General features: G+C 44.6%; 1 long non-coding RNA gene and 53 other non-coding genes across 54 annotated transcripts; 25 read left to right on the top strand and 29 right to left on the bottom strand.

Annotated features, from left to right (window-relative positions):
- Nucleotides 1-26,597: 26,597 nt before the first annotated feature.
- trnaf-gaa (transfer RNA phenylalanine (anticodon GAA)) lies at nt 26,598-26,670 on the bottom strand. Its single transcript has one exon. It is a non-coding gene; the product is annotated as a tRNA-Phe (tRNA).
- An 898-nt stretch (nt 26,671-27,568) lies between these two features.
- Nucleotides 27,569-27,641, top strand: trnav-uac (transfer RNA valine (anticodon UAC)). Its single transcript has one exon. It is a non-coding gene; the product is annotated as a tRNA-Val (tRNA).
- Nucleotides 27,642-28,677: 1,036 nt separating this feature from the next.
- Nucleotides 28,678-28,750, bottom strand: trnaf-gaa (transfer RNA phenylalanine (anticodon GAA)). The gene has a single exon. It is a non-coding gene; the product is annotated as a tRNA-Phe (tRNA).
- An 899-nt stretch (nt 28,751-29,649) lies between these two features.
- Nucleotides 29,650-29,722, top strand: trnav-cac (transfer RNA valine (anticodon CAC)). Its single transcript has one exon. It is a non-coding gene; the product is annotated as a tRNA-Val (tRNA).
- A 1,036-nt stretch (nt 29,723-30,758) lies between these two features.
- Nucleotides 30,759-30,831, bottom strand: trnaf-gaa (transfer RNA phenylalanine (anticodon GAA)). Its single transcript has one exon. It is a non-coding gene; the product is annotated as a tRNA-Phe (tRNA).
- Nucleotides 30,832-31,730: 899 nt separating this feature from the next.
- trnav-cac (transfer RNA valine (anticodon CAC)) lies at nt 31,731-31,803 on the top strand. The gene has a single exon. It is a non-coding gene; the product is annotated as a tRNA-Val (tRNA).
- A 1,036-nt stretch (nt 31,804-32,839) lies between these two features.
- Nucleotides 32,840-32,912, bottom strand: trnaf-gaa (transfer RNA phenylalanine (anticodon GAA)). The gene has a single exon. It is a non-coding gene; the product is annotated as a tRNA-Phe (tRNA).
- Nucleotides 32,913-33,810: 898 nt separating this feature from the next.
- Nucleotides 33,811-33,883, top strand: trnav-cac (transfer RNA valine (anticodon CAC)). The gene has a single exon. It is a non-coding gene; the product is annotated as a tRNA-Val (tRNA).
- Nucleotides 33,884-34,919: 1,036 nt separating this feature from the next.
- trnaf-gaa (transfer RNA phenylalanine (anticodon GAA)) lies at nt 34,920-34,992 on the bottom strand. Its single transcript has one exon. It is a non-coding gene; the product is annotated as a tRNA-Phe (tRNA).
- Nucleotides 34,993-35,890: 898 nt separating this feature from the next.
- trnav-cac (transfer RNA valine (anticodon CAC)) lies at nt 35,891-35,963 on the top strand. The gene has a single exon. It is a non-coding gene; the product is annotated as a tRNA-Val (tRNA).
- A 1,036-nt stretch (nt 35,964-36,999) lies between these two features.
- On the bottom strand, nt 37,000-37,072 carry trnaf-gaa (transfer RNA phenylalanine (anticodon GAA)). The gene has a single exon. It is a non-coding gene; the product is annotated as a tRNA-Phe (tRNA).
- Nucleotides 37,073-37,971: 899 nt separating this feature from the next.
- On the top strand, nt 37,972-38,044 carry trnav-cac (transfer RNA valine (anticodon CAC)). Its single transcript has one exon. It is a non-coding gene; the product is annotated as a tRNA-Val (tRNA).
- Nucleotides 38,045-39,081: 1,037 nt separating this feature from the next.
- Nucleotides 39,082-39,154, bottom strand: trnaf-gaa (transfer RNA phenylalanine (anticodon GAA)). Its single transcript has one exon. It is a non-coding gene; the product is annotated as a tRNA-Phe (tRNA).
- An 898-nt stretch (nt 39,155-40,052) lies between these two features.
- On the top strand, nt 40,053-40,125 carry trnav-cac (transfer RNA valine (anticodon CAC)). The gene has a single exon. It is a non-coding gene; the product is annotated as a tRNA-Val (tRNA).
- Nucleotides 40,126-41,163: 1,038 nt separating this feature from the next.
- On the bottom strand, nt 41,164-41,236 carry trnaf-gaa (transfer RNA phenylalanine (anticodon GAA)). Its single transcript has one exon. It is a non-coding gene; the product is annotated as a tRNA-Phe (tRNA).
- Nucleotides 41,237-42,135: 899 nt separating this feature from the next.
- trnav-cac (transfer RNA valine (anticodon CAC)) lies at nt 42,136-42,208 on the top strand. Its single transcript has one exon. It is a non-coding gene; the product is annotated as a tRNA-Val (tRNA).
- A 1,039-nt stretch (nt 42,209-43,247) lies between these two features.
- On the bottom strand, nt 43,248-43,320 carry trnaf-gaa (transfer RNA phenylalanine (anticodon GAA)). The gene has a single exon. It is a non-coding gene; the product is annotated as a tRNA-Phe (tRNA).
- An 898-nt stretch (nt 43,321-44,218) lies between these two features.
- trnav-cac (transfer RNA valine (anticodon CAC)) lies at nt 44,219-44,291 on the top strand. Its single transcript has one exon. It is a non-coding gene; the product is annotated as a tRNA-Val (tRNA).
- A 1,038-nt stretch (nt 44,292-45,329) lies between these two features.
- trnaf-gaa (transfer RNA phenylalanine (anticodon GAA)) lies at nt 45,330-45,402 on the bottom strand. The gene has a single exon. It is a non-coding gene; the product is annotated as a tRNA-Phe (tRNA).
- Nucleotides 45,403-46,301: 899 nt separating this feature from the next.
- Nucleotides 46,302-46,374, top strand: trnav-cac (transfer RNA valine (anticodon CAC)). Its single transcript has one exon. It is a non-coding gene; the product is annotated as a tRNA-Val (tRNA).
- Nucleotides 46,375-47,393: 1,019 nt separating this feature from the next.
- trnaf-gaa (transfer RNA phenylalanine (anticodon GAA)) lies at nt 47,394-47,466 on the bottom strand. The gene has a single exon. It is a non-coding gene; the product is annotated as a tRNA-Phe (tRNA).
- A 351-nt stretch (nt 47,467-47,817) lies between these two features.
- trnaf-gaa (transfer RNA phenylalanine (anticodon GAA)) lies at nt 47,818-47,890 on the bottom strand. Its single transcript has one exon. It is a non-coding gene; the product is annotated as a tRNA-Phe (tRNA).
- An 898-nt stretch (nt 47,891-48,788) lies between these two features.
- Nucleotides 48,789-48,861, top strand: trnav-cac (transfer RNA valine (anticodon CAC)). The gene has a single exon. It is a non-coding gene; the product is annotated as a tRNA-Val (tRNA).
- A 1,037-nt stretch (nt 48,862-49,898) lies between these two features.
- On the bottom strand, nt 49,899-49,971 carry trnaf-gaa (transfer RNA phenylalanine (anticodon GAA)). The gene has a single exon. It is a non-coding gene; the product is annotated as a tRNA-Phe (tRNA).
- Nucleotides 49,972-50,869: 898 nt separating this feature from the next.
- Nucleotides 50,870-50,942, top strand: trnav-cac (transfer RNA valine (anticodon CAC)). Its single transcript has one exon. It is a non-coding gene; the product is annotated as a tRNA-Val (tRNA).
- Nucleotides 50,943-51,979: 1,037 nt separating this feature from the next.
- On the bottom strand, nt 51,980-52,052 carry trnaf-gaa (transfer RNA phenylalanine (anticodon GAA)). Its single transcript has one exon. It is a non-coding gene; the product is annotated as a tRNA-Phe (tRNA).
- An 899-nt stretch (nt 52,053-52,951) lies between these two features.
- trnav-cac (transfer RNA valine (anticodon CAC)) lies at nt 52,952-53,024 on the top strand. Its single transcript has one exon. It is a non-coding gene; the product is annotated as a tRNA-Val (tRNA).
- A 1,021-nt stretch (nt 53,025-54,045) lies between these two features.
- On the bottom strand, nt 54,046-54,118 carry trnaf-gaa (transfer RNA phenylalanine (anticodon GAA)). The gene has a single exon. It is a non-coding gene; the product is annotated as a tRNA-Phe (tRNA).
- An 898-nt stretch (nt 54,119-55,016) lies between these two features.
- trnav-cac (transfer RNA valine (anticodon CAC)) lies at nt 55,017-55,089 on the top strand. The gene has a single exon. It is a non-coding gene; the product is annotated as a tRNA-Val (tRNA).
- A 1,034-nt stretch (nt 55,090-56,123) lies between these two features.
- trnaf-gaa (transfer RNA phenylalanine (anticodon GAA)) lies at nt 56,124-56,196 on the bottom strand. Its single transcript has one exon. It is a non-coding gene; the product is annotated as a tRNA-Phe (tRNA).
- Nucleotides 56,197-57,092: 896 nt separating this feature from the next.
- On the top strand, nt 57,093-57,165 carry trnav-cac (transfer RNA valine (anticodon CAC)). The gene has a single exon. It is a non-coding gene; the product is annotated as a tRNA-Val (tRNA).
- A 1,036-nt stretch (nt 57,166-58,201) lies between these two features.
- trnaf-gaa (transfer RNA phenylalanine (anticodon GAA)) lies at nt 58,202-58,275 on the bottom strand. The gene has a single exon. It is a non-coding gene; the product is annotated as a tRNA-Phe (tRNA).
- An 898-nt stretch (nt 58,276-59,173) lies between these two features.
- Nucleotides 59,174-59,246, top strand: trnav-cac (transfer RNA valine (anticodon CAC)). The gene has a single exon. It is a non-coding gene; the product is annotated as a tRNA-Val (tRNA).
- A 1,036-nt stretch (nt 59,247-60,282) lies between these two features.
- Nucleotides 60,283-60,355, bottom strand: trnaf-gaa (transfer RNA phenylalanine (anticodon GAA)). Its single transcript has one exon. It is a non-coding gene; the product is annotated as a tRNA-Phe (tRNA).
- Nucleotides 60,356-61,251: 896 nt separating this feature from the next.
- Nucleotides 61,252-61,324, top strand: trnav-cac (transfer RNA valine (anticodon CAC)). Its single transcript has one exon. It is a non-coding gene; the product is annotated as a tRNA-Val (tRNA).
- A 1,039-nt stretch (nt 61,325-62,363) lies between these two features.
- Nucleotides 62,364-62,436, bottom strand: trnaf-gaa (transfer RNA phenylalanine (anticodon GAA)). The gene has a single exon. It is a non-coding gene; the product is annotated as a tRNA-Phe (tRNA).
- Nucleotides 62,437-63,331: 895 nt separating this feature from the next.
- Nucleotides 63,332-63,404, top strand: trnav-cac (transfer RNA valine (anticodon CAC)). The gene has a single exon. It is a non-coding gene; the product is annotated as a tRNA-Val (tRNA).
- A 1,037-nt stretch (nt 63,405-64,441) lies between these two features.
- Nucleotides 64,442-64,514, bottom strand: trnaf-gaa (transfer RNA phenylalanine (anticodon GAA)). The gene has a single exon. It is a non-coding gene; the product is annotated as a tRNA-Phe (tRNA).
- Nucleotides 64,515-67,369: 2,855 nt separating this feature from the next.
- Nucleotides 67,370-67,443, bottom strand: trnaf-gaa (transfer RNA phenylalanine (anticodon GAA)). The gene has a single exon. It is a non-coding gene; the product is annotated as a tRNA-Phe (tRNA).
- Nucleotides 67,444-68,343: 900 nt separating this feature from the next.
- Nucleotides 68,344-68,417, top strand: trnav-cac (transfer RNA valine (anticodon CAC)). Its single transcript has one exon. It is a non-coding gene; the product is annotated as a tRNA-Val (tRNA).
- A 1,045-nt stretch (nt 68,418-69,462) lies between these two features.
- On the bottom strand, nt 69,463-69,535 carry trnaf-gaa (transfer RNA phenylalanine (anticodon GAA)). The gene has a single exon. It is a non-coding gene; the product is annotated as a tRNA-Phe (tRNA).
- A 901-nt stretch (nt 69,536-70,436) lies between these two features.
- On the top strand, nt 70,437-70,509 carry trnav-cac (transfer RNA valine (anticodon CAC)). The gene has a single exon. It is a non-coding gene; the product is annotated as a tRNA-Val (tRNA).
- A 1,043-nt stretch (nt 70,510-71,552) lies between these two features.
- Nucleotides 71,553-71,626, bottom strand: trnaf-gaa (transfer RNA phenylalanine (anticodon GAA)). Its single transcript has one exon. It is a non-coding gene; the product is annotated as a tRNA-Phe (tRNA).
- Nucleotides 71,627-73,608: 1,982 nt separating this feature from the next.
- Nucleotides 73,609-73,681, bottom strand: trnaf-gaa (transfer RNA phenylalanine (anticodon GAA)). The gene has a single exon. It is a non-coding gene; the product is annotated as a tRNA-Phe (tRNA).
- Nucleotides 73,682-74,589: 908 nt separating this feature from the next.
- Nucleotides 74,590-74,662, top strand: trnav-cac (transfer RNA valine (anticodon CAC)). Its single transcript has one exon. It is a non-coding gene; the product is annotated as a tRNA-Val (tRNA).
- Nucleotides 74,663-75,735: 1,073 nt separating this feature from the next.
- trnaf-gaa (transfer RNA phenylalanine (anticodon GAA)) lies at nt 75,736-75,809 on the bottom strand. Its single transcript has one exon. It is a non-coding gene; the product is annotated as a tRNA-Phe (tRNA).
- Nucleotides 75,810-83,350: 7,541 nt separating this feature from the next.
- Nucleotides 83,351-83,423, top strand: trnav-cac (transfer RNA valine (anticodon CAC)). The gene has a single exon. It is a non-coding gene; the product is annotated as a tRNA-Val (tRNA).
- Nucleotides 83,424-84,454: 1,031 nt separating this feature from the next.
- On the bottom strand, nt 84,455-84,527 carry trnaf-gaa (transfer RNA phenylalanine (anticodon GAA)). The gene has a single exon. It is a non-coding gene; the product is annotated as a tRNA-Phe (tRNA).
- An 898-nt stretch (nt 84,528-85,425) lies between these two features.
- trnav-cac (transfer RNA valine (anticodon CAC)) lies at nt 85,426-85,498 on the top strand. Its single transcript has one exon. It is a non-coding gene; the product is annotated as a tRNA-Val (tRNA).
- A 1,036-nt stretch (nt 85,499-86,534) lies between these two features.
- trnaf-gaa (transfer RNA phenylalanine (anticodon GAA)) lies at nt 86,535-86,606 on the bottom strand. The gene has a single exon. It is a non-coding gene; the product is annotated as a tRNA-Phe (tRNA).
- Nucleotides 86,607-94,151: 7,545 nt separating this feature from the next.
- On the top strand, nt 94,152-94,219 carry trnav-cac (transfer RNA valine (anticodon CAC)). Its single transcript has one exon. It is a non-coding gene; the product is annotated as a tRNA-Val (tRNA).
- A 1,036-nt stretch (nt 94,220-95,255) lies between these two features.
- trnaf-gaa (transfer RNA phenylalanine (anticodon GAA)) lies at nt 95,256-95,328 on the bottom strand. The gene has a single exon. It is a non-coding gene; the product is annotated as a tRNA-Phe (tRNA).
- Nucleotides 95,329-96,225: 897 nt separating this feature from the next.
- trnav-cac (transfer RNA valine (anticodon CAC)) lies at nt 96,226-96,298 on the top strand. Its single transcript has one exon. It is a non-coding gene; the product is annotated as a tRNA-Val (tRNA).
- A 9,434-nt stretch (nt 96,299-105,732) lies between these two features.
- LOC129604619 (uncharacterized) lies at nt 105,733-107,218 on the bottom strand. The gene is made up of 2 exons (XR_008695658.1): nt 106,271-107,218; nt 105,733-106,034 (listed from the first exon to the last, which is right to left on the bottom strand). It is a non-coding gene; the product is annotated as an uncharacterized LOC129604619 (long non-coding RNA).
- Between the last annotated feature and the right edge of the window lie 2,713 nt (nt 107,219-109,931).

Here is a 109,931-nt window from a genome sequence, read left to right as displayed (position 1 = left end):
CCACATCGGGCCCGCAAAACGAAGCAATTGGTGGGGGCTGGCAGAAAAGAGACAACCCAGGCAATGGATTCTTGTACTCCAGGCGGAAAACGGGACCCCCAACAAACCAACCGCACAACATGCATACATACTCACACAGACACACACCACCACAAACTCTCTTGCAAAAAAACTAGCCAATCATACATGAACCCATGCAGACGCGGATACATTCTCACACCCACAGCATTTGCTTGTTCTCATTCATGAGGAAGGTAGGTCTCTGGCCTGCTGCTCATGTGGCCATGTTGTGGCCGACACTAAAGTCTTAATTTTGTATTCCAATCTGACTAAGCTTTTATAAATCCAATAGGTGTAAATTATCCTTTTTTGAGGTGATACAATTCTAAGTATATAAATTCCAGAGATTAAATAATAAATCCCAAAAAGAAGAAAAATGAACTAAATCCACAGTAGTACGGTTCCAGAAAATTAGTAACTTCCCAAAGAGGTGAAAAGATAACTTAATCCGTAGTAATAAGGTAAGGTTCCATAAAATTAGTAAACCCCCAAAGTGTGGAAAATAAACTAAACTAAGTCCCAGCAGCAGGGCCTCAAAAAATGACTAAGCCCAGAGCAGTAAGATCCAGGGTCGACAAAGTGTTTATTCCACAGAAAGTGACAGACAGGACAGACTGAGAATTTTTGGTCATAACATCACCTTATATACCTGTTTCTCATTTCAGGTATTCAGCTCCCTGGGCATTAGATCATCATCTTGACCTTTTAGGTTGTTTTTTTTTTTACCCAGGGCAGGGCAGCTTCTCTCTAAACCTTAACTTTCCCAAGGTCAGGTTACTCTAGGTCAGGTACTTGCCTTATCTAGGTCAGTAAAACACACATCTTAGTTGTTTTTGTGGTACTGCACTTCTGTTGTAAAATAGGGTCTCCTACTTACACATGTGACCCAATGAGTGCTGTTGTAGTACAGCAGGTGCCGTATTATTCTCTAACATTGTCTTCTTAAATCTCAACAGTAATTACTTAATAAACTTTATGAATTATTACACAACAGCCTCAGACAGGGACTGCAGCACGTCCGGAGCCACAGCTGGCCTCACCCCCCGGCCCTGAATGTATGTGTATGTGGCTAGGCATAAGGAACTTTGGGAGACCGCCAGTTCCTGAGGGGTCCAGCAGACCGAGCCATCCAAGTCCTGGATGAGTGTGTATTACTAATGCAATTAAAACTGCAGAGCATCCCACTTAGAAGGGACGGAACCACTTTCTAGTACCTCTGGTCCCTCCATCAGTAGGACGCCCCTCACAGACCTAAGTGGATGAGTGTGGAGAGATGTAGTTGGAAAGCAAGGCACGGGGGTCCACAGAGCCAAGTTCCAGACTAGCTCTGCTACCCACCCCATCGCCCCCACAACCCGCAGCCAGGATAGAGGAGACCCAGGGACCGTAGTAGTACTACTGCCAAGGCATCACACGCAGCGCAGCCAGAACCATCCTCACCCCTATGTCACAGTTACCCATTCTCTCGCTCAAGCATGGTCATGCTCGCCCCTTGTAGTGCTCCACTCAAACCTACACATACTCTGCGGCTGTGCATTGAGGGCCAACCTACACCCAGGGACCAATGAAGACCGCAGCCCGAGTAGCCCACCAGATCCCCCCACAACCGGCTCGAGCAATTACCAGAGGACATCAGACTGCTAGGGCAGGCAGTGCCCCACCCAAGCAGGGGCAGTGTCCCAGACGAGAGACACCCCTCTGGGCACAGGCAGGCACCCTCAGAGGGCCCCCGGGACACCCAGGTTTCCATCCCCAGGTTCGCCCACACACACTGGCAGGGAGGCCCGCCTCCGCTCCCCAAAGACAGGCACAGGCCAACCCTCAAAATGGCCCAACTCCGGTACGAAGCTGCCAATCCCAGTCGCCACCACACCCCAACCACAGGGAAACCATGTGGCCACCACAGATTCCACCAGCCTCGTTGTCCCAGGCAGGCACTCCCAACCACCAGGCAGCCCCCCACCACCGCGCCAGACACCTCCCCTACCTGGAAATGGAATCAATCAGAGTATAGGTTTGGTTATTGATTTGAACAAGCAGACAATGTTTCTAAGGTGGTGTATTCTAAAAACCCCTTCAAGTACTGAGTAATGCTTAATTTCTTTTTAGTTTTCCAGTTCATGAGGATGATATTGCGACATAGAGGGCAGAAAGAAGTATGTGTAATGAATTTGTCTCTAGGTCAAGCCCACTTAGATCACCTAAAAGACAAAGTGCAGGGGCTGCTGGGATTGGACAGCTTAACCAGGTTGACAGGTGTTCGGATACTCCTTGGCAAAATTGCTACATAGAAATCAGAGACCACGTGACTCCAACAACTGATTTGAGACGAAAGGTTGATACCAAGGGGAACCAGTGCCCTGGGATGTAATTAAAATTATATATCAAAGACTATCAGGCATTGACGGTCAGTTTGACGCAGAAGGTGAAGGATGTCGACTTCGTGAACTACTGAATCACGAATACGCCTGGTCAATCTATGGTTCTACTACTGCACGGTCGAACAGCACCACCCATAGCTCCACACCATCCTATCTAGCAGCAAAACGTGCTGTTGCAGCTGCAGAGCTACTAACAAAGGAAGCAGAGTACAACGGTCTTCTAGAAAAAAAGAAAACAAAGAGAAAGGATAAAAACTCTGCAAAAACAACATGAAGAAGAACTAGAAACTCAGTTGTCAGAGCTGGAACGTCTGCAAGCTGGAAGGACTGTGAAGGCAGCTAGAGCAACAGTAGAAGCCTACAGTAGAGAATTAGCCCAAATGTCTGCTGGTCAGCTAATCAAGGATGAACAGGTGATCCAAAAGCCTATTCTTCAAACTCCTGCATCACCACCACCTGGCAGTGCTATACTATCTGCACCTCTTAATGCCATTCAGCTAGCCCAGGTCATTCAGAATTCAATCTCAATGAAAAGTTTTCCCATGCCAGAGCCAACAGTGTTCACAGGTGAGCCAGTCCACTTTGTTGAATGGAAAGCCTTGTTTATGCCACAGAAACAGGTTTATTCAGAAGAGACAAAAGTACTGAGCAAGGGAAAGCAGTTGCCAAGCAACAACAAGTTGTGTCAGGTCAATGCCTTTCTTGACAGTGATGGTGTACTCAAGGTGGGAGGGAGATTAAGTCGTTCAATGCTTCCAAACTCATTCAAGCACCCAACAGTCATTCCTAAGGGACATCACATAGTAAAACTGATAATCATGCACTATCATGAGAAAGTTGTTCATCAAGGAAGACCTCTATGGATGCAAAAGATGAATTTTCCACATGCACAAGGATTAGCTATGGAGTACCACAGGGTTCTGTGCTTGGTCCAATTCTGCTCAGTCTATACATGTCTCCTCTAGGTGAGATTATTAGGAAGCATTTTATTAATTTTCATTAGTATGCAGATGATACTCAGCTATATGTCTTTGGAACCAAATGAAACAGATCAACTAGTAAAAATTGAGGATTGTTTAAAAGACATCAAATCCTGGATGTCCCAAAACGTCCTTTAACTAAATTCAGATAAAACTGAATTTTTTATTGTTGGGCCTGAAAATCTGACAGAGACTGTATTAGATGAGATAGCCACCCTGGATGGCATAACATTAGCTTCAGATTCTACTGAGGAACCTTGGTGTCATCTTTGACCAGGATCTCTCTTTTACATCATACATTAAACAAATCTCCAGAACTGCCCACTTTTATCTTAGAAATATAGCTAAAATCAGAAGCATCCTCTCTCAGAGTGATGCAGAGAGACTGATTCATGCATTTGTTACCTCTAGGCTGGACTACTGTAACTGCTTACTCATAGGGTGTCCTAACAGCTCCTTAAAAAGCCTACAGTTTATTCAAAATGCTGCAGCCAGAGTCCTGACAGGACTTAGAAAGAGAGATCACATTTCTCCTACATTAGCTTCTCTGCACTGGCTGCCTGTAAAATGTAGGATAGAATTTAAAATTCTCCTACTCACCTACAAAGTCCTCAATGATAAAGCTCCTCTTAAAGACCTCATAGTTTCACATGCTCCCAGCAGAACGCTTTGTTCACTTCGCGCTGGGCTACTTGTGGTTCCTAGAGTCTTTAAATGTAGAACGGGAGGCAGAGCTTTTAGCTACCAAGCTCCTCTCCTCTGGAACCAGCTCCCTCTTCAGGTTCGAGAAGCAGACACACGCTCCACCTTTAAGATTAGGCTTAAAACCTTCCTTTTTGATAAAGCTTATAGTTAGAGATGGTTCAGGTCACTGGCAATGATTGTTAGTCACAGGAACCATCTCTTAGTTAAGCTGCAATAGACATAGACTGCTGGGGGACTTAATTTATACACTGAGCTTCTCTGTTTCCTTCTACCACTTCTGTCCAATAACTTCCCATCATTGTTCCATGTTTAACTAACCTTGTCTCTTTCTCTCCAGTAGTTGTGCTTCTCCCCCACTCTCTCTCTCTCCCCCATTCTGTCCTCACCTACAGGTATCATCGGACTCAGAGCTATGTGTCTGTGATGGGCAGCCCCTGGTCCAACCATCCTGCCTGTGTCCAGTCCCTGGTCCAACCATCCTGCCTGTGCTCTGTTGCTTATTGGTGTTGCTGTTCTTTTCTCTCTCTCTATCCCCTCACCCCAACCGGTCAAGGCACATGGCCGCCCACATCCAGCCCGGTTCTGCTGGAGGTTTCTTCCTCGTTAGAGAGAGAGTTTTTCCTCTCCACTGTTGCTATAAAATTAAAGGCTTGCTGTATGTGGGATTTGTTGGGTTTAGTTGTGTAAGGTCTGTCGGAGACAGTGTGTTTATTCAGCATGTGCTAAACTCTGGGAAGTAGAGCTTTGGGCGCATGCACGTGGATGGCTATTGTGAACCAGGAGGGGGAAGACGGCGTATGAATTTTTGGGCTGCTTTTACCACAGCTGTTCAGAGTGTTTTTCAGGCAGCAACGTTCATGTCTTAACAGAGAAACCTTTTAGAGAAAATGCACTCTGACACGCAGGAGAGATTGGCAAAACTGCGCTCCGACTATAGTCTCCATGGGATCGTGATGAGGGAGCAGTGCTGGGAAGGGAAGCTAAAAAGATCTCCCTGGGGGGTGAGAGCATTCCTGAATTCTTACCTAACTAATCCCCCCGAGCCTCTGGACCTGCAAGACGCTCTGTACGGGGGGCACACATGCCCTGTGACACTGAGATACTCTGCAGGCGAGGATGAGGTTGTAAGGTATGTTGACTTTACATCCCTTTATCCTTACGTCAACTACACGTGCCTTTATTTTTTGGGACATCCCAAGATTATATTCAGAGATTTCCAGCCGTTGAAATCTCATTTCGGGCTCTTTGCACCAACGGTGTGTCCTCCCTGAGGATTATTTTTCCCTGTGCTTCCTTACAGATCTAGCAAAGGGCACTTAGTCTTTACTTTATGCAGAAGCTGTGCTGAGCTGATTCACCACAGCAATGTGGAGCGCTCTCTGACTGGAGTCTGGTCATCTCCTGAGAGTCTGAAGGCTGTGGAGAAGGGTTACAGAGTAGCAGAGGTGTGGCATTTCAAAGGATACAGATGCTGTCAGCAGGCAAAAATACATTGACGACTACGCTGAAAATCAGGGCATTGTCTTAGAGCCTACAAATATCACATTAAACCGTGCAAAGCCGTGCTTGAATTCCTTATGGGGGAAATTGAGCCAGAGATGTAATTCAGACTGAAATAGTGAGAAACCCTGAATATCTTTTCAAGCTGTTATTTTCAAGAACTAGAGAGGTAAAATATTTTACTTTTCTGAACGACAATGTGGCGCTGATTCAGCACTGCATGTGACATTCAGCCACTGCGCCGCTAGAGGCGCTCCTGGGTTTTTGGTGTGGGTCATCACCTGAGTTTGATTTCTTGGCTGTGTAAGTTGACCCACCTGTTGTATTTAAGTTGTGTTATTCATGTCACCCATTGTTAGTATGTATTTGGCCGTAGCTTTGAAGCTACACAAGTTACGTGAGTTAAAAAGAGTTTTGTTTAAGTGAAGTTCTGGTTTTCTTTGATGTCCTGTCCTTTTGTTCCCTGTGAGGTTTGTAAGTCTCTGGTGTCTTCATGTTCCAGGTTTAGCTTAGTTTTGCCCGTTTGCAACTGAGCCTATTTAGTGAGCCGGCGTTAGACCGTGCTGTAGTTTAGTCCTGAGTTGTTTCGAGTGCGAACATTTAAACAGATACATCTCAAATTTATTACAAGTGGTGACATAATATTATCAGCAAGGAAGAAAGGACAGAGCAGCGGTGAGAGGTCGCCTGGTCTCCTGCAGGAGTGAGAACCCCATCGTCCCAGACAGCAAGTCATCCATCGGTCTGTGGGGCTCTGCCCCTCTAAGGCTGAGGCACGAGCTTATAGACCCTGATCCTACGTCAGCTAGACATCTGGTTTCGTTCTAACTTCTGGCCTGATACCACTGGCCAACAATAAGTGTTTACTCAAAAGTAAATGTCTGTTTCCTGGAGTCTATCCCAGACATTCTTTAGACAACGACTCTGCCAAAATACAAGGGTTATAGTACAGTCACTGCACCTTAACATGACCAGAACAGATTGTTGACTGCCTGTATAATAATATATACTATATAATATGATACATAAATATACTACAAATCCCTTCCTCATGGGCATTTTAATGCCCATCCACCTTAAAAGTGAGAGGCCAAAAAGCTCCTCTTTAACTTATCATACTGCATTACATTTAATAGACATGAACTTAACTTCAACATTAAGATGACAAAGCATCTTAGTAAAAATCTGTAGTAAATAGAACACCTAAGCTCTTCTTTCAGCTCCTACAGGTGATCCTCACACGCTGCCTGTAAAGTACATTCATTAATACATATTACAGCTTTTCTTCCACATAAGTGTCCTCTTTATCACAACAGATTCTTCACAGACTCCAGAGTGACCACAGTCAATCATGAAGGTCTGTGCTCCCATATCGTCACTGCATCTGCAATTCAGCTCATGTACGTGCAAATTCAAACATCAGTGTATATCAACGATGCAGCTAAGGGCGGCGCTCCGCCCACATACAGTAGCCGTGTTGGTCAGCGCAGCCCCACAATATTAGGTGGGTGAGGATTGTAGGTGTAGCTGGAATTGGAATATTGGACTCTTCATCAGCTCCTTCGGCTCCATCGACTCCTCCTCCATCCGTCACGGTTGTTCTGGAAGCTGTGGCACTGCACCCTCTGCGTTGTCCTCGGAACCTCATCTGATGCCCTGCCTTTCCGCTAGCGACCCAGTTGGCCCAGCTCGCCTTCTCGTAGAACACAGAGTGCCTCATTTCTGGACCGTTCAGGGCTCCTGCACACTTCTGCTGCACCATCCTCTGTCCCCCTCAGACTGGTGCTCCAGCTGTGACCTGAGAGCTGAAGATCTGCACTATAGTGCAGCATAACCATCCTACAGAGCTAGGGTTAGGGTTAGGCTGAATAAACATACAGTTTGCTTTTTGTTCCAGGTCGTCGCTGTAGAAATCAAAAGATCAGAGAATAGAAAAACCCACAGTCGTAGCAGGTCATAAGACACACCCTCCTCTGATACTGAAGTAACCTGTGGAGGGAGGTTAAAAGTAGGAGAGAAGTTGGTTAGGAAAGAAAATTAGTTTAAGCGAGATGTTTATGCTGACACAGTTTCTCCACTGCTGCTCTGTGTAGAGAGAAGGGTTGAAGTTGTTATTGTGAGCTTCCTGTGTACAACAACACACTGAGATGCAGAATAAAAATGGTTAAACCCTCATTATATAAAATCAACAACAATAAAACATCATCGACACGCGTCATGGTCAGTCCATAGAGCATATATCAGTCAGTTATGTCACTGTCATGACCTCAGGGTTTTTATCATACACGTGAGCTAAGAGAGAAACCTCTTGCTCTATGAGAACTATAATTTAGAAAGGCTAGCCTGTGACTTTGTTCTGCTAAATGAGTTAGCAGTGTCACTCAGGGCCCATCAGTGATCCGGAGTTTGATCTTCTTCGTCCTCTTCTTTCCTGCAATGAAACAACTTAGCCCTCCTGCGTATATAAATAATCTGTTTCACATAGAAACTTGGTTAATGCATTACCCACTATTCTGTCGAGCAAAACACTATTCTGTCGAGCGAAGCTTCATGCAATGTTAGTTTATGTGTTTATGCATTTTTTATTTTCAAGCTACACACTAAAATGCAAGGTTCACAGTACGTTTTTCATCGCTCTCTTGTCATTATCACATTTACACTTTATTTTTCATTCATTCCTTGATTTCCCTTAACTCCTTTCCTCCCTCACACACCCTGCTACCATCTCTTTTCATCTCACTCCACTATGAGTCCCGTTGTGAGATCATACTTTTCTCTGTAGTGCAAGCGATTTACACACCAAGTCAAATTTTGTATCAGCTCAAACATACACTTGCCTCCATCGACTAAGTTCATCTAAGTGATCATACAAATTATATTATGCCTAAGAGAAAAACGGAGCAATAGGCCCTAAGCCAACCACACGTCATGTTGACAGAAAACATACAGTATAAGACGTAGAAACATTTCCTAATCAGGGAGAACCAAAGCTATAGCCTTCTAAGCCCTTTAACACTAGGCAACCATGGAGCCACCATGAATCTACTATGCCTTTTATAAACAGATAAATGTCCATTGAAGTTGTAGCCAATTAAGATGGCTAACTACAATAACACTAGCAAAACCCTTAGTAATAATTTCCTACACTTATGTATTTATCCTTACCGGGGACTATATAATCAATCCCTGAATAAAACTGAGTGAAATTAAGGACGATGTCAATAGAAGGAACAAGAATGTTTAGACCTTAATAACTACAACATCAACACGAACTAATCTCATTATGAACACAGAATCACTGCATTGTAGGAAACTTTATTGAATTCAAGAAGCACTGCAGATGCATGCATTAAGTGACTTTATGACAAAATTAACGTAAAGATTAAATAAGCTGAATCCTCACAAACTATCAGAACACATTGGACGGTAACACAACCTGTTGAATCTGTTGCACAGAGCAATAAAACTAGAAACACAATTAATCACTGCTGCATCTAATTACAATTTCCCCCCATTACTATCTAGTGACAACATAACAGCTGTGGATGATAACTGAAATATCGTAACTTATTAAAGAAAGTCCATATAAACCTGCATACAGTCAAACCTCTTGGAGGATAAAGCACCGTCACTGTTGCTACTCAGTCTCTTCCCCAGACCTCCTCCTTCCATGCTGTAAAGAACACCACAGCCCTGTCACATTTGTTTAAGGCCTGCAGACTGATGACATCTATGTTACCTGTTAACAAAAGGATGAAAAAAAATACACTGAGACCTGGTTCACACATTGCTAAATGTGTCTTCTGCTCTGTCGGAATATATTAGTGATAGTGATGATAAGAAATAAGTGGAACCTCATCCCATAAACATGTCAAGGTGATCATTAAAACTGCAGCCCCACTTAAACAGTAGACGTAGTGTGCAAATACTAAGTGTAGTGTAGTGAACTGTAGCTGCTTGCAGCTCCACAATCTGTAGCATTACAATACAGTACTATAGAAGGCTAAGCATTGTTACAACAGTTACATCTTGTGGGTTCTGAATGGTTTGGTTTTTCTATCTATTGGAGAACTGGCACAGTAGCAGTGAAAGGCACACCTGGTTTTAGTCACCTTAAAGTTTGATGTTTTCTGTAACACATGAGAGCATGATGTGTTATACTAGCTTACATATTGTAGGGATCAAACTGCTGTTTACTGTATGAGGGAAACATTTACAATCTCCTCAAATTCCCTTTTTAGCTGATTGACCTCCTCAGATACTTCACTCACTTTATGGTATGGGGGAGGCACTTCCTACAGTGTTGAGGCTTGTCTAGTGAAACTTTCGTACCTCAATAATGTGAATGAGTCATTACCAATATCATGAGACAACTGTCTACAGTTAGTGTTAGTTAGATAGATGAAATGAGGCATGTCTCAAAGTCTGGTGCACATAGTCTCTTCATCCACATACTTCACATTCACATTGTTTTTAACACCGTCAACCACTGAGCATCAGGTGGAGCATTTGTCAGCAGAGTGATTGAATTGGGAACTTTATCTTGAAATATTCTCTATACCTTTGTCTTTCCCTTGCCTAGTGTGGTGGAAATTTCCCATAAAGAAGCAGATGAGAGAGTTGTCCTTTTGTGCGATTTATTGAAATAATAAAGAAAATAAAAATAATGGGGAAAGCAAATAAAAAGCATGGATGTTGATCGTGCACATCAACAAACCAAAAACCAGCTGGGGAGATCAGTGCACACACCACGAAGGTCTGATGCAAAGAGCCCACGATCCTCAAGTTGCTTCTTCCTTTTAGCTTCTCTGTCCGACTAGGGTGGAATGTCTTTCTAACCCAATCAAATTACATGCACCATCTCCTCCCTGTCGCAGTGTGTGAAGATATTTACATTCTCACACCTGCATTGCTGACGTCCAACTATCTGTGAGAAAGGAGCACCAAGTCTCAACAGAGAGAGACACAACTCTCTGACCTTGGGTTTGGGAGCTAGAGTTGAGAGTCAGGCAGAGACAACCATTGAACAATCTAGGTCAAATGTCAAATGCATACAGTAAGACAAAACATAAGATATTAATTGCAGAACATAATTCATAAATCATATAATAACTGCATAGAAATAAGGAAGAGACATAGAAATAAGGAAGAGACAATTTTTCCCATAACACTCCCCCCTTTTGATTACACATTAATCAACCACTAAGAAGAAAAAATGTCAACATCACATTCTGTAATAATAAAAGACCCTTGCAAATGAAACAATAAGGGTATTAACTCATCAAGATTCAAAATACACCTTCACATAAAATGCAAGTAACTTAGGGACAAAAGGTTCGGAGCTGTTTTTGGTGGGTAGTTATACAAGAATAACCTCTGTATGAGCATGTGAAGAAAATAAGTCAATAGTCATATTTGTATCAGATTATATTTTGTGATCAGATAGCCTAAGACCATCGTCAAAGTCATTAAGTGAATTAGAGTTGGGGTTTTTGAACATAGTGCATTGTGTCATTTGATACAAGAGTGTTGCTGAGGTCGCACGCATGATGAGACCTCTAACCAGTGGGATAACTTTCAGATCTTTAATTGGTCTAGAATAAATACGAGAATCTGGGATTTAACCAGAATGATGATGCATATTTCCGCTTGTGTTGTCTTTCATCTGTAGATGATGGATAAAAACTAATTGTAGCAGTGAATAAAGTTATTGAGAGCAATTCAAACACCAAGTCAACTTCAGGATATTTAACCTCAGTGTTGTTGTGAAATGTTCTCATTCAAAAATAGTGTGTAAAGTTACATAAAAACATCATATGATAAAGGCAATAATCAGAGTAACATAAAATGTCTAACACAACAAGGTCACAATTGATGTCTTGTAACAATCTGCTTCGTCCTGTTGAACAGTAGCGTTAGATTGTTTCCAACCTGTGTGTTGAAGTATTGCCAGTTCGTTGGAGTTCTTCAGGTTGTGATCAGCTGATCACAGAGACACTTGGGATTCGTTACCACCGCCAGGTTTCCTCCCAATGTCGTCTGAGTCACTGTCACTCCCGTGATGTGAAGAGTCTACACGTCGTCCAGCGTCGGCAACTCAAGGCTGCTCGAGTGTGTGTTTTCTCAGGAACGTGTGTGTAGATGTTGGTCAGACAGTGTGATTCACCGGCGCAGCTTCAGGCGGCGCTTGGCTCACACCTTTAGCTGAACGGTCAACGCAGCCTCGCCTCAGTGCGTGTGTGAGCACAGCGAGGGTCGTTCTTCTCAATTCTTTTCTTTAGTGGTGAATTCTCCATGAGATGTAGATGGAGGGTCGTCTGTCGGAACCGGGACCTTCCTGGATGGAGTTGGATCCAAGTCACTCTTTCTGCGATCTTTACAGCTGTGTGGGTCGTCAGAAGGACCTGGAAGGGGCCTCACCACCGTTTGGAGTCCCAATGCTTCCTCCTGAACTCCTTAACGATCACCAGTGCCCTGGTTGGATGGTGTATAATGGTCCTGTCGACTGTTTTCACCTGTTGGTAAATCTGAATTTTGGGGAAAAGGTGTTTGGGCGTCACGGCTGCCCTCAGGCCAAAACCAGACTCCATGGCTACAGGTGGAACCATTGGTCAGCCAGAGTCTGCGTTCCTGTGAGGTAGAAAATGTTTAAAGCACAGGGAGATGAGGAAGGAGAGGGTAGAGAGAGTTGGAGAGGGAAATGAGGATCAGGAGAGGGAGGGGTTGTTGGGCAGTGACCTTCGCAGCAGCGTCTGCAGCTGCATGTCAGCAGAAACAAAGTTGTCAATGATGGTGTGAGTCGGATAGTTACAAACAGCATTAGCTGTAGGCAGCAGGACAGCGTCCAGCAAAGCAGAACCTAATCATGATGTGAGATAGGTTTGCAATCAGACTTCAAAAGCTTTGTATGCTTCCACAGAGCATCTGTGGAGTCTGTGTAGATGGTAACAGACTCTCCTTCTGCTGGTTTACCAGCTTCAGTCAATACAATCAACTCTGCAGCCTAAGCAGAGTAGTGTCTTAGCAAAGCACTAGACTTCAAGACAGCCTCTTGATAGTAACATTCATCGCGTAGGGTCAGATCAGGAAGACCCAAAGTAGGAGCCGACTGAAGAGCAAGCATGAGGTCAGTGAACGTTTTTCAGCCTCAGATGTCCACGTGAGAAAAGAAGTGGACGATGAAAACGTCTGCATCAGAACCCTGAGTGGGGCCTCAAAGACAGTAAAGTTAAGAATAAAGTTCCTACAATAAGAACAAAAACCTAGAAAAGACATCAGCTGTTTATACGTGCACGGTTTAGGCAGGTTTCAAATTGCTTCAACTCTGTTGGGTGAGATGGATTTGCCATCAGCTGTAATTACAATGACCCAGAAAATAACCTTTGTCTGAACGAACTGTAACTTAGGCAGGCTTTGTGGCCTGTAGCATCCAATGTTTCAGTAGCTTATTGGTGTCTGCAGTAACGCCATCTATGGCTTCCTTTCAGAGGGTGTTGTTGTTTACATGGTCTGTGGTCAGATTTAGGTGTGATGACCACTGGTTCACATCCTCTGATCAAACCTACATCATGTCTGTGTGTGAGCCACAGGGAACCAGGGCTTCCTGTAAGACTGAGTGTTGGGTCAGAGCGTCCTCTGAAAAATAAACATAAAAGCAAAAGCATGTAATGTGGGTAAATACGTCACATGGGGTCGGAAGTCGTTCACCAGTCTCCACCCCGTTGACATCTGTTCACGAAAGGACCCACGTCCTGTCATCTGTCTCCATCATGTTTTCACAGAGGGACATGTGGAGCTGTGGAATAAAAATCTAAAATCTTTTTGTTCGTTAGTAAAAGAAATTGCAAGCGCAGACCTGTGTTTATCCCAAAAGAGGGAAGTTGAGGTCAGTTTGTGTGTGTGTGTGAAATCATAACTCTTCAAACCTCTCATCAGGACCAGAAGACACATGTGCTGTACAGGACAGGTCAGATGCGTCTCTGGAGGTCGTATTACATGGAAACAAGCTGTGATGCAGCCTGTGTGAGGGCCTCAGTTACAGCCCCCCCTCAGCAGCCAATGATAAGAGTACAGCTGAGCTGAAGTTAACACCAACAAAAGAGGGATTATTTAGAATGTTTGTAGATGTAACCTGCACTCCGTCTGTATGGGGTGCCAAATGTAAAAGTAGCACCTATAACTAGTTTTTTCACATTTAACTAAATGACACAACATGTTTTCTCACATTTAGTTAAATGTGCAAAAGTCTAAATGTAAATGTTAAATGTAAATGTTAAATGTTAAATGTAAATGTTAAATGTAAATGTTAAATGTTGGCCGAGTGTAAAACTCAATATTCATGAATGGGCAAGTAGATTCTATCCCTACCCTCAAACAGCGCTGGTCTCAGATCAGAGAAGCAAACTCAATCACCTCAAACAGTGCGCGCAAACCCCGCCCACATCTGATCTGGAAACTTTTGTTTTTAGCCTGGACGTAACTTCGGCTAGCTAGTATAGTTAGCCAACTAATTCTCCACCGGCGCCACAGAAATATTTTTTTTAAACCTACTTGACTCCTCATTAATGGTGTTTACGACAGAACGGCAGTTTGAAGCGGAGCCTCAGCCCGCACACCTGCCGTTACAGCCTCTCCCCCAACGGGAGGGAGTCGGAGCTGGCGGCCATGATGGCTTCGATTTCAGGCTTCTCTCCAGTATTTTCGTGCACTGATCCAGAGTCAGATGTGGGCGGAGCTATGAGTACTGTTTGACGTGTTTGAGTTCGCGTCTCTGATCTGAGACCAGCGCTGTTTGAGGGTAGGGATGGAGTCTACTTGCCCATTCATGAATATTCAGTTTTACACTCGCCAACATTTAACATTTAGATTTAACATTTAACATTTAGATTTAACATTTAGATTTAACATTTAACATTTACATTTATATTTAACATTTACATTTAGACTTTTGCACATTTAACTAAATGTGAGAAAACATGTTGTGTCATTTAGTTAAATGTGAGAAAACTAGCTATAGGTGCTCCTTTTACATTTGGCACCCCATACGTCTGGAGTGGAAATCAATCAAATACCTGATTTACTGGGCACAAGTTTGAAAGCAACAATAAATGTTAAGGTGTCTTGATGTCAGATGTTGCACAAGACAGTGAAAGACTAAGTTGTTCTTTAATAGTCTGGTACGTACAGTAATTATTATTACTTCTCTCTAATAGTCGTCTTCCCTTTAATAATCATTAATAGTCTGTTTCAGTCGGTTTCAGTCTTCCTATAGTCTGGTCTGTTTTTCTACAGTCTGGTTTTATTTTGTTTTCTTCTAGTCTGGCCAGACAAACCTATAGTGTGCACAAATCTTTTTAGAAACATGGAGGATTTTATTACTGAATTTGTTGCAAGTTAAAATAGTTTAAACCCATCAGACTGTAAAGTTATGCAGCAGTTGTCATTTAGCTGTTTGTCATCATTTTAAAATCACTCTGTGGGATTTTTTTGAGCAAAAAGCGATTCTTCATTGCAAGCAGATAAGCATGAACATGAATTTGAGCGCGTATCAGCTGTAAGCGTGTTTCTTCATTGCGTGTATGAATGTGTGTGTGTGTTTGCTGTACCGTCTTCTACGTCACGTGAAAAGGAAACCTCATTTACCCGGTCTGTCACCCACACACACTGATTCCTCATCTGACTCAGCCCACAGTAAGCTAACTGCTCTGTCATGCAGATCACTTTCACTGCAGGAATTTCCAATTGAGATTTTCTGTTTTTTAAACAAACGTCGGGCAGTTCTAATAACTCATCCCTTTCCACTGCCCTGTCTGTCCCTTCTAGATCAGCTACAGGGTGAACTGGCTTCTTTGTCCGTAATGGTTTTATTTCTTCTGCATTCATCTAGGACGCATCTGAAAGAGAAATAAACATTGGTTAAAAAACATAGGGGCAGTTCTGACTACAAATGTTTTGTGAAATAAAAAGGACTGCTGCTTTACTTGTCAGGCTTTTGCAGATATCAGACCCACATGCACAGCGCAGACAGGTTGGTGGTTTAAGAGGTGACAGTCTTTATTACGTAACTTAAGGCAAGGCAAGCAGAGTTATACACAGGTGCTCTCAGACGTGAGCACCAAAGGAGCAGGCTCTAATCTTGGTCAAACGGTCAGGTACGTTACCAGTTTTTCCACGGAAAAAGTACAGGCAAGAAGCAGGCAGGCTTGATTTCGAGATAACTGTCAGGTGTGCGTGATTAACTGGGAATGACATGGAAACAGCTGAGACGTGGGTGAGACAAGAAGTGCTTCAAAATAAAACCGGAAACGGGACTAAGACATGACATACTGTCTTAGGAACATGCACATAAGATCCATCCATCCATCTATTTTCATCCGCTTATCCGGGGCCGGGTCGCGGGGGCAGCAGTCTAAGCAGAGAGTTCCAGACTTCCCTCTCCCCGGACACTTCCTCCAGCTCTTCCGGTGGGACCCCAAGACGTTCCCAGGCCAGCCGAGAGACGTAGTCTCTCCAGCAAGTCCTAGGTCTTCCTCGGGGCCTCCTACCGGTGGGACATGCCCGGAACACCTCCCCAGGGAGGCGTTCAGGAGGCATCCGAACTAGATGCCCGAGCCACCTCAGCTGGCTCCTCTCGATGAGGAGGAGCAGCGACTCTACTCCGAGCTCCTCCCGGGTGACAGAGCTCCTCACCTTATCTCTAAGGGAGCGCCCAGCCACCCTGCGGAGGAAGCTCATTTCAGCCGCTTGTATCCGTGACCTTGCCCTTTCGGTCATGACCCAAAGCTCATGACCATAGGTGAGGGTAGGAACGTAGATTGACCGGTAAATTGAGAGCTTTGCCTTTCGGCTCAGCTCCCTCTTCACCACGACGGACCGATACACCGACCGCATTACTGCAGCCGCCGCACCGATCCGTCTGTCAAACTCACGCTCCCTCCTTCCCTCACTCGTGAACAAGACCCCAAGATACTTAAACTCCTCCACTTGAGGCAGGAACTCTTCTCCAACCTGGAGAGAGCAAACCACCTTTCCGGTCGAGAACCATGGCCTCAGATTTGGAGGAACTGATTCTCATCCCAGCCGCTTCACACTCAGCTGCAAACCGCACCAGCGCACGCTGGAGGTCCTGGCCTGATGAAGCCAACAGGACAACATCATCTGCAAAAAGCAGAGATGCAATCCTGTGGTCCCCAAACCAGACCTCCTCCGGCCCCTGGCTGCGCCTAGAAATTCTGTCCATAAAAATAATGAACAGAACCGGTGACAAAGGGCAGCCCTGCCGAAGTCCAACATGCACCGGGAACAGGTCTGACTTATTGCTGGCAATGCGAACCAAGCTCCTGCTCCGGTTGTACAGAGACCGAACAGCCCTTAGCAAAGGGCCCTGGACTCCATATTGCCCGAGCACCCCCCACAGGATGTCACGAGGGACGCGGTCGAATGCCTTCTCCAGATCCACAAAGCACATGTAGACTGGTTGGGCAAACTCCCACAAACCCTCAAGCACCCTGCTGAGGGTATAAAGCTGGTCCAGCGTTCCACGACCAGGCCGAAAACCACATTGTTCCTCCTGTATCCGAGGTTCGACTATCGGCCGAATTCTCCTCTCCAGTACCCTGGCATAGACTTTCCCAGGGAGGCTGAGAAGCGTGATCCCCCTATAGTTGGAACACTCTCCTGTCCCCCTTTTTGTAAAGAGGGACAACCACCCCGGTTGTCCAGTCCAGAGGAACTGTCCCCCTCCTCCACGCGATGTTGCAGAGGCGTGTCACCCAAGACAGCCCCACAACATCCAGAGACTTGAGGTATTCAGGACGGATCTCAACCACCCCCGCTGCTCTGCCACCGAGGAGCTTACTAACTACCTCGGTGACCTCAGTCTGGGTGATGGGCGAGTCTGCCTCTGAGTCCCCTGCCTCTGCTTCCTCAGCAGAAGGCATGTCGGAGGGGTTGAGGAGATCCTCAAAGTACTCCTTCCACCGTCCGATAACATCCCCAGTTGAGGTCAACAGCTCCCCACCTCCACTGAAAACAGAGTTGGTAAAGAACTGCTTCCCCCTCCTGAGGCGCCGGACGGTTTGCCAGAATCTCTTTGAGGCCGAGCGATAGTCCTCCTCCATGGCCTCCCCGAACTCCTCCCAAGCCCGAGTTTTTGCCTCCGCAACGGCACGGGCTGCAGCACGCTTGGCCTGCCGGTACCCATCAGCTGCCTCAGGAGTCCTACAGGTCAACCATACCTGGTAGGACTCCTTCTTCAGCTTGATGGCGTCCCTTACCTCCGGCGTCCACCACCGGGTTCGGGGATTACCACCACGACAGGCACCGGAGACCCTGCGTCCACAGCTCCGAACGGCCGCGTTGACAATGGAGACGGAGAACATGGTCCACTCGGACTCTATGTCTCCCACCTCCCTCGGAATCTGGTCGAAGCTCTCCCGGAGGTGTGAGTTAAAGGTCCGTCTGACAGAGGGTTCAGCCAGGCGTTCCCAACAGACCCTCACAATACGTTTGGGCCTGCCAAGTCGTTCCAGCCTCCTTCTCTGCCAGCGGATCCTACTCACCACCAGGTGGTGATCAGTTGACAGCTTAGCCCCTCTCTTCACCCGAGTGTCCAAAACATATGGCCGAAGGTCAGGTGAAACGACTACAAAGTCTATCATCGACCTCCGGCCTAGGGTGTCCTGGTGCCATGTGCACCGATGGACACCCTTATGTTCGAACATGGTGTTAGTTATGGCCAAACTGTGCCTAGCACAGAAGTCCAATAACACAACACCATTCGGGTTCAGATCAGGGAGGCCGTTCCTCCCAATCACGCCTCTCCAGGTATCACTGTCGTTACCTACGTGGGCATTGAAATCTCCCAGAAGAACGATGGGGTCCCCAGTTGGAGCGCTTACCAACACTCCCTCCAGGGACCCCAAGAAGGCCGGGTACTCCACACTGCCATTCGGCCCGTAAGCACAAATGACGGTGAGTGACCTATCCCCCACCCGAAGGCGCAGGGAAGCGACCCTCTCGTCCACCGGGGAAAACTCCAACACATGGCGACTAAGCTGGGGAGCTATGAGCAAGCCCACACCAGCCCGCCGCCTCTCACCGCAGGCAACTCCAGAGTAGAAAAGGGTCCAGCCCCTCTCAAGGAGTTGGGTTCCAGAGCCCAGGCTGTGTGTGGAGGTGAGCCCGACTATTTCTAGCCGGTACCGCTAGAAGTGCAATTCATTATTCATATGTAAAATGAAAATTGAATAACGTCTTTTCATGCTGTGTTTCGTTTCCGTAAATCGGCAAAACACATTTGCGATATACTGATTTACTCATTCTCCTTTTCTCCACTTTCAAAACGAAATAAGAAAAAGGGAAACCGGGGGCGGGGCCAGTCGCCGGACTTTCAAATTAAAACGCCAAAGGGCATTTGAAGCGCAACATCGGCAAATATTTGTAACTCTTGAAGGATTGCGGTCGTGTTTTGACACACAATGAGACCCACATTGTTAACATTAATCAACGTAACAATCATTTATTTAAATCATTTGTTTAACCAAGTGCTGACAACTGTCGATTACGTTACGACTCATGGCGTTTGCTAAAGGAATGACAGGTCAGTCAGCTCGCCACCGTCGGGTCACTTACAGAATCACCTGTCAACAAAGCTAAGTTTTTGGGGCATCCTGCTTCATTAGACTGCAGCGACATCAAGACCTTGTCGACACCTGATGAGGAAGAATTTAGCGCATCTGCGGTGTTCCGGTGATTTTCCGTTCATAATGAGACTGAAATCGCGTCCTCCTGCTTGGCCGGTTGATGCTCTTATGCCCAGGAAGACGCTCTAATGTTGTGCCGATCTTTGCAAGTATTCTAAACAGTGATTTATTACAGTTTATTGTGGCTGTTTAGACATGCTCCATCATTGGACTTCCTGTCTCAGAGCACTGCTTTACCTGCGGGAGAATAACAGCCACTCAACCTGCCTCACAATAACTGAACTCATTGTGAGCCATGACTGCCCTAATGTGCATCGCATCATCTTTGTGAGGCAGATTCTGTGGCAAAGTGTGTGATCAGATGATCTGTCACGCAACATCAAGGTGTTACTGTATGTACAGAGCAGATTGAGCAGAGTGACAGGATCTTTTTATTTTTTGGTTTAGTAGTTATCATACCTTGCATTGAACATCTAATGTGCAGATGACAGATGAATCAGAAACAACAGTGCATCCTGGAACACTGTGGCCTCATCTCTTGTAATGCTGTCCCAAATCGTAGCTCTGCATGCTGTTGTTCTTCTGGGGTGTGGAAGGGATTTTGGCCAAAAGAGGACATTCGTGTCATGATGACTGTCTCTCTTCCTCACATACAGTCAGGACCATAAATATTTGGACAGAGACACAATTCTTCTAATTTTGTTTCTGTACATTACCACAGTGAATTTCAAATGAAACAACTCAGATGCCATTGAAGTGGAGACTCTCAGCTTTAATTCCATGGGTTGAACAAAAAGATTGCATAAAAATGTGAAAAACTAAAGCATTTATTAAACACAATCCCTTCATTTCATGGGCTCGTAAGTAATTGGACAATTGACTTCCATGCTATTGCATGGGCAGGTGTGGACAATTCCCTTGTTATGTCATTATGAGTGAAGCAGATAAAAGGCCTGGAGTTGATTAGAGGACTCGTGTTTGCATTTTGAAGATTTTGCTGTGAACAGACAACATGCGGTCAAAGGAGCTCTCCATGCAGGTGAAACGAGCCATCATTAAGCTGAGAAAACAGAAAAAAACCATGGGAGAAATTGCTACAGTATTAGGAGTGGCAAAATCAACAGTGTGGTACATCCTGAGAAAGAAAGAAAGCACTGGTGAACTTAGCAACGCAAAAAGACCTGGACGTCCACGGAAGACAACAATGGTGGATGATCGCAGAATCATTTCCATGGTGAAGAGGAACCCATTCACAACAGCCAACCAAGTGAACAACACTCTTCAGGAGGTAGGCGTATCAATATCCAAGTCTACCATAAAGAGAAGACTGCATGAAAGTAGATACAGAGGGTACACTGCAAGGTGCAAGCCACTCATTAGCCTCAAGAATAGGAAGGCCAGATTGGACTTTGCTAGAAAGGAACTAAAAAAGCCAGCACACTTCTGGAAAAACATTCTTTGGACAGATGAAACCAAAATCAACCTCTACCAGAATGATGGCAAGAGAAAAGTATGGAGAAGGCGTGGAGAAGCTCATGATCCAAAGCACACTACATCATCAGTAAAACACTGTGGAGGCAGTGTGATGGCCTGGGCGTGCATGGCTGCTAGTGGCACTGGGACACTAGTGTTTATTGATGACGTGACACAGGACAGAAGCAGCCGAATGAATTCTGAGGTGTTCAGAGACATACTGTCTGCGCAGATCCAGGTGAATGCAGTCAAACTGATTGGGCGGCATTTCATAATACAGATGGACAACGACCCAAAACATACAGCCAAAGCAACTCAGGAGTTTATTGAAGCAAAGAAGTGGAATATGCTTGAATGGCCAAGTCAGTCACCTGATCTTAACCCAATTGAGCATGCATTTCACTTGTTGAAGACTAAACTGCAGACAGAAAGGCCCACAAACAAACAGCAACTGAAAGCCGCTGCAGTAAAGGCCTGGCAGAGCATTCAGAAGGAGAAAACCCAGCATCTCGTGATGTCCATGAGTTCAAGACTTCAGGCTGTCATTGCCAACAAAGAGTTTTCAACCAAATATTAGTAATGACCATTTTATTTTCAGTTATTTCATTTGTCCAATTACTTACGAGCCCATGAAATGAAGGGATTGTGTTTAATAAATGCTTTAGTTTTTCACAGTTTTATGCAATCTTTTTGTTCAACCCATGGAATTAAAGCTGAAAGTCTGCACTTCAATGGCATCTGAGTTGTTTCATTTAAAATTCACTGTGGTAATGTACAGAAAGAAAATTAGAAGAAATTTGTCTCTGTCCAAATATTTATGGTCCTGACTGTAGGTCATAGGACTGCATTACAAGAGGTGAACCCACAGTGTTCCAGAATGCACTGTTGTTTCTGATTCATCTGTCATCCTGATCTGAGGAAAACAGTCTGTAGCTCTTTTAGCAACATGTTTTCAAATAATTAGGCCATTGTTTTATGTTTCTATGCTGATAGATAATATTACATTTTACATGTTCTATAAAGTTCAGCCTTGATGTTGAAGATTTTGTGAGTTGGCAGATTTAAACTTGGTAAATAAACATTGGTTAAAAACATAGGGGCAGTTCTGACTACAAATGTTTTGTGAAATAAAAAGGACTGCTGCTTTACTTGTCAGGCTTTTGCAGATATCAGACCCACATGCACAGCGCGGACAGGTTGGTGGTTTAAGAGGTGACAGTCTTTATTACGTAACTTAAGGCAAGGCAAGCAGAGTTATACACAGGTGCTCTCAGACGTGAGCACCAAAGGAGCAGGCTCTAATCTTGGTCAAACGGTCAGGTACGTTACCAGTCTTTCCACGGCAAAATTACAGACAAGGAGCAGGCAGGCTTGATTTCGAGATAACTGTCAGGTGTGCGTGATTAACTGGGAATGACATGGAAACAGCTGAGACGTGGGTGAGACAAGAAGTGCTTCAAAATAAAACCGGAAACGGGACTAAGACACGACATACTTTCTTAGGAACATGCACATAAGATATTCAATGCAAGGTAGATAGATAGATAGATAGATAGAATACCTTTATTGTCCCGCGATGGGGAAATTACCAAGTTGCAACAGCACAGAGACATATAGACATATATACAGAAGAAACAACACAATAATAATTACAAGAAATTAGAACATCATGCACATATAACAATGAGGTAAGGTGACTGCACCAAACAAAGTGAGTAAGATATTAAAGTGACTGGTGCAATTGCTCTGTATATGTAGCATGTGTGTGGCAGTGTGGTAGAAATGTGCACCCTGTTATAATTGTTCATTATAAAATCTGACAGCAGCAAGAAGGAAAGACCTGCGGAATCTCTCGTTCCCACAGCGAGGGCGGATCAGTCTGTCACTGAATCTGCTCTCCAGGGCAGACAGTGTGTCCTGCAGTGGGTGGGACTCGTGGTCCAGCATGGATGTGAATTTTGCCAGAACTGTTCTGTGTCCCACCTCCCTCACTGACTCCAGAGTGCAGGACAGAGCTGGACTTCCTAATGACCTTATCCAGCTTCTTCCTTCCTGTGATGCTGCTGCTCCAGCAGACGACTGTACAGGACGGCTGATGACACCACAGAGTCATAGAAAGTCCTCAGGAGTGTTCCCTTCAGTCCAAACAACCTCAGCCTTCTTAGTAGGTAGAGTCTGCTCTGACCCTTCCTGTACAGTGCGTCTGTGTTGTTAGTCCAGTCTAGTTTGTTGTTAAGGTGAACACCCAGGTACAGTCCAATCTCTCTGGATGTTCATTCCCTGAATGTTCACTGGAGGAGGGGGTGTAGACTGACATCTGCCGAAGTCTACCACCATCTCCTTTGTCTTCTCTGCATTGATTAGAAGGCGGTTCTGCTGACACCAGTCCACAAAGGTTTGTGTCAGTTCTCTGTACTCTGCGTCATCATCGTCAGTGATAGGTCTAACAATTGCAGAGTCATCAGAGAACTTTTGCAGAACACAGCCAGATGAGTTGTGTCTGAAGTCTGCAGTGTAGAGGGTGAAGAAGAAGGGGGCCAGGACAGTCCCCTGGGGGGCTTCATTACTGCAGGTCAGAGTGTCTCACAAAGATGATACGATGCACATTAGGGCAGTCATGGCTCACAATGAGTTCAGTTATTGTGAGGCAGGTTGAGTGGCTGTTATTCTCCCGCAGGTAAAGCAGTGCTCTGAGACAGGAAGTCCAATGATGGAGCATGTCTAAACAGCCACAATAAACTGTAATAAATCACTGTTTAGAATACTTGCCAAGATCGGCACAACATTAGAGCGTCTTCCTGGGCATAAGAGCATCAACCGGCCAAGCAGGAGGACGCGATTTCAGTCTCATTATAAACGGAAAATCACCGGAACACCGCAGATGCGCTAAATTCTTCCTCATCAGGTGTCGACGAGGTCTTGATGTCGCTGCAGTCTAATGAAGCAGGATGCCCCAAAAACTTAGCTTTGTTGACAGGTGATTCTGTAAGTGACCCGACGGTGGCGAGCTGACTGACCTGTCATTCCTTTAGCAAACGCCATGAGTCGTAACGTAAACGACAGTTGTCAGCACTTGGTTAAATAGCTTGGTTAAATAAATGATTTAAATAAATGATTGTTACGTTGATTAATGTTAACAATGTGGGTCTCATTGTGTGTCAAAACACGACCGCAATCCTTCAAGAGTTACAAATATTTGCCCATGTTGCGCTTCAAATGCCCTTTGGCGTTTTAATTTGAAAGTCCGGCGACTGGCCCCGCCCCCGGTTTCCCTTTTTCTTATTTCGTTTTGAAAGTGGAGAAAAGGAGAATGAGTAAATCAGTATATCGCAAATGTGTTTTACCGATTTACGGAAGCGAAACACAGCATAAAAAGACGTTATTCAATTTTCATTTTACACATGAATAATGAATTGCACTTCATGCACAGACCCTTGGACGCTGCCGTGCTTGTCTGTTCACGTTGAGTGAGAGGGGGGAAATGGCGGAAGTCCAGTTTTGGTTCGGGATCATTGTGGGGGTGGTGGTTCAGGATTTGCAAGGAGAACTTTTTTCAAAATGTGAAAAAAGCAGGAAATGCATTTCTACCGTGCTCAGTGTGTGTATATGTGACCCATAGAGTCATAGGAACGCTCCAATATGTCTAAAAAATGGATTTTTTATATGAGCCCTTTAAAGTTTTTTGCCTGGTTTCGAACCAGGGGCCTTTTTCGTGTAAGGCAAACGTGATAACCATTACACTACAGAAACCTGACAAGGCTTTGAGAGACAGTTCTTGAGGAAGGAGAGTTCCAAAAAAACTTGTTGACAGTGCCGACTATGCTTTCCATGGGTACATGTGAATCAATGGAGCTAAAGCGGAGCCTCCAAATGTTTTTGGTCTTTTTGGAAAATATTTGAACCACAAACTTGCTTTGTTGCAGCTTAAATTCCACACAAAAATTGTGTGTCAAGTGTGACTTGATGTCCTACAGACTGCAAATTTGGTCCTCGTTAGTATAGTGGCCAGTATCTCTGCTTGTCACGCGGAAGACCAGGGATCGATTCCCTGACGGGGAGTGTTTTTCTTTGTCATCCCACCACATGACGCATGAATTTAATTTTCTTTTATAAAAAAAAACAGCTGAGGATTGCTGCTTTTGACTACCACAAAGTAACTCTTTTTTGCTGGAGTAGCTCAGGCGGGAGAGTGTTAGACTCAAGATCTGCATCCTTTGGTCCATCCCAGGTTTCAGCAACAGATGTTCAAACTCTGAGATGCAAAACGCAACCATGTCCTCACGTTTGATTTGTTGCTTTTTAGAAGAATCAACAGATCATGTGCCATGCATTTCTACTATATAGATATTTTGAACATGGCTACAGTGGCATAAAAATTGCCCCTGCATGGAGAAAGTTGAAAGAAAAACTTACCTTTTTCTGCCTGGCATCAAACAAGGGACCTTTTACGTGTGAAGCAAACGTGATAACCACTACACTACAGAATCCTGACAAGGCTTTGAGAGACAGTTCTTGAGGAAGGAGCGATCCAAAAAAACTTGTTGAAAGTGCCGACTATGCTTTCCATGGGCACATTAGAATCAATGGAGCTAAAGCGGAGCCTCCAACTGTGTTTGGTCACTTTAGAAAATACTTGAACCACAAACTTGCTTTGTTGCGGCTTGAATTCCACACAAAAATTGCGTGTCAAGTGTGTGTGTAGTGGTTATCACGTTTGCTTCACACGCAAAAGGTCCCTGGTTCAATGCCAGACAGAAACAGAGGATGTTCTTTTCTCTCACATTTGTACAAGCAGCACTAGTTTTTTTCTTTCTTCAGTATTGCAACACACGTGGTTGTGCTAGGGAGCGGGACATTGGTCGTGGAAACCCTGGATATGACCTGTAATCCCTGTCTTCAGAAGCCAGTGCACGCCTGTGAAAGTTGAATGGTTTGAAATCAGAGAAGCAAGACTCACCATCAACCTGCAGCCTGAAATGGGACTATAATAAGTCTGAGCCCTGTTTGTGTGTTCATTTGGACCGTTGTCCTGTACGTCACGCAGTCTGATCAGGCACCCCAAGGTTTTGAGGGACAGTGAACCCAGCTGTGATTTCAGGGATTCCAAAGACATGCCGGGCCTTTAGGCCACTGCTCAGCAGCCACTGAGCATCATGGGCAAGCATTGGTGTCAGCCTTTCATCATATGGAGCAGTTTTGTCGAGTGACATAACGTGGCCCCAGAGGGCACCAAACTTTTACCAAAAGCCCCTTGACCTTATCACTCATATGTAGTCAAATGTATTTATTTGTAGCCTGGCTAGCTCAGCCAGATACGCCTAAAGCTGGTAATCTCAGGGTTCGAGCCCACTGTTGGTCAAGATCCCTTTATTTTGGCTGGTGTGCTTTCACATGTCTCTCTCTTACCAGTGATGAAACTCAAAGTCACACAGCTTTGAAAGTCTTTGCCTGGTATGTTCTTATTAGACTAACGACTGTGTTTCTTTGCTGTAAAATTCTTATCAGAGCAATGAGTGTGTTTAGTCATTTATGCCTAGGATTAGCTACAGGTTCAAAGTTGATGACAACATAGGTGCTGATGGAAAAACTCTAGCAGAGGAGGGTTTTAATCCATCGACCTCTGGGTTATGGGCCCAGCAAGCTTCCTCTGCTACACCCTGGGCGGGACTCGCACTCAAAATGCCTGTCTTAAGAGGCCAGTGCCTTACAGATTGTGTTTCCATTGTATGTCTCGCCCCGCCTCCTCCTGTAAAGGTTTTCTTTTAAAGGATAAAGCAAAGAACAGGGGAATTACCTGCTAAAACCCGGGATTGAACCAGGGACCTTTAGATCTTCAGTCTAATGCTCTCCCAGCTGAGCTATTTCAGCGCAAGCAAGCCACATGATGTTGGCAAAGAGTTTCAAATTTCAGGTTTTTAGACAAAACCTTGTAAAAGTTTTCCTTCCTGTGGCTTGATAACAAAGAAAACCATTCCCGTTAAGGGAATTTACAGAGTCAAAGAACCTGAGAACAAGGCAAATAGCGAAACAGCGTCGTAACAGCTGCTGAATTTTCTACAATGTTGATTAGAGGATAAATCCAAAAGGAAAATGCATGTTTTTGGAGCCAACATCTATCAAGTGACTCCATATCAGATTGTGTGTGCTGTCCACTGCAACTAGTCATTGACACATAGCAATCAATTCTTGCTTTTTCTTGCAAGATTTACCGGGGGTTACGAGGGTAAGCTGAGAAAATTCAAAAGCTCCCAGCTACAGGTAGCATTAGGTAAAAACCACTGGCTTTGGTTGTTTAGGTGTGTTACTGCTTCATGCAACAAAAAGGAATCTTTGAGTAGGCTTTAAGCAGCGCTAAAACATGTTTGTGTGTCCAGCAACTTGATTGAAATTGATTTTGGCAGATTCTGCTGTGCTACACCAGGGCTGACCTGGAAAGATACCAAAACCTCCAGGCCTCTCCAATCCACTCAATCCTAACATGCTCAAGGGCAGCAATTTGTACTTAAGGAAGAATGTGGCTTAAGTTGGTAAATGGTTTTGAAAAAAGAGCAAATAACTTGAGTGGCTGCAATTTTTGGTGTGTCCGGCCAGAGCAGCTTTTGTTGGATTGCGTCTTATATTTTTGTCAGAGATTTAGGCTACAACAAATAATTTTCAAGGCACCATTACATCTTTCTGATAAAGCAACAGCGAGTCTAAGTATTAGCTTTGAAGAGGTGAGATACTGTACCAACTCTGCCATAACCAAAGCCCTAATCAGATCAAGGTTTCTGTAGTGTAGTGGTTATCACGTTTGCTTTACACGCAAAAGGTCCCTGCTTCAATGCCAGGCAGAAACAGAGGATGTCCTTTTCTCTCACATTTGTCCAAGCAGCACTAGTTTTTTTCTTTTCTTCAGTATTGCAACACACGTGGTTGTGGTTAGGAGCGGGACATTGGTCGTTGAAACCCTGGATATGACCTGTAATCCCTGTCTTCAGAAGCCAGTGCACGCCTGTGAAAGTTGAATGGTTTGAAATCAGAGAAGCAAGACTCACCATCAACCTGCAGCCTGAAATGGGACTATAATAAGTCTGAGCCCTGTTTGTGTGTTCATTTGGACCGTTGTCCTGTACGTCACGCAGTCTGATCAGGCACCCCAAGGTTTTGAGGGACAGTGAACCCAGCTGTGATTTCAGGGATTCCAAAGACATGTCGGGCCTTTAGGCCACTGCTCAGCCGCCACTGAGCATCATGGCCAAGCATTGGTGTCAGCCTTTCATCATATGGAGCAGTTTTGTCGAGTCACATAGCGTGGCCCCAGAGGGCACCAAACTTTTACCCAGAGCCCCCTGACCTTATCACTCATATGTAGTCAAATGTATTTATTTGTAGCCTGGCTAGCTCAGCCAGATACGCCTAAAGCTGTCAATCTCAGGGTTCGAGCCCAACGTTGGTCAAGGTTCCTTTATTTTGGCTGGTGTGCTTTCACAGGTCTCTCTCCTACCAGTGATGAAACTCAAAGTCACACAGCTTTGAAAGTCGTTGCCTGGTATGTTCTTGTTAGACTAACGACTGTGTTTCTTTGCTGTAAAATTCTTATCAGAGCAATGAGTGTGTTTAGTCATTTATGCCTAGGATTAGCTACAGGCTTAAAGTTGATGACAACATAGGTGCTGGTGGAAAAACTCTAGCAGAGGAGGGTTTCGATCCATCGACCTCTGGGTTATGGGCCCAGCAAGCTTCCTCTGCTCCACCCTGGGCGGGACTCGCACTCAAAATGCCTGTGTTAAGAGGCCAGTGCCTTACAGATTGTGTTTCCATGGTATGTCTTGCCCCGCCTCCTCCTGTAAAGGTTTTATTTTAAAGGATAAAGCAAAGAACAGGGGAAATACCTGCTGAAACCCGGGATTGAACCAGGAACCTTTAGGTCTTCAGTCTAACGCTCTCCCAGCTGAGCTATTTCAGCACAAGCAAGCCACATGATGGTGGCAAAAAGTTTCAAATTTCAGGTTTTTAGACAAAACCTTGTAAAAGTTTTCCTTCCTGTGGCTTGATAACAAAGAAAACCATTCCCGTTAAGGGAATTTACAGAGTCAAAGAACCTGAGAACAAGGCAAATAGCGAAACAGCGTCGTAACAGCTGCTGAATTTTCTACAATGTTGATTGGAGGATGAATCCAAAAGGTAAACGCATGTTTTTGGAGCCAACATCTATCAAGTGACTCCATATCAGATTGTGTGTGCTGTCCACTGTAACTAGTCATTGACACACAGCAATCAACTCTTGCTTTTTCTTGCAAAATTTACCGGGGGTTACGAGGGTAAGCTGAGAAAATTCAAAAGCTCCCAGCTACAGGTAGCATTAGGTAGAAACCACTGGCTTTGGTTGTTGAGGTGTGTTACTGCTTCATGCAACAAAAAGGAATCTTTGAGTAGGCTTTAAGCAGCGCTAAAACATGTTTGTGTTTCCAGCAACTTGATTGAAATTGATTTTGGCAGATTCTGCTGTGCTACACCAGGGCTGACCGGGAAAGATACCAAAACCTCCAGGCCTCTCCAATCTACATAATCATAACATGCTCAGGGGCAGCAATTTGTACTTAAGGAAGAATGTGGCTTAAGTTGGTAAATGGTTTTAAAAAAGAGAGCAAATAACTTGAGTGGCTGCAATTGTTGGTGTGTCTGGCCAGAGCAGCTTTTGTTGGATTGCGTCTTATATTTTTGTCAGAGAATTAGGCTATAACAAATAATTTTCAAGGAACCAATAAATCTTTCTGATAAAGCAACAGCGAGTTTAAGTATTAGCTTTGAAGAGGTGAGATACTGTACCAACTTTGCCATGACCAAAGCCCTAATCAGATCAAGGTTTCTGTAGTGTAGTGGTTATCACGTTTGCTTCACACGCAAAAGGTCCCTGGTTCAATGCCAGGCAGAAACAGAGGATGTCCTTTTCTCTCACATTTGTACAAGCAGCACTAGTTTTTTTCTTTTCTTCAGTATTGCAACACACGTGGTTGTGGTAGGGAGCGGGACATTGGTCGTTGAAACCCTGGATATGACCTGTAATCCCTGTCTTCAGAAGCCAGTGCACGCCTGTGAAAGTTGAATGGTTTGAAATCAGAGAAGCAAGACTCACCATCAACCTGCAGCCTGAAATGGGACAATAATAAGTCTGAGCCCTGTTTGTGTGTTCATTTGGACCGTTGTCCTGTACGTCACGCAGTCTGATCAGGCACCCCAAGGTTTTGAGGGACAGTGAACCCAGCTGTGATTCCTGGGATTCCAAAGACATGCCGGGCCTTTAGGCCACTGCTCAGCCGCCACTGAGCATCATGGCCAAGCATTGGTGTCAGCCTTTCATCATATGGAGCAGTTTTGTCGAGTGACATAGCGTGGCCCCAGAGGGCACCAAACTTTTACCAAGAGCCCCCTGACCTTATCACTCATATGTAGTCAAATGTATTTATTTGTAGCCTGGCTAGCTCAGTCAGATAAGCCTAAAGCTGTTAATCTCAGGGTTCGAGCCCACCGTTGGTCAAGGTTCCTTTATTTTGGCTGGTGTGCTTTCACAGGTCTCTCTCTTACCAGTGATGGAACTCAAAGTCACACAGCTTTGAAAGTCGTTGCCTGGTATGTTCTTATTAGACTAACGACTGTGTTTCTTTGCTGTAAAATTCTTATCAGAGCAATGAGTGTGTTTAGTCATTTATGCCTAGGATTAGCTACAGGCTCAAAGTTGACGACAACATAGGTGCTGGTGGAAAAACTCTAGCAGAGGAGGGTTTTGATCCATCGACGTCTGCGTTATGGGCCCAGCAAGCTTCCTCTGCTCCACCCTGGGCGGGACTCGCACTCAAAATGCCTATCTTAAGAGGCCAGTGCCTTACAGATTGTGTTTCCATGGTATGTCTCGCCCCGCCTCCTCCTGTAAAGGTTTTCTTTTAAAGGATAAAGCAAAGAACAGGGGAATTACCTGCTGATACCCGGGATTGAACCAGGGACCTTTAGATCTTCAGTCTAACGCTCTGACAGCTGAGCTATTTCAGCACAAGCAAGCGACATGATGTTGGCAAAGAGTTTCAAATTTCAGGTTTTTAGACAAAACCTTGTAAAAGTTTTCCTTCCTGTGGCTTGATAACAAAGAAAACCATTCCCGTTAAGGGAATTTACAGAGTCAAAGAACCTGAGAACAAGGCAAATAGCGAAACAGCGTCGTAACAGCTGCTGAATTTTCTACAATGTTGATTGGAGGATGAATCCAAAAGCTAAACGCATGTTTTTGGAGCCAACATCTATCAAGTGACTCCATATCAGATTGTGTGTGCTGTCCACTGTAACTAGTCATTGACACACAGCAATCAACTCTTGCTTTTTCTTGCAAAATTTACCGGGGGTTACGAGGGTAAGCTGAGAAAATTCAAAAGCTCCCAGCTACAGGTAGCATTAGGTAGAAACCACTGGCTTTGGTTGTTGAGGTGTGTTACTGCTTCATGCAACAAAAAGGAATCTTTGAGTAGGCTTTAAGCAGCGCTAAAACATGTTTGTGTTTCCAGCAACTTGATTGAAATTGATTTTGGCAGATTCTGCTGTGCTACACCAGGGCTGACCGGGAAAGATACCAAAACCTCCAGGCCTCTCCAATCCACTCAATCCTAACATGCTCAGGGGCAGCAATTTGTACTTGAAGGAAGAATGTGGCTTAAGTTGGTAAATGGTTTTGAAAAGAGAGCAAATAACTTGAGTGGCTGCAATTGTTGGTGTGTCTGGCCAGAGCAGCTTTTGTTGGATTGCGTCTTATATTTTTGTCAGAGATTTAGGCTACAACAAATAATTTTCAAGGAACCATTAAATCTTTCTGATAAAGCAACAGCGAGTTTAAGTATTAGCTTTGAAGAGGTGAGATACTGTACCAACTCTGCCATAACCAAAGCCCTAATCAGATAAAGGTTTCTGTAGTGTAGCGGTTATCACGTTTGCTTCACAAGCAAAAGGTCCCTGGTTCAATGCCAGGCAGAAACAGAGGATGTCCTTTTCTCTCACATTTGTACAAGCAGCACTAGTTTTTTTCTTTTCTTCAGTATTGCAACACACGTGGTTGTGCTAGGGAGCGGGACATTGGTCGTTGAAACCCTGGATATGACCTGTAATCCCTGTCTTCAGAAGCCAGTGCACGCCTGTGAAAGTTGAATGGTTTGAAATCAGAGAAGCAAGACTCACCATCAACCTGCAGCCTGAAATGGGACAATAATAAGTCTGAGCCCTGTTTGTGTGTTCATTTGGACCGTTGTCCTGTACGTCACGCAGTCTGATCAGGCACCCCAAGGTTTTGAGGGACAGTGAACCCAGCTGTGATTCCTGGGATACCAAAGACATGCCGGGCCTTTAGGCCATTGCTCAGCCGCCACTGAGCATCATGGCCAAGCATTGGTGTCAGCCTTTCATCGGATAGTGCACTTTTGTCGAATGACATAGCGTGGCCCCAGAGGGCACCAAACTTTTACCAAGAGCCCCCTGACCTTATCACTCATATGTAGTCAAATGTATTTATTTGTAGCCTGGCTAGCTCAGTCAGATAAGCCAAAGGCTGGTAATCTCAGGGTTCGAGCCCACTGTTGGTCAAGATTCCTTTATTTTGGCTGGTGTGCTTTCACATGTCTCTCTCTTACCAGTGATGGAACTCAAAGTCACACAGCTTTGAAAGTCGTTGCCTGGTATGTTCTTATTAGACTAACGACTGTGTTTCTTTGCTGTAAAATTCTTATCAGAGCAATGAGTGTGTTTAGTCATTTATGCCTAGGATTAGCTACAGGCTCAAAGTTAAAGACAACATAGGTGCTGATGGAAAAACTCTAGCAGAGGAGGGTTTTAATCCATCGACCTCTGGGTTATGGGCCCAGCAAGCTTCCTCTGCTCCACCCTGGGCGGGACTCGCACTCAAAATGCCTGTCTTAAGAGGCCAGTGCCTTACAGATTGTGTTTCCATGGTATGTCTCGCCCCGCCTCCTCCTGTAAAGGTTTTCTTTTAAAGGATAAAGCAAAGAACAGGGGAATTACCTGCTGAAACCCGGGATTGAACCAGGGACCTTTAGATCTTCAGTCTAATGCTCTCCCAGCTGAGCTATTTCAGCACAAGCAAGCCACATGATGGTGGCAAAGAGATTCAAATTTCAGGTTTTTAGACAAAACCTTGTAAAAGTTTTCCTTCCTGTGGCTTGATAACAAAGAAAACCATTCCCGTTAAGTGAATTTACAGAGTCAAAGAACCTGAGAACAAGGCAAATAGCGAAACAGCGTCGTAACAGCTGCTGAATTTTCTACAATGTTGATTGGAGGATGAATCCAAAAGGAAAACGCATGTTTTTGGAGCCAACATCTATCAAGTGACTCCATATCAGATTGTGTGTGCTGTCCACTGTAACTAGTCATTGACACACAGCAATCAACTCTTGCTTTTTCTTGCAAAATTTACCGGGGGTTACGAGGGTAAGCTGAGAAAATTCAAAAGCTCCCAGCTACAGGTAGCATTAGGTAGAAACCACTGGCTTTGGTTGTTGAGGTGTGTTACTGCTTCATGCAACAAAAAGGAATCTTTGAGTAGGCTTTAAGCAGCGCTAAAACATGTTTGTGTTTCCAGCAACTTGATTGAAATTGATTTTGGCAGATTCTGCTGTGCTACACCAGGGCTGACCTGGAAAGATACCAAAACCTCCAGGCCTCTCCAATCCACTCAATCCTAACATGCTCAGGGGCAGCAATTTGTACTTGAGGAAGAATGTGGCTTAAGTTGGTAAATGGTTTTGAAAAGAGAGCAAATAACTTGAGTGGCTGCAATTGTTGGTGTGTCTGGCCAGAGCAGCTTTTGTTGGATTGCGTCTTATATTTTTGTCAGAGATTTAGGCTACAACAAATAATTTTCAAGGAACCATTAAATCTTTCTGATAAAGCAACAGCGAGTTTAAGTATTAGCTTTGAAGAGGTGAGATACTGTACCAACTCTGCCATAACCAAAGCCCTAATCAGATCAAAGTTTCTGTAGTGTAGCGGTTATCACGTTTGCTTCACACGCAAAAGGTCCCTGGTTCAATGCCAGGCAGAAACAGAGGATGTCCTTTTCTCTCACATTTGTACAAGCAGCACTAGTTTTTTTCTTTTCTTCAGTATTGCAACACACGTGGTTGTGCTAGGGAGCGGGACATTGGTCGTTGAAACCCTGGATATGACCTGTAATCCCTGTCTTCAGAAGCCAGTGCACGCCTGTGAAAGTTGAATGGTTTGAAATCAGAGAAGCAAGACTCACCATCAACCTGCAGCCTGAAATGGGACAATAATAAGTCTGAGCCCTGTTTGTGTGTTCATTTGGACCGTTGTCCTGTACGTCACGCAGTCTGATCAGGCACCCCAAGGTTTTGAGGGACAGTGAACCCAGCTGTGATTCCTGGGATTCCAAAGACATGCCGGGCCTTTAGGCCACTGCTCAGCCGCCACTGAGCATCATGGCCAAGCATTGGTGTCAGCCTTTCATCATATGGAGCAGTTTTGTCGAGTGACATAGCGTGGCCCCAGAGGGCACCAAACTTTTACCAAGAGCCCCCTGACCTTATCACTCATATGTAGTCAAATGTATTTATTTGTAGCCTGGCTAGCTCAGTCAGATAAGCCTAAGGCTGTTAATCTCAGGGTTCGAGCCCACCGTTGGTCAAGGTTCCTTTATTTTGGCTGGTGTGCTTTCACAGGTCTCTCTGTTACCAGTGATGGAACTCAAAGTCACACAGCTTTGAAAGTTGTTGCCTGGTATGTTCTTATCAGACTAACGACTGTGTTTCTTTGCTGTAAAATTCTTATCAGAGCAATGAGTGTGTTCAGTCATTTATGCCTAGGATCAGCTACAGGCTCAAAGTTGATGACAACATAGGTGCTGATGGAAAAACTCTAGCAGAGGAGGGTTTTAATCCATCGACCTCTGGGTTATGGGCCCAGCAAGCTTCCTCTGCTCCAGCCTGGGCGGGACTCGCACTCAAAATGCCTGTCTTAAGAGGCCAGTGCCTTACAGATTGTGTTTCCATGGTATGTCTCGCCCCGCCTCCTCCTGTAAAGGTTTTCTTTTAAAGGATAAAGCAAAGAACAGGGGAATTACCTGCTGAAACCCGGGATTGAACCAGGGACCTTTAGATCTTCAGTCTAACGCTCTCCCAGCTGAGCTATTTCAGCACAAGCAAGCCACATGATGGTGGCAAAGAGTTTCAAATTTCAGGTTTTTAGACAAAACCTTGTAAAAGTTTTCCTTCCTGTGGCTTGATAACAAAGAAAACCATTCCCGTTAAGGGAATTTACAGAGTCAAAGAACCTGAGAACAAGGCAAATAGCGAAACAGCGTCGTAACAGCTGCTGAATTTTCTACAATGTTGATTGGAGGATGAATCCAAAAGGAAAACGCATGTTTTTGGAGCCAACATCTATCAAGTGACTCCATATCAGATTGTGTGTGCTGTCCACTGTAACTAGTCATTGACACACAGCAATCAACTCTTGCTTTTTCTTGCAAAATTTACCGGGGGTTACGAGGGTAAGCTGAGAAAATTCAAAAGCTCCCAGCTACAGGTAGCATTAGGTAGAAACCACTGGCTTTGGTTGTTGAGGTGTGTTACTGCTTCATGCAACAAAAAGGAATCTTTGAGTAGGCTTTAAGCAGCGCTAAAACATGTTTGTGTTTCCAGCAACTTGATTGAAATTGATTTTGGCAGATTCTGCTGTGCTACACCAGGGCTGACCTGGAAAGATACCAAAACCTCCAGGCCTCTCCAATCCACTCAATCCTAACATGCTCAGGGGCAGCAATTTGTACTTGAGGAAGAATGTGGCTTAAGTTGGTAAATGGTTTTGAAAAGAGAGCAAATAACTTGAGTGGCTGCAATTGTTGGTGTGTCTGGCCAGAGCAGCTTTTGTTGGATTGCGTCTTATATTTTTGTCAGAGATTTAGGCTACAACAAATAATTTTCAAGGAACCATTAAATCTTTCTGATAAAGCAACAGCGAGTTTAAGTATTAGCTTTGAAGAGGTGAGATACTGTACCAACTCTGCCATAACCAAAGCCCTAATCAGATCAAAGTTTCTGTAGTGTAGCGGTTATCACGTTTGCTTCACACGCAAAAGGTCCCTGGTTCAATGCCAGGCAGAAACAGAGGATGTCATTTTCTCTCACATTTGTACAAGCAGCACTAGTTTTTTTCTTTCTTCAGTATTGCAACACACGTGGTTGTGGTAGGGAGCGGGACATTGGTCGTTGAAACCCTGGATATGACCTGTAATCCCTGTCTTCAGAAGCCAGTGCACGCCTGTGAAAGTTGAATGGATTGAAATCAGAGAAGCAAGACTCACCATCAACCTGCAGCCTGAAATGGGACAATAATAAGTCTGAGCCCTGTTTGTGTGTTCATTTGGACCGTTGTCCTGTACGTCACGCAGTCTGATCAGGCACCCCAAGGTTTTGAGGGACAGTGAACCCAGCTGTGATTCCTGGGATTCCAAAGACATGTCGGGCCTTTAGGCCAATGCTCAGCCGGCCACTGAGCATCATGGCCAAGCATTGGTGTCAGCCTTTCATCATATGGAGAAGTTTTGTCGAGTGACATAGCGTGGCCCCAGAGGGCACCAAACTTTTACCAAGAGCCCCCTGACCTTATCACTCATATGTAGTCAAATGTATTTATTTGTAGCCTGGCTAGCTCAGTCAGATAAGCCTAAAGCTGTTAATCTCAGGGTTCGAGCCCACCGTTGGTCAAGGTTCCTTTATTTTGGCTGGTGTGCTTTCACAGGTCTCTCTCTTACCAGTGATGGAACTCAAAGTCACACAGCTTTGAAAGTTGTTGCCTGGTATGTTCTTATCAGACTAACGACTGTGTTTCTTTGCTGTAAAATTCTTATCAGAGCAATGAGTGTGTTCAGTCATTTATGCCTAGGATCAGCTACAGGCTCAAAGTTGATGACAACATAGGTGCTGATGGAAAAACTCTAGCAGAGGAGGGTTTTAATCCATCGACCTCTGGGTTATGGGCCCAGCAAGCTTCCTCTGCTCCACCCTGGGCGGGACTCGCACTCAAAATGCCTGTCTTAAGAGGCCAGTGCCTTACAGATTGTGTTTCCATGGTATGTCTCGCCCCGCCTCCTCCTGTAAAGGTTTTCTTTTAAAGGATAAAGCAAAGAAAAGGGGAATTACCTGCTGAAACCCGGGATTGAACCAGGGACCTTTAGATCTTCAGTCTAACGCTCTCCCAGCTGAGCTATTTCAGCACAAGCAAGCCACATGATGGTGGCAAAGAGTTTCAAATTTCAGGTTTTTAGACAAAACCTTGTAAAAGTTTTCCTTCCTGTGGCTTGATAACAAAGAAAACCATTCCCGTTAAGGGAATTTACAGAGTCAAAGAACCTGAGAACAAGGCAAATAGCGAAACAGCGTCGTAACAGCTGCTGAATTTTCTACAATGTTGATTGGAGGATGAATCCAAAAGGAAAACGCATGTTTTTGGAGCCAACATCTATCAAGTGACTCCATATCAGATTGTGTGTGCTGTCCACTGTAACTAGTCATTGACACACAGCAATCAACTCTTGCTTTTTCTTGCAAAATTTACCGGGCGTTACGAGGGTAAGCTGAGAAAATTCAAAAGCTCCCAGCTACAAGGTAGCATTAGGTAGAAACCACTGGCTTTGGTTGTTGAGGTGTGTTACTGCTTCATGCAACAAAAAGGAATCTTTGAGTAGGCTTTAAGCAGCGCTAAAACATGTTTGTGTTTCCAGCAACTTGATTGAAATTGATTTTGGCAGATTCTGCTGTGCTACACCAGGGCTGACCTGGAAAGATACCAAAACCTCCAGGCCTCTCCAATCCACTCAATCCTAACATGCTCAGGGGCAGCAATTTGTACTTGAGAAAGAATGTGGCTTAAGTTGGTAAATGGTTTTGAAAAGAGAGCAAATAACTTGAGTGGCTGCAATTGTTGGTGTGTCTGGCCAGAGCAGCTTTTGTTGGATTGCGTCTTATATTTTTGTCAGAGATTTAGGCTACAACAAATAATTTTCAAGGAACCATTAAATCTTTCTGATAAAGCAACAGCGAGTTTAAGTATTAGCTTTGAAGAGGTGAGATACTGTACCAACTCTGCCATAACCAAAGCCCTAATCAGATCAAGGTTTCTGTAGTGTAGTGGTTATCACGTTTGCTTCACACGCAAAAGGTCCCTGGTTCAATGCCAGGCAGAAACAGAGGATGTCCTTTTCTCTCACATTTGTACAAGCAGCACTAGTTTTTTTCTTTCTTCAGTATTGCAACACACGTGGTTGTGCTAGGGAGCGGGACATTGGTCGTTGAAACCCTGGATATGACCTGTAATCCCTGTCTTCAGAAGCCAGTGCACGCCTGTGAAAGTTGAATGGTTTGAAATCAGAGAAGCAAGACTCACCATCAACCTGCAGCCTGAAATGGGACAATAATAAGTCTGAGCCCTGTTTGTGTGTTCATTTGGACCGTTGTCCTGTACGTCACGCAGTCTGATCGGGCACCCCAGGGTTTTGAGGGACAGTGAACCCAGCTGTGATTCCAGGGATTCCAAAAGACATGTCCGGGCCTTTAGGCCACTGCTCAGCCGCCACTGAGCATCATGGCCAAGCATTGGTGTCAGCCTTTCATGATATGGAGCAGTTTTGTCGAGTCACATAGCGTGGCCCCAGAGGGCACCAAACTTTTACCAAGAGCCCCCTGACCTCATCACTCATATGTAGACAATTGTATTTATTTGTAGCCTGGCTAGCTTGGCCAGATACGCCTAAAGCTGTTAATCTCAGGGTTCGAGCCCACCGTTGGTCAAGGTTCCTTTATTTTGGCTGGTGTGCTTTCACAGGTCTCTCTCTTACCAGTGATGGAACTCAAAGTCACACAGCTTTGAAAGTTGTTGCCTGGTATGTTCTTATTAGACTAACGACTGTGTTTCTTTGCTGTAAAATTCTTATCAGAGCAATGAGTGTGTTTAGTCATTTATGCCTAGGATCAGCTACAGGCTCAAAGTTGATGACAACGTAGGTGCTGATGGAAAAACTCTAGCAGAGGAGGGTTTTAATCCATCGACCTCTGGGTTATGGGCCCAGCAAGCTTCCTCTGCTCCAGCCTGGGCGGGACTCGCACTCAAAATGCCTGTCTTAAGAGGCCAGTGCCTTACAGATTGTGTTTCCATGGTATGTCTCGCCCCGCCTCCTCCTGTAAAGGTTTTCTTTTAAAGGATAAAGCAAAGAAAAGGGGAATTACCTGCTGAAACCCGGGATTGAACCAGGGACCTTTAGATCTTCAGTCTAACGCTCTCCCAGCTGAGCTATTTCAGCACAAGCAAGCCACATGATGGTGGCAAAGAGTTTCAAATTTCAGGTTTTTAGACAAAACCTTGTAAAAGTTTTCCTTCCTGTGGCTTGATAACAAAGAAAACCATTCCCGTTAAGGGAATTTACAGAGTCAAAGAACCTGAGAACAAGGCAAATAGCGAAACAGCGTCGTAACAGCTGCTGAATTTTCTACAATGTTGATTGGAGGATGAATCCAAAAGGAAAACGCATGTTTTTGGAGCCAACATCTATCAAGTGACTCCATATCAGATTGTGTGTGCTGTCCACTGTAACTAGTCATTGACACACAGCAATCAACTCTTGCTTTTTCTTGCAAAATTTACCGTGGTTACGAGGGTAAGCTGAGAAAATTCAAAAGCTCCCAGCTACAAGGTAGCATTAGGTAGAAACCACTGGCTTTGGTTGTTGAGGTGTGTTACTGCTTCATGCAACAAAAAGGAATCTTTGAGTAGGCTTTAAGCAGCGCTAAAACATGTTTGTGTTTCCAGCAACTTGATTGAAATTGATTTTGGCAGATTCTGCTGTGCTACGCCAGGGCTGACCTGGAAAGATACCAAAACCTCCAGGCCTCTCCAATCCACATAATCATAACATGCTCAGGGGCAGCAATTTGTACTTGAGAAAGAATGTGGCTTAAGTTGGTAAATGGTTTTGAAAAGAGAGCAAATAACTTGAGTGGCTGCAATTGTTGGTGTGTCTGGCCAGAGCAGCTTTTGTTGGATTGCGTCTTATATTTTTGTCAGAGATTTAGGCTACAACAAATAATTTTCAAGGAACCATTAAATCTTTCTGATAAAGCAACAGCGAGTTTAAGTATTAGCTTTGAAGAGGTGAGATACTGTACCAACTCTGCCATAACCAAAGCCTTAATCAGATCAAAGTTTCTGTAGTGTAGCGGTTATCACGTTTGCTTCACACGCAAAAGGTCCCTGGTTCAATGCCAGGCAGAAACAGAGGATGTCATTTTCTCTCACATTTGTACAAGCAGCACTAGTTTTTTTCTTTTCTTCAGTATTGCAACACACGTGGTTGTGGTAGGGAGCGGGACATTGGTCGTTGAAACCCTGGATATGACCTGTACTCCCTGTCTTCAGAAGCCAGTGCACGTCTGTGAAAGTTGAATGGATTGAAATCAGAGAAGCAAGACTCACCATCAACCTGCAGCCTGAAATGGGACAATAATAAGTCTGAGCCCTGTTTGTGTGTTCATTTGGACCGTTGTCCTGTACGTCACGCAGTCTGATCAGGCACCCCAAGGTTTTGAGGGACAGTGAACCCAGCTGTGATTCCTGGGATTCCAAAGACATGTCGGGCCTTTAGGCCAATGCACAGCGGCCACTGAGCATCATGGCCAAAGCATTGGTGTCAGCCTTTCATCATATGGAGAAGTTTTGTCGAAGTGACATAGCGTGGCCCCAGAGGGCACCAAACTTTTACCAAGAGCCCCCTGACCTTATCACTCATATGTAGTCAAATGTATTTATTTGTAGCCTGGCTAGCTCAGTCAGATAAGCCTAAAGCTGTTAATCTCAGGGTTCGAGCCCACCGTTGGTCAAGGTTCCTTTATTTTGGCTGGTGTGCTTTCACAGGTCTCTCTGTTACCAGTGATGGAACTCAAAGTCACACAGCTTTGAAAGTTGTTGCCTGGTATGTTCTTATCAGACTAACGACTGTGTTTCTTTGCTGTAAAATTCTTATCAGAGCAATGAGTGTGTTCAGTCATTTATGCCTAGGATCAGCTACAGGCTCAAAGTTGATGACAACATAGGTGCTGATGGAAAAACTCTAGCAGAGGAGGGTTTTAATCCATCGACCTCTGGGTTATGGGCCCAGCAAGCTTCCTCTGCTCCAGCCTGGGCGGGACTCGCACTCAAAATGCCTGTCTTAAGAGGCCAGTGCCTTACAGATTGTGTTTCCATGGTATGTCTCGCCCCGCCTCCTCCTGTAAAGGTTTTCTTTTAAAGGATAAAGCAAAGAAAAGGGGAATTACCTGCTGAAACCCGGGATTGAACCAGGGACCTTTAGATCTTCAGTCTAACGCTCTCCCAGCTGAGCTATTTCAGCACAAGCAAGCCACATGATGGTGGCAAAGAGTTTCAAATTTCAGGTTTTTAGACAAAACCTTGTAAAAGTTTTCCTTCCTGTGGCTTGATAACAAAGAAAACCATTCCCGTTAAGGGAATTTACAGAGTCAAAGAACCTGAGAACAAGGCAAATAGCGAAACAGCGTCGTAACAGCTGCTGAATTTTCTACAATGTTGATTGGAGGATGAATCCAAAAGGAAAACGCATGTTTTTGGAGCCCACATCTATCAAGTGACTCCATATCAGATTGTGTGTGCTGTCCACTGTAACTAGTCATTGACACACAGCAATCAACTCTTGCTTTTTCTTGCAAAATTTACCGGGCGTTACGAGGGTAAGCTGAGAAAATTCAAAAGCTCCCAGCTACAAGTAGCATTAGGTAGAAACCACTGGCTTTGGTTGTTGAGGTGTGTTACTGCTTCATGCAACAAAAAGGAATCTTTGAGTAGGCTTTAAGCAGCGCTAAAACATGTTTGTGTTTCCAGCAACTTGATTGAAATTGATTTTGGCAGATTCTGCTGTGCTACGCCAGGGCTGACCTGGAAAGATACCAAAACCTCCAGGCCTCTCCAATCCACTCAATCCTAACATGCTCAGGGGCAGCAATTTGTACTTGAGGAAAGAATGTGGCTTAAGTTGGTAAATGGTTTTGAAAAGAGAGCAAATAACTTGAGTGGCTGCAATTGTTGGTGTGTCTGGCCAGAGCAGCTTTTGTTGGATTGCGTCTTATATTTTTGTCAGAGATTTAGGCTACAACAAATAATTTTCAAGGAACCATTAAATCTTTCTGATAAAGCAACAGCGAGTTTAAGTATTAGCTTTGAAGAGGTGAGATACTGTACCAACTCTGCCATAACCAAAGCCTAATCAGATCAAAGGTTTCTGTAGTGTAGTGGTTATCACGTTTGCTTCACACGCAAAAGGTCCCTGGTTCAATGCCAGGCAGAAACAGAGGATGTCATTTTCTCTCACATTTGTACAAGCAGCACTAGTTTTTTTCTTTTCTTCAGTATTGCAACACACGTGGTTGTGGCTAGGGAGCGGGACATTGGTCGTTGAAACCCTGGATATGACCTGTAATCCCTGTCTTCAGAAGCCAGTGCACGCCTGTGAAAGTTGAATGGGTTGAAATCAGAGAAGCAAGACTCACCATCAACCTGCAGCCTGAAATGGGACAATAATAAGTCTGAGCCCTGTTTGTGTGTTCATTTGGACCGTTGTCCTGTACGTCACGCAGTCTGATCAGGCACCCCTAGGTTTTGAGGGACAGTGAACCCAGCTGTGATTCCTGGGATACCAAAGACATGTCCGGGCCTTTAGGCCAATGCTCAGCCGCCACTGAGCATCATGGCCAAGCATTGGTGTCAGCCTTTCATCGATAGTGGCCACTTTTGTCGAATGACATAGCGTGGCCCCAGAGGGCACCAAACTTTTACCAAGAGCCCCCTGACCTTATCACTCATATGTAGTCAAATGTATTTATTTGTAGCCTGGCTAGCTCAGTCAGATAAGCCAAAGGCTGGTAATCTCAGGGTTCGAGCCCACTGTTGGTCAAGATTCCTTTATTTTGGCTGGTGTGCTTTCACATGTCTCTCTCTTACCAGTGATGGAACTCAAAGTCACACAGCTTTGAAAGTTGTTGCCTGGTATGTTCTTATCAGACTAACGACTGTGTTTCTTTGCTGTAAAATTCTTATCAGAGCAATGAGTGTGTTCAGTCATTTATGCCTAGGATCAGCTACAGGCTCAAAGTTGATGACAACATAGGTGCTGGTGGAAAAACTCTAGCAGAGGAGGGTTTTGATCCATCGACGTCTGCGTTATGGGCCCAGCAAGCTTCCTCTGCTCCACCCTGGGCGGGACTCGCACTCAAAATGCCTATCTTAAGAGGCCAGTGCCTTACAGATTGTGTTTCCATGGTATGTCTCGCCCCGCCTCCTCCTGTAAAGGTTTTCTTTTAAAGGATAAAGCAAAGAACAGGGGAATTACCTGCTGAAACCCAAGATTGAACCAGGGACCTTTAGATCTTCAGTCTAACGCTCTCCCAGCTGAGCTATTTCAGCACAAGCAAGCGACATGATGTTGGCAAAGAGTTTCAAATTTCAGGTTTTTAGACAAAACCTTGTAAAAGTTTTCCTTCCTGTGGCTTGATAACAAAGAAAACCATTCCCGTTAAGGGAATTTACAGAGTCAAAGAACCTGAGAACAAGGCAAATAGCGAAACAGCGTCGTAACAGCTGCTGAATTTTCTACAATGTTGATTGGAGGATGAATCCAAAAGGAAAACGCATGTTTTTGGAGCCAACATCTATCAAGTGACTCCATATCAGATTGTGTGTGCTGTCCACTGTAACTAGTCATTGACACACAGCAATCAACTCTTGCTTTTTCTTGCAAAATTTACCGGGGGTTACGAGGGTAAGCTGAGAAAATTCAAAAGCTCCCAGCTACAGGTAGCATTAGGTAGAAACCACTGGCTTTGGTTGTTGAGGTGTGTTACTGCTTCATGCAACAAAAAGGAATCTTTGAGTAGGCTTTAAGCAGCGCTAAAACATGTTTGTGTTTCCAGCAACTTGATTGAAATTGATTTTGGCAGATTCTGCTGTGCTACACCAGGGCTGACCGGGAAAGATACCAAAACCTCCAGGCCTCTCCAATCTACATAATCATAACATGCTCAGGGGCAGCAATTTGTACTTAAGGAAGAATGTGGCTTAAGTTGGTAAATGGTTTTGAAAAGAGAGCAAATAACTTGAGTGGCTGCAATTGTTGGTGTGTCTGGCCAGAGCAGCTTTTGTTGGATTGCGTCTTATATTTTTGTCAGAGAATTAGGCCATAACAAATAATTTTCAAGGAACCAATAAATCTTTCTGATAAAGCAACAGCGAGTTTAAGTATTAGCTTTGAAGAGGTGAGATACTGTACCAACTTTGCCATGACCAAAGCCCTAATCAGATCAAGGTTTCTGTAGTGTAGTGGTTATCACGTTTGCTTCACACGCAAAAGGTCCCTGGTTCAATGCCAGGCAGAAACAGAGGATGTCCTTTTCTCTCACATTTGTACAAGCAGCACTAGTTTTTTTCTTTCTTCAGTATTGCAACACACGTGGTTGTGCTAGGGAGCGGGACATTGGTCGTTGAAACCCTGGATATGACCTGTAATCCCTGTCTTCAGAAGCCAGTGCACGCCTGTGAAAGTTGAATGGTTTGAAATCAGAGAAGCAAGACTCACCATCAACCTGCAGCCTGAAATGGGACAATAATAAGTCTGAGCCCTGTTTGTGTGTTCATTTGGACCGTTGTCCTGTACGTCACGCAGTCTGATCAGGCACCCCAAGGTTTTGAGGGACAGTGAACCCAGCTGTGATTCCTGGGATACCAAAGACATGCCGGGCCTTTAGGCCACTGCTCAGCCGCCACTGAGCATCATGGCCAAGCATTGGTGTCAGCCTTTCATCGGTATAGGTGCACTTTTGTCGAATGACATAGCGTGGCCCCAGAGGGCACCAAACTTTTACCAAGAGCCCCCTGACCTTATCACTCATATGTAGTCAAATGTATTTATTTGTAGCCTGGCTAGCTCAGTCAGATAAGCCAAAGGCTGGTAATCTCAGGGTTCGAGCCCACTGTTGGTCAAGATTCCTTTATTTTGGCTGGTGTGCTTTCACATGTCTCTCTCTTACCAGTGATGGAACTCAAAGTCACACAGCTTTGAAAGTCGTTGCCTGGTATGTTCTTATTCAGACTAACGACTGTGTTTCTTTGCTGTAAAATTCTTATCAGAGCAATGAGTGTGTTCAGTCATTTATGCCTAGGATCAGCTACAGGCTCAAAGTTGATGACAACATAGGTGCTGATGGAAAAACTCTAGCAGAGGAGGGTTTTAATCCATCGACCTCTGGGTTATGGGCCCAGCAAGCTTCCTCTGCTACACCCTGGGCGGGACTCGCACTCAAAATGCCTGTCTTAAGAGGCCAGTGCCTTACAGATTGTGTTTCCATTGTATGTCTCGCCCCGCCTTCTCCTGTAAAGGTTTTCTTTTAAAGGATAAAGCAAAGAACAGGGGAATTACCTGCTGAAACCCGGGATTGAACCAGGGACCTTTAGATCTTCAGTCTAACGCTCTCCCAGCTGAGCTATTTCAGCACAAGCAAGCCACATGATGGTGGCAAAGAGTTTCAAATTTCAGGTTTTTAGACAAAACCTTGTAAAAGTTTTCCTTCCTGTGGCTTGATAACAAAGAAAACCATTCCCGTTAAGGGAATTTACAGAGTCAAAGAACCTGAGAACAAGGCAAATAGCGAAACAGCGTCGTAACAGCTGCTGAATTTTCTACAATGTTGATTGGAGGATGAATCCAAAAGGAAAACGCATGTTTTTGGAGCCAACATCTATCAAGTGACTCCATATCAGATTGTGTGTGCTGTCCACTGTAACTAGTCATTGACACACAGCAATCAACTCTTGCTTTTTCTTGCAAAATTTACCGGGCGTTACGAGGGTAAGCTGAGAAAATTCAAAAGCTCCCAGCTACAGGTAGCATTAGGTAGAAACCACTGGCTTTGGTTGTTGAGGTGTGTTACTGCTTCATGCAACAAAAAGGAATCTTTGAGTAGGCTTTAAGCAGCGCTAAAACATGTTTGTGTTTCCAGCAACTTGATTGAAATTGATTTTGGCAGATTCTGCTGTGCTACGCCAGGGCTGACCTGGAAAGATACCAAAACCTCCAGGCCTCTCCAATCCTACATAATCATAACATGCTCAGGGGCAGCAATTTGTACTTAAGGAAGAATGTGGCTTAAGTTGGTAAATGGTTTTGAAAAGAGAGCAAATAACTTGAGTGGCTGCAATTGTTGGTGTGTCTGGCCAGAGCAGCTTTTGTTGGATTGCGTCTTATATTTTTGTCAGAGAATTAGGCTATAACAAATAATTTTCAAGGAACCAATAAATCTTTCTGATAAAGCAACAGCGAGTTTAAGTATTAGCTTTGAAGAGGTGAGATACTGTACCAACTTTGCCATGACCAAAGCCCTAATCAGATCAAGGTTTCTGTAGTGTAGTGGTTATCACGTTTGCTTCACACGCAAAAGGTCCCTGGTTCAATGCCAGGCAGAAACAGAGGATGTTCTTTTCTCTCACATTTGTACAAGCAGCACTAGTTTTTTTCTTTCTTCAGTATTGCAACACACGTGGTTGTGCTAGGGAGCGGGACATTGGTCGTTGAAACCCTGGATATGACCTGTAATCCCTGTCTTCAGAAGCCAGTGCACGCCTGTGAAAGTTGAATGGTTTGAAATCAGAGAAGCAAGACTCACCATCAACCTGCAGCCTGAAATGGGACAATAATAAGTCTGAGCCCTGTTTGTGTGTTCATTTGGACCGTTGTCCTGTACGTCACGCAGTCTGATCAGGCACCCCTAGGTTTTGAGGGACAGTGAACCCAGCTGTGATTCCTGGGATACCAAAGACATGCCGGGCCTTTAGGCCATTGCTCAGCCGCCACTGAGCATCATGGCCAAGCATTGGTGTCAGCCTTTCATCGTATAGTGCACTTTTGTCGAATGACATAGCGTGGCCCCAGAGGGCACCAAACTTTTACCAAGAGCCCCCTGACCTTATCACTCATATGTAGTCAAATGTATTTATTTGTAGCCTGGCTAGCTCAGTCAGATAAGCCAAAGGCTGTTAATCTCAGGGTTCGAGCCCACTGTTGGTCAAGGTTCCTTTATTTTGGCTGGTGTGCTTTCACAGGTCTCTCTCTTACCAGTGATGGAACTCAAAGTCACACAGCTTTGAAAGTTGTTGCCTGGTATGTTCTTATTAGACTAACGACTGTGTTTCTTTGCTGTAAAATTCTTATCAGAGCAATGAGTGTGTTCAGTCATTTATGCCTAGGATCAGCTACAGGCTCAAAGTTGATGACAACATAGGTGCTGATGGAAAAACTCTAGCAGAGGAGGGTTTTAATCCATCGACCTCTGGGTTATGGGCCCAGCAAGCTTCCTCTGCTCCACCCTGGGCGGGACTCGCACTCAAAATGCCTATCTTAAGAGGCCAGTGCCTTACAGATTGTGTTTCCATGGTATGTCCTCTGTAAGGTTTTTTTTAAAGGATAAAGCAAAGACAGGGGAATTACCTGCTGAAACCCGGGATTGAACCAGGGACCTTTAGATCTTCAGTCTAACGCTCTCCCAGCTGAGCTATTTCAGCACAAGCAAGCCACATGATGTGGCAATAACGACTGTGTTTCTTGCTGTAAAATTCTTATCAGAGCAATGAGTGTGTTTAGTCATTATGCCTAGGATTAGCTACAGGCTCAAAGTTAAAGACAACATAGGTGCTGATGGAAAAAACTCTAGCAGAGGAGGGTTTTAATCCATCGACCTCTGGGTTATGGGCCCAGCAAGCTTCCTCTGCTACACCCTGGGCGGGACTCGCACTCAAAGTGCCTATCTTAAGAGGCCAGTGCCTTACAGATTGTGTTTCCATGGTATGTCTCGCCCCGCCTCCTCCTGTAAAGGTTTTCTTTTAAAGGATAAAGCAAAGAACAGGGGAATTACCTGCTGAAACCCGGGATTGAACCAGGGACCTTTAGATCTTCAGTCTAATGCTCTCCCAGCTGAGCTATTTCAGCGCAAGCAAGCCACATGATGTTGGCAAAGAGATTCAAATTTCAGGTTTTTAGACAAAACCTTGTAAAAGTTTTCCTTCCTGTGGCTTGATAACAAAGAAAACCATTCCCGTTAAGTGAATTTACAGAGTCAAAGAACCTGAGAACAAGGCAAATAGCGAAACAGCGTCGTAACAGCTGCTGAATTTTCTACAATGTTGATTGGAGGATGAATCCAAAAGGAAAACGCATGTTTTTGGAGCCAACATCTATCAAGTGACTCCATATCAGATTGTGTGTGCTGTCCACTGTAACTAGTCATTGACACACAGCAATCAACTCTTGCTTTTTCTTGCAAAATTTACCGTGGGTTACGAGGGTAAGCTGAGAAAATTCAAAAGCTCCCAGCTACAGGTAGCATTAGGTAGAAACCACTGGCTTTGGTTGTTGAGGTGTGTTACTGCTTCATGCAACAAAAAGGAATCTTTGAGTAGGCTTTAAGCAGCGCTAAAACATGTTTGTGTTTCCAGCAACTTGATTGAAATTGATTTTGGCAGATTCTGCTGTGCTACGCCAGGGCTGACCTGGAAAGATACCAAAACCTCCAGGCCTCTCCAATCCACTCAATCCTAACATGCTCAGGGGCAGCAATTTGTACTTGAGAAAGAATGTGGCTTAAGTTGGTAAATGGTTTTGAAAAGAGAGCAAATAACTTGAGTGGCTGCAATTGTTGGTGTGTCTGGCCAGAGCAGCTTTTGTTGGATTGCGTCTTATATTTTTGTCAGAGATTTAGGCTACAACAAATAATTTTCAAGGAACCATTAAATCTTTCTGATAAAGCAACAGCGAGTTTAAGTATTAGCTTTGAAGAGGTGAGATACTGTACCAACTCTGCCATAACCAAAGCCTTAATCAGATCAAAGTTTCTGTAGTGTAGCGGTTATCACGTTTGCTTCACACGCAAAAGGTCCCTGGTTCAATGCCAGGCAGAAACAGAGGATGTCATTTTCTCTCACATTTGTACAAGCAGCACTAGTTTTTTTCTTTTCTTCAGTATTGCAACACACGTGGTTGTGGCTAGGGAGCGGGACATTGGTCGTTGAAACCCTGGATATGACCTGTACTCCCTGTCTTCAGAAGCCAGTGCACGTCTGTGAAAGTTGAATGGTTTGAAATCAGAGAAGCAAGACTCACCATCAACCTGCAGCCTGAAATGGGACAATAATAAGTCTGAGCCCTGTTTGTGTGTTCATTTGGACCGTTGTCCTGTACGTCACGCAGTCTGATCAGGCACCCCAAGGTTTTGAGGGACAGTGAACCCAGCTGTGATTCCTGGGATTCCAAAAACATGTCGGGCCTTTAGGCCAATGCACAGCGGCCACTGAGCATCATGGCCAAACATTGGTGTCAGCCTTTCATCATATGGAGAAGTTTTGTCGAGTGACATAGCGTGGCCCCAGAGGGCACCAAACTTTTACCAAGAGCCCCCTGACCTTATCACTCATATGTAGTCAAATGTATTTATTTGTAGCCTGGCTAGCTCAGTCAGATAAGCCAAAGGCTGGTAATCTCAGGGTTCGAGCCCACTGTTGGTCAAGGTTCCTTTATTTTGGCTGGTGTGCTTTCACAGGTCTCTCTCTTACCAGTGATGGAACTCAAAGTCACACAGCTTTGAAAGTTGTTGCCTGGTATGTTCTTATTAGACTAACGACTGTGTTTCTTTGCTGTAAAATTCTTATCAGAGCAATGAGTGTGTTCAGTCATTTATGCCTAGGATCAGCTACAGGCTCAAAGTTGATGACAACATAGGTGCTGATGGAAAAACTCTAGCAGAGGAGGGTTTTAATCCATCGACCTCTGGGTTATGGGCCCAGCAAGCTTCCTCTGCTCCACCCTGGGCGGGACTCGCACTCAAAATGCCTGTCTTAAGAGGCCAGTGCCTTACAGATTGTGTTTCCATGGTATGTCTCGCCCCGCCTCCTCCTGTAAAGGTTTTCTTTTAAAGGATAAAGCAAAGAACAGGGGAATTACCTGCTGATACCCGGGATTGAACCAGGGACCTTTAGATCTTCAGTCTAACGCTCTCCCAGCTGAGCTATTTCAGCACAAGCAAGCCACATGATGGTGGCAAAGAGTTTCAAATTTCAGGTTTTTAGACAAAACCTTGTAAAAGTTTTCCTTCCTGTGGCTTGATAACAAAGAAAACCATTCCCGTTAAGGGAATTTACAGAGTCAAAGAACCTGAGAACAAGGCAAATAGCGAAACAGCGTCGTAACAGCTGCTGAATTTTCTACAATGTTGATTGGAGGATGAATCCAAAAGCTAAACGCATGTTTTTGGAGCCAACATCTATCAAGTGACTCCATATCAGATTGTGTGTGCTGTCCACTGTAACTAGTCATTGACACACAGCAATCAACTCTTGCTTTTTCTTGCAAAATTTACCGGGGTTACGAGGGTAAGCTGAGAAAATTCAAAAGCTCCCAGCTACAAGTAGCATTAGGTAGAAACCACTGGCTTTGGTTGTTGAGGTGTGTTACTGCTTCATGCAACAAAAAGGAATCTTTGAGTAGGCTTTAAGCAGCGCTAAAACATGTTTGTGTTTCCAGCAACTTGATTGAAATTGATTTTGGCAGATTCTGCTGTGCTACAGCCAGGGCTGACCTGGAAAGATACCAAAACCTCCAGGCCTCTCCAATCCACTCAATCCTAACATGCTCAGGGGCAGCAATTTGTACTTGAGAAAGAATGTGGCTTAAGTTGGTAAATGGTTTTGAAAAGAGAGCAAATAACTTGAGTGGCTGCAATTGTTGGTGTGTCTGGCCAGAGCAGCTTTTGTTGGATTGCGTCTTATATTTTTGTCAGAGATTTAGGCTACAACAAATAATTTTCAAGGAACCATTAAATCTTTCTGATAAAGCAACAGCGAGTTTAAGTATTAGCTTTGAAGAGGTGAGATACTGTACCAACTCTGCCATAACCAAAGCCTTAATCAGATCAAAGTTTCTGTAGTGTAGCGGTTATCACGTTTGCTTCACACGCAAAAGGTCCCTGGTTCAATGCCAGGCAGAAACAGAGGATGTCATTTTCTCTCACATTTGTACAAGCAGCACTAGTTTTTTTCTTTTCTTCAGTATTGCAACACACGTGGTTGTGGTAGGGAGCGGGACATTGGTCGTTGAAACCCTGGATATGACCTGTACTCCCTGTCTTCAGAAGCCAGTGCACGTCTGTGAAAGTTGAATGGATTGAAATCAGAGAAGCAAGACTCACCATCAACCTGCAGCCTGAAATGGGACAATAATAAGTCTGAGCCCTGTTTGTGTGTTCATTTGGACCGTTGTCCTGTACGTCACGCAGTCTGATCAGGCACCCCAAGGTTTTGAGGGACAGTGAACCCAGCTGTGATTCCTGGGATTCCAAAAACATGTCGGGCCTTTAGGCCAATGCACAGCGGCCACTGAGCATCATGGCCAAACATTGGTGTCAGCCTTTCATCATATGGAGAAGTTTTGTCGAGTGACATAGCGTGGCCCCAGAGGGCACCAAACTTTTACCAAGAGCCCCCTGACCTTATCACTCATATGTAGTCAAATGTATTTATTTGTAGCCTGGCTAGCTCAGTCAGATAAGCCTAAAGCTGTTAATCTCAGGGTTCGAGCCCACCGTTGGTCAAGGTTCCTTTATTTTGGCTGGTGTGCTTTCACAGGTCTCTCTGTTACCAGTGATGGAACTCAAAGTCACACAGCTTTGAAAGTTGTTGCCTGGTATGTTCTTATCAGACTAACGACTGTGTTTCTTTGCTGTAAAATTCTTATCAGAGCAATGAGTGTGTTCAGTCATTTATGCCTAGGATCAGCTACAGGCTCAAAGTTGATGACAACATAGGTGCTGATGGAAAAACTCTAGCAGAGGAGGGTTTTAATCCATCGACCTCTGGGTTATGGGCCCAGCAAGCTTCCTCTGCTCCAGCCCTGGGCGGGACTCGCACTCAAAATGCCTGTCTTAAGAGGCCAGTGCCTTACAGATTGTGTTTCCATGGTATGTCTCGCCCCGCCTCCTCCTGTAAAGGTTTTCTTTTAAAGGATAAAGCAAAGAACAGGGGAATTACCTGCTGAAACCCGGGATTGAACCAGGGACCTTTAGATCTTCAGTCTAACGCTCTCCCAGCTGAGCTATTTCAGCACAAGCAAGCCACATGATGGTGGCAAAGAGTTTCAAATTTCAGGTTTTTAGACAAAACCTTGTAAAAGTTTTCCTTCCTGTGGCTTGATAACAAAGAAAACCATTCCCGTTAAGGGAATTTACAGAGTCAAAGAACCTGAGAACAAGGCAAATAGCGAAACAGCGTCGTAACAGCTGCTGAATTTTCTACAATGTTGATTGGAGGATGAATCCAAAAGGAAAACGCATGTTTTTGGAGCCAACATCTATCAAGTGACTCCATATCAGATTGTGTGTGCTGTCCACTGTAACTAGTCATTGACACACAGCAATCAACTCTTGCTTTTTCTTGCAAAATTTACCGTGGTTACGAGGGTAAGCTGAGAAAATTCAAAAGCTCCCAGCTACAAGTAGCATTAGGTAGAAACCACTGGCTTTGGTTGTTGAGGTGTGTTACTGCTTCATGCAACAAAAAGGAATCTTTGAGTAGGCTTTAAGCAGCGCTAAAACATGTTTGTGTTTCCAGCAACTTGATTGAAATTGATTTTGGCAGATTCTGCTGTGCTACAGCCAGGGCTGACCTGGAAAGATACCAAAACCTCCAGGCCTCTCCAATCCACTCAATCCTAACATGCTCAGGGGCAGCAATTTGTACTTGAGAAAGAATGTGGCTTAAGTTGGTAAATGGTTTTGAAAAGAGAGCAAATAACTTGAGTGGCTTGCAATTGTTGGTGTGTCTGGCCAGAGCAGCTTTTGTTGGATTGCGTCTTATATTTTTGTCAGAGAATTTAGGCTACAACAAATAATTTTCAAGGAACCATTAAATCTTTCTGATAAAGCAACAGCGAGTTAAGTATTAGCTTTGAAGAGGTGAGATACTGTACCAACTCTGCCATAACCAAAGCCCTAATCAGATCAAGGTTTCTGTAGTGTAGCGGTTATCACGTTTGCTTCACACGCAAAAGGTCCCTGGTTCAATGCCAGGCAGAAACAGAGGATGTCATTTTCTCTCACATTTGTACAAGCAGCACTAGTTTTTTTCTTTTCTTCAGTATTGCAACACACGTGGTTGTGGCTAGGGAGCGGGACATTGGTCGTTGAAACCCTGGATATGACCTGTACTCCCTGTCTTCAGAAGCCAGTGCACGTCCTGTGAAAGTTGAATGGATTTGAAATCAGAGAAGCAAGACTCACCATCAACCTGCAGCCTGAAATGGGACAATAATAAGTCTGAGCCCTGTTTGTGTGTTCACGTCACGCAGTCTGATCAGGCACCCCAAGGTTTTGAGGGACAGTGAACCCAGCTGTGATTCCTGGGATTCCAAAAACATGTCGGGCCTTTAGGCCAATGCACAGCGGCCACTGAGCATCATGGCCAAACATTGGTGTCAGCCTTTCATCATATGGAGAAGTTTTGTCGAGTGACATAGCGTGGCCCCAGAGGGCACCAAACTTTTACCAAGAGCCCCCTGACCTTATCACTCATATGTAGTCAAATGTATTTATTTGTAGCCTCGGCTAGCTCAGTCAGATAAGCCTAAGCTGTTAATCTCAGGGTTCGAGCCCACCGTTGGTCAAGGTTCCTTTATTTTGGCTGGTGTGCTTTCACAGGTCTCTCTGTACCAGTGATGGAACTCAAAGTCACACAGCTTTGAAAGTTGTTGCCTGGTATGTTCTTATCAGACTAACGACTGTGTTTCTTTGCTGTAAAATTCTTATCAGAGCAATGAGTGTGTTCAGTCATTTATGCCTAGGATCAGCTACAGGCTCAAAGTTGATGACAACATAGGTGCTGATGGAAAAAACTCTAGCAGAGGAGGGTTTTAATCCATCGACCTCTGGGTTATGGGCCCAGCAAGCTTCCTCTGCTCCAGCCTGGGCGGGACTCGCACTCAAAATGTCCTGTCTTAAGAGGCCAGTGCCTTACAGATTGTGTTTCCATGGTATGTCTCGCCCCGCCTCCTCCTGTAAAGGTTTTCTTTTAAAGGATAAAGCAAAGAAAAGGGGAATTACCTGCTGAAACCCGGGATTGAACCAGGGACCTTTAGATCTTCAGTCTAACGCTCTCCCAGCTGAGCTATTTCAGCACAAGCAAGCCACATGATGGTGGCAAAGAGTTTCAAATTTCAGGTTTTTAGACAAAACCTTGTAAAAGTTTTCCTTCCTGTGGCTTGATAACAAAGAAAACCATTCCCGTTAAGGGAATTTACAGAGTCAAAGAACCTGAGAACAAGGCAAATAGCGAAACAGCGTCGTAACAGCTGCTGAATTTTCTACAATGTTGATTGGAGGATGAATCCAAAAGGAAAACGCATGTTTTTGGAGCCAACATCTATCAAGTGACTCCATATCAGATTGTGTGTGCTGTCCACTGTAACTAGTCATTGACACACAGCAATCAACTCTTGCTTTTTCTTGCAAAATTTACCGTGGGTTACGAGGGTAAGCTGAGAAAATTCAAAAGCTCCCAGCTACAAGGTAGCATTAGGTAGAAACCACTGGCTTTGGTTGTTGAGGTGTGTTACTGCTTCATGCAACAAAAAGGAATCTTTGAGTAGGCTTTAAGCAGCGCTAAAACATGTTTGTGTTTCCAGCAACTTGATTGAAATTGATTTTGGCAGATTCTGCTGTGCTACGCCAGGGCTGACCTGGAAAGATACCAAAACCTCCAGGCCTCTCCAATCCACTCAATCCTAACATGCTCAGGGGCAGCAATTTGTACTTGAGAAAGAATGTGGCTTAAGTTGGTAAATGGTTTTGAAAAGAGAGCAAATAACTTGAGTGGCTGCAATTGTTGGTGTGTCTGGCCAGAGCAGCTTTTGTTGGATTGCGTCTTATATTTTTGTCAGAGATTTAGGCTACAACAAATAATTTTCAAGGAACCATTAAATCTTTCTGATAAAGCAACAGCGAGTTTAAGTATTAGCTTTGAAGAGGTGAGATACTGTACCAACTCTGCCATAACCAAAGCCTTAATCAGATCAAGTTTCTGTAGTGTAGCGGTTATCACGTTTGCGTCACACGCAAAAGGTCCCTGGTTCAATGCCAGGCAGAAACAGAGGATGTCATTTTCTCTCACATTTGTACAAGCAGCACTAGTTTTTTTCTTTTCTTCAGTATTGCAACACACGTGGTTGTGGTAGGGAGCGGGACATTGGTCGTTGAAATCCTGGATATGACCTGTACTCCCTGTCTTCAGAAGCCAGTGCACGTCTGTGAAAGTTGAATGGATTGAAATCAGAGAAGCAAGACTCACCATCAACCTGCAGCCTGAAATGGGACAATAATAAGTCTGAGCCCTGTTTGTGTGTTCATTTGGACCGTTGTCCTGTACGTCACGCAGTCTGATCAGGCACCCCAAGGTTTTGAGGGACAGTGAACCCAGCTGTGATTCCTGGGATTCCAAAACATGTCGGGCCTTTAGGCCAATGCACAGCGGCCACTGAGCATCATGGCCAAACATTGGTGTCAGCCTTTCATCATATGGAGAAGTTTTGTCGAGTGACATAGCGTGGCCCCAGAGGGCACCAAACTTTTACCAAGAGCCCCCTGACCTTATCACTCATATGTAGTCAAATGTATTTATTTGTAGCCTGGCTAGCTCAGTCAGATAAGCCTAAAGCTGTTAATCTCAGGGTTCGAGCCCACCGTTGGTCAAGGTTCCTTTATTTTGGCTGGTGTGCTTTCACAGGTCTCTCTGTTACCAGTGATGGAACTCAAAGTCACACAGCTTTGAAAGTTGTTGCCTGGTATGTTCTTATCAGACTAACGACTGTGTTTCTTTGCTGTAAAATTCTTATCAGAGCAATGAGTGTGTTCAGTCATTTATGCCTAGGATCAGCTACAGGCTCAAAGTTGATGACAACATAGGTGCTGATGGAAAAACTCTAGCAGAGGAGGGTTTTAATCCATCGACCTCTGGGTTATGGGCCCAGCAAGCTTCCTCTGCTCCAGCCTGGGCGGGACTCGCACTCAAAATGCCTGTCTTAAGAGGCCAGTGCCTTACAGATTGTGTTTCCATGGTATGTCTCGCCCCGCCTCCTCCTGTAAAGGTTTTCTTTTAAAGGATAAAGCAAGGAAAGGGGAATTACCTGCTGAAACCCGGGATTGAACCAGGGACCTTTAGATCTTCAGTCTAACGCTCTCCCAGCTGAGCTATTTCAGCACAAGCAAGCCACATGATGGTGGCAAAGAGTTTCAAATTTCAGGTTTTTAGACAAAACCTTGTAAAAGTTTTCCTTCCTGTGGCTTGATAACAAAGAAAACCATTCCCGTTAAGGGAATTTACAGAGTCAAAGAACCTGAGAACAAGGCAAATAGCGAAACAGCGTCGTAACAGCTGCTGAATTTTCTACAATGTTGATTGGAGGATGAATCCAAAAGGAAAACGCATGTTTTTGGAGCCAACATCTATCAAGTGACTCCATATCAGATTGTGTGTGCTGTCCACTGTAACTAGTCATTGACACACAGCAATCAACTCTTGCTTTTTCTTGCAAAATTTACCGTGGTTACGAGGGTAAGCTGAGAAAATTCAAAAGCTCCCAGCTACAAGTAGCATTAGGTAGAAACCACTGGCTTTGGTTGTTGAGGTGTGTTACTGCTTCATGCAACAAAAAGGAATCTTTGAGTAGGCTTTAAGCAGCGCTAAAACATGTTTGTGTTTCCAGCAACTTGATTGAAATTGATTTTGGCAGATTCTGCTGTGCTACGCCAGGGCTGACCTGGAAAGATACCAAAACCTCCAGGCCTCTCCAATCCACTCAATCCTAACATGCTCAGGGGCAGCAATTTGTACTTGAGAAAGAATGTGGCTTAAGTTGGTAAATGGTTTTGAAAAGAGAGCAAATAACTTGAGTGGCTGCAATTGTTGGTGTGTCTGGCCAGAGCAGCTTTTGTTGGATTGCGTCTTATATTTTTGTCAGAGATTTAGGCTACAACAAATAATTTTCAAGGAACCATTAAATCTTTCTGATAAAGCAACAGCGAGTTTAAGTATTAGCTTTGAAGAGGTGAGATACTGTACCAACTCTGCCATAACCAAGCCTTAATCAGATCAAGGTTTCTGTAGTGTAGCGGTTATCACGTTTGCTTCACACGCAAAAGGTCCCTGGTTCAATGCCAGGCAGAAACAGAGGATGTCATTTTCTCTCACATTTGTACAAGCAGCACTAGTTTTTTTCTTTTCTTCAGTATTGCAACACACGTGGTTGTGGTAGGGAGCGGGACATTGGTCGTTGAAACCCTGGATATGACCTGTACTCCCTGTCTTCAGAAGCCAGTGCACGTCTGTGAAAGTTGAATGGATTGAAATCAGAGAAGCAAGACTCACCATCAACCTGCAGCCTGAAATGGGACAATAATAAGTCTGAGCCCTGTTTGTGTGTTCATTTGGACCGTTGTCCTGTACGTCACGCAGTCTGATCAGGCACCCCAAGGTTTTGAGGGACAGTGAACCCAGCTGTGATTCCTGGGATTCCAAAAACATGTCGGGCCTTTAGGCCAATGCACAGCGGCCACTGAGCATCATGGCCAAACATTGGTGTCAGCCTTTCATCATATGGAGAAGTTTTGTCGAGTGACATAGCGTGGCCCCAGAGGGCACCAAACTTTTACCAAGAGCCCCCTGACCTTATCACTCATATGTAGTCAAATGTATTTATTTGTAGCCTGGCTAGCTCAGTCAGATAAGCCTAAAGCTGTTAATCTCAGGGTTCGAGCCCACCGTTGGTCAAGGTTCCTTTATTTTGGCTGGTGTGCTTTCACAGGTCTCTCTGTTACCAGTGATGGAACTCAAAGTCACACAGCTTTGAAAGTTGTTGCCTGGTATGTTCTTATCAGACTAACGACTGTGTTTCTTTGCTGTAAAATTCTTATCAGAGCAATGAGTGTGTTCAGTCATTTATGCCTAGGATCAGCTACAGGCTCAAAGTTGATGACAACATAGGTGCTGATGGAAAAACTCTAGCAGAGGAGGGTTTTAATCCATCGACCTCTGGGTTATGGGCCCAGCAAGCTTCCTCTGCTCCAGCCTGGGCGGGACTCGCACTCAAAATGCCTGTCTTAAGAGGCCAGTGCCTTACAGATTGTGTTTCCATGGTATGTCTCGCCCCGCCTCCTCCTGTAAAGGTTTTCTTTTAAAGGATAAAGCAAAGAAAAGGGGAATTACCTGCTGAAACCCAGGGATTGAACCAGGGACCTTTAGATCTTCAGTCTAACGCTCTCCCAGCTGAGCTATTTCAGCACAAGCAAGCCACATGATGGTGGCAAAGAGTTTCAAATTTCAGGTTTTTAGACAAAACCTTGTAAAAGTTTTCCTTCCTGTGGCTTGATAACAAAGAAAACCATTCCCGTTAAGGGAATTTACAGAGTCAAAGAACCTGAGAACAAGGCAAATAGCGAAACAGCGTCGTAACAGCTGCTGAATTTTCTACAATGTTGATTGGAGGATGAATCCAAAAGGAAAACGCATGTTTTTGGAGCCAACATCTATCAAGTGACTCCATATCAGATTGTGTGTGCTGTCCACTGTAACTAGTCATTGACACACAGCAATCAACTCTTGCTTTTTCTTGCAAAATTTACCGTGGGTTACGAGGGTAAGCTGAGAAAATTCAAAAGCTCCCAGCTACAAGTAGCATTAGGTAGAAACCACTGGCTTTGGTTGTTGAGGTGTGTTACTGCTTCATGCAACAAAAAGGAATCTTTGAGTAGGCTTTAAGCAGCGCTAAAACATGTTTGTGTTTCCAGCAACTTGATTGAAATTGATTTTGGCAGATTCTGCTGTGCTACGCCAGGGCTGACCTGGAAAGATACCAAAACCTCCAGGCCTCTCCAATCCACTCAATCCTAACATGCTCAGGGGCAGCAATTTGTACTTGAGAAAGAATGTGGCTTAAGTTGGTAAATGGTTTTGAAAAGAGAGCAAATAACTTGAGTGGCTGCAATTGTTGGTGTGTCTGGCCAGAGCAGCTTTTGTTGGATTGCGTCTTATATTTTTGTCAGAGATTTAGGCTACAACAAATAATTTTCAAGGAACCATTAAATCTTTCTGATAAAGCAACAGCGAGTTTAAGTATTAGCTTTGAAGAGGTGAGATACTGTACCAACTCTGCCATAACCAAAGCCTTAATCAGATCAAAGTTTCTGTAGTGTAGCGGTTATCACGTTTGCTTCACACGCAAAAGGTCCCTGGTTCAATGCCAGGCAGAAACAGAGGATGTCATTTTCTCTCACATTTGTACAAGCAGCACTAGTTTTTTTCTTTTCTTCAGTATTGCAACACACGTGGTTGTGGTAGGGAGCGGGACATTGGTCGTTGAAACCCTGGATATGACCTGTACTCCCTGTCTTCAGAAGCCAGTGCACGTCTGTGAAAGTTGAATGGATTGAAATCAGAGAAGCAAGACTCACCATCAACCTGCAGCCTGAAATGGGACAATAATAAGTCTGAGCCCTGTTTGTGTGTTCATTTGGACCGTTGTCCTGTACGTCACGCAGTCTGATCAGGCACCCCAAGGTTTTGAGGGACAGTGAACCCAGCTGTGATTCCTGGGATTCCAAAAACATGTCGGGCCTTTAGGCCAATGCACAGCGGCCACTGAGCATCATGGCCAAACATTGGTGTCAGCCTTTCATCATATGGAGAAGTTTTGTCGAGTGACATAGCGTGGCCCCAGAGGGCACCAAACTTTTACCAAGAGCCCCCTGACCTTATCACTCATATGTAGTCAAATGTATTTATTTGTAGCCTGGCTAGCTCAGTCAGATAAGCCTAAGCTGTTAATCTCAGGGTTCGAGCCCACCGTTGGTCAAGGTTCCTTTATTTTGGCTGGTGTGCTTTCACAGGTCTCTCTGTTACCAGTGATGGAACTCAAAGTCACACAGCTTTGAAAGTTGTTGCCTGGTATGTTCTTATCAGACTAACGACTGTGTTTCTTTGCTGTAAAATTCTTATCAGAGCAATGAGTGTGTTCAGTCATTTATGCCTAGGATCAGCTACAGGCTCAAAGTTGATGACAACATAGGTGCTGATGGAAAAACTCTAGCAGAGGAGGGTTTTAATCCATCGACCTCTGGGTTATGGGCCCAGCAAGCTTCCTCTGCTCCAGCCTGGGCGGGACTCGCACTCAAAATGTCCTGTCTTAAGAGGCCAGTGCCTTACAGATTGTGTTTCCATGGTATGTCTCGCCCCGCCTCCTCCTGTAAAGGTTTTCTTTTAAAGGATAAAGCAAAGAAAAGGGGAATTACCTGCTGAAACCCGGGATTGAACCAGGGACCTTTAGATCTTCAGTCTAACGCTCTCCCAGCTGAGCTATTTCAGCACAAGCAAGCCACATGATGGTGGCAAAGAGTTTCAAATTTCAGGTTTTTAGACAAAACCTTGTAAAAGTTTTCCTTCCTGTGGCTTGATAACAAAGAAAACCATTCCCGTTAAGGGAATTTACAGAGTCAAAGAACCTGAGAACAAGGCAAATAGCGAAACAGCGTCGTAACAGCTGCTGAATTTTCTACAATGTTGATTGGAGGATGAATCCAAAAGGAAAACGCATGTTTTTGGAGCCAACATCTATCAAGTGACTCCATATCAGATTGTGTGTGCTGTCCACTGTAACTAGTCATTGACACACAGCAATCAACTCTTGCTTTTTCTTGCAAAATTTACCGTGGTTACGAGGGTAAGCTGAGAAAATTCAAAAGCTCCCAGCTACAAGTAGCATTAGGTAGAAACCACTGGCTTTGGTTGTTGAGGTGTGTTACTGCTTCATGCAACAAAAAGGAATCTTTGAGTAGGCTTTAAGCAGCGCTAAAACATGTTTGTGTTTCCAGCAACTTGATTGAAATTGATTTTGGCAGATTCTGCTGTGCTACGCCAGGGCTGACCTGGAAAGATACCAAAACCTCCAGGCCTCTCCAATCCACTCAATCCTAACATGCTCAGGGGCAGCAATTTGTACTTGAGAAAGAATGTGGCTTAAGTTGGTAAATGGTTTTGAAAAGAGAGCAAATAACTTGAGTGGCTGCAATTGTTGGTGTGTCTGGCCAGAGCAGCTTTTGTTGGATTGCGTCTTATATTTTTGTCAGAGATTTAGGCTACAACAAATAATTTTCAAGGAACCATAAATCTTTCTTATAAAGCAACAGCGAGTTTAAGTATTAGCTTTGAAGAGGTGAGATACTGTACCAACTCTGCCATAACCAAAGCCTTAATCAGATCAAAGTTTCTGTAGTGTAGCGGTTATCACGTTTGCTTCACACGCAAAAGGTCCCTGGTTCAATGCCAGGCAGAAACAGAGGATGTCATTTTTCTCTCACATTTGTACAAGCAGCACTAGTTTTTTTCTTTTCTTCAGTATTGCAACACACGTGGTTGTGGTAGGGAGCGGGACATTGGTCGTTGAAACCCTGGATATGACCTGTACTCCCTGTCTTCAGAAGCCAGTGCACGTCTGTGAAAGTTGAATGGATTGAAATCAGAGAAGCAAGACTCACCATCAACCTGCAGCCTGAAATGGGACAATAATAAGTCTGAGCCCTGTTTGTGTGTTCATTTGGACCGTTGTCCTGTACGTCACGCAGTCTGATCAGGCACCCCAAGGTTTTGAGGGACAGTGAACCCAGCTGTGATTCCTGGGATTCCAAAAACATGTCGGGCCTTTAGGCCAATGCACAGCGGCCACTGAGCATCATGGCCAAACATTGGTGTCAGCCTTTCATCATATGGAGAAGTTTTGTCGAGTGACATAGCGTGGGCCCCAGAGGGCACCAAACTTTTACCAAGAGCCCCCTGACCTTATCACTCATATGTAGTCAAATGTTTTATTTGTAGCCTGGCTAGCTCAGTCAGATAAGCCTAAGGCTGTTAATCTCAGGGTTCGAGCCCACCGTTGGTCAAGGTTCCTTTATTTTGGCTGGTGTGCTTTCACAGGTCTCTCTGTTACCAGTGATGGAACTCAAAGTCACACAGCTTTGAAAGTTGTTGCCTGGTATGTTCTTATCAGACTAACGACTGTGTTTCTTTGCTGTAAAATTCTTATCAGAGCAATGAGTGTGTTCAGTCATTTATGCCTAGGATCAGCTACAGGCTCAAAGTTGATGACAACATAGGTGCTGATGGAAAAACTCTAGCAGAGGAGGGTTTTTAATCCATCGACCTCTGGGTTATGGGCCCAGCAAGCTTCCTCTGCTCCAGCCTGGGCGGGACTCGCACTCAAAATGCCTGTCTTAAGAGGCCAGTGCCTTACAGATTGTGTTTCCATGGTATGTCTCGCCCCGCCTCCTCCTGTAAAGGTTTTCTTTTAAAGGATAAAGCAAAGAAACAGGGGAATTACCTGCTGAAACCCGGGATTGAACCAGGGACCTTTAGATCTTCAGTCTAACGCTCTCCCAGCTGAGCTATTTCAGCACAAGCAAGCCACATGATGGTGGCAAAGAGTTTCAAATTTCAGGTTTTTAGACAAAACCTTGTAAAAGTTTTCCTTCCTGTGGCTTGATAACAAAGAAAACCATTCCCGTTAAGGGAATTTACAGAGTCAAAGAACCTGAGAACAAGGCAAATAGCGAAACAGCGTCGTAACAGCTGCTGAATTTTCTACAATGTTGATTGGAGGATGAATCCAAAAGGAAAACACATGTTTTGGAGCCAACATCTATCAAGTGACTCCATATCAGATTGTGTGTGCTGTCCACTGTAACTAGTCATTGACACACAGCAATCAACTCTTGCTTTTTCTTGCAAAATTTACCGTGGTTACGAGGGTAAGCTGAGAAAATTCAAAAGCTCCCAGCTACAAGTAGCATTAGGTAGAAACCACTGGCTTTGGTTGTTGAGGTGTGTTACTGCTTCATGCAACAAAAAGGAATCTTTGAGTAGGCTTTAAGCAGCGCTAAAACATGTTTGTGTTTCCAGCAACTTGATTGAAATTGATTTTGGCAGATTCTGCTGTGCTACGCCAGGGCTGACCTGGAAAGATACCAAACCTCCAGGCCTCTCCAATCCACTCAATCCTAACATGCTCAGGGGCAGCAATTTGTACTTGAGAAAGAATGTGGCTTAAGTTGGTAAATGGTTTTGAAAAGAGAGCAAATAACTTGAGTGGCTGCAATTGTTGGTGTGTCTGGCCAGAGCAGCTTTTGTTGGATTGCGTCTTATATTTTTGTCAGAGATTTAGGCTACAACAAATAATTTTCAAGGAACCATTAAATCTTTCTGATAAAGCAACAGCGAGTTTAAGTATTAGCTTTGAAGAGGTGAGATACTGTACCAACTCTGCCATAACCAAAGCCGTAATCAGATCAAAGTTTCTGTAGTGTAGCGGTTATCACGTTTGCTTCACACGCAAAAGGTCCCTGGTTCAATGCCAGGCAGAAACAGAGGATGTCATTTTCTCTCACATTTGTACAAGCAGCACTAGTTTTTTTCTTTTCTTCAGTATTGCAACACACGTGGTTGTGGTAGGGAGCGGGACATTGGTCGTTGAAATCCTGGATATGACCTGTACTCCCTGTCTTCAGAAGCCAGTGCACGTCTGTGAAAGTTGAATGGATTGAAATCAGAGAAGCAAGACTCACCATCAACCTGCAGCCTGAAATGGGACAATAATAAGTCTGAGCCCTGTTTGTGTGTTCATTTGGACCGTTGTCCTGTACGTCACGCAGTCTGATCAGGCACCCCAAGGTTTTGAGGGACAGTGAACCCAGCTGTGATTCCTGGGATTCCAAAACATGTCGGGCCTTTAGGCCAATGCACAGCGGCCACTGAGCATCATGGCCAAACATTGGTGTCAGCCTTTCATCATATGGAGAAGTTTTGTCGAAGTGACATAGCGTGGCCCCAGAGGGCACCAACTTTTACCAAGAGCCCCCTGACCTTATCACTCATATGTAGTCAAATGTATTTATTTGTAGCCTGGCTAGCTCAGTCAGATAAGCCTAAAGCTGTTAATCTCAGGGTTCGAGCCCAACGTTGGTCAAGGTTCCTTTATTTTGGCTGGTGTGCTTTCACAGGTCTCTCTGTTACCAGTGATGGAACTCAAAGTCACACAGCTTTGAAAGTTGTTGCCTGGTATGTTCTTATTAGACTAACGACTGTGTTTCTTTGCTGTAAAATTCTTATCAGAGCAATGAGTGTGTTCAGTCATTTATGCCTAGGATCAGCTACAGGCTCAAAGTTGATGACAACATAGGTGCTGATGGAAAAACTCTAGCAGAGGAGGGTTTTAATCCATCGACCTATGGGTTATGGGCCCCAGAAAGCTTCCTCTGGCTCCACCCTGGGCGGGACTCGCACTCAAAATGCCTGTCTTAAGAGGCCACTGCCTTACAGATTGTGTTTCCATGGTATGTCTCGCCCCGCCTCCTCCTGTAAAGGTTTTCTTTTAAAGGATAAAGCAAAGAACAGGGGAATTACCTGCTGAAACCCGGGATTGAACCAGGGACCTTTAGATCTTCAGTCTAAGGCTCTCCCAGCTGAGCTATTTCAGCACAAGCAAGCCACATGATGGTGGCAAAGAGTGTCAAATTTCAGGTTTTTAGACAAAACCTTGTAAAAGTTTTCCTTCCTGTGACTTGATAACAAAGAAAAACATTCCCGTTAAGGGAATTTACAGAATCAAAGAACCTGAGAACAAGGCAAATAGCGAAACAGCGTCATAACAGCTGCTGAATTTTCTACAATGTTGATTGGAGGATGAATCCAAAAGGAAAACACATGTTTTTGGAGCCAACATCTATCAAGTGACTCCATATCAGATTGTGTGTGCTGGGTGGTCTGCCTGGGTGGTCTCTTTTCTGCTGACCCCACCAATTGCTGGCCTTGTGCTGCAGGCCGCTGTAGCGCCAGGGGATGAGGTCGGGCGTCTGTGTTTGTGTGAGTTGGTTTGCGTGTGGTGCGGTTGAAGTGTGGGGGGTCCGGTTTTTCGCCCAGGGTACGATGATCGTCTGCCTGGGTGGTCTCTTTTCTGCTGACCCCACCAATTGCTGGCCTTGTGCTGCAGGCCGCTGTAGCGCCAGGGGATGAGGCCGGGCCGATGGGGTAGGCCCCGCTCCGCCCATGTGGGGGTGGTGGACTGGGGGCGGGCCCCACTCTGGGCGCGGGGGCATCTTCTGGCGGGCTCCCTACGGACCGTGGGTCCTTGGGCTCTACTCTTTCAGGCCGACCCTCCCGCCGGGGGGAGTGTTTGCCCCTGGTTCTCATGGGGCGGACAGCGTTGACCCCCGGTGGCCCACTCTGGCCTCGGGTGCTGTCTCTGTGGCTGCTGCAGCTCTGCATGGGGGGCTCTGTGTGGGCGGCTTGGGTTGCAACACCTGCCCTCCTGGAACTGAAGGTGTGTGGGCTCCCTGGCTGCTGGGATTCCTTCCTCTGCTTGCTGGATGGGCGTAGTGGCGGAGCCCCTGACATCACCCTGGCTTCCACAAGTGGCATTGTTCATGCACCAACGTCTGCCTCACCCTTTGGGTGAATAATGTTAAGCTACAGCCTTACTAACCTTGTAGTGGGACACTTTCCAAATCCAACTGTAAGTATTATTGATACTTATCACTACCAATATGAATAATGTGTGAATATGGAATTTGTGGTGTGTTGTGCGTCCCCTGTAAACTAGTCATTGACACACAGCAATCAACTCTTGCTTTTTCTTGCAAAATTTACCGGGTTACGAGGGTAAGCTGAGAAGAGAAAATTCAAAAGCTCCCAGCTACAAGGTAGCATTAGGTAGAAACCACTGGCTTTGGTTGTTGAGGTTGTGTTACTGCTTCATGCAACAAAAAGGAATCTTTGAGTAGGCTTAAGCAGCGCTAAAACATGTTTGTGTTTCCAGCAACTTGATTGAAATTGATTTTGGCAGATTCTGCTGTGCTACACCAGGGCTGACCTGGAAAGATACCAAAACCTCCAGGCCCTCTCCAATCCTACTCAATCCTAACATGCTCAGGGGCAGCAATTTGTACTTAGAGAAAGAATGTGGCTTAAGTTGGTAAATGGTTTTGAAAAGAGAGCAAATAACTTGAGTGGCTGCAATTGTTGGTGGTCTGGCCCAGAGCAGCTTTTGTTGGATTGCGTCTTATATTTTTGTCAGAGATTAGGCTACAACAAATAATTTTCAAGGAACCATTAAATCTTTCTGATAAAGCAACAGCGAGTTTAAGTATTAGCTTTGAAGAGGTGAGATACTGTACCAACTCTGCCATAACCAAAGCCTTAATCAGATCAAAGTTTATGTAGTGTGTAGCGGTTATCACGTTTGCTTCACACGCAAAAGGTCCCTGTTCAATGCCAGGCAGAAGAAACAGAGGATGTCATTTTCTCTCACATTTGTACAAGCAGCACTAGTTTTTTCTTTTCTTCAGTATTGCAACACACGTGGTTGTGGTAGGGAGCGGGACATTGGTCGTTGAAACCCTGGATATGACCTGTACTCCCTGTCTTCAGAAGCCAGTGCACGTCCTGTGAAAGTTGAATGGATTTGAAATCAGAGAAGCAAGACTCACCATCAACCTGCAGCCTGAAATGGGACAATAATAAGTCTGAGCCCCTGTTTGTGTGTTCATTTGGACCGTTGTCCTGTACGTCACGCAGTCTGATCAGGCACCCCAAGGTTTTGAGGGACAGTGAACCCAGCTGTGATTCCTGGGATTCCAAAAACATGTCGGGCCTTTAGGCCAATGCACAGCGGCCACTGAGCATCATGGCCCAAACATTGGTGTCTGTCAGCCTTTCATCATATGGAGAAGTTTTGTCGAGTGACCATAGCGTGGCCCCAGAGGGCACCAAACTTTTACCAAGAGCCCCTGACCTTATCACTCATATGTAGTCAAATGTATTTATTTGTAGCCTGGCTAGCTCAGTCAGATAAGCCTAAAGCTGTTAATCTCAGGGTTCGAGCCCACCGTTGGTCAAGGTTCCTTTATTTTGGCTGGTGTGCTTTCACAGGTCTCTCTGTTTACCAGTGATGGAACTCAAAGTCACACAGCTTTGAAAGTTGTTGCCTGGTATGTTCTTATCAGACTAACGACTGTGTTTCTTTGCTGTAAAATTCTTATCAGAGCAATGAGTGTGTTCAGTCATTTATGCCTAGGATCAGCTACAGGCTCAAAGTTGATGACAAACATAGGTGCTGATGGAAAAACTCTAGCAGAGGAGGGTTTTAATCCATCGACCTCTGGGTTATGGGCCCAGCAAGCTTCCTCTGCTCCAGCCCTGGGCGGGACTCGCACTCAAAATGCCTGTCTTAAGAGGCCAGTGCCTTACAGATTGTGTTTCCATGGTATGTCTCGCCCCGCCTCCTCCTGTAAAGGTTTTCTTTTAAAGGATTAAAGCAAAGAAAAGGGGAATTACCTGCTGAAACCCGGGATTGAACCAGGGACCTTTAGATCTTCAGTCTAACTGCTCTCCCAGCTGAGCTATTTCAGCACAAGCAAGCCACATGATGTTGGCAAAGAGTTTCAAATTTCAGGTTTTTTAGACAAAACCTTGTAAAAGTTTTCCTTCCTGTGGCTTGATAACAAAGAAAACCATTCCCGTTAAGGGAATTTACAGAGTCAAAGAACCTGAGAACAAGGCAAATAGCGAAAACAGCGTCGTACAGCTGCTGAATTTTCTACAATGTTGATTGGAGGATGAATCCAAAGGAAAACGCATGTTTTTGGAGCCAACATCTATCAAGTGACTCCATATCAGATTGTGTGTGCTGTCCACTGTAACTAGTCATTGACACACAGCAATCAACTCTTGCTTTTTCTTGCAAAATTTACCGGGCGGTTACGAGGTAAGCTGAGAAAATTCAAAAGCTCCCAGCTACAAGTAGCATTAGGTAGAAACCACTGGCTTTGGTTGTTGAGGTGTGTGTTACTGCTTCATGCAACAAAAAGGAATCTTTGAGTAGGCTTTAAGCAGCGCTAAAACATGTTTGTGTTTCCAGCAACTTGATTGAAATTGATTTTGGCAGATTCTGCTGTGCTACGCCAGGGCTGACCTGGAAAGATACCAAACCTCCAGGCCTCTCCAATCCACTCAATCCTAACATGCTCAGGGGCAGCAATTTGTACTTAGAGAAAGAATGTGGCTTAAGTTGGTAAATGGTTTTGAAAAGAGAGCAAATAACTTGAGTGGCTGCAATTGTTGGTGTGTCTGGCCAGAGCAGCTTTTGTGGATTGCCGTCTTATATTTTTGTCAGAGATTTAGGCTACAACAAATAATTTTCAAGGAACCATTAAATCTTTCTGATAAAGCAACAGCGAGTTTTAAGTATAGCTTTGAAGAGGTGAGATACTGTACCAACTCTGCCATAACCAAAGCCTTAATCAGATCAAAGTTTCTGTAGTTGTAGCGGTTATCACGTTTGCTTCACACGCAAAAGCTCCCTGGTTCAATGCCAGGCAGAAACAGAGGATGTCCTTTTCTCTCACATTTGTACAAGCAGCACTAGTTTTTTTCTTTTCTTCAGTATTGCAACACACGTGGTTGTGGTAGGGAGCGGGACATTGGTCGTTGAAACCTCTGGATATGACCTGTACTCCCTGTCTTCAGAAGCCAGTGCACGTCTGTGAAAGTTGAATGGATTGAAATCAGAGAAGCAAGACTCACCATCAACCTGCAGCCTGAAATGGGACAATAATAAGTCTGAGCCCCTGTTTTGTGTGTTCATTTGGACCGTTGTCCTGTACGTCACGCAGTCTGATCAGGCACCCCAAGGTTTTGAGGGACAGTGAACCCAGCTGTGATTCCTGGGATTCCAAAAACATGTCGGGCCTTTAGGCCAATGCACAGCGGCCACTGAGCATCATGGCCAAACATTGGTTGTCAGCCTTTCATCATATGGAGAAGTTTTGTCGAAGTGACATAGCGTGGCCCCAGAGGGCACCAAACTTTTACCAAGAGCCCCCTGACCTTATCACTCATATGTAGTCAAATGTATTTATTTGTAGCTCTGGCTAGCTCAGTCAGATAAGCCTAAAGGCTGTTAATCTCAGGGTTCGAGCCCACCTGTTGGTCAAGGTTCCTTTATTTTGGCTGGTGTGCTTTCACAGGTCTCTCTGTTACCAGTGATGGAACTCAAAGTCACACAGCTTTGAAAGTTGTTGCCTGGTATGTTCTTATTCAGACTAACGACTGTGTTTCTTTGCTGTAAAATTCTTATCAGAGCAATGAGTGTGTTCAGTCATTTATGCCTAGGATCAGCTACAGGCTCAAAGTTGATGACAACATAGGTGCTGATGGAAAAACTCTAGCAGAGGAGGGTTTTAATCCATCGACCTCTGGGTTATGGGCCCAGCAAGCTTCCTCTGCTCCAGCCTGGGCGGGACTCGCACTCAAAATGCCTGTCTTAAGAGGCCAGTGCCTTACAGATGTGTTTCCATGGTATGTCTCGCCCCGCCTCCTCCTGTAAAGGTTTTCTTTTAAAGGATTAAAGCAAAGAAAAGGGGAATTACCTGCTGAAACCCGGGATTGAACCAGGGACCTTTAGATCTTCAGTCTAACGCTCTCCCAGCTGAGCTATTTCAGCACAAGCAAGCCCACATGATGGTGGCAAAGAGTTTCAAATTTCAGGTTTTTAGACAAAACCTTGTAAAAGTTTTCCTTCCTGTGGCTTGATAACAAAGAAAACCCATTCCCGTTAAGGGAATTTACAGAGTCAAAGAACCTGAGAACAAGGCAAATAGCGAAACAGCGTTCGTAACAGCTGCTGAATTTTCTACAATGTTGATTGGAGGATGAATCCAAAAGGAAAACGCATGTTTTTGGAGCCAACATCTATCAAGTGACTCCATATCAGATTGTGTGTGCTGTCCACTGTAACTAGTCATTGACACACAGCAATCAACTCTTGCTTTTTCTTGCAAAATTTACCGGGCGTTACGAGGGTAAGCTGAGAAAATTCAAAAGCTCCCAGCTACAAGTAGCATAGGTAGAAACCACTGGCTTTGGTTGTTGAGGTGTGTTACTGCTTCATGCAACAAAAGGAATCTTTGAGTAGGCTTTAAGCAGCGCTAAAACATGTTTGTGTTTCCAGCAACTTGATTGAAATTGATTTTGGCAGATTCTGCTGTTGCTACAGCCAGGGCTGACCTGGAAAGATACCAAAACCTCCAGGCCTCTCCAATCCACTCAATCCTAACATGCTCAGGGGCAGCAATTGTACTTGAGAAAGAATGTGGCTTAAGTTGGTAAATGGTTTTGAAAAGAGAGCAAATAACTGAGTGGCTGCAATTGTTGGTTGTGTCTGGCCAGAGCAGCTTTTGTTGGATTGCGTCTTATATTTTTGTCAGAGATTTAGGCTACAACAAATAATTTTCAAGGAACCATTAAATCTTTCTGATAAAGCAACAGCGAGTTTAAGTATTAGCTTTGAAGAGGTGAGATACTGTACCAACTCTGCCATAACCAAAGCCCTTAATCAGATCAAAGTTTCTGTAGTGTAGCGGTTATCACGTTTGCTTCACACGCAAAAGGTCCCTGGTTCAATGCCAGGCAGAAACAGAGGATGTCATTTTCTCTCACATTTGTACAAGCAGCACTAGTTTTTTTCTTTTCTTCAGTATTGCAACACACGTGGTTTGTGGTAGGGAGCGGGACATTGGTCGTTGAAACCCTGGATATGACCTGTACTCCCTGTCTTCAGAAAGCCAGTGCACGTCTGTGAAAGTTGAATGGATTTGAAATCAGAGAAGCAAGACTCACCATCAACCTGCAGCCTGAAAATGGGACAATAATAAGTCTGAGCCCTGTTTGTGTGTTCATTTGGACCGTTGTCCTGTACGTCACGCAGTCTGATCAGGCACCCCAAGGTTTTTGAGGGACAGTGAACCCAGCTGTGATTCCTGGGATTCCAAAAACATGTCGGGCCTTTAGGCCAATGCACAGCGGCACTGAGCATCATGGCCAAACATTGGTTGTCAGCCTTTTCATCATATGGAGAAGTTTTGTCGAAGTGACATAGCGTGGCCCCAGAGGGCACCAAACTTTACCAAGAGCCCCCTGACCTTATCACTCATATGTAGTCAAATGTATTTATTTGTAGCCTCTCTAGCTCAGTCAGATAAGCCTAAGGCTGTTAATCTCAGGGTTCGAGCCCACCGTTGGTCAAGGTTCCTTTATTTTGGCTGGTGTGCTTTCACAGGTCTCTCTGTTACCAGTGATGGAACTCAAAGTCACACAGCTTTGAAAGTTGTTGCCTGGTATGTTCTTATCAGACTAACGACTGTGTTTCTTTGCTGTAAAATTCTTATCAGAGCAATGAGTGTGTTCAGTCATTTATGCCTAGGATCAGCTACAGGCTCAAAGTTGATGACAACATAGGTGCTGATGGAAAAACTCTAGCAGAGGAGGGTTTTAATCCATCGACCTCTGGGTTATGGGCCCAGCAAGCTTCCTCTGCTCCAGCCTGGGCGGGACTCGCACTCAAAATGCCTGTCTTAAGAGGCCAGTGCCTTACAGATTGTGTTTCCATGGTATGTCTCGCCCCGCCTCCTCCTGTAAAGGTTTTCTTTTAAAGGATTAAAGCAAAGAAAAGGGGAATTACCTGCTGAAACCCCGGGATTGAACCAGGGACCTTTAGATCTTCAGTCTAACGCTCTCCCAGCTGAGCTATTTCAGCACAAGCAAGCCACATGATGGTGGCAAAGAGTTTCAAATTTCAGGTTTTTAGACAAAACCTTGTAAAAGTTTTCCTTCCTGTGGCTTGATAACAAACAAAACCATTCCCGTTAAGGGAATTTACAGAGTCAAAGAACCTGAGAACAAGGCAAATAGCGAAACAGATTCGTAACAGCTGCTGAATTTTCTACAATGTTGATTGGAGGATGAATCCAAAAGGAAAACGCATGTTTTTGGAGCCAACATCTATCAAGTGACTCCATATCAGATTGTGTGTGCTGTCCACTGTAACTAGTCATTGACACACAGCAATCAACTCTTGCTTTTTCTTGCAAAATTTACCGGGCGTTACGAGGGTAAGCTGAGAAAATTCAAAAGCTCCCAGCTACAAGTAGCATTAGGTAGAAACCACTGGCTTTGGTTGTTGAGGTGTGTTACTGCTTCATGCAACAAAAAGGAATCTTTGAGTAGGCTTTAAGCAGCGCTAAAACATGTTTGTGTTTCCAGCAACTTGATTGAAATTGATTTTGGCAGATTCTGCTGTGCTACGCCAGGGCTGACTGGAAAGATACCCAAAACCTCCAGGCCTCTCCAATCCACTCAATCCTAACATGCTCAGGGGCAGCAATTTGTACTTGAGAAAGAATGTGGCTTAAGTTGGTAAATGGTTTTGAAAAGAGAGCAAATAACTTGAGTGGCTCTGCAATTGTTGGTTGTGTCTGGCCAGAGCAGCTTTTGTTGGATTGCGTCTTATATTTTTGTCAGAGATTTAGGCTACAACAAATAATTTCAAGGAACCATTAAATCTTTCTGATAAAGCAACAGCGAGTTTTAAGTATTAGCTTTTGAAGAGGTGAGATACTGTACCAACTCTGCCATAACAAAGCCTTAATCAGATCAAGTTTCTGTAGTGAGCGGTTATCACGTTTGCTTCACACGCTAAAGGTCCCTGGTTCAATGCCAGGCAGAAACAGAGGATGTCATTTCTCTCACATTTGTACAAGCTAGAACTAGTTTTTTTCTTTTCTTCAGTATTGCAACACACGTGGTTGTGGTAGGGAGCGGGACATTGGTCGTTGAAACCCTGGATATGACCTTGTACTTCCCTGTCTTCAGAAGCCAGTGCACGTCTGTGGAAAGTTGAATGGATTGAAATCAGAGAAGCAAGACTTCACCATCAACCTGCAGCCTGAAATGGGACAATATAAGTCTGAGCCTGTTTGTGTGTTCATTTGGACCGTTGTCCTGTACGTCACGCAGTCTGATCAGGCACCCCAAGGTTTTGAGGGACAGTGAACCAGCTGTGATTCCTGGGATTCCAAAAACATGTCGGGCCTTTAGGCCAATGCACAGCGGCCATCTGAGCATCATGCCAACATTGGTGTCAGCCTTTCATCATATGGAGATAGTTTTGTCGCGTGACATAGCGTGGCCCCAGAGGGCACCAAACTTTTACCAAGAGCCCCCTGACCTTATCACTCATATGTAGTCAAATGTATTTATTGTAGCCTGGCTAGCTCAGTCAGATAAGCCTAAGGTGTTAATCTCAGGGTTCGAGCCCACCGTTGGTCAAGGTTCCTTGATTTTGGCTGGTGTGCTTTCACAGGTCTCTCTTTACCAGTGAAAGTGTTGCCTGGTATGTTCTTATCAGACTAACGACTGTGTTTCTTTGCTGTAAAATTCTTATCAGAGCAATGAGTGTGTTTCAGTCATTTATGCCTAGGATCAGCTACAGGCTTCAAAGTTGATGACAACATAGGTGCTGATGGAAAAACTCTAGCAGAGGAGGGTTTTAATCCATCGACCTCTGGGTTATGGGCCCAGCAAGCTTCCTCTGCTCCAGCCCTGGGCGGGACTCGCACTCAAAATGCCTTGTCTTAAGAGGCCAGTGCCTTACAGATTGTGGTTTCCATGGTATGTCTCGCCCCGCCTCCTCCTGTAAAGGTTTTCTTTAAAGGATAAAGCAAAGAAAAGGGGAATACCTGCTGAAACCCGGGATTGAACCAGGGACCTTTAGATCTTCAGTCTAACGCTCTCCCAGCTGAGCTATTTCAGCACAAGCAAGCCACATGATGGTGGCAAAGAGTTTCAAATTTCAGGGTTTTTAGACAAAACCTTGTAAAAGTTTTCCTTCCTGTGGCTTGATAACAAAGAAAACCATTCCCGTTAAGGGAATTTTACAGAGTCAAAGAACCTGAGAACAAGGCAAATAGCGAAACAGCGTCGTAACAGCTGCTGAATTTTCTACAATGTTGATTGGAGGATGAATCCAAAAGGAAAACGCATGTTTTTGGAGCCAACATCTATCAAGTGACTCCCATATCAGATTGTGTGTGCTGTCCACTGTAACTAGTCATTGACACACAGCAATCAACTCTTGCTTTTTCTTGCAAAATTTACCGTGGTTACGAGGGTAAGCTGAGAAAATTCAAAAGCTCCCAGCTACAAGTAGCATTAGGTAGAAAACCACTGGCTTTGGTTGTTGAGGTGTGTTACTGCCTTCATGCAACAAAAGGAATCTTTGAGTAGGCTTTAAGCAGCGCTAAAACATGTTTGTGTTTCCAGCAACTTGATTGAAATTGATTTTGGCAGATTCTGCTGTGCTACACCAGGGCTGACCTGGAAAGATACCCAAAACCTCCAGGCCTCTCCAATCCACTCAATCCTAACATGCTCAGGGGCAGCAATTTGTACTTGAGAAAGAATGTGGCTTAAGTTGGTAAATGGTTTTGAAAAGAGAGCAAATAACTTGAGTGGCTTGCAATTGTTGGTGTGTCTGGCCCCAGAGCAGCTTTTTGTTGGATTGCGTCTTATATTTTTGTCAGAGATTTAGGCTACAACAAATAATTTTTCAAGGAACCATTAAATCTTTCTGATAAAGCAACAGCGAGTTTAGTAATTAGCTTTGAAGAGGTGAGATACTGCTACCAACTCTGCCATAACCAAAGCCTTAATCAGATCAAAGTTTCTGTAGTGTAGCGGTTATCACGTTTGCTTCACACGCAAAAGGTCCCTGGTTCAATGCCAGGCAGAAACAGAGGATGTCATTTTCTCTCACATTTGTACAAGCAGCACTAGTTTTTTTCTTTTCTTCAGTATTGCAACACACGTGGTTGTGGTAGGGAGCGGGACATTGGTCGTTGAAACCCTGGATATGACCTGTACTCCCTGTCTTCAGAAGCCAGTGCACGTCTGTGACAAGTTGAATGGAATTGTGAAATCAGAGAAGCAAGCTCACCATCAACCTGCAGCCTGAAATGGGACAATAATAATTCTGAGCCCTGTTTGTTGTGTTTCATTTGGACCTGTTGTCCTGTACGTCACGCAGTCTGATTCAGGCACCCCAAGGTTTTGGGGGACAGTCGAACCCAGCTGTGATTCCTGGGATTCCAAAATACATGTCGGGCCTTTAGGCCAATGCCCACAGCGGCCACTGAGCATCATGGCCAAACATTTGGCTTGTCCAGCCCTTTCATTCAATATGGAGAAGTTTTGTCGAGTAGTGACATAGCGTGGCCCCAGAGGGCACCAAACTTTTTTACCAAGAGCCCCCTGACCTTCTCACCATCACTATGTAGTCAAATGTATTTATTTGTAGCCTGGCTAGCTCAGTCAGATAAGCCTAAAGGCTGTTAATCTCAGGGTTCGAGGCCCACCGTTGGTCAAGGTTCCTTATTTTGGCTGGTGTGCTTTTCACAGGTCTCTCTGTTACCAGTGATGGAACTCAAAGTCACACAGCTTTGAAAGTTGTTGCCTGGTATGTTCTTATCAGGACTAAGACTGTGTTTCTTTGCTGTAAAATTCTTATCAGAGCAATGAGTGTGTTCAGTCATTTATGCCTAGGATCAGCTACAGGCTCTCAAAGTGTTGATGACAACATAGGTGCTGATGGAAAAAACTCTAGCAGAGGAGGGTTTTAATCCATCGACCTCTGGGTTATGGGCCCATGCAAGCTTCCTCTGCTCCAGCCTGGGCGGGACTCGCACTCAAATGCCTGTCTTAAGAGGCCAGTGCCTTACAGATTGTGTTTCCATGGTATTGTCTCGCCCCCGCCTCCTCCTGGTAAAGGTTTTCTTTTAAAGGATTAAAGCAAAGAAAAGGGGAATTACCTGCTGAAACCCGGGATTGAACCAGGGACCTTTTAGATCTTCAGTCTAACGCTCTCCCAGCTGAGCTATTTCAGCACAAGCAAGCCACATGATGGTGGCAAAGAGTTTCAAATTTCAGGTTTTTAGACAAAACCTTGTAAAAGTTTTCCTTCCTTTGGCTTGATAACAAGGAAAACCATTCCCGTTAAGGGAATTTACAGAGTCAAAGAACCTGAGAACAAGGCAAATAGCGAAACAGCGTCGTAACAGCTGCTGAATTTTCTACAATGTTGATTGGAGGATGAATCCAAAAGGAAAACGCATGTTTTTGGAGCCAACATCTATCAAGTGACTCCATATCAGATTGTGTGTGCTGTCCACTGTAACTAGTCATTGACACACAGCAATCAACTCTTGCTTTTTCTTGCAAAATTTACCGGGGGTTACGAGGGTAAGCTGAGAAAATTCAAAAGCTCCCAGCTACAGGTAGCATTAGGTAGAAACCACTGGCTTTGGTTGTTGAGGTGTGTTACTGCTTCATGCAACAAAAAGGAATCTTTGAGTAGGCTTTAAGCAGCGCTAAAACATGTTTGTGTTTCCAGCAACTTGATTGAAATTGATTTTGGCAGATTTCGCTGTGCTACACCAGGGCTGACCTGGAAAGAGTTACCAAAACCTCCAGGCCTCTCCAATCCACTCAATCGTAACATGCTCAGGGGCAGCAGTTTGTACTTGAGGAAGAATGTGGCTTAAGTTGGTAAATGGTTTTGAAAAGAGAGCAAATAACTTGAGTGGCTGCAATTGTTGGTGTGTCTGGCCAGAGCAGCTTTTGTTGGATTACGTCTTATATTTTTGTCAGAGATTTAGGCTACTGTGGTAAATTCTGTTCCTCCTATGGAGTTATTTCTGTCCATTGCAACAAATGTCAAGTTGACCGTGGTGTCAGGTTGGCCACTAAAACAAATAAACTGCTGCAGCTGAGTAAACATGGACTTTCGATGGACACGTAGGCACTCGCTGGTTGCATAAACAACACAGCTTTAAAAAGTGGGCATTGGGAGATGTTCTTAGAGTGCTTCGCAGAGGGTCTGCTGCAGACACCCAGCTGACCTTTTTCGACCTCTCAGTTCTTTCTGCAGAAGAACAAGTGGGTGAATTCAGCCACCACCTCTCTCATGATTATTCTGTGATTGTACTATTTCATTCTATGTAATAAATTCATGTGTTAATTTGAGCATAAAAGTTGAGTCTGTGTGAACAAGAAATACACGACAGAATGGCGTCACGAACACAGGCGTGAGGAGCCGTTTCCAGAACTAACATTTGTCTGGACTGGCCCGGACGCACGACTGTCGTCATCAGTGAAGTTAAATAGCGCTTAAAGCTTTTAACGGACGATTCTCTGTGTTCGAGACAGTGTGAGCAAATGTTGGTAAGATTAGAGAATTCTGATCATTAAATTCTGATTTGGCTGCTTAAGCAAATTATCTGTGTGGGAGAGACAAAGAGAGGCGGTGGAGAATTTACCTGTGCTTACTTATACTGCTGTAAATAGCTGCTTTGCATAACCAACTGCTGTGTGTGTATGTGCTATCTTGCGCTTGGGGAAAAAATGACATGGCCTATTGACCTCTAGAAGTTACGTAGGTTAACTTGAGGCAGGCGACGTTTGAAAAATCTAAAGTATGGGCGTTGTAGTCTGCATTCGGATAAAAAAAATTTAAGGCTGTGTAAGTTCTGTGTCGACGCTGGAAAATTTGGTCCAGGTATTGAGTGGGGTCACTGAACCATACCTCGTTGAGCGGCTGTTAAATTAAAGGGGAAGATGTACGATACCGGCGTCGGTAGACAGTGCGGCCTCGGTGCAACGGGTTGTGAAATTTGGAAAATTCGCCCTGCTCGATAGAATCGAAATTTATTAGGCACTGTAGGCTTGTGTAATGTATTGGGAATCTACATTAAGGTTGGAACGGATCAATCCAAGTGTAGAGCTTCCCAAGGTTTGTGAGGCCTGGTAACATAGGGATAACCGGTAAAAGCGCTTTTTGTTATTGTGTGTTGAACTGCAGGGTGTCGATGTGTCAGTATTGCGCAAGTATAGTTAAGTTGGGGTGAGTATATGTTTAGTATATGTTAATGCATTTAAGGATAGCGTGATAAGTGCTAAGTTGTTGCGGTGTTAATAATAATTAACAGGTGTCGAGGTAATACCATTTGAGTTAGTGTCGGTAAAAAACCTTGAGTGTGTGTTAATAATTGACAGTGTGCATTCCCTTTTGGTCCTTTGGAGCAGAGAGTGTGTGTGTAACGGGGGAGATAAAGCCTCACTGTTCAGGGTCTGTGTGTGTGTTTGTTTGTTTTTTAACAGTCTGGGAAGAGCCGTGGGGTAAATGCTGTGTAGATTACATTTTCGAACGTTTCGATCATTCTATCATTTTTGATAATTCTAATATTTTTTTAGTTTCCTGTGTGGACATTGGGGTAATCATTGTTTGAAATAATCTGCGTATTGTAGAACGATGTTTCCACACTGTGGTTGGGACTGGTCAAGCAGGTCACAGAGTGTGTGCAGATTGTGGTCTCCTGGTTTGGTTAAAAAAGAAAAAGGGGGGAGGAGTGAATTGGGACTCCAAATTGGGCCCAGAGACGTTAGCTTTTTTCCTCTACAGGTATTCACGTCTCCTGTGTGTGTGTGTGTGTGTGCGTGTGTGTGAATACTGCCCAGAGCAGGAAGTCAAATAGGTCAAGTATGATAAAAAATAAAAGTATAATAAGTCCATTAACATTCATTCCTGGTCGGTCCATTTAAGTGTGTCACATACATACCTATACATATGCCCTATATTCATATTATGTATCGCGCCGGTAGCTTTCTTCTCCAGATATAGGAATAATGAGAAAACATCCTCTCTTTTCTCAGGAGATTCAGAAGTATTCGAAGAAATAGAATAAGCAGACGGATAAGGCTACGTCACCCTGGCCAACAGAGGGGACATTTGATCTGAGGCAGTGGGTTAAGATCAAATCTGTGAAGTTAGGCCTTAAACGGGAACGAGAAAATGCAGTGTTGCATTTTATTAGCTGTGTAAAAATGATGGGCAAAAAGACGGCTCAATGTTGTAATAATCAATCTAATCAGATCACTATAATCAAGTCTCTTTCAGATGCGTCCCAGATGGATGCAGAAGAAACAAAACCTGGAAGGACAAAGAAGCCAGTTCACCCGGTAGCTGGTCTAGAAGGGACAGACAGGGCAGTGGAAAGGGATGAGTTATTAGAACTGCCCGACGTTGTTTAAAAAACAGAAAATATCAATTGGAAATTCCTGCAGTGAAAGTGATCTGCGTGACAGAGCAGGTAGATCACTGTGGGCTGGGTCAGATGAGGAATTAGTGTGGGTGGGTGACGAACGGGTAAATGAGGTTTCTGATGGACTTCCTCTGCTGGTCAAAGGGGCAAAGCGTCAAAATCTGCCCTGGCCTTCAAGACCAGATCAGAATGATCTGAATGACACTGTGGGACTTTGCAACATGTCAGTAGAACAAATAACTGACCATGTGATTCATGCTGTTGAGCTGCGTCAAAAGCAGGCAAAGGAGGCAGTGAAGGAAGCAACATGCCAGCAGCTGCGGGAAGAGGGGGAGAAAAGAGAGACGAGGATGGTGTCTACTCAACCAGCCAGCGTGCCTCAGAGCCCACCTACACCACCAGGCATGGCCACACCTCAGGTGATGTACATTCTACCAGGAGGGTGGACCAGACGACCTCCTATGAGGAGAGGAGGGACTCCTCCAGGCCGAGGAGCAAGACGAGGATGCTGTGGAAAAACTGTGAACTGCTTCCAGTGTGGGAGGTATGGACATGTGCAATGCCAGTGATGGAACAAGAGTCCACCTGGACGGCCAAGGAAGGCTGAGGCTGAAGCAGGGCCACTGAGACAGTGCAGGCTGTCAGATATGAACTGTGTCAATGGACGTTATCAAAAGCCAAAAAGCCAGAGGCCTCTGAATCTGTGTTCTCACCTTGCTGCACACTTTAGTACTTTGAGACTCAGACAAATATCTAAATTTTTAAAAAACAAAATAAATAAGTCGAATTGGTGAAAATAACTCAGTCCTTAAAGCTGCCAAAAGCTTAAAAATAAAATATTCCAATTTTACAAGGCAAGGGAAAGGGAAAGGTATAGAGAATATTTCAAAATAAAGTTCCCAATTCACTCACTCTGCTGTTGAAATGCTTCACCTGATGCTCAGTGGTTGACTGTGTTTTATCCTCCAAGAGGTTTGGCTGTATGTGGGTTTATATGAACTTTCTTTAGTAAGTTAAAATATTTTAGTTGTAGTTTTTATCCACAGATGTTACAGTATGTTGTCATTAGAGACTCAGATAGTCACGGGAGAAATTACAATTAGATGCAGTAGTGATTGTGGGGTTGTTTGTGTTTCTAGGTTTATTGCTTTGTGCAACAGGTTCAACAGGTTGTGTTATGTCTAATGTGTCATCTCTGATAGGTTGTGAGAATGCAGCTTATTTAGTCTGTATGTTAATTTCGTCATAGAGTCACTTAGTGCATACATTTACAGCACTTCCTGAACTAAATAAGTTTTATCGCAGTGATTCTGTGTTTTTCATTAGTCACTAAAGCTCAATCCTTCTTGTTTAGCTGTCAGCTGACATCGAGGGTGTAACCTTGAAGTTTAGATGCTGTATAAGTTTCTTAATTTCACTTAGTTTATTAAGTCCCAGTAAGGATAGATAAGTAAGGGTAAGAAATGATTTTTAGGGGTTGTACTAATGTGCCCATCTTAAGTTAGCGATTCAATTGTCCTCACTTTCTAAATTAGTAATTTGTATAATCACTTGGATGCAGTATGTGTGTATGGGGAGTATGAAAATGAAAATGAATGACAGGAGACTTGTATGTGTGGCGTCTGCTGTGGGACTATTCTTCCATTCTGTTTCTGTTGTGTCTCATCCCAAGTTGGCGAACTTATTTGAAGGAGGCCTATTGGTTCAAAGGTTGGTGTTTGAGTCGGTTCATATGTTGAATTGGAGTGTAAATAGCTTGCAAAGAGGATGATCTCAGCAGGATTCCTAGTGGAGTGAGAGAAAAAGAGATGGTAGCATGGTACAGTATGTGAGGAAGGAAAGGAGGTCAAGGAGTAAAGAAAAGGGAAAGTGTGAATGTTGACAATAGAGAGATGAAACAGTGCTGTGAACCTTGCATTTCAGGGTGTAGCTTGTAAAAAAAATATGCAGAACGCATAAAACTAACATTGCATGAAGCTTTGCTTGACAGAATAGTGTTTAATGCATCAACCAGTGACCTACGTTTTTATGTAAAACAGATAATTAACATATGCAGGAGTGCTGTGTTGTTCCATTGCAGGAAAGAAGAGGTCAAAGAAGATCAAACTCCGGATCACTGATGGGCCCTTAGTGACACTGCTAACTCATTTAGCAGAACAAGGTCACAGGCTAGCCTTTCTAAATTATAGTTCTCATAGAGCAAGAGGTTTCTCTCTTAGCTCATGTGCACCATAAAAACCCTGAGCTCATGACATGACTGACTGATACTGTATATGCTCTACGGACTGACCATGACACGTGTCGATGATGTTTATTGTTGTTGATTTTATATAATGAGGGTTTAACCATTTTCATTCTGCATCTCAGAGTGTTGTTGCACACAGGAAGCTCACATTAACAACTTCAACCCTTCTCTTTAGGCGGAGCAGCAGTGGAGAAACTGTGTCAGCATAAACACCTCGCTTAAACTGATTTTCTTGCCTAACCGAACCGATTTCTCTCCTACCCCTAACCTCTGTCCACAGGTTACTTCAGTATCAGAAGAGGGTCTTCTATCTTCTGACCTGCTACAAATTGGTTATTTTATATTCTCGGATTTTCTGATTTCTACACGACGGCCTGAGACAAGAAGCAAACTATATGTTCTATTTAGCCTAACCCTAACCCTAGCTCTGTAGGATGGTTTATGCTGCACTATGGTGCAGAGCTTTCTGCCTCTCAGCTATTAGCTCTCAGGTCACAGCTGGAGCACCAGTCTGAGGGGGACAGAGGATGACGCAGCAGAAGAGTGCTGGAGCCCTGGACAGTCTGGAAGCGAGTGACTCGGTGTGAGGGCCACAAGTGAGCTGGACCAACTGGGTCGGCTAGCAGAGAGGCTAGGCATCAGATGAGCTTCCCAGGACAACGCAGAGGGTGCAGTGCCACAACTTCCAGAACAACCATGATGGAAGAGCCACTGGAGCCGAAGGAGCCGATGGAGAGTCCAATTAAACCAATTCCAGCTAGACCAAGACTTCTCACCCACATAATATTGTGGCACTGCGCGGACCAACACATCTATAGGAGGCGGAACGACGTGGCAGCACAGACCTTCAAGACTGACTGTTGCTGCGTGTGAGGATCACCTGTTGGAGCTGAAAGAAGAGCCTAGGCAAAAGGAGACGTCCTAGGCAAAGGACGAGCTGGAGCTGAAGTTGAAACCTGGGGATCCGGTGTATATCAAGGGGTTTTAGGAGAACGTGGGACCATGCCCGACAAGAAGGTCCCAACATGTTGGTCAAGACGACCTCGAGAGCAGTTCAAGTTAAAGGCTCTCCCACCTGGTATCATCCGAACCACTGTGTTAAAGTATCAGAGGGGGAAATGGAGAACCCTAAGATTGATGTTTAGTAAAAATGGTTTATGATAGTCAGGTTAATCATTGTATGAATAATGATACCTGTGTTGTTTGATATAATGCATCTAATTTACCTGCCATGAGGGTCCAAGTGTGTTTGTAAACTTGTCAGTAATTTGTTTTTGTGTTTATTTTTAGAGGCAGGTACCGGATTCACCTGTGAAACATTCAGAGGTCATCAGGCTGGCTGCCCTGAAAAGTCCTGTATTAGCAGTAGGATAAATTTGGCTATTTTAAGTGATTTATGTGTCCACATTGCTAAGGTTAAACAAAACTTAAAATGGGTTGGGACCTTGCTAGTGCTTATCACTGGTTTAAGGCAGTAAAGTAAATTGGGCTTAGCTTTAATGGACATTTGTCTGTCCATTGAGGGGGAAAGTTTGTGGTAAATTCTGTTCCTCCTATGGAGTTATTTCTGTCCATTGCAACATATGTCAAGTTGACCGTGGTTTCAGGTTGGCCACTAAAACAAATAAACTGCTGCAGCTGAGTAAACATGGACTTTCGATGGACACGTAGGCACTCGCTGGTTGCATAAACAACACAGCTTTAAAAAGTGGGCATTGGGAGATGTTTCTTAGACCAGGGCTGACCTGGAAAGATACCAAAACCTCCAGGCCTCTCCACTCCACTCAATCCTAACATGCTCAAGGGCAGCAATTTCTACTTGAGGAAGAATGTGGCTTAAGTTGGTAAATGGTTTTGAAAAGTGAGCAAATAACTTGAGTGGCTGCAATTTTTGGTGTGTCCGGCCAGAGCAGCTTTTGTTGGATTGCGTCTTATATTTTTGTCAGAGATTTAGGCTACAACAAATAATTTTCAAGGAACCATTAAATCTTTCTGATAAAGCAACAGCGAGTTTAAGTGTTAGCTTTGAAGAGGTGAGATACTGTACCAACTCTGCCATAACCAAAGCCCTAATCAGATCAAAGTTTCTGTAGTGTAGCGGTTATAACGTTTGCTTCACACGCAAAAGGTCCCTGGTTCAATGCCAGGCAGAAACAGAGGATGTCCTTTTCTCTCACATTTGTACAAGCAGCACTAGTTTTTTTCTTTTCTTCAGTATTGCAACACACGTGGTTGTGGTAGGGAGCGGGACATTGGTCGTTGAAACCCTGGATATGACCTGTAATCCCTGTCTTCAGAAGCCAGTGCACGCCTGTGAAAGTTGAATGGTTTGAAATCAGAGAAGCAAGACTCACCATCAACCTGCAGCCTGAAATGGGACATTAATAAGTCTGAGCCCTGTTTGTGTGTTCATTTGGACCGTTGTCCTGTACATCACGCAGTCTGATCAGGCACCCCAAGGTTTTGAGGGACAGTGAACCCAGCTGTGATTCCCGGGATTCCAAAGACATGCCGGGCCTTTAGGCCACTGCTCAGCCGCCACTGAATATCATGGCCAAGCATTGGTGTCAGCCTTTCATCGTATGGAGCAGTTTTGTCGAATGACATAACGTGGCCCCAGAGGGCACCAAACTTTTACCAAGAGCCCCCTGACCTTATCACTCATATGTAGACAATTGTATTTATTTGTAGCCTGGCTAGCTCAGCCAGATACGCCTAAAGCTGTCAATCTCAGGGTTCGAGCCCAACGTTGGTCAAGGTTCCTTTATTTTGGCTGGTGTGCTTTCACAGGTCTCTCTCTTACCAGTGATGGAACTCAAAGTCACACAGCTTTGAAAGTTGTTGCCTGGTATGTTCTTATTAACTAACGACTGTGTTTCTTTGCTGTAAAATTCTTATCAGAGCAATGAGTGTGTTCAGTCATTTATGCCTAGGATCAGCTACAGGCTCAAAGTTGATGACAACATAGGTGCTGATGGAAAAACTCTAGCAGAGGAGGGTTTTAATCCATCGACCTCTGGGTTATGGGCCCAGCAAGCTTCCTCTGCTCCACCCTGGGCGGGACTCGCACTCAAAATGCCTGTCTTAAGAGGCCAGTGCCTTACAGATTGTGTTTCCATGGTATGTCTCCCCCCCCTCCTGTAAAGGTTTTCTTTTAAAGGATAAAGCAAAGAACAGGGGAATTACATGCTGAAACCCGGGATTGAACCAGGGACCTATCGATCTTCAGTCTAACGCTCTCCCAGCTGAGCTATTTCAGCACAAGCAAGCCACATGATGGTGGCAAAGAGTTTCAAATTTCAGGTTTTTAGACAAAACCTTGTAAAAGTTTTCCTTCCTTTGGCTTGATAACAAGGAAAACCATTCCCGTTAAGGGAATTTACAGAGTCAAAGAACCTGAGAACAAGGCAAATAGCGAAACAGCGTCGTAACAGCTGCTGAATTTTCTACAATGTTGATTGGAGGATGAATCCAAAAGGAAAACGCATGTTTTTGGAGCCAACATCTATCAAGTGACTCCATATCAGATTGTGTGTGCTGTCCACTGTAACTAGTCATTGACACACAGCAATCAACTCTTGCTTTTTCTTGCAAAATTTACCGGGGGTTACGAGGGTAAGCTGAGAAAATTCAAAAGCTCCCAGCTACAGGTAGCATTAGGTAGAAACCACTGGCTTTGGTTGTTGAGGTGTGTTACTGCTTCATGCAACAAAAAGGAATCTTTGAGTAGGCTTTAAGCAGCGCTAAAACATGTTTGTGTTTCCAGCAACTTGATTGAAATTGATTTTGGCAGATTCTGCTGTGCTACACCAGGGCTGACCGGGAAAGATACCAAAACCTCCAGGCCTCTCCAATCTACATAATCATAACATGCTCAGGGGCAGCAATTTGTACTTGAGGAAGAATGTGGCTTAAGTTGGTAAATGGTTTTGAAAAGAGAGGAAATAACTTGAGTGGCTGCAATTTTTGGTGTGTCTGCCCGGAGCAGCTTTTGTTGGATTGCGTCTTATATTTTTGTCAGAGATTTAGGCTACAACAAATAATTTTCAAGGCACCATTACATCTTTCTGATAAAGCAACAGCGAGTTTCAGTATTAGCTTTGAAGAGGTGAGATACTGTACCAACTTTGCCATGACCAAAGCCCTAATCAGATCAAGGTTTCTGTAGTGTAGCGGTTATCACGTTTGCTTCACACGCAAAAGGTCCCTGGTTCAATGCCAGGCAGAAACAGAGGATGTCCTTTTCTCTCACATTTGTCCAAGCAGCACAAGTTTTTTTCTTTTCTTCAGTATTGCAACACATGTGGTTGTGGTTAGGAGCGGGACATTGGTCGTTGAAACCCTGGATATGACCTGTAATCCCTGTCTTCAGAAGCCAGTGCACGCCTGTGAAAGTTGAATGGTTTGAAATCAGAGAAGCAAGACTCACCATCAACCTGCAGCCTGAAATGGGACAATAATAAGTCTGAGCCCTGTTTGTGTGTTCATTTGGACCGTTGTCCTGTACGTCACGCAGTCTGATCAGGCACCCCAAGGTTTTGAGGGACAGTGAACCCAGCTGTGATTCCTGGGATTCCAAAGACATGCCGGGCCTTTAGGCCACTGCTCAGCCACCACTGAGCATCATGGCCAAGCATTGGTGTCAGCCTTTCATCGTATGGAGCAGTTTTGTCGAGTGACATAACGTGGCCCCAGAGGGCACCAAACTTTTACCAAGAGCCCCCTGACCTTATCACTCATATGTAGACAATTGCATTTATTTGTAGCCTGGCTAGCTCAGCCAGATACGCCTAAAGCTGTCAATCTCAGGGTTCGAGCCCAACGTTGGTCAAGGTTCCTTTATTTTGGCTGGTGTGCTTTCACAGGTCTCTCTGTTACCAGTGATGGAACTCAAAGTCACACAGCTTTGAAAGTTGTTGCCTGGTATATTTTTATTAAACTAACGACTGTGTTTCTTTGCTGTAAAATTCTTATCAGAGCAATGAGTGTGTTCAGTCCTTTAAGCCTAGGATCAGCTACAGGCTCAAAGTTGATGACAACATAGGTGCTGATGGAAAAACTCTAGCAGAGGAGGGTTTTAATCCATCGACCTATGGGTTATGGGCCCAGCAAGCTTCCTCTGCTCCACCCTGGGCAGAACTCGTACTCAAAATGCCTGTCTTAAGAGGCCACTGCCTTACAGATTGTGTTTCCATGGTATGTCTCGCCCCGCCTCCTCCTGTAAAGGTTTTCTTTTAAAGGATAAAGCAAAGAACAGGGGAATTACCTGCTGAAACCCGGATTGAACCAGGGACCTTTAGATCTTCAGTCTAACGCTCTCCCAGCTGAGCTATTTCAGCACAAGCAAGCCACATGATGGTGGCAAAGAGTTTCAAATTTCAGGTTTTTAGACAAAACCTTGTAAAAGTTTTCCTTCCTGTGACTTGATAACAAAGAAAACCGTTCCCGTTAAGGGAATTTACAGAGTCAAAGAACCTGAGAACAAGGCAAATAGCGAAACAGCGTCGTAACAGCTGCTGAATTTTCTACAATGTTGATTGGAGGATGAATCCAAAAGGAAAACGCATGTTTTTGGAGCCAACATCTATCAAGTGACTCCATATCAGATTGTGTGTGCTGTCCACTGTAACTAGTCATTGACACACAGCAATCAACTCTTGCTTTTTCTTGCAAAATTTACCGGGGGTTACGAGGGTAAGCTGAGAAAATTCAAAAGCTCCCAGCTACAGGTAGCATTAGGTAGAAACCACTGGCTTTGGTTGTTGAGGTGTGTTACTGCTTCATGCAACAAAAAGGAATCTTTGAGTAGGCTTTAAGCAGCGCTAAAACATGTTTGTGTTTCCAGCAACTTGATTGAAATTGATTTTGGCAGATTTCGCTGTGCTACACCAGGGCTGACCTGGAAAGAGTTACCAAAACCTCCAGGCCTCTCCAATCCACTCAATCGTAACATGCTCAGGGGCAGCAGTTTGTACTTGAGGAAGAATGTGGCTTAAGTTGGTAAATGGTTTTGAAAAGAGAGCAAATAACTTGAGTGGCTGCAATTGTTGGTGTGTCTGGCCAGAGCAGCTTTTGTTGGATTACGTCTTATATTTTTGTCAGAGATTTAGGCTACTGTGGTAAATTCTGTTCCTCCTATGGAGTTATTTCTGTCCATTGCAACAAATGTCAAGTTGACCGTGGTGTCAGGTTGGCCACTAAAACAAATAAACTGCTGCAGCTGAGTAAACATGGACTTTCGATGGACACGTAGGCACTCGCTGGTTGCATAAACAACACAGCTTTAAAAAGTGGGCATTGGGAGATGTTTCTTAGAGTGCTTCGCAGAGGGTCTGCTGCAGACACCCAGCTGACCTTTTTCGACCTCTCAGTTCTTTCTGCAGAAGAACAAGTGGGTGAATTCAGCCACCACCTCTCTCATGATTATTCTGTGATTGTACTATTTCATTCTATGTAATAAATTCATGTGTTAATTTGAGCATAAAAGTTGAGTCTGTGTGAACAAGAAATACACGACAGAATGGCGTCACGAACACAGGCGTGAGGAGCCGTTTCCAGAACTAACATTTGTCTGGACTCGCCCGGACGCACGACTGTCGTCATCAGTGAAGTTAAATAGCGCTTAAAGCTTTTAACGGACGATTCTCTGTGTTCGAGACAGTGTGAGCAAATGTTGGTAAGATTAGAGAATTCTGATCATTAAATTCTGATTTGGCTGCTTTAAGCAAATTATCTGTGTGGGAGAGACAAAGAGAGGCGGTGGAGAATTTACCTGTGCTTACTTATACTGCTGTAAATAGCTGCTTTGCATAACCAACTGCTGTGTGTGTATGTGCTATCTTGCGCTTGGGGAAAAAATGACATGGCCTATTGACCTCTAGAAGTTACGTAGGTTAACTTGAGGCAGGCGACGTTTGAAAAATCTAAAGTATGGGCGTTGTAGTCTGCATTCGGATAAAAAAAATTTAAGGCTGTGTAAGTTCTGTGTCGACGCTGGAAAATTTGGTCCAGGTATTGAGTGGGGTCACTGAACCATACCTCGTTGAGCGGCTGTTAAATTAAAGGGGAAGATGTACGATACCGGCGTCGGTAGACAGTGCGGCCTCGGTGCAACGGGTTGTGAAATTTGGAAAATTCGCCCTGCTCGATAGAATCGAAATTTATTAGGCACTGTAGGCTTGTGTAATGTATTGGGAATCTACATTAAGGTTGGAACGGATCAATCCAAGTGTAGAGCTTCCCAAGGTTTGTGAGGCCTGGTAACATAGGGATAACCGGTAAAAGCGCTTTTTGTTTATTGTGTGTTGAACTGCAGGGTGTCGATGTGTCAGTATTGCGCAAGTATAGTTAAGTTGGGGTGAGTATATGTTTAGTATATGTTAATGCATTTAAGGATAGCGTGATAAGTGCTAAGTTGTTGCGGTGTTAATAATAATTAACAGGTGTCGAGGTAATACCATTTGAGTTAGTGTCGGTAAAAAACCTTGAGTGTGTGTTAATAATTGACAGTGTGCATTCCCTTTTGGTCCTTTGGAGCAGAGAGTGTGTGTGTAACGGGGGAGATAAAGCCTCACTGTTCAGGGTCTGTGTGTGTGTTTGTTTGTTTTTTAACAGTCTGGGAAGAGCCGTGGGGTAAATGCTGTGTAGATTACATTTTCGAACGTTTCGATCATTCTATCATTTTTGATAATTCTAATATTTTTTTAGTTTCCTGTGTGGACATTGGGGTAATCATTGTTTGAAATAATCTGCGTATTGTAGAACGATGTTTCCACACTGTGGTTGGGACTGGTCAAGCAGGTCACAGAGTGTGTGCAGATTGCGGTCTCCTGGTTTGGTTAAAAAAGAAAAAGGGGGGAGGAGTGAATTGGGACTCCAAATTGGGCCCAGAGACGTTAGCTTTTTTCCTCTACAGGTATTCACGTCTCCTGTGTGTGTGTGTGTGTGTGCGTGTGTGTGAATACTGCCCAGAGCAGGAAGTCAAATAGGTCAAGTATGATAAAAAATAAAAGTATAATAAGTCCATTAACATTCATTCCTGGTCGGTCCATTTAAGTGTGTCACATACATACCTATACATATGCCCTATATTCATATTATGTATCGCGCCGGTAGCTTTCTTCTCCAGATATAGGAATAATGAGAAAACATCCTCTCTTTTCTCAGGAGATTCAGAAGTATTCGAAGAAATAGAATAAGCAGACGGATAAGGCTACGTCACCCTGGCCAACAGAGGGGACATTTGATCTGAGGCAGTGGGTTAAGATCAAATCTGTGAAGTTAGGCCTTAAACGGGAACGAGAAAATGCAGTGTTGCATTTTATTAGCTGTGTAAAAATGATGGGCAAAAAGACGGCTCAATGTTGTAATAATCAATCTAATCAGATCACTATAATCAAGTCTCTTTCAGATGCGTCCCAGATGGATGCAGAAGAAACAAAACCTGGAAGGACAAAGAAGCCAGTTCACCCGGTAGCTGGTCTAGAAGGGACAGACAGGGCAGTGGAAAGGGATGAGTTATTAGAACTGCCCGACGTTTGTTTAAAAAACAGAAAATATCAATTGGAAATTCCTGCAGTGAAAGTGATCTGCGTGACAGAGCAGGTAGATCACTGTGGGCTGGGTCAGATGAGGAATTAGTGTGGGTGGGTGACGAACGGGTAAATGAGGTTTCTGATGGACTTCCTCTGCTGGTCAAAGGGGCAAAGCGTCAAAATCTGCCCTGGCCTTCAAGACCAGATCAGAATGATCTGAATGACACTGTGGGACTTTGCAACATGTCAGTAGAACAAATAACTGACCATGTGATTCATGCTGTTGAGCTGCATCAAAAGCAGGCAAAGGAGGCAGTGAAGGAAGCAACATGCCAGCAGCTGCGGGAAGAGGGGGAGAAAAGAGAGACGAGGATGGTGTCTACTCAACCAGCCAGCGTGCCTCAGAGCCCACCTACACCACCAGGCATGGCCACACCTCAGGTGATGTACATTCTACCAGGAGGGTGGACCAGACGACCTCCTATGAGGAGAGGAGGGACTCCTCCAGGCCGAGGAGCAAGACGAGGATGCTGTGGAAAAACTGTGAACTGCTTCCAGTGTGGGAGGTATGGACATGTGCAATGCCAGTGATGGAACAAGAGTCCACCTGGACGGCCAAGGAAGGCTGAGGCTGAAGCAGGGCCACTGAGACAGTGCAGGCTGTCAGATATGAACTGTGTCAATGGACGTTATCAAAAGCCAAAAAGCCAGAGGCCTCTGAATCTGTGTTCTCACCTTGCTGCACACTTTAGTACTTTGAGACTCAGACAAATATCTAAATTTTTAAAAACAAAATAAATAAGTCGAATTGGTGAAAATAACTCAGTCCTTAAAGCTGCCAAAAGCTTAAAAATAAAATATTCCAATTTTACAAGGCAAGGGAAAGGGAAAGGTATAGAGAATATTTCAAAATAAAGTTCCCAATTCACTCACTCTGCTGTTGAAATGCTTCACCTGATGCTCAGTGGTTGACTGTGTTTTATCCTCCAAGAGGTTTGGCTGTATGTGGGTTTATATGAACTTTCTTTAGTAAGTTAAAATATTTTAGTTGTAGTTTTTATCCACAGATGTTACAGTATGTTGTCATTAGAGACTCAGATAGTCACGGGAGAAATTACAATTAGATGCAGTAGTGATTGTGGGGTTGTTTGTGTTTCTAGGTTTATTGCTTTGTGCAACAGGTTCAACAGGTTGTGTTATGTCTAATGTGTCATCTCTGATAGGTTGTGAGAATGCAGCTTATTTAGTCTGTATGTTAATTTCGTCATAGAGTCACTTAGTGCATGCATTTACAGCACTTCCTGAACTAAATAAGTTTTATCGCAGTGATTCTGTGTTTTTCATTAGTCACTAAAGCTCAATCCTTCTTGTTTAGCTGTCAGCTGACATCGAGGGTGTAACCTTGAAGTTTAGATGCTGTATAAGTTTCTTAATTTCACTTAGTTTATTAAGTCCCAGTAAGGATAGATAAGTAAGGGTAAGAAATGATTTTTAGGGGTTGTACTAATGTGCCCATCTTAAGTTAGCGATTCAATTGTCCTCACTTTCTAAATTAGTAATTTGTATAATCACTTGGATGCAGTATGTGTGTATGGGGGATGAAAATGAAAATGAATGACAGGAGACTTGTATGTGTGGCGTCTGCTGTGGGACTATTCTTCCATTCTGTTTCTGTTGTGTCTCATCCCAAGTTGGCGAACTTATTTGAAGGAGGCCTATTGGTTCAAAGGTTGGTGTTTGAGTCGGTTCATATGTTGAATTGGAGTGTAAATAGCTTGCGAAGAGGATGATCTCAGCAGGATTCCTAGTGGAGTGAGAGAAAAAGATGGTAGCATGGTACAGTATGTGAGGAAGGAAAGGAGGTCAAGGAGTAAAGAAAAGGGAAAGTGTGAATGTTGACAATAGAGAGATGAAACAGTGCTGTGAACCTTGCATTTCAGGGTGTAGCTTGTAAAAAAAATATGCAGAACGCATAAAACTAACATTGCATGAAGCTTTGCTTGACAGAATAGTGTTTAATGCATCAACCAGTGACCTACGTTTTTATGTAAAACAGATAATTAACATATGCAGGAGTGCTGTGTTGTTCCATTGCAGGAAAGAAGAGGTCAAAGAAGATCAAACTCCGGATCACTGATGGGCCCTTGACACTGCTAACTCATTTAGCAGAACAAGGTCACAGGCTAGCCTTTCTAAATTATAGTTCTCATAGAGCAAGAGGTTTCTCTCTTAGCTCATGTGCACCATAAAAACCCTGAGCTCATGACATGACATGACGGACTGATATATGCTCTACGGACTGACCATGACACGTGTCAATGAGTTTATTGTTGTTGATTTTATATAATGAGGGTTTAACCATTTTCATTCTGCATCTCAGATGTGTTGTTGTACACAGGAAGCTCACATTAACAACTTCAACCCTTCTCTTTAGGCGGAGCAGCAGTGGAGAAACTGTTTCAGCATAAACACCTCGCTTAAACTGATTTTCTGCCTAACCGAACCGATTTCTCTCCTACCCCTAACCCTCTGTCCACAGGTTACTTCAGTATCAGAAGAGGGTCTTCTATCTTCTGACCTGCTACAAATTGGTTATTTTATATTCTCGGATTTTCTGATTTCTACACGACGGCCTGAGACAAGAAAGCAAACTATATGTTCTATTTAGGCCTAACCCTAACCCTAGCTCTGTAGGATGGTTTATGCTGCACTATGGTGCAGAGCTTTCTGCCTCTCAGCTATCAGCTCTCAGGTCACAGCTGAGGCACCAGTCTGAGGGGGACAGAGGATGACGCAAGCAGAAGAAGTGCTGGAGCCCTGGACAGTCTGGAAGCGAGTGACTCGGTGTGAGGGCCACAAGTGAGCTGGACCAACTGGGTCGGCTAGACAGAGAGGCTAGGCATCAGATGAGCTTCCCAGGACAACGCAGGGGTGCAGTGCCACAACTTCCAGAACAACCATGATGGAAGAGCCACTGGAGCCGAAGGAGCCGATGGAGAGTCCAATTAAACCAATTCCAGCTAGACCAAGACTTCTCACCCACATAATATTGTGGCACTGCGCGGACCAACACATCTATAGGAGGCGGAACGACGTGGCAGCACAGACCTTCAAGACTGACTGTTGCTGCGTGTGAGGATCACCTGTTGGAGCTGAAAGAAGAGCCTAGGCAAAAGGAGACGTCCTAGGCAAAGGACGAGCTGGAGCTGAAGTTGAAACCTGGGGATCCGGTGTATATCAAGGGGTTTTAGGAGAACGTGGGACCATGCCCGACAAGAAGGTCCCAACATGTTGGTCAAGACGACCTCGAGAGCAATTCAAGTTAAAGGCTCTCCCACCTGGTATCATCCGAACCACTGTGTTAAAGTATCAGAGGGGGAAATGGAGAACCCTAAGATTGATGTTTAGTAAAAATGGTTTATGATAGTCAGGTTAATCATTGTATGAATAATGATACCTGTGTTGTTTGATATAATGCATCTAATTTACCTGCCATGAGGGTCCAAGTGTGTTTGTAAACTTGTCAGTAATTTGTTTTTGTGTTTATTTTTAGAGGCAGGTACCGGATTCACCTGTGAAACATTCAGAGGTCATCAGGGCTGGCTGCCCTGAAAAGTCCTGTATTAGCAGTAGGATAAATTTGGCTATTTTAAGTGATTTATGTGTCCACATTGCTAAGGTTAAACAAAACTTAAAATGGGTTGGGACCTTGCTAGTGCTTATCACTGGTTTAAGGCAGTAAAGTAAATTGGGCTTAGCTTTAATGGACATTTGTCTGTCCATTGAGGGGGAAAGTTTGTGGTAAATTCTGTTCCTCCTATGGAGTTATTTCTGTCCATTGCAACATATGTCAAGTTGACCGTGGTTTCAGGTTGGCCACTAAAACAAATAAACTGCTGCAGCTGAGTAAACATGGACTTTCGATGGACACGTAGGCACTCGCTGGTTGCATAAACAACACAGTTTTAAAAAGTGGGCATTGGGAGATGTTTCTTAGACCAGGGCTGACCTGGAAAGATACCAAAACCTCCAGGCCTCTCCACTCCACTCAATCCTAACATGCTCAAGGGCAGCAATTTCTACTTGAGGAAGAATGTGGCTTAAGTTGGTAAATGGTTTTGAAAAGAGAGCAAATAACTTGAGTGGCTGCAATTTTTGGTGTGTCCGGCCAGAGCAGCTTTTGTTGGATTGCGTCTTATATTTTTGTCAGAGATTTAGGCTACAACAAATTAATTTTCCAAGGAACCATTAAATCTTCTGATAAAGCAACAGCGGAGTTTTAAGTGTTAGCTTTGAGAGGTGAACATACTGTACCAACTCTGCCATAACCAAAGCCCTAATCAGATCAAAGTTAGTGTAGCGGTTATCACGTTTGCTTCACACGCAAAAGGTCCCTGGTTCAATGCCAGGCAGAAACAGAGGATGTCCTTTTCTCTCACATTTGTACAAGCAGCACTAGTTTTTTTCTTTTCTTCAGTATTGCAACACACGTGGTTGTGGTAGGGAGCGGGACATTGGTCGTTGAAACCCTGGATATGACCTGTAATCCCTGTCTTCAGAAGCCAGTGCACGCCTGTGAAAGTTGAATGGTTTGAAATCAGAGAAGCAAGACTCACCATCAACCTGCAGCCTGAAATGGGACATTAATAAGTCTGAGCCCTGTTTGTGTGTTCATTTGGACCGTTGTCCTGTACATCACGCAGTCTGATCAGGCACCCCAAGGTTTTGAGGGACAGTGAACCCAGCTGTGATTCCCGGGATTCCAAAGACATGCCGGGCCTTTAGGCCACTGCTCAGCCGCCACTGAATATCATGGCCAAGCATTGGTGTCAGCCTTTCATCGTATGGAGCAGTTTTGTCGAATGACATAACGTGGCCCCAGAGGGCACCAAACTTTTACCAAGAGCCCCCTGACCTTATCACTCATATGTAGACAATTGTATTTATTTGTAGCCTGGCTAGCTCAGCCAGATACGCCTAAAGCTGTCAATCTCAGGGTTCGAGCCCAACGTTGGTCAAGGTTCCTTTATTTTGGCTGGTGTGCTTTCACAGGTCTCTCTCTTACCAGTGATGGAACTCAAAGTCACACAGCTTTGAAAGTTGTTGCCTGGTATGTTCTTATTAGACTAACGACTGTGTTTCTTTGCTGTAAAATTCTTATCAGAGCAATGAGTGTGTTCAGGCATTTATGCCTTGGATCAGCTACAGGCTCAAAGTTGATGACAACATAGGTGCTGATGGAAAAACTCTAGCAGAGGAGGGTTTTAATCCATCGACCTCTGGGTTATGGGCCCAGCAAACTTCCTCTGCTCCACCCTGGGCGGGACTCGCACTCAAAATGCCTGTCTTAAGAGGCCAGTGCCTTACAGATTGTGTTTCCATGGTATGTCTTTCCCCGCCTCCTCCTGTAAAGGTTTTCTTTTAAAGGATAAAGCAAAGAACAGGGGAATTACATGCTGAAACCCGGGATTGAACCAGGGACCTATCGATCTTCAGTCTAACGCTCTCCCAGCTGAGCTATTTCAGCACAAGCAAGGCACATGATGGTGGCAAAGAGTTTCAAATTTCAGGTTTTTAGACAAAACCTTGTAAAAGTTTTCCTTCCTGTGGCTTGATAACAAAGAAAACCATTCTCGTTAAGGGAATTTACAGAGTCAAAGAACCTGAGAACAAGGCAAATAGCGAAACAGCGTCGTAACAGCTGCTGAATTTTCTACAATGTTGATTGGAGGATGAATCCAAAAGGAAAACACATGTTTTGGAGCCAACATCTATCAAGTGACTCCATATCAGATTGTGTGTGCTGTCCACTGTAACTAGTCATTGACACACAGCAATCAACTCTTGCTTTTTCTTGCAAAACTTACCGGGGGTTACGAGGGTAAGCTGAGAAAATTCAAAAGCTCCCAGCTACAGGTAGCATTAGGTAGAAACCACTGGCTTTGGTTGTTGAGGTGTGTTACTGCTTCATGCAACAAAAAGGAATCTTTGAGTAGGCTTTAAGCAGCGCTAAAACATGTTTGTGTTTCCAGCAACTTGATTGAAATTGATTTTGGCAGATTCTGCTGTGCTACACCAGGGCTGACCTGGAAAGATACCAAAACCTCCAGGCCTCTCCAATCCACTTAATCCTAACATGCTCAGGGGCAGCAATTTCTACTTGAGGAAGAATGTGGCTTAAGTTGGTAAATGGTTTTGAAAAGAGAGCAAATAACTTGATTGGATGCAATTGTTGGTGTGTCTGGCCAGAGCAGCTTTTGTTGGATTGCGTCTTATATTTTTGTCAGAGATTTAGGCTACAACAAATAATTTTCAAGGAACCATTAAATCCTTCTGCTAAAGCAACAGCGAGTTTAAGTATTAGCTTTGAAGAGGTGAGATACTGTCCCAACTCTGCCATAACCAAAGCCCTAATCAGATCAAAGTTTCTCTAGTGTAGAGGTTATCACGTTTGCTTCACATGCAAAAGGTCCCTGGTTCAATGCCAGGCAGAAACAGAGGATGTCCTTTTCTCTCACATTTGTCCAAGCAGCACTAGTTTTTTTTCCTTTCTTCAGTATTGCAACACACGTGGTTGTGGTAGGGAGCGGGACATTGGTCGTTGAAACCCTGGATATGACCTGTAATCCCTGTCTTCAGAAGCCAGTGCACGCCTGTGAAAGTTGAATGGTTTGAAATCAGAGAAGCAAGACTCACCATCAACCTGCAGCCTGAAATGGGACAATAATAAGTCTGAGCCCTGTTTGTGTGTTCATTAAAGGTTTTCTTTTAAAGGAGTCATATCATACTTTTCATTCTAAAAAATATTAGACTTTAATGTCTCAGTAAGGTCTAAATTTTCATCCCATAAAACCCTTTAGATCGTCCACACTGCCCCTGTCAATATGTGGTTCTCACTCCCCATCAGCAAACGCTGTGTTTTCTGGGCGTGTCGCAAGCGAAGCTGCTCACCACACCTCTGTGCGGAAGCGCATACCTTTTTTGTTGTTGTTGTTTTTTTTTTAAACTGGCTCCATGGATACGAGCCACCGCACTGTTACGATACAATAGGTGGCAGTAATGCGACATTGAGAATGCAATCCACCGCAATCCTCCACAGAAGAAGAAGACCCACTACAGGACTGCACAACATTAGCCAGCTGATTCGTAGCGTTGTAGAACCATACGTCTACGATCCCGAATCTGACCCTGAAGCTGAAGAGGAGGCTGTTGAAGTCGCCACATTTTGGCTGATGCAAGATGTGTCTCATTGGTAATGTTGCATTTACTTTAATTTAATTGATTTATGTAATTTGCAAAGCGACTAGCGGTTGCTACTGCATGACCTTCCTGGGAACAAAAAGCATTGGTTCAAATTATATATTGACCTAACGTATTTTTACTGCTTTTAATTATGTTTTTTGTCATTCTTGTTAAATCTGACAGTAATATGTCTCTGTATCTGAAGTTGTTACAGGTATCTAGTCTACAGAGGCTAGTGAGCTGGTGCTGAGGATTCCTGGGGTGAAGAATCTGAGTTGCCATCTCTTCATGCTTGGGTTGTAGATGAAGGCAGTTTCCTGATGGATAAAACACTAAAACACTCATAGTATGATTTTTTTTTTTTTTTTTTTTTTTTTTTTTTTTTTTTTTTTTTTTTTTTTTTTACTTTTTTTTTTTTTTTTTTTTTTTTTTTTGTTCTGTCCAGCAGTTAAGCAAGCAGCATATATTACGCTGAATGCCATATTGTGATGGACAGCTTTGCTTTAACAAGAAGAGTATATATAGAATATATATACTCTTCCTGATTTATGGTTTATTTAATGGTTTATTTAGCTAATCCAAAATGTGTGTGATGTTGCTGTGTTGGTGGACAGGTTAGGTTTCTGCTTTAGGGTGTGTATGCGGGAGGGTGGGGGGGAGGGGGGGTAAGGGGTGCAACCAGCTGCTGAAACCAAGCAAACCTGTTAAGTAAACAATCGGAGCAAAAAAAAAAAAATAAATAAAATAAATAAGAAGCATGGATGTACCTTAGGCTAACACATTCATAACTAAACAATTTTTGTGCTGTGGTTTACCTTGGAGATTAATACTAATACCAATAATAGTGCTAAGGTATGTGCACATACTAATACAAACGAATACAATACAATATACATACATATGTGCATATTATACATATCCCATACTACTTAATAAAAGTCATGACATACAACACCACAAATTCCATATTCACACATTATTCATGTTGGTAGTGGATAAGTATCAATAATACTACAGTTGGATTTGGAAAGTGTCCCACTACAAGGTTAGTAAGGCTGTGTAGCTTAACATTATTCACCCAAAGGGTGAGGCAGACGTTGGTGCATGAACAATGCCACTTGTGGAAGCCAGGTGATGTGAGGGGCTCCGCCACTACGCCCATCCAGCAAGCAGAGGAAGGAATCCTAGCAGCCAGGGAGCACACACACCTTCAGTTCCAGGAGGGCAGGTGTTGCGACCCAAGCCGCCCCACACAGAGCCCCCCAGGCAGAGCTGCAGCAGCCACAGAGACAGCACCCGAGGCCAGAGTGGGCCACCGGGGGTCAACGCTGTCCGCCCCATGAGAACCAGGGGCAAACACTCCCCCCGGCGGGAGGGTCGGCCTGAAGAGTAGAGCCCGAGGACCCACGGTCCGTAGGGAGCCCGCCAGAAGATGCCCCCGCGCCCAGAGTGGGGCCCGCCCCCAGTCCACCACCCCCACACGGGCGGAGCGGGGCCTACCCCATCGGCCCGACCTCATCCCCTGGCGCTACAGCGGCCTGCAGCACAAGGCCAGCAATTGGTGGGGTCAGCAGAAAAGAGACCACCCAGGCAGACGATCATCGTACCCCGGGCGAAAAACCGGACCCCCCACACTTCAACCGCACCACACGCATACCAACTCACACAAACACAGATGCATACACCCACCCACATGTGCAACACACATCATCACATCAACACACACACACACCATAGACTCTCTCATAAACTAGTCAATCATACGTGAACCAATGCACTCTCAGATACATTCTCCCACCCACACCATTCGCTTGATCACATTCGTGGGGAGGGTAGGTCTCCGGCCTGCCGTCCATGTGGCCCCAGGCAGGGACCGCAGCTCCTCCCGAGCCCCGACCAACCCCCCCAACCCGGAGGGGGCAGAGGGCAGCAGAAAAAGGCACCCCAGAACCCTGCAACCCAGCTTGGACGTGAGTGTGTGGAACTAAAGTGCACTGAAGGTGGGTGACACCTCCAGGAGCACAACCGCTGGCTGACGGTGTGTCCCCCGGACAGTGCCCCCCCGCGCCCTAAATGTCTTTTTGCAGTTAAAACTGGGTGGTGATCTCTCCATCAGGGCCAGTGGCCGAGGCCACAACTGGCCTCAGCCCCAGGCCCAGTGAAAGAGCCCACCCCCGGCCCTAAATGTATGTGTATGTAGCTAAGTATGAGGAACTTTGGGAGATACCCAATTCTCCGGGGGGTCCAGCAGACAAAGCCATCAATGGGAAGTCTACTGGCCCCCCCGGAAGGAGCCCCCAGATTCCTGGACAAGTGTGTATGACTAATGCAATTAAAACTGCAGAGCATCCCACTTGGAAGGGACGGAACCACTTCCCAGTAGCCCTGGTCCCTCCATCAGCAGGACGCCCCTTGCAGACCTAAGTGGATGAATGCGGAGAAATGTAGTTGGGAAGCAGAGCTCCAGGGTCCGCAGAGCCAGGTTCCCGACTGGCTCTGCTACCTATCCCACCACCCCCCACAACCCCCAGCCACGAAGGGACAGCCGAGACCCAGGGACCGCAGTACTACTGCCCAGGCGCCACACGCAGCACAGCCAGAGCCATCCTCACCCTTCTTTCACACTTACCCATTCTCTCGCTCAAGTATGCCATGCTCGCCCCGTGTAGTGTGACACTCAAACCCACACATATACTCTGCGGTTGTGCATTGAGGGCCAGCTTCCGCCCAGGGCCCAATGAAGGTTCTAGCCTGAGTAGTCCGCCAACCCCCCCTGCAAACAGGCCCGAGCAGTTACCAGAGGGCGTCGGACCGCTAGGGCAGGCAGCGCCCCCACCCGAGCAGGGGCAGCGCCCCAGGGGAGAGACACCTCTCCGGGCACAGGCAGGCACCCCAGAGGGAGTCCCCCGGACGCAGGTTACCCAGGTCTCCACCCCCAGGTCCGCCCCCCGCACACCGGCAGGGAGGCCCGCCTCCGGCTCTCCGGAGACAGGCACACGCCAACCCTCAAATGGTCCCACCCCGGCACAGGGCCGCCGGTCCCAGCAGCCACCACACCCCCGCCGCAGGGGACCCCTGCGGCCAGCCCTGAGTCCACCAACCCGTTGTCCCGGTTCTTTAGGCAGGCAGGCACCACCAACCACCAGTCACCCCCCCACCACTGTGCCAGACATGACGCAGCACCCGAGCCCCACGCATCCTTACCTGGAAATGGAATCAATCAGAGTATAGTTTTGGTCATTGATTTGATTGAAGCAGACAATGTGTCTAAGGTGGTATAATCTAACAAGCTGTTCAGGTATTGAGTAATGCTTAATTTTTTTTTAGTTTTTCCAGTTCATGAGGATGATTTCTTTGCGACACAGAGGGCAGAAAGAAGTGTGTGTGATGAGTTTGTCTCTAGATCAAGCCCACTTAGATCTCCTAGAAGACAAAGTGCAGGGGCTGCTGGGATTGGACAGCTTAACTGGGTTGACAGGTGTTCACATACTCTTTGCCAAAATTGCTGCACAGGTGAGCATGACCAGAATGCATGTAGGAATCTATCTGCTGTGTTATCTGTACAGTGAGGGGCAAATATTTGAGTTTGTGAGACCCATTTGGAACATCCTTTGTCCTGTATAGTGAGTTCTATGAAGAATTTTGTATTGTATTAGTTGTAAATTTGTATTTTTTGTCATTCTGAATAAATTAGAACATATGTTATTCCAGAATGTGTAATTAGTGGTGATATTGAGATCAGCTTCCCATTTAGAGATCGGAAGGCTCACTGTCTGGTCTACATTGGAAATTAAGATATAGATTTTGGATACTGTCCTTTTCCCTGATATATCAATAAATCGCTCTATACTGGTGGTGGGTTGCATGTGGATGGCAGTATTCTTACTTTTTGCATTAAGTATTGACTTTAGTTGTTGGTATTCTAAGAAATTGGCACTAGTGATTTCATAGTGAGATACTAGTTCTTCAAAAGAGGTAAACTTGTCTCTTGTGAAAACATGTTTCAGATGTGTTATCCCTTTGATATGCCAAGTTGGAAAGTGTATTGCCTTTTTGTTTTGTATGATGTCTGGATTGTTCCAGAGAGGTGTGTTTTGGCAAAGAGTAAGCGAAGACCCATTAATTTTAAGAAACTCCCACCAGGCTTGCAGAGATGCTTTTATGCTAATGTTCTGGTAACAACTATGATGTTTGATTTTGGTGCTGATAAAGGGCAGATCTGCAACTTTAATATTTCCACAAAATGTTTGTTCAATGTCTATCCAGGAGGAGTCTGCTGGCATGGGTTTTATCCATTTGTGGACATGGTTCAGTCTATTGGCAAGAAAATAGTGGTGGAAGTTAGGTAGTTCTAGGCCGCCGCAGCGTCTGGATTTTTGAAGAGTTTTTAAACTAATTCGTGGTGGCTTGGTTTTCCACAAAAACTGTGAGATGTAGGAGTCTAATGTCTTAAACCACGCCTGGGCTGGCTGAGTTGGAATCATTGAAAATATGTAATTAATTTTTGGCAGGATCATCATTTTTATGGTGGCAATTCTTCCCATAAGTGAAATGGGTAAGGACTGCCATCTTTTGAGGTTGGCTTCTATTTGTTTTAATAGTGGATTGTAATTTAGATCAATAAGCTCTGATAGCCTAGACGACAATTCAATGCCCAAGTATTTAATGTTTCCTGAATGGAGTGTGGTAGAGGAGATGTTAGTCACCTTAAGGTTAAGTGGTAGCACTATAGATTTGGTCCAGTTAATAGAGTACTCTGAAAGTCCTGAGAATTCATCTATGAGGCTGATAGTTGTAGGAAGAGACGTCTGTGGCTCAAGGAGAAACAGTAACACATCGTCAGCATATAAACTTATTTTATGATTTACTGATTTGGTCGATATTCCAGTAATTCCTTCATGCTGTCTTATTGCTGCGGCTAGAGGTTCAATAAATATTGCAAATAGTGATGGGGACAGTGGGCAGCCCTGTCTTGTCCCTCTATGCAGATTAAACCTTGGTGAGATCTGGTTGTTTGTTCTGACTGCAGCGTTTTGCTGAGTTGTATAATATTTGGATCCAGTCTATGAATGTTTCCCCAATGCCGAATTTGTGCAGAGTGGCTAAAAGAAATTTCCAGTTTACTCTATCGAAAGCTTTTTCTGCATCTAAGGAGACGATGGCTGTCTCTAGTTTATGGATGGTGACATAATCAATTAAATTAATTAGTCTGTTCATATTGTTTGTTGACTGTCTACCTTTAATGAAGCCTGTTTGATCAGAGTGAATTATATATGGAGTGATTTTTTCTAGTCTTCTAGCAAGTGCTTTACACACTATTTTTAGATCTACATTTATTAGTGAAATTGGTCTATAACTCGATGGGAGTGTAGGGTCTTTCCCTGGTTTTTGGAGCAGGCTTATGAAGGCAGAATTCATATTTGTGGGTAATGAATGTTGTTGTTTAATTTCAGCTAACATTTTGTAAAAGCTGGGTGCCAGCATGGACCAGAACTCTTTATAAATTCAGTTGGGAATCCATCTGGTCCTGGAGCTTTTTTATTGGGCATCTCCTGCAGAGCTTCATGTAGTTCTGCCAAAGATAACAATGAGTCTAGAGTTGTAGATTGTTCTTCATTTAGCTTTGGCAGTTCTAGTTTATTCAGAAACGCCTCTATGGCTGAGGTGGGTGGATCTATTTGGGAACGTATATAACTCTTGGTAAAAGTTTTTAAAGGTATCATTTATTCATGGGATCACGAGTAATGTTGCCTTCCTTATTAGTTATTGAATGGATGATTTGTTTCTCTTTATTATTTTTTAATTGGTTAGCTAGAAATTTACCACATTTATTAGCATGGTCAAAATTCTCCCAGCGTAATTGGTCTATCTGAAACTGAGTTTTGCAATCAATTATATTATTTAATTTCAGCTTTAGATTCTTTAGGTCTTCTAGGACATCATTGGTTGGAGAGGCTGCATATTTAATCTCTAGAGATTTTATTTTTTGCTCTAATTCTAATTCAAGTAACATGTCCTTTTTTTTCTTGTGTGATGAATATGAAATAATTCTACCGCGCATAACTGCCTTCCCAGTCTCCCAAAGAACACAGGGTGAGATTTCCGGTGTATCGTTGATTTCTATAAAGGTTTTCCATTCTCTCCTGACATAACTGATGAAGTCTTGATCATTGAGTAATGATGTATTAAACCTCCAATTCCTGGTTGATGGTGTGGCTGTCTTAATCAACGAAATGGACATTGGTGCATGATCACTGATTGTGATAGAGTGAATATTGGTGTCAGAGACATCTTGTAAGACTGAGTTATTTACTAAAATATAATCTATACGGGAGTGAGAGTGGTGAACTGGCGAGAAAAAGGTATATTCCCTGGATGTAGGATGAAGAGAACGCCATGTGTCACAGAGACCAAAGTCATCCATGTACTGTCTTAAGGTCTGTACTGATTGCCAGTTCCTGTTGCTCACAGCTTTGCTTAGCCTGTCCAACTCTGGGTTAAATACTAAATTAAAGTCCCCTCCTACTATAAGTTTGGAACCAGAGTGAGCAGACAGTGATGTGAAGAAGCTGTGAAAGAAAGAGGGGTCGTCAGCATTAGGGCCATACACATTAGCTATGCAATATTCAATGTTTCCTATCAAGATATTAATGATTATATATCTCCCTTCTGGATCTACAATGGTATCGTTATGCGTAAAGTTAATCTTTTTATTTATCAGGATGGCGACCCCTCTTTGTTTAGAATTGTAACCGGCTAAGTAAGCATGTGGGAACTCTGCTGATGCCAGAGTGTAATTTATAATTTTGGGAATATGAGTTTCCTGTAGTAAAACAATGTCTGCTTGTAGGGTTTTCAAATGGTTAAATATTTTAAATCGTTTCTCCTTCTTATTGATTCCACGTACATTCCAAGTGACAATCTTCAGTGGTGTCATATCTTACCTGACTGCTGTGGATCACTAGTCTTGTGTGTATGTAGTGTGACAGACTTTAGGTGTGTGGCTAACCTTAAGTACCTGTGTATTCTGAGTTGTGTGTTATCTATGTATGTGCATGTGATTCCCCTGTGCAGTAGATGTTTGTGTGTGGCTGCTGGAGGGCTACATAGCTGGCTGACTACGTGGGAGAAGAATCGAGGAAAGAAGGATGTACACAGTGTGGAGTGAAAGTAGGTGAAGGAAAAAGAGTAAAGGGAAGGAAATTAAAGTGAAAGGAAAGTGGGTGATTACGTATGGTGAGCGCTTTGCAAAGTGAGTGAGTGAGTGACATTAGAATGACAATAAACATTTATATGAAACATCTGCGAGAGAACGAGTTTGAATACTGGATGTAAAGTTATAACACATAGTTGCATTACATCTATTGTTTTTTTTTAACAAACCTTATACATTAAACCATTGTTTTTACATACCACCTGCTAGTAGAGCCACGGAGTTGCTTCCCGGTCCCGGTAGAGCTCTCCGTTGACGTACAGTTTGTCGACGCTGATGACGGCCCTGCAGCCTTCTGCCATGAACCTCTTACGGATGGGGAACAGTCGGCGGCGGCGGTCGAGGATCTCCTTGGGGAACTGGTCGTTGACGCTGTAGTCGGTTCCCTTCAGCTGTCTGCCCCGGCTCTTAAACCAGTTTCCTTCTGCTTAAAGTCATGAAACTTGGCAACGATGGGTCGAGGACGCTGGCCATCCGGTCGTCTTCCTCCTAGTCTATGCGAACGGTGGAACGCCATCTTGTCGACAACTTCCGCTGGGATCTTCATCTGTTGTTTAATGAAGTTTTTAATTGTGGTTTCCGTGTTTTCCTCCGCCTGTTCTGGAATCCCCGAGAACACCAGGTTGTCCCTCATGCTGCGGGCCTGCAGATCGATGATACCTTCTTTTATTTTTTTATTTTCGGCCGCTAGCTGAGCCACATCCTCCGTCAGGGACTGCACCGTTCCTTTCAGGGCCTCGTTCTCGGTGGCGAGAGAAATCACCTGCTGCTGGCTAAATTCCAGGGAGTCGCGGAGGGCCATAAACTCTTTGTGGAGGAGTTCCACTAGCGCCAGACGTGCGTCGAAACTTGTTATTTTTTTTTCGATGGACTCCAGGATGTCCGTGATGTTTTTATCCGCCGAGCTAGCTCCAGGTGACTCAGGTGAGTCAGACGGACGGGAACGCTTGTTTGGAGCCGTCTCCTTTTTCCCCATTACCAGACGCTCGAAGCACTCGTCGATGTACTCGAAACTTTCTTCGGTGTTATCCAGAATGGTAGGGTGGTTGATTATTTTCCGAAAAATAAGGTAGTTATTTACTTAAATTGGCGGATAGTTTGTCGCGCTGTTGTTTACTACCGGTGTCGCGCCGCCTTGTTGAATTCCTCGTGCTGTTCTCGCAGAGTCTCGCGTTCTCTCACAGCATCGCGTCTCTCCTCCTCACAGCACTTTCTAATTGACTGGTCATAGTATGATTGATGTAGACCACCTGTGGAATAACTCCTTTACCATTTGAGTAAAAATGTGTTTTTTGTGAGTGCAACACTCATTAAGAATTTTTTTATTTTATTTATATATAATTTATATGCTTTTTATTTATGGCCGCTTCAACTTTATAGCTTACCATATTAGAAAAAGAAAAACATGTAATTTCAATACTATGATTTCCTAAATAAAAGTGTTTTACCTTCAGAAACAGAGTTTAGTGAAATACATAATAGTTAAAGCCAACTTTATTGTAAACCAAAAAAATACACCACTACTCCAAAGCTAGAACAAACTGTTACCTTCACACTCCAATGTGCAATGTATAAGTTACTGAGTTAATTAAGAGGTCTGGGGGTTTGAGGTCAGAAGCTTTTGCAGGGCCCTGCAGACGAAATGCATGAAAGTAGGGTAAACAGGGAGATGTGGTGATCCTTGTTCTCATCACTATTTGGAAGACTGAGCGGAAGCAGTCCTCTACCAGATGGAAGCTGTGGCTGTCCTCACCATCACCTCATCAAAACAAAAGGTACTGCAATCAGAATTGTAGATTAGTGAAATGTTCATTATTATGTAGGTCAAAACCTTCTCTAATGTAAGAACACACAATACCAGACAAAAAATTAAACCAAAACAAGAGGACAGGACTGTCTGTGCTAAAACAACAGATAAACAGTTGTTACAATTCAAATATAAAATCTAAACAGTATATACCAATTAAAATCTTCTATTACCTATCTTACTGTTGGTACATACAAACTTACATACCTTTACTCCTGAGCTGGGCAGCAGATGTCTGTGTACCAACAGTCTGCAGTGATTTCTCTCTTTGACAGCCTCCTTGCATGTGGGCAACTGGGATTTGCCCTCCTACAGTATAGAAAAGACTGTTACATTTACTGTAAATTGTATTGGTCCTACAAATATAATGGCTATGGTACAAGCTATAGGTAACTGACCAGATAAGCAGCAGGTTTTGTAGAGATGTGACTAATTAGCAACTAAGCTTGAAACACAACACAGTAATCATTCCAACTAATCATGTTAGAATTTGATAGAACAATGACATAACCCCAAATCACAAGTTGATTTAGGCTGTGACACAGGACGGGGTAATAAACATAACCGCGTTCATCTGCAGGTTCTTTTTGTAGCAATCGACCAGCTGTAGCTCTAAAGTGCAAAGGCCTAAAGGCATGCTAACGGCTAACGCAACACAAACAGGAGCGGCAGCACATCAACAGGACAAAAGCTCGATCCACCGTTTCCTGCCTGTCGCTGATCGAAGGCCCATCGCTATTAGCTGTTCCCCACACAGGTGTGTGATTGCACCAACTCAGAGTAGCACATTTGAAAGGGACAAAGGCTCGGTTGACTCACTGTAGCCATTAGCGACGCTAGCGATTAGCTTGTCTCACATGTGGGTAACTGCATTTTAAACAGACCTAACTAACATATTTAGATATCACAAGTATCAAGCACAAACTTACTACAGCGAGCTAGATCCACCGCTTCCTGCCTGTCACCGCTGGAAGGGCGATAACGATCAGCTGTTCCCCGCAGGTGTATGTGATTACAGAAAAAGGACAGACGCTAGACCCACCGCTCCCTGCCTGTAGTACATGATGATGAACATGATGATGATGATGATGATGATGCAAGCAGACAGCTGCGTGCAAGGGCTGACCATTTTAAACGAAAAATAAAACAAACCAAACAGGCAAAACATTTGATTAAATGCCAAAAGTTTATTTAATAATATAAAACAGTTATGAAAGAAAGGAGTACAAGGTGCATTCCGTACAGTATAATTTAATTGGTACGCGTAAAGCAACAGAGGCAGGCGTAGAAAGAAATTGAATACGGCCCTTTTTTTTTAATCTTCATCAACGGGATTCTTGGCTCATCAAAACTTGACACGAAGCAACTTTTGCCGCAGCGCCAGCATCAGCGTCCCGCAGCGTTGGTTGTGGCTCTCGCTCCGCCGCGAGCCGCACACGACGATGGGCATCTCGTAGCCCAAGCCGACATAGCATTCCACGGCTTCCTTCAGCATCAACTTGGGGAACGCCACGTAGCCCCTTCTGTAACGCTCCTTGCCTATCATTGATTTCCGGACGCTTTCTTTGCCAGAGAACTTTTTCGCCAGGAAGTCGCACTCCTCCACTCCGGCAACGTGCACATACACGTGTATGTACATACACATGCTCTCTCAGCATGTTGTCACCCGCTACGAAACGGGAAAGCCTGACGCCGCACGCATCCCACACGTGAGTGTCTACGGTGTCCAGCTCATACGACATGCCCTCACGGCTGCCCAGCTCCCTGAACAGGTTGTCCGCAGTGCGAGAGCCGACCACGCTCCTCTCGCTCGACATTTTCGTGTACAGCAGAGGCTTGCGCCCGTAGTCGTCGTCCAGCTGGGTGTCGATCAGGTACGCCGTGAATCTCTCGCAAACTTCTTTGCATCTGTCGCGGTGTCGTCTCCCTGCGCCGGCACAGATGACGCATCGCTTTACGTTTAGCAGGTAACATTTGCCACCGCTGGCAAATAAGAGGGCGTCCGGAAACGCCACCATGCCGTGGGTAAACCTGAGTTCGCCCAGGTCCAAGGCCAATTGATCCATTGGCAGGTGGCGGTGTTTGTAATGAGCCTTGACACGAGCAAACCGTCCGTCGCTGGCCAGGATGTGTTTGTCCAACAAGGCCCTCAAGGCACCCTCAGCGGCCAGAGCGTTCCCACACAAACAGTCGCACTCCAGACCTTCGTCTAGGCCTCCTTCCGGGTCTGGGAATCCGCTATGATCCAACGGGCACGGGGTTCCCTCTTCTTCTACTCGAAGGCGCAGACAGTCTGTGGTCCGCTCGAGCCTCGGCTCGAACACAGCGCAGCCGTCGGTTTGCAGGTCACCTTCTTGAGAGGCCATAGCGTTGGAACCTTTTGATGAGACTGTGGATAAACGCTCGTTCCAAGCTTGTCAGGTGAAGTGGTACTGCGAAAATTGGAAATGAGGCGGCGACTGGTCAATAGGTTCCGCCGCAGCGCTCCTCACATTGAGACTGGTGGAATAGCGTTGACACAATAGTGCCCGTGCCCGCAGCAGCCTTTACTTTTACCTCTGTAAAAAAATATATTTTTAGAAATCTCACCTTTATTTTTTGTAGGTCGTTGCTCTTTCAGACAGTACATGCCTAGCAAGCCAGCAAAATACGGCCTCAAGTTTTGGGTGGCGTGCGACGCCAAGTCCAGCTACGCTTGGAAGATGCAGCTTTACACAGGCAAGCCAGGAGGAGGAGGAGGAGGAGGAGGAGAAAAGAGAGCTTCTGAAAAAAAGCAGGGCCAGCGGGTCGTGCTGGACGTCACAGAAGGGCTCGCCGGGCCTCGCAACGTGACGTGCGACAACTTTTTCACTTCCTACGAACTGGGCCAGCGGCTCCTGCACAGGGAGCTCACCATGCTCGGTACGGTTCTCAAGAACAAGCCGGAATTGCCGCCGGCGCTCCTCTCGGTCAAGGGCAGGAGCGCCTTCTCCTCCGTGTTTGCCTTCACTCCCAGCACCGTCCTGGTGTCCTACGTGCCCAAGAAAAACAAAAACATGATCCTGATGAGCACGCTACACTCGGCCGCCACGGCCGCCGACGATGTCCTCCTCGTCGACGCAGGACGGCGGGACAAAAAGCCCTTTGCCGTCCTAGACTACAACGCCACCAAGGGAGGCGTAGACAACCTGGACAAGGTGATAGGAACCTACAGCTGCAGGAGAAAGACGGCGCGCTGCGCTGGCCCGCGGCGGTGTTTCACAACGTCCTAGACGTGTCTTGCTACAACGCTTTCGTCGTGTGGCGGGAGGCCCACCCGGACTGGATGCCCGGCAACCGCAGCAAGAGGAGGGTGTTTCTAGAGCAGCTGGGCAAGGCGCTCGTGACTCCTCTCATCCGTAGAAGGCGCCATCCGCCTCGCGGCGAAGCGTCCACCTCGCTCGTGCGGACGCTTCAGAAGGGGATTCGGGACCCCCGTGCGGGTCCTCTCCTCCTCCCTGTCCTGCTCTTCCGGACTTGGGGCAGCAGCAGCAGCAGCAGGAGCAGCAGCAGCAGCAGCGGCAGCAGCAGGCCCTCACCACAGACCTCGTCTGGGGTGAAGACGGGGACGATGAGGGTGACGGAGGAGAACACGACGCCCTCGGTTCCGCCGCTAGCGATCGGGCGCAAAAGGGCAGGAGGAAAAGGTGTCAAATTTGTCCGCGCGCGAGGGACCGCAAAACAAACAATTTCTGCCATCGGTGCGAGAGACACATCTGCCACAGACATTTGCTCTTCTGCTGCTCAGACTGCGCCCCTCGCTCCTGAAGATAATTTGTTTGTTCATTAGAAAATGAAATAATAATAATAATAATAATAATAATAATATTATTCCGTGTGTTTTATACTA

This window comes from Betta splendens, chromosome 9 (assembly GCF_900634795.4).
Source record: "Betta splendens chromosome 9, fBetSpl5.4, whole genome shotgun sequence".
NCBI classification, from domain to species: domain Eukaryota; kingdom Metazoa; phylum Chordata; class Actinopteri; order Anabantiformes; family Osphronemidae; genus Betta; species Betta splendens.
The sequence above is the reverse complement of the archived record's forward strand: the minus strand, read 5'-3'. Positions and strand labels throughout refer to the sequence as shown.